Consider the following 125,000-nt stretch of genomic DNA (forward strand, 5'->3'; position numbering starts at 1 on the left):
TTTTTTAGACATTCTGGACAAATTGTAACCTGTTTTGGACCAATTTTGGGGAATTTTGGTCAATTCTGAAGTCATTTTGGACAAATTTTGAGACATTTTGGATGATTTTTTTCAAGACATTTTGGACAAATTTTGAGACATTTTGGATGATTTTTTTCAAGACATTTTGGACAAATTATAACCTGTTTTGGACCAATTTTGGGCAATTCTGAAGTCATTTTGGCTGGTTCTTGAGAAATTTTGTACAAATTATGACCTATTTTGGACAAAGTTTGAGCAAAACATCTATTTTTACAGTGATTTTCAGTTTTGGGGGCAATTTTGCCTATTTTGGGGTTGATTTTGTCTCTTTCTGTGGACATTTTGCATCCTTTTGTGGTGATTTTTCTCTTTTTTTTTTGTCTCTCCAGGTGTTTATGTATGGAAGCGTGCAGGCCGCCTTCCAGTACGGCATCATGGCTCCTCTGCGCCGCCCTCGAAGGGGTCCGCCTCCTCCAGAGGTAGAGCCACAGCAACCACGGCAACCACAGTACCTGATGAACGAGGACCATGACGAGTTAGCAGGAGGGGACGCACCTGGACCTGAACCAGCACCTAGACCTGCACCTAGACCTGCACCTAGACAAGCACCGTCACCTCAACATGCACCACGATGCCGACCGGACACGCCGGGAACGATGTGCCAGAGGCGACCCGCCAGGACCCGAAAGGAGCCGCCCAGACTGGTGGTGCAGACGCTGAGATCGGCCGACCCTCAGTACAGCGAGGACGAAGCCGACGCTGCGAGGCGAGAGGAGAGAGATTCAGATTCAAAAAAGCAGCCGGAGGAGCCGGAAGGAGCGACTGCAGCTCAAACTAAACCCACAGAATCACCGAAGCCGAAGAATAAACTGAGAAAACTGAAGCTTTCTCCAGACGAACCCGACGGAGACGGAGCAGAACCGAAACCAGCAGAGAGGAGACCCCACGTTCAGGTGAGCTGCTTCTACACGGCCTGCAGATAAATCTAGTCAGACATTTACACGGCCTGCAGATAAATCTAGTCAGACATTTACACGGCCTGCAGGTAAATCTAGTCAGACATTTACACGGCCTGCAGATAAATCTAGTCAGCCATTTACACGGCCTGCAGGTAAATCTGATCAGACATACGTAAACTGCTTTTTAATGTGACTGATTTTCTGTTTAAATGCTCCAGCGTTGTGCATGCTCTAATGGAATGGTGAAAATTCACACTACGCAAATTGGTAAATAATTATTTTATAATATTTTATCCTGATGAGGAATGATTGGAGGATTTGTTGTGTTGTTTTGTGTTTTGATCATAGCCGTCTTGTGTTTGTGTTTAGCCAGTAACCAACTGATATTTATTTAGTTTTATGTGCATTATTTGTTTTCGTTGCTGCTGTATCATACATCTGTCTCTCAAATGACACAAATCATAAACTCAGTGGATTCCAACCTGCATGTCATGGAATAAATGAAAGAAGAATGAGCTCAGTCCTCCTCCAAGGCTGCTCAGTCATTGCATCATTTCCGACAGATGAAATCTCTCATAAAAAATGGCTTTGCGCTGAGCACACGCGTGTTATGCATGTGTACGTTATGTACAGATACCGAATCACGTGTCCTAAATATGTAGCGGGTGGTGGGAATTGATGGGACTCAGAAACACCCACACAATTTAATAAGTTGTTCCTTGGATCATTTCTGATGGATAAGTCCTGACAAGTCCTCAGTGGTGGATTTGTAGTAGGATCACAATCATGTGATCGTCAGCAGGCAGCTGATGTAGCGTTCACTTGTTGTCATGGTTACAGTGATGCCGTGCTGCTATCTGGCAATGATACAGAAATCTTTAACAAAACCGTGGATCCACACTATAAGCCGCATCACTGCCAAAATATAATCACTTGGTCCTTGTGTCATTTCTAACCTTCCCAGAAAATTTCATCGAAATCCGTTAGTCCGTTTTTGAGTAATGTTGCTAAAAGACAGACAGACAGACAGACAGACAGACGCCATCGTCACATAAATCCACCATTCCTTGGCGGATTAATTATGCAATGACTTGTAAAACAGGACGGCGAAAAACCGTGCTGTCGTCCTGAAGTGTTTCTCTAACGGACTTTTTGCTTTTACTAGAAAACATTTTTGTTGTTGTTTTAAGGAATCCTTGATTCTTATTTATACATTCATTTCTCTAATTGATCTAATTTGCATGATAATTAAATGTTATCAGCATTTGAAGTACTGTTTTGCAGTGAATCAGTAAAAATCCGACTTGTAGCGACTAAATGAGCAGGTTTAACGTCATGAATCAGTGTTTTCTCATCTCGTATTCTGTCGATAACGTCTGAACTTTAGTGATTGATGAAGGTTTTATTTGTTGTTTTAATTGAAATGTGATTGTTTTGTGTTATGTTTTTCACACTGCAGGACCTGGAGGCCTCAGCTGGAGACGCTTCGTCTGTCTCGCTGACAAACGTCGAAACCGTGGGAACTCCGGTCCAGGAGTCCGGTGGCCGAGTAGGAAGATTAACGGAGCGGACACACCTGACCGACCAGTTTACTGATCTACAGACCTGCTGACCTGGACCATTGACCAATCAGCAGCCGGTATCATGGAGGAAGTAAATGTCGAAAACAGCTCCGCTTACGGTTGAATTACGGTCTTCCTGGATGGTGGAAGACGGAGTAAAAGCCGGGATTTGAACGAGGAAATAGCTTGAAATTTGAATCAAAATGGTTATTTTGTCATTTACAAAGCAGAATGCGATTTTATAGATGCTGTTAGGATGTTTTTCTGGCCGGTTTTCCTGAATATCAGTGATCCTTCCTTCCATTTTCCATTCTGAAGGTTGATCTAGATGTAAAAAACAGAACAGGACCGACTCGTCTGGAGCTGAATGTGTGAATTTCAAACATTTTTAAACCAAACTGGACAACAAAATCATCATAAATCAGTAGAAATGGACATTTTGAAAGCGTAATGATGAAAGCACAAACATTTGACTTAATTAGAAGAAATAAAGCTTTGATAAACAGCTTTTCAGCTCACTGGTTTGTGTTTTCACAGATTTGCTTTATTCTACCTGTTGGTGTCAGTGCGTTTAGCTGCTAACCAGACAGATGTTTAACTCTGTTGGTGAAAAGTAAAAAAAAAAAAAAAAGATGCGTAAATATTGCACTTACATTTTCAGGTGGCCAAAACCCAATAATCAACTTGTAATCTCTCAATTCTCCGTGTCCACGTGTGTTTTACAGTTTACCATTTAAGATTTGTAAATCATGTCTGATTTCTCTGATAATAATGTAAATTATGTTATTTTCATTTCATACATGTACTCCATCTGCTGTCATTTGTTAAATTTGAAGCTATTGTTTAAATAAAACTCTTATTTTGCCATGTTTGTTTAGATAAATTAGTTCTTTTGTGTACAAGGATAAAACTAAGGAACCTGTTTTTAAAAGACAGAAATAATCCTGCAGATAAATGTCTGTGATGTGAAGTTCTAGAGTCATAATTTATAAATAAAAACCCACAGATGAGTCTAAAATGCACATTTTACTGACTCAAACTGAAGTATTTCCACCTGACAGGAGTTAATTTTTTACATTTTTAGTTTTATTTCCGGAAATACTGGATCCTGAAATTAGGTCAAAGGTTTTCTCACTGAAAATTCTCAAAAATTCATCGAAATGTTTTATAGAAATACTTTGAATAAAAATCTGAAACGGTGCCTCCGACTGGCCTTAAAAGAATAATAATAATATGAAGAAAATAACAAATAATATGCATAACAATTAAAAAAATATTTAAAACTGACAAGAAAATAAATATGTGTGTGTGTGCGTGTGCGTGTGCGTGTGCGTGTGTGTGTGTATATATGAAATGATTAAAAGCGAAAATTTTAAAGCTAATACTAATAATAGTAGTAATAATATGAATAAAATAACAATGAATAAAACAAATAAAATTGAAGAAATATTTAAAAGCTGATAATAAATAAAACCGGCAATGATAATAATGAAGTTCTAAATACATTATTTTTTCTTAATTGTAAAATATATATTTTTTAAAAACAGCATGAATGAATAAAATTGAGTTAAAACTGAACAACAAACATTTGAAGGCAACAATAATATCAGTAAAAGTAACAGTAATAATATCAGTAATAATAACAATTATATAATCTATAATGAAAATTTATCATGTATTTTTAATAGCATGTGTTCTGTTTTAGTGTGTTGCAGTGCAGCTCGATGTCTTGCCTTGTCTAAGACAAATTTCTCCCACGGGAGACAATAAAGTGAACTTGAACTTGAAAATAATAATAGTAGAATCAGAAGAAATACTTTTTGGTAATATTTAAAAAATAATATATAATAAAATGATAAACAAGGTGAATAAAATCAATAATGATTTAGGCAATAATTAAAAAATTAACAAATAATAAATACTGAAATAAAAATCTAACAACAAACATTTAAAGACTGAAAACAAAAACGAAGGCAAAACTTTCTGGTAAAACTTTAAAAAACAGACAACAATGCAGCAACGACTTCTGAAATGTGAATAATAATAGTAATAATGCAATAAAATAATAATTATTATAAAATTATATACATATTCAAACATTTAAAAGCTGATAATAAAAATAGCAATATTAATAAAGGTAGAAATACATGATTTTTTTCTTAATTAAAAATTTAGAATATATTTTAAAATAAAATCAAATAATCAGCAATTAAAATTCAACAAAAGCATACAAGTACATATATATATATATATATATATATATATATATATATATATATATATATATATATATATATATATATATATATAGCTACAAATGAATGCCCCCATGTATGATGACAATAAATCATTTCTACTCTATTAAAAATTTACATTTTAAAGCTAATATTAATATTAGTAAAAACAGCAAAAATAATTAAAAGAAATACGTTTTGTAATAATACATTTAAAAATAATTTAAAACAGACAAACATTTGAAAGCTGGAAATAAGAACAAAGACATAATTTTTTTCTGGTAATACTTAAAAACCAAACATGTAAAAGCTGCTAGTACTACTACTAATACTAATAATAACAATAAATTATTTTGGCTTTCTGTCAGACTTTTCCTCTCTGAGCTGCAGTAATATAACATTCATATTTATGTAATATTTAATATTTTTCCTCGGACCGTTTCCATGCCTCTCTCCGTCCTCCGTTGGTCCTCCTTCCGTGGGTTCAATACCTGCGCGCCCCCTGCAGCTCGCTTCCTGATTGGCTGACTGGAATCTGCGCGTTCACGCGGCAGAACCTGAACTTCTCTGTCGGTCCTGGAACGAGCTGCCGATCAGCTGGAGGTGATCGATCATGGAGTTATTGGTTCGATATCTGGAGAGGAGCAACTCTATCAGGTGATTATTGATTTAATGATTTTCACAAGTCCGGTTTGATCGATGCTTCTGGGAAATAAATAAATGAATAGAACATCTGGAGCGGAGCAGCTAAATATTTAAACTCTACAAACTCAAACAGCTGATTTCTGCATTAAAACTGATGTTTGTGATCAGATTATTGATCATTTTCTGATCAGATTATTGATTATTTTCTAATCATTGGTGTGTTTGAGGAGCTGAAAGTGAAACTTCGGACATATTAAAGCTGTTGGACTAAAACTGAACTAACCTTGGACTTGAACCAGCAGAGAGTTCAGAACATCCAGTTCCTGACAAACAACACGAAATAATTCTTTCACTTCTGCTTTCCTCCCAAAGCTGCAGGAAATAGTAAAATATTAAGATAAAATATTAAAATATTAGAATAAAAGAGTAGAATATTAGGATAAAATATTAGAATATTAGAATAAAATAGTAAAATATTAGAATAAAATAACAAAATACCAGAATAAAATATCTGAATATTAGGATCAAATATTAGAATATTAAAATAAAATATTAGAACATTAGAATAAAATAGTAGAATATTAGAATAAATAGTAGAAAATTTGAATAAAATATTAGAATAAAATATTCAAGTATTAGAATAAAGTATTAAAATGAAATTTTTAGAATATCAGAATAAAGTATTAGAATATTAGAACTATTAGAACATTAGAATAAAATATTAGAATATTAGAATGAAGTAGTAAAATATTAGAATATTAGAATAAAATGTAAGAATAAAATATTAAAATAATTCATTAAGGTTTTGTTAAACTTCACCGTTCTGTCCTTGATGTTCTTTAAAAGAGGTTAACGAACCTCAGGAATCAACCTGACGCCTGAAATCATTCAAATAATAGAAATTAGAAGAATAAAAAGTAGAAATTCATCTGTGAACTCAGATCAAATAAAGAATTTAAGGAAAAGATCCTTAAAACCCTCCTTAACATGAAGAACCTCTACATCCAGGAGAGAACAGTGAAGAGTAACTGAACCTTAATGAGTTATTTTAACACACTGTGTTGGGAATTTTGCAGAAAATTCAATATATTCTTCATGTGGGGGCGCCCATATAGCTCAACACGTTGAGTGGGTGACCCATGTACAGGGGCTGGTCCCCGACGCAGCTGGCCCGGGTTCGATTCCCGCTCGCGGCCCTTTGCTGCATGTCTTCCCCCAACTCTTCTCCCCTGTTTCCTGTCTCTCTCTCACTACGCCTATCTAATAAAAAGGCCAAAAAAATAACTTTAAAAAAAAATATATATATATTCTTCATGTTTCGGGGTCATTCTCAGGCGTTAGTTCACGGAATTAACCCTTTAAGCAGCCAAACAGGATAGAAAATGAGTTTAAAGTCAGAATAAAAACATGGAAGCAGCAGAGAGTTTCTAATGTTGAACCAAATTTACAGAAAAACATGAAAATATGATTTCGGGTGTCAGTTTGGCTCCTGATGAGTTTTCCTGATCAGGATCTCAGGACTTGGACTCAGAACATCAGGAGTCAGTGGAAACTGATGTTTTCATGGTTTTCTGTAGATTTGGCTCCAAATTAGAAACTCTCTGCTGCTTCCGTGTTCTTATTCTGACTTCAAGCTCATTTTTTAAATCCCGTTTGGCTGCTTTAAGGATGAATTCAGTGAATTAACAGCTGAAACATGAAGAACATTTTTTATTTTCTGAAACTTTGAGGCTTCTTGTCCATTTTTCAGTCGTGTTCTGTTTGTTTCCTGCAGCTCTGTTATGACTCAGGATGTTATCAAGGAACAGAACCTCAGAGATGACCTCCGGTATTACTTCATGAGTCCGTGTGAGAAGTACCGGGCCCGGCGGACCATCCCCTGGAAGATGGGAGTCCAGATCCTGAAGATCGTCATGATCACCACTCAGGTATGAGCTCTTGGTTTAACTGGAGATTACAAGAACCACCCAGAGGAGCTTCCTGGAACCAGGATCGAGCTCTGGATGGATCTAAGATGTGCAAATAAGTTCTGACTAATTGAAGTTCTAGGGTTCTGCATCATCGTTCTGTTAGATGGTTAAATAAGCAGATCCTCTGAAGGGAAACCTCAAGTGCACTGCAGTAGCACTTTACATAAAAGATAACATCAGGTAATATAAAACTTTATCAATCCTGAAGGAAATTCTTGACCCAGATGTTGCTCAGTACAGTTATGTAACTAATTACATAATATAAGAAATGCAGAAGTAGAAAAAAGTAAGACATAAGTAAAATACAACACTGAAATACCATAACTGAGCTAAACTGAGCTAAAATAAGTCTATAGAATTCATCAGGGCAGGACTCTGATCACACATGTAAAGTTTGAGGCAGATTGGAGCATTTATAGGCTAGTTAGACAGCACTTCCTGTTTCATGGCAAAACGTCCAAATTCCGCCAGCCGCCATTTCCACACCCTCAGACTGTTGCGGAGCATTTTGATAACTTTTGATGACCCTTGCCTGGTGTACATCCTGGCCAAAGTTCAGCTCTGTCGGGGTCACCCTGTTTGAGTTTACAGCTTTTGAAAAAGTCCAAAATTGTCCCAAAATCATTCAAAATATGTCATATAATTCAAAATGGCCAACTTCCTGTTGTGTTTTAGGCATGGCTGTCAATTACATTTTTGTGTGTCATGGTGAGTTACCAAATTTCATGGCTGTAGGTGACACGTCCTTGTCATAGTTCCTGTTTGAAACTTTCCAGGTGGCGCTATTGAGCCATTTTGTCTCACACCCATGCAAGTTCCATAAAATATGAAATTTTCACGTGTTTTCAAGTATTTGTAGGCCTTCAAAACTTGGTGTTCGGACCCTGATTAAAGTGTTTTTGTGGCTTTATATTTTCCGTGTATTTTACGTCCATTCTGGATTATCAAACATGTCAGTTCGGTTCTCGTTTTCTGGCAGCTCGTCTTGTTTGGCCTCAACAACCAGCTGGTGGTTTCCTACAAGGAGGAGAACACGATGGCACTCAAACACCTCTTCCTGAAGGACTACAGCGGCGTGGACGAGGATGAATACAGCGTCGCCGTCTACACCCAGAGTGACGTCTATGACAGCCTCTACTACGTCCTGGACCAGGCGAGTCCACAGCTGATCATTAATCCACATTACTTATATAAATCTACTGTCTCTGTCTGAAGTCAAATATGTGATTTTCTGCAGCAGCATCTTGGACCGTCTGTCTTCTAAAAGCTTTTTTTTCCTTTTGAGTGCAACAAAAACAAAAGAAACCACTTTGTCTTTCAATTTCCTGAAGATGTTCTCACTTAGGCAGCTTATAAGTGTATTTGTGTGCATTAAAGGATCGTTTATGACCCTCAGGTGGTAGTTATGGGGAGGGGTGTAGGAGGTTGGAGAGGTATTGAGGTGTCTTCCCTGATAGGGTCTGGTAGATGAGTAGAAGCCAGTGCTGGATTCGCCTGGTATAAAGGGAGGGACCAACCCACCAGTTTGTAAAGTCACAATGGTGGGTGGAGACAGGTACACCAGTAGGAGACAGCTTGGATGATTGATGGAGAGCATCAAGCCTGTTGAGGGAACACTTTGGGGCTATTGTATAGATGACATCACCGTAGTCCAACATGGGGAGGATGGTCCGTCTTCACAAGAGTGTTTTTGGGTAGGGTATGTAAAGGAGATAGACAGACGGCGGAGAGACGGATGGACAGATGGATGGATGGTGGTTGGATGGATGGATGGATGCATGATAGATAGATAGATAGATAGATAGATAGATAGATAGATAGATAGATAGATAGATAGATAGATAGATAGATAGATAGATAGATAGATAGATAGATAGATACTTTATAAATCCAAAGGGAAATTCAAGGAGGCCTTATTATAATAAACGAACCCCAGTCTAGATTTGATTTCAGCCTGTAGAATATTGATGTGACGAAGTGAAAGAAAGTGAAGAGTCCAGCCAGAGACCCAAGGTACCTTGTAGGAGTTGACGAACTCCAGATCTCAGGCATCTGCACAGGTGATCTTTGGGGGGCTGAAGACACTGTTTGTCCAGTTGAACAGCATACATTTTGTTTTCTTGGAATTGAGGCACAAGCAAAGATCATTAAAAGACTCCTGGATTGAACTGAGGCCTGAGTTAAAGGGAGAAGATGCAGCAGCAGTGACGTGATAGGCCAGTGGAGTAGTATAATGGTGTCCGTCAGCGTAGCGGTGCATCCAGATGGCACCGATAGCTTTGGCCACATCATTTATGTAGATGGAAAACAAAGCTGGGCTCAAGAGGGAGCCTTGAGGTACACCTTTAGCAGTGATCAGAGGTTCTAACATAAAATTCTCTGACTCTCGCTGTATATGATTATTAAGGTAGCTGGCAAACAGTTAATACAGCTTGAGGACAGGCCGATCATAGAGAAACTTTGCAAAGGGATCGTGTGGTCTACTGAATCAAAGGCCTTGGCCAGGTCTATGAAGGTGGCCAGGTTTTGAAACCTGACTGCAAATTTGACAGGAAGTGGCTCGAGTTAATGAAATGGCTTCGCTATTAGTGAATTAGCCTCTTGACCAGGCAATGCAAGAAGGAGATTGGCCTGTAAATTTTGTAGCCTTGTGGTTGCTTTTTAGTGAATTTTGTAGCTTTGTGTGTGTTTTAAGGTAAAAATTGTAGTGTTGTCTGTTTTGTAGGGAATTTTGTAGCTTTGTGGCTGCTTTTTAGTGAATTTTGTACTGTTGTGTCTATTTTTTAGTGAATTTTGTAGCATTTTGTCTATTTTGTAGGGATTTTTTTAGCATTGTGTCTGTGTTTTGTAGTGAATTTTGCAGTGTTTTGCCTGTTTTGTCATGTGTTTTGTAGCTTTGCATCAATTTTGAAGTGCATTTTGCAGTGTTGTGTCTTAGTTTTCTATTCATGCTAATGTTATCCAACAGGTCAGTTTCATTGAGTGTTGGTTCCTTTTTCCTGCTCACAGCTGCTCAGGCTAAATGTCACCTCGAGCCCTTTAACGTGTCTCATATCTTTGATATCAGATCATCTTCTGAAGGGGAACTGAATGTTTTCACCACGTATTTAACATAATGAATGTATAACGTGCTGTACTGTCAGTGTGTTTAAAGCGTCTTCAGACAATTTGATATAAATATAATTAAACTGAATTGAAATTTACTGGATCTCTCTGGGTTAACAGTACAGCCAGCTCGGCCAGCTCTCTGTGGGTCCCATCAGTTACGCTGAAGATGAAGATGGGAATCTGCTGCCGCTGGTTGTCTGTAAGGAATATTACCGGAGGGGCAGCGTGGATCCTTCAGACGAGACGTACGACATCGACGCCCAGCTGGAGACCGGTGAGACGCAACGAACTTGATGACCTGTAATAAGAATGTGCGATTGCAATTTTGTGCAAAACATCCAGAAAAATTCACGATGGACCCCCAGTATGTTTGGAAATAGAGATTTATTTTACATTTTGGAGGTTTTACATCCATTGCCATTATCACCAGACAGTCTTACTGAAATTATCAGTATTTTAAGAAGCAAAAACTAATTAGGAGCAACCTTACCTAACATAGAGCAACTTTAATGTAGAGCAATTTTAATGTAGAGCAATTTTAACTAATATGGAGCAACTTGAACTAATATAGAGCAACTTTTACTCATTTTTGAGCAACTTTAATTCATATAGAGCAACTTTAACTAATATAAAGCAACTTAATACTAATATAGAGCAACTTTAGCTAACAAAGGGCAACTTTAACTCATTTAGAGCAACTTCATCTAATATAAAGCAACTTTAACTAATTTTACAGCAACTTTAACTAACATAGAGCAACTTTATCTAATATAAAGCATGTGTAGAGCTAAAATCTAATTTCCTATTTCTGTTTACCTCTCTCCTCTCAGTTTGCATGTCACACGATCCAGTGACTGCAAACCACTGGAGAACCCAGAATTCTTCCTTTTTTCAGTTGGACTTTTACAGGTGAGCAGCAACATCCATAAAATGCAGCTTTACAATTTAAAATCTTGCTTGTAAGACCCACTTTCCTTCTGCTATTTAGACTTGTTGACATCAAATTAACCTTCCAGCTGAAGGGAATCAACCTGCAGACGGTCCGATCGCGGGAGCTACCAGACTGCTACTCCTTCTATGTGACGGTACGCCTTTACTGAGTTCAAAAGCTGCATGTTAAAACTTAAAACAAACTGATGGGGTGAAATTCAGGGGATTTATTTCTATTTTGTCCCCAGATAACATTTGATAACCAGTGTCACAGCGGAAAGGTGAAAATATTCCTGGATATAGATGCTATGAGCAGCGCCTGCCGAGACTGGAAGATATCTGGGACAGGTAAGATCAGAAGGAGAAAAAAAAAGTGTAAATAAATGTAATAAAAAGGAGAAACGGGACATTTAGAGCTGTTAGGACAGGTCTGAAATCCATGTTTGGAGTCATTCATCCAAATGCAGGGATGAGAATTTTCCGCGGATCCGCAGAATTCCGAGTTTTTTTCCGCCGAAAGTATAGTTTTTGTGAATCGTGTAAATCCGTTGAGAAAATTGTAGGGGGGTAGGCAAGCGGCCGGCCGGCCGACGCGTCGCGAGCCGAGGCTTGTGATGGCCGCCCGCCGTGATGGCCATCCCGCCGCCGACATCTTTCGGACTCTGCATTCGCTGCGGTACTACTGGTCTGAAGAGACACTAAACAACCACAAATTGACAAAAAATGACTACAAATAGGCACAAAACTTCAACAAAAAAAACATAAAATGACAACATAAACAGACAAACTCACCAGGTTTTGACCAGGACTACCACAGTGAATGCATAGTCCTGACAGTGAAGCACAGAAATAGGAGTGTGCTAATATGTGACTGGAGAAAATTTAAAAGTGCATTTTGGGTATATTTTCAAGAGTGGCTTTGCGTTTGTAACCATTTCTTGTTTCTTTGGGGCTGTTTTGTGTCTTTACTGATCATGACTACCACAGTGAATGCACGGTCCTGACAGTTAAGCATGGAGGTAGTACTATAATGATATGTGGTTGGAGAAAACCTTGTTTAAAACAAGTTAAGGCTGGGGTTTTTTCAGGTTTGTTTTTTTTTTTATATTGTAAAACAGCAATTTTTTTTGTGTCTGAAAAGATGAAAACAGTTCAGACTGACTGTCTGTCTGAGCAGAACAAAGCTGATAGTTGGGAGTTTCGTTCCAGTTGACTGTTGGTGTTGTGTTATCAGTCAGACTTGTGGTATCAGTGATGAGTATGAGGGAGTTGTGTAACAGATAAACACTCTAACACACACACACACACACACACACACACACACACACACACACACACACACACACACACACACACACACACACACACACACACACACACTTTCTTTTTCAGCTCATAAGAACACTCACTATCTGCTGGTGTTCGACGGCTTCGTCATTCTGGTTTGCATAACGTCGGCCGTGTTGTGCACACGCTCCATCGTACTGGCCGTCAGGTTACTCCAGGTCAGTCGCCTCACGCTAAACACCATCATACAGGGGCTTTAGAATCTTCTCTTTCCTGATTCCACTCTACAAACATCCCCCTTTTCTTCTTGTTCACATTCTTAATACTACAACATCTAAATTACTAGTTTCACACTCGGATATGGAAGCGTTTTGTTTGGGTTTGCAGACAATCTTGTAGTCAGTCTTTGTAGTTTAGTCCCAGTTCTGTTTTCAACCTTTTTCATGTTATATTTTCCAGAGATTTGCACAATTCTTCCAGGAGAACTTCAACCGTAAAGTGTGTGAAGAGGACCAGGATGAGTTCCTGAACGGCTGGTACGTGATGGTTATCATCAGCGACCTCATGGCCATAGTAGGATCCATACTGAAGATGGAGATACAGGCAAAGGTAAAACTGATCCTCTGCTTCTGTCTTACAATAATGTTTTTCAGAGATATCTAGCAATATGCAAAATCTGTTTATAGGCTCAATCCAACTAAATGCAACCAAATCTGAAAAAGTTCCAAACTGACCCCCTCACATCAGCTGCATTTTTAAATATACTCAAATTTGAGATTCTTTAAACCATGATAAGTCCTGCACTGTCGATTTTCTGCCCGTAGAAAAGGCAAGTGTTGGATACCAAGATTACACAATAACACAATTGTTCATTGTCTAGAACATGCTGATATGAGCCTTGAAAGTTTACCCAGAATGCACTTTTTTAAAGTTTTCTCCAGTCACATGTCATTATAATACCAATTCCATGCTTCACTGTCAGGACTATGCATTCACTGTGGTAGTCCTGGTCAGAACGGACACAACTGGGCCAGACAAAAAACAGATTTAGTCTTTAGATTGTGACACCTGGAGTGGATGTAAAATTTATTTGGTTGCAGAGAAAACTGTAAAATGTGCATTTCTGGTCAACTTTGAATGGTGGCTTTGTGTTTCTTTGCAGGGTTTTTTTTGTCTATTTGTGGTCATGTTGTGTGTTTTTGTTATCATTTTGTGTCCGCTCTGACCAGGACTACCACAGTGAATGCATAGTCCTGACAGTAAAGCACAGAGATTGGGGTGTAATGCTATGTGGCTGGAGAAAACTTTAAAAAGTGCCATTTGGGTAAACTTTTGCCCAAAATGTCCAATTCGTTAGGCGAATTATCAGAATCATAACAAAATCCTGATTTATTCTTTATATTGTGACACTTGGATGGATGTAGAAATGATCTGGTTGCAGTTTTTAACAGAACTTGAAGGTGTTTTTCATGTACCTGATGAAGTTCTGAGGCTCAGAAATGATGGACAAATGAATTAAAAAGCATGAAATTTGGACCCACCTCTATGGACTTCAAGGGTCTGAAAGTATCCATAGTGTGAAGGTAAAGCTTTGCTAAAGTTGCTGTAGATAAAGAATCTGCTGATTCTGCGGATGTCAGATGGAAACTCTGATGATATTTCATGTAATAAAACTTTATGCACGAGTGAATTAAAGCCACAGCATCATAGTAATACAGGACGACAGCCTTTACAGCCTGCTCTTTACCTCTGTACTGTTATATTATCCTGTGCATCCTCTGTGGACTTTAGACTGAAACTGTTCGATGCAGATGCTGTAAATTCCTTTTTATTTTAACACGCCTGTTCCCTTTACAGCCAGTGTTTACTGTCAGTTTGACAGAAGTAGAAATACTCAATTGATTTTTAAAATGCTCCTCTTGGATAAATGGTCAAATCTGATCTTGGAGAAATTGTGGTATTTTATTCACTACATGCACTTTTCACGGAAAATATGTGATTCAGGCGAGAAAATTTAATTTAATAAAAGTTCTCCACTAATTGGTATTTGGCTGTTTTTATTGTCAGACTCATCAAGGACAGTTTTAAAAAATGGTATGAAAATCACTGTGGTTAAGCCAAAGATTATGTCCTTTTTTGGTGTTTCCTGTTGATTCCTGGTGCCTACATTACCCACAGTGCAACTTGACAGCTGACAGTTTGAAGAGAGATGCTATCAGATGTAGCTTTGAGCTGCTAGCTTCAAACAGGAATGTGTGAAATCGGTTTTCCTTTGAAATCAATTACACAGAGGTCCTTAAAGACAAAAATAACAGACATAAAAGTATTATCCATGAATATTATTTTCCACTTTAAGTTGCTCATTTTTAACCAATATCAGTCCTAATCATAACCACCCATTATTCATTTAGTTTTACGATTTTAGCCCTTTTAAATGACTGTTTACATAGAACCATTGTTTATATATATATATATATATATATATATATATATATATATATATATATATATATATTTCAAATAATAAGTGTTTTACAATAATTTTTATAAAACATTTATTATTTGGATTTTTTCCAAAAAATAACAATAATAACAACAAAAACGATTATTATTATTATTATTATTATTATTATTATTATTGAAAATATATTACTTTCCAAATAATGTGTTTATTAATAATAATAATAATAATAATAATAATAATAATAATAACAATAATAACAATAATAATAATAATAATAATAATAATAATAATAATAATAATAATAATAATAATAATAATAATAATAATAATTATTATTATTATTATTATTATTATTATTTTCACAATCTGGGTGTGTCAAAGATTTTGATGCATTAATTTTTTTGTTTTGCCAAAAATAACAACAACAACAACAAAAAGCACTCAGGACCTCAAAGACAAAAATCTCCACCTCTAAAACTCTGACTGAAAATCAATTAAAAAACACTTTCTTAAACCAACATTAGTTCTGATCATAATTACCAAATATTTATTTCATTTACAGTCAGATTTAGTCAGTCAGTTTAAACCAATATTTTAACCAATATATTTAGATTACTTTCCACTTTAACCAACAATCTTTTAAACCGGATTGATTTTCAGGATTTTAACCCTTTAAATGGCAGCTTTTTTACATAGCACCACGGTTGTTTCTGTAAATGAAAAAGCATTATAAAAAATGAATTATATTCCATACAAGAAGTGGATTTTTCATTTTCAATTTACAATCTGGGATGTGTCATATTTAGCACCAGCATTAATCCTGATGTGTTATTATTTTTGATGCAGTCAGTGTGAAAAAAATAGCATCACACTCAGGATCTTAATAACAAAAATATCAGTCAAAACAATGCCATGAAAATATTCAAAATATTTTTTTAACAAATCATTTTAACTAACAGGATTTAAGCCTTAAGCTAAGCCAAACTTAGCAGCATCACAAACACTGCCATAAAATATGATAAAATCTAATTAAATACCCTGATTAGGTCGTTGTCATCCTGGAAGCAAAATGTCAAAACATCAGTTACAATTAGTTGGTTAATTATTAATAAGATTCTTCTTTGTTATAGTAATAATATAATTTAAGCCCCAGTAAAATAGTTCATGGAGATAAAGTCAGTTCACCACAGGTCTGTAGTTTATTATTAACCTTAATAATGATGTAACTTTATTTGTCATCCAGATTTAGTTCCAAATATAAAAAGGAGTTCAGTGGATGCTGATTTATGATTTTTCTGTTTCCTGTAGAGTTTAACCAGTTATGACGTGTGCAGCATCTTCCTGGGAACGTCGACTTTACTGGTGTGGGTCGGAGTCATCAGATATCTGGGATACTTCCAGAAATATAACGTAAGTCTGAGTATGTTTCACTTCTCTGTATCTGAAACTAGATTAGATTTTTAATTAGTTTCCACACTTATCTCCTCTCTGTTCTCTGTAAACACTGCCTGCAGTTCATCTGAAAAGTCTCGACATTTTTCTCCTGTGACTGTCGGTCGTGGCTGAGTCGTTATTATCTTCATGGTAGAACAGAATAAAGAGATCTGGATGAAATATCTACATTTTAAACCCAGATTTGTTTATTTTTTAAGACACAACTACAAGTTGATATTTTTAGTTTACAGAGTATCAGAAATTCTCATTGTTTCTACAGTTTCTCATAGTATGTCTTTTAGTGTTCAGATGGTTAAACTCTGATTATTAGACTATTATGAAAGATGTTTTTTTGAGAGATGCAGCTGCAGACTTCTCAGAGAATCTCAAAAGTATTGATGTATTGAACTGAAGTTAACAATATTCTACAGTTGGGATCCTGTTAGGAAATCCCATTAACTATAATGTTTTTGCCTCTACGGATTAAATAAGAAGAAAGAGTTGAACTGGTACTTCTCAGTGGATGTGAAGGATGGACCTCTTAAAAGATAGGGTTAGTGTTAGGAGGTTAAGGTTAGTTGAGGTGTTTGGGGGTTAGGTTAGGGTTAGTAGGGTTAGGGTTAGGGTTAGTAGGGTTGTGTTTAGAGTTTGTAGGGTTTAGAGGGTTAGGTGAGGGAAAAGCATCATGCCTCTTTGAAGCAACCATTTTTTCCCGAGAGCAAACAAACATTTTTTGCATTCGAAGTTATCAAAAATCAACCTCTTCAAAGGAAGGAACCTTTAAAAGGTAACTGCTCTAAGTCATCCTATTTTAAAAGAGAGGGTGGCTGATCTGGGATCAAACCAGGGAACTTTCAATTTGAAGTCCTGTGTTGAACCCAGTAAGCTACATCAGCTTTATAATAGCCTGTTTCTCAAGAAGTGATCAAAAGAAGTACCTAGAGCAGATAACCGTTTTTTAAAAATTAAAAGTTATCCAAAATCAACCTCTTCAAAGGAAGAATACCCATTGGGAAGACCAAATAAGTATGGATCAATGTACTGCCTTTACCGTGACATAGGGTTAGGGTGTTAGGGTATTTTGGGGCTAGCATGAATTTTAGCCATGACCAGTCCTTTGGTTTCGGCTGATACGTTTGATCATCCAGAACGGGGTTTGTCCATGACACTGCCCATTTCTTTAAACTTTTTAACCACCTTCACCACCGTGGAAAAGCCAAGTGGAATCCTCCTTAGATGATGTCTAATAAATCCATCTGCTATCTTTGTCCATCCTTTACGTCCACTGAGAAGTACCAGTTCAACTCTTTCTTCTTTTGATAAAGCCAGATCTAATCTGTGAAGGCAAAAACATTACAGTTAATCAGATTTCCTGTGTCCAGACTTTAGGGACACCATGTATAGCAAGAACTTTTAACGAGGTGCAGGAAGTGGCATTTTAAATACTAATACCACGGTGCTGGAAAAAGTCGTTTTAATTAACCTCTTTATCCAAGAACCTCCTCTCCACCTTCAAATATCACCTTTTATTCTTTCCTGATTTCCTCCTGTTTAAAAAATGACTAAGACCTGCATGTTTCTAAATGTTCAGGTCCTGATTTTGACCATGAAGGCAGCGTTCCCCAAAGTCCTGCGGTTCTGCTGCTGTGCCGGTATGATCTACCTGGGATACACCTTCTGTGGATGGATCGTCCTCGGACCATACCATGAGAAGGTAACTCTGACTTGTTTCATCTGAATCTCTGGACCGACTTTTCCTGTAACGGCTGCGATGACATTTAGGGAACTCAGTTCAGTGACTCATCTGCTTATTCATGCAGAACTGCTGCTGAGGCTGCAGATATCACAACGAATAAGGGAACTCCCAAATCTGCACGTGTTTAAATCGACAGAAACAGTGTTTTGTTCATGAACTCAAGTTAAATTCCCATAAAAACTCAGAGGCAGCTGGTAGACACTCAATTCAATTCAATTTGCAATTCAATTTTATTTATATAGCGCCTATTACAGTCAAATTGTCTCGAGACGCTTTACAGAACCCATATGCCTGACCCCCAGAGCAAGCCAAAAGGCGACAGTGGCAAGGAAAACACCCTTTTAACAGGGAAAAAAACCTCGAGCAGAACCCAGCTCTAATGTGGGGGGACCCATCTGCCTGCTGGCCGGGCGGGTTGAGAAGGACAGAAGAGGTAGAGAGGTAGAGATAGAGGGATAGAGGTAGAGGGTTACAGGTAGAGGGTTAGAGGTGGAGGTAGACGGATAGAGGTAAAGGGATAGAGGTAAAGGGATAAAGGTAGAGGGGTGGAGGTAGAGAGGTGGGGGGGACACAAGGACCATAAAACACACAGTTTAATACATGCATGATAAGACAGATGATACATGCAAAGTACGACTAACATGGAGACTGATTATAGTTTACTGCTATGGTGTACAGCTCTGGCATTAAATATACTACATATATAGCTGGTGGTAAACTCAAAAATATGTAGATGAGCATATCAAGTATAGTAAGGTAATGCAGAGTAGATTGGTGGAAATGGGCAGCTGGAAGCAGTGGGCTGGAGGAAGGTCAGCAGCAGCATCCCACAGATGGAGATTAGGCCAGTTGGTGGGAGAACAACCACAGATCTGAAGCATCTAGTTCTGAGACCAGGGACACTCGGAGAAAGGACAAACTCTGAGAAGAAGAAGAGTCTCAAGAAACCTCTAGGAGGAACCTCTACAGCAGAGGTTGCTCCAGGAACCCCACAGAAAGTTTGAAGAATAGTTTCTTCTTGTTACTTAAGGATTACTTATCTAGTTTTGTTCTTGTTCTTGTTGGATCTGGTTGTTGTTGTTCTTCTTCTTTTTCCTTCCTCGTCGTCTTCTTCTTCGCCCTTCTTTGTCGCCTTCTTCTTAATTTTTTTGCTTTCTTTGTCTTCTTCATCTTCTTCTTCATCTTGTTCTTTGTCTTCTTTGTCTTTTTCCTCTTCTTCTTTGTCTTCTTCCTGGTCTTCTTTGTCTTCTTCTTCTTTGTGCCTTCTTCGTCTTTGTCTTCTTCGTCCTCTTCATTTTTTCTTTCTTCTTCCTCTTCATCTTGTCTTCTTCTTGTCTTCGTCTTTTTAATCTTTGTTGTCTTCTTCCTCCTCTTCTTTGTCTTTGTCTTCAACTTCTTCCTATTCTTCTTCTTCTTCTACATCTTCTTCTTTGCGTCTTCTTCGTCATCTTTTTCTTTGTCTTCTTCTTTGTGTCTCATTCTGTATTGTTGTCTTCTTCCTCTTCTTGTCTTCTTCCTCCTCTTTTTCGTCTTCATCTTTTTCTTCCTCTTCCTCTTCTTCCTCTTCTTAATCTTTTTGTTATTATTATTGCAGTACAGTTTTTTTTTAAATTCCAAACACAGGAACAATAATTAAATTAAGACAAGATGAAACTTTATTAATTCCAAAGAAGCTTCTTGATTTAGAAGTTTCTAGATAAAATAGACTTTTATTTTTATGTTTAACCCAATAGGGAGCTTCTGATTAGTATCTAAAGTCATTTCCAGGTTGGACAAGATCCCAGTTTGTCCAAATATGGAAAAAAGAAAAAAAAGTCATTGAAACTTGAATTGATATCTGATTGATATTGATGCTAAAAATAAGTTTTAAAGACAAAATTAATAGAACAAAGTGTAAATACACATTTCATCTCACAAAAACAAAAATAAATCTTCCAGAAACCCATTTAAGTTGTTAGAGGTTCCTCCAGGAACTCTCCAAGAACATCCACAGGGCTCCTTCAAGGTCTCCTACTTTAAAGTGAACAGATTATAAATATTAACTCTGGATAATGTGGGATTCTTGTCTAGAAAGTACTCTGAATGACAGCTGTGTAAGTTAATGCTCATCAAACAGATCTTCTGTACAATATTTGATCATTTCCAGGGGATTAAATATGGTCATTTAAGACCCAGTAAGAACTATTCATACTTTTGATCTTGTGTCTCAGATTGGAAGCATGTTGGGTGAACTTGTGTTGCTTTAAATGTGATCAATGAATCAGAGTTTCTGAACAAGTTCAGTCACATTTTACTTTACCTTCCTCTTCGTCTTCCTGGTCATATTCGTCTTCTTTTTGTTGTCTTTGTCTTCTTCACTTTCTTCCTCTTCTTCTTCGTCTTCTTCATTTTCTTTATTTTCTTCGTCTTATGTGTCGCCTTCATTTTTTCTTTGTCTTCTTCTTCTTCTTCTTCTTCGTCTTCTTTGTCTTGTTCTTCTTACAAAACTGTTCTTCAAAGAAGCTTTCTCCATCTTTTTCTTTGATTTCCTCAATTTGAAGCCTACAATGCTGAAACAGCATCAGCATTAGAAAAAAAATCTGACAACTTGCAGTTTTCTGCAGTGAAATGTGACAAAAGTAGTTAAGTAACTCTGATTCATTTATTATATTTGCAGCAACAGGTCTGACTTTGGGTTTTCAGTTTTTTTGACACTTGTAGATGAACCGTGTGACCACCAGGTGTCAGTGTTTATTTAACAGTGAATCCTCTGGTTCCTGTGACCAGAATCTATGTAAGTTGCTTCGTATATCTGGACTCATAGCTCCGTCTCTCTATGAAGCAATCAGATTTTAGTTTATCTGACAGTGGAGAGGAGAAAAGAATGGTTCAGCGTCTTCGACAACCAAAAAACATTAGATTTTTGCAACCAAGCAAACTGTAAACCTTCTAACCAGCGAAATCAAGCAGTATGAAAGTCAAAAACAAAGCGGGATGCTAAATGTTTCCATGCACCCTGAAAAAACAGAAGTTTTAGCTGCATCCCTTCGATGTTTTCACCTTAACTGGAGGGTGTCCGGACTCCAGGTGCCTTCAGGGGAGAACATGAGTGTGTTTAGCTGCTGTTAAGATAAATTATTTACGGAAGTCGGAACAGAAGTAGGCGTTTAAACAACCAGAGACAGATGTGAGATAGACTGAGGACAGCTGCCTAGCAACCCACAGAAAAATCAGGACAATCTTTATTAAGCAAATTAAAACCAGCACAGCGTTAGAAGAGGAAAGTTTAAAGGAAATTAAGATACAAATTAAATCAGGAAGTGGTGAATATGATGCTTAAAGGAGAAATAATCAGTGAAACCTTAAAAAGCAACATGCTGTGAATGTTTTTAAAGAGGCTGTTGTGCTTGAAAGTGTTGGTTCTGGTTAAAATAGTTCACTGACTAAACAGAAGGTTAAGTAAGAAAGAGAAACTGCTGTAAACTCATCTTAGTTCAGGTTCCGCATTCAGCCCAATGTAATCTCCAGTGACCAGTAAAATCACAGTATAAGAACCTATAAATAACCACAACTTCTAATGGTTCCTTTGTTTTAGTGCAAAAAAGTACATTCTGAAAATTTTCACATTTAAGGAATTATCTTTTTATAAAACATCATGAACAACCTGAAATTTCTGAAGAAAAATAAATTCAATTTCAACAACATTCAGCCTCAGTTTATCATTTCCACATTACAACTTCCAGATCACACAGTGTCGACAAAAAAACACAACATTTAGTGATCAGGAACTGAATCGTAGAGGATTTTACTTTCTGATCAAAATGACAAAAGTCAGACAAAAAAAAAGACAAAAAACAACAAAAATGGGAAAAAATATTACAAAACAAGACACAAAACGACAAAAGCGAGAAACAAAATGACAAAAAATGAGATAAACGACACAAAACAAAACAAAAACAAGACAAAAAATTAGACAAAAAAGTTACAAAAAGAAATAAACGACAAAAAATAGATCAAACAAAAGAACAACAAAAATGAAACAAAAAATGACAAAAACTGAGAAACAAAATGAGAACAAAATAGACAAACAACACAAGCAACACAAAAAGGAAACACAAAACAACAAAAATGAGACAAAATGACAAAAATGAGACAAATGACACAAAACTAAAGAAAAATTAGACAAAAAGTTATAAAGCAACAAAAAATGGATAAAATGAGACAAAAAATTACATAAATGACAAACAAAACAAAAAAGAGAAACATAATGACAGAAACGAGACAAAACGACAAAAAAACAACAAAAACAAGACAAACTATTCCAAAAATGAAACACAAAACGACAAAAAAACAATGAACAATTGAGTATTTTACTTTCTGATCAAAACAACTTGTCATGGTCTACAAATTACTTTAAATTTATGGATTTACTAATTTACAATCTGCAGTTAATGTCTTCTCTGGAATTTTTTGCACTCTGATGGCCGGATTGGACCCTCTGGAGGACCGCTTCTGGCCCGTGGGCCACATGTTGGACATCATCATTTGTTGAAAATTATATTTTTATGTTTTGTTTTCATGTGAAATCAGTGGAAGTGAGATTTCCCTGGAAGCTGAATCACTTTCGGTTCCTGCTGGCTGGTTTTTCCTCTGCGGCTGTAGGTTTAGGTAGAGGGTTAGAGGCTGCAGGACTGTCGGGATCCCGGCTGTATTTACTGAAGGAGTAAACAGAGGATGTCCTCTCCAGGCCTGGATCCTGATCCTATCTCTCTCCAGGGATTTAACTGCTCTCTCCCTTTCAGCCATCTGTCCCTCTGTTTGTCTTTCTGTCCACCTTGAAGAAGCAGCATCAGAGTTCAGTCCACAACTTTTAAAAGTTGTTGAATCGTCCTCTACAGCGGTTTACATGCTCTGTTGTTCTAAACACCACCTGTTCACGGCTCACACTCATGAAATTCATCTAAAGTGACCCATTTTCCTGTTTAATTGCAGATTCACTTCAGAGACTTTTCAGCTCCACATGGGATCAGAAACAAGTCTGTTTTTAACTATATTATTATTATTATTGTACATTATAAGTATATTATTGCACAATATTCATATTCTTATATATTCTTTTTATTTTTCTGATCAATAAATTATTATTATTATTATTGTTATCATACATTATAAACATATTATTGTACAATATTCATATTCTTATATATTATTTTTATTTAATCAAATTAATTAATTGATTATCATTATTATTATTACTATACAGATTTATTATACACATTTGATAACATCACCTCAGGATGGAGAGATTAATAAAAAATATTTAACAAGCAAGATATCTTTGATCAGAAACCAAGTTTTGAACAATAACAAGATTTTGTGTAGCAGAAATAATAACAACAACAATAATAATAACTTTATTGATTTAGAACCATTCAAAAACAAAGTTTACAAGTGCAAATTATTATTATTAATTATAATTATTATTATACATTAGATATATTATTGTACATTATATATATTTGTATACACTACATTAATATTATTATTATTATCATTATTATTATTATTATTATTATTAGTGTTATTGTTATTATTATTACAAAAAGAAAAATATTATTTTTAACAAGCAAAAAATTGTGTTGCAGAAATAATAATAATAATAATAATAATAATAATAATAATAATAATAATAATAATAATAATAATAATAATAATTATTATTATTATTATTATTATTATTATTATTATTATTATTATTATTATTATTATTATTATTAATATAATAATAATAATAATAATAATAATAATAATAATAATAATAATAATAATAATAATAGTAATTGCTATTATTATTTTAAAACACAAAAGTGCAAGAAAAAGAAAGAAAACTAAAATAAAATAATAAAAAAATTATAGTAATAGTAAATAAGTAAAATAAATAAGTGAATAAATAAAGGTTAAAAGAGAACAAAATTAAAAATGAAATAAATAAAGTAAAAAAACAATTAGACAATAAAAATAAAAAATAACAGAAAAAATAAACTATTTGAAATGGTCGCAGATTTGTTCAGAGTTTATTTATTTGTTATTTGACGGCCACCAAATAACAAATTACCTTCCTCATTGCATTGATCAAGTGATTTTCTTCTGGAGCCTTTGGATCGTTTAAATCGGCCAGAAACAGTTCAACATGAGTCCTTGTCAGATTCATTTCTGGAGATACTGAACTCTGAAAACATATAAAATTCTCAACATTCTGACAAAATGTTTCACAGAGTTTAGTTTTGGATCCTAAATAATAGATTCCCTGAACCAAACGTGAGTCGCTGCAGCAGTTTATTGTTTTATTGCGTTTATTCTTGTGGATTTTTATCTTGGTTTGTCTCCAGTTTGAAGGTCTGAGTTGCTGCAGCAGTTTATTGTATTTATTTTTCTAGATTTGCTTCAGTTTATCTTTGTTTGTCTCCAGTTTGAAGGTCTGAGTCGAGTAGCCGAGTGTCTCTTCTCCCTTCTGAACGGAGACGACATGTTCACCACCTTCGCCCAGCTGAAGGACACCAACACTCTGGTGTGGCTCTTCAGCAGAGCTTATCTCTACTCCTTCATCTCCCTCTTCATCTACATGGTGCTGTCGCTCTTCATCGCCCTCATCACCGATGCCTACGAGACCATCAAGGTACCCAGAAACCAATCCATCCATCATCCATCCATCCATCCATCCATCCATCATCTGTCCGTCGATCCTTCCATGTATATGTGGAGGATATATATATATATATATATATATATATATATATATATATATATATATATATATATATATATATATATATATATATATAAAAATGCACACACACATATATATATGTATATAATGTATTTTAGACACACTGAAATTGATTGGAGTTCTATTGGATTCAATTCAATTCAATTCAAGTCAAAAGACTTTATTTGTTCTCTGGGTTAAACATAGAATTTAAAGATGCCATGTTGGTGTCTGTCAAGCTTTAATGGACTTTTTAAATTTTTTTTTTTTCATAGACAGAATTAATTCATTGCTAACGAAGGTAAATGTTTGTTTTTTTACAAATTCTGAGAGACTATCGGAGTCGGACAACAACTGTTTTAAATCTGGGACCTTTCCAGTGGTTCTTCTTGTAGAATAAGTCTAGATTTATTTATTCTAGATTTATGATCCGGTGTGGAATCATCTCTCAGGTCTGATGTGAATAAAGGAGCTGTTTCTAACTTTCTAACTTGTTTTCTGTGTTTCCTCCACCAGAACTACCAGAAGGACGGCTTCCCGCTGACGGACCTGCAGAAGTTCCTCAGAGAACAGGCAGATTTCCCAGTGGTGGAGGAGGACAGCCGGACAGACGCTGGACAGTCGGTTCTCTGCTGCTGCCGGCGGTATGAACACCATATTTAACATAATTATTAAAATGTTCACACCGGAAGAGCTGCAATATTTAGTATAAATATTAAAACGTTCTTACCTGGGAGCTGCTGTCAGAGAAATAATATTCTTTCATAATTCCAGGCCAGACAAAGAAAGGTTTCTTTCCTCTAGATTTGCTTTCTCACATTATTTGATGGTTTGTTTGTCGACTTTTTAGTTTCCTAACATCAGCAGAGAATGTAGTCGTAACATCCTGGCTTCAGCTCAGAGGTTTATCTTTTAGAATTTTGCTTATTCGCTTTGATGTTTCAGTGTTTTTGCACCAGAACTCTGTGAGCTGCCGATCACGAATCATCAGAATCTTGTTTTCTGGTTCTGTTGTGGCTTTGGGTCTTCCAGAACTCCTGTCAGAGTTAAAAAGTTGCATAATTTTTCAGTTTTTACAGTTTGTAGCCTTAAAAAATGGTGTAATTTTGGTGATTTTAAAGGAAAAGTCACTTTTTAAACTCACTGGAGGTCTTCTAGAGACTTATAAACCAGGATAAACGGATCATCTCTAAACTTTAATACTTAAGTCTAGATTTGGATAATTTTCCCAATGGAGTCACATGTTACAGATCATTAGTTCAGAGGCTGTTTAAAAGTTAAAAATCTGCAAAGTTTTTCTGTTTTTACAGTTTGTAGCTCTAAAAAATGGTGTAATTTTAGTGATTTTAAAGGAAAATGTGCCTTTTAGACATGCTGGAGGTTGTTGGAGTTATACATCAGGCTAAATTTTAATGCTTCAGTCTGGATTTGAATAATTTTCCTGATGTAGTCACATGTCACAAATTATTAGTTTAATGGCTATTTAAAACATAAAAATCTGCAAAATTTTTCAGTTTTTACAGTTTGTAGCTCTAAAAAAATGGTATGATTTTGGTGATTTTAAAGGGAAACGTGCTTTTTAAACCTGCTGCAGGTTTTTACAGATTGCCTTTTCTTCTCCATTTCTAGGGCAACACACCACAAAATATCTGTCAAATCTGACCAAAGTTCCTCGTAAACCTCCTCAGAACCATCTGGTTCTTTATCTACAGTAACTTAACTCAAAGTTCTACATTCATACTATGAATATTTTCCACAAAAACAAGCAAAGTTACCAGAAAAGCAGCAAAATCATGACAAAAACATGCAAAAGTCACCACGAACAGCTGCAAAATTGCTGCAAAAAGACAAAACCTCACCACAAAAATGCTGATAAACCCCCACAGAGTCAGGTTTTTAAAGGTACCTCTGGAGGGTTTGCTTCCATGGTGTGTTCCAACACTACTTTATGCAGACTGAGGGGGTTGGAAGGAATCTAGAAAAGTGGGGACACCTGTAGGATTTCAAAGCCTGATCAGCCTCCATTGCTGCAGAACAGCTTTAAGTTCATTTCTTGTTTCCTGATTTGCATTTCAAGCTATTCATTGGACTTGAACTACTTGAATTTCCATAAATAACTGGTAGAACTGGGTCGTTCTGAAGCTTGCTGGTGTTCAGGGTTTCCTTCAGTTTATCTGTTTACGTCAGTAATCAGGTGTAGCGTCGCTGCAGCTCTGTTTGTGCTGCTTCCTCCTCGTTGCTACAGCAGTGTTTTCTCACTGGAGAGGAGTTCCTCTTCCTCCACGCTGTGGTTTGGCTCCGTCTCTGGCGGTCGTGGAGCGATGAAATTAGCGGTGGCAGCTCAGCAGACACACCCAGAGATGGACTGATTACAGAGAAACGGGGAAGAACCTCCTCCCAGCCCACCTTCTGCCCACCGACGATCCTTCTGCTGCAGATCAACAGTCAGCGGCTCAAAAGCAGCAGAAGAGCAGAGTTCAGGAGCAGGAAGTGGAGCTGCAGAGATTCAGTCTAACAGCAAGTGAACATAGAACTACACTTCACTCAGCACAAATTTAGGATAGAAAAATAAGTGTTGAGTATAAAAGTCTATATTAAAAATACACTCACTGGCCACTTTATTAGGGACGCCTTGCTGGTGAAAGGTTGGACCGCCATTCTCTTTGTCGTTTTATTTTTAAAAAAAATCTTTTTCAGTCTCTGTCATTTTTTGTCTCTTATTTTATCATTTTCAATCTTTTTATCTCATTCTATTCATTTTCAATCTTGTCTCAGTTTTGTCATTTTCAATCTCTTTTTGTCTCAGTTTTTGTCATTTTCAATCTCTTATTGTCGTTTTTTGACATTTTTTTGTTGTTTTCAATGTCTTTTTGTTGATTTTTTTGTCATTTTCAATCTCTGTTGCCTTTTGTCTAATTTTTTTGTCATTTTCAATCTTTTTGTCAAATTTTTCTCATTTTCAATCTCTTTGCTGTTTTTTTGGTCTCATTTTTTGTCATTTCCAATCTATTTTTGTTGCTTTTATGTCTCATTTTTTTTGGTAATTTTCAGTCTCCTGTTGTTTTTTGTTTAATTTTTTTCATTTTCAGTTTTTTTTTATCTGAATTAATTTTTATTGTTTTGATTTTTTTGTCATTTTTTGTCTCATTTTTTTGGGTCATTTTCAATCTCTTTGTTGTGTTTTCTCTCAATTTTTAAAAATCTCTATCTGTTTTTATTGTTTTGTTGACTATTTTTTGGCACTTTAAATCTTTGTTGTTTTTCTGTCTAATTTTTTTTGTCATTTTCAATCTCTTTTTGTTGTTTTGTCTCATTTGATGTCATTTTCAGTCCTTTTGTTGATATTGTCTCACTTTTTTCATTTTCAATCTTTTTTTCTTGTTTTTGGTCTAAATGTTTTGTCATTTCAGTGTCTTTTTGTCATTTTTGTCTCCTTTTTGTCATTTTCAATCTCTTTCTGTTATTTTTTGTCTCATTTTTGTAATTTTTGATCTCTTTTTGATTTTTTTGGTCTAATTTTTCTCATTTCAATCTCTTTGTTGCTTTTTCTATTTTTTGTCATTTTTAATCGTTTTGTCTCTTTTTTGTCATTTTCAGTCTCTTTTTGTTCTTTTTTTTGTCTCATTTTGTTCCTCATTTTCAATCTCTTTTTGTTGGTTTTTGTGTCTATTTTGTCTTTTTAATCCCTTTTTGTTCTTTTTTGTCTATTTTTGTCATTTTCAATCTCCTTGATGTTTTTGTTTCATTTTTGGTCATTTTTAATCTCTTTTTGTCTCATTCTTTTCATTTTCAATCTCTTTTTGATGTTTTTAGTCTCATTTTTTGTCATTTTCAATCTCTTGAAGCTTTCTTCAACTTCAGCAGGTCGTCCTGACCACGTCTACATGAATAAATGTAGTTGCTGCTGTGTGATTGGCTGATTAGCTCTTTGTGTTAATGAGCAGTTGGACAGGTGTACCTAATAAAGTGGCCAGTGAGTCTATAGAAGTATGTTAAAATACAAAAAAAATGGAGTAAGGTGCAAATAGTGCAAAATAATAAAAGTGAGGAGGTAAAGAGCAGAGTTGAGTTGAGTTCAGTAGAATGGTCTAACACCACCTCCATCCCTCTTTATTCAATCACATGGTAATTATTTCCTAATAAGCCATGATGAGTCACATTTTATTGTGTTTCTGCTCACCACATCCCATTTAGCACCACTTGGAGTCGATTCCTCTTTAGCTTCAACAACAACTTTTGTTGTGGCTTTTGGTTCTGCTTTCTGAGAGATTTCTGAGTTATTTCACAGATGTTTTATTCTGTTTAACAACTGCACTGTTATGGGTGCCCATATAGCTCAACGCGTTGAGCGGGTGACCCATGTACAGGGGCTGGTCCCTGATGCAGCGGCCCGGGTTCGATTCCCGCTCGCGGCCCTTTGCTGCATGTCTTCTCCGACTCTTCTCCCCTGTTTCCTGTCTCTCTCTCACTACGCCTATCTAATAAAGGCCAGAAAAATAACTTTAAAAAAAAAAAAAAAAACAACTGCACTGTTACTTTTCAGGAAGCCATGAGGTTTTATTTTGTGAGTGAATGAGAGTAAAAATATGTTGTTTATGCCAGAAAAAGCAGCTCCCGTAGGTATTTATACAGATAGAGTTTAGCTTCAGATGTTTGTACACACTTTAGGAATCATTTTGTTGTCTATTTTTTGTTATTTCAATCTCTTTTTGTTGTTTTTTTGTCTCATTTTTTTGCCATTTTCAATCTCTTGTATTTTTTGGTCTCATTTTTTTTTGTCATTTTTCAACATTTTTGTTGTTTTTTGTCTCAATTTTTGTCATTTTCAAAAATAGTTTTAATCTAATTTTTGGTCATTTTCAATCTATTTTTGTTTTTTTTGTCATTTTCAGTCTCTTTTTGTTGTTTTTTTTGCCATTTTCAATCTCTTTGTCATTTCTTTGTCTCATTTTTTAATATTTCCAATCTTTTTGTTGTTTTTTTGTCAATTTTTTTTGTCATTTTCAATCAGTTTTTCTTATTTTTTGTCAGTTTTTTTGTCATTTTCAATCTCTTTTTGTTGTTTTTTTTTAAATTGCAGTCTTTTTTTGTCTGTATCTTCAGATGTTTGTACATACTGTAAGAATAGTTTTAATTGGAAAACAGCTGAATTTATTGCCAGTGGGAGAGTTCTTCTCTGCCATCATTTCTGCTTCAGTAAATATTAACACTCTGGATCGCTCCCTGTATGTTTGACATCCGTTTTCTATCTGGGTTTTCCTGCTCTGAGCGTTTAAGGAAGTCTAGTGTCACTTACAGAGCCATTATGTAGTAATGTGTAATGAAACTGAATCTGCATCTCGTCCGTGAACACCGAGAGAAAACCACTAGCGGCCTTTAAGGATTCTCTAAACTTCGTCATTAGTAATCGTTCCGAGTCACCCAGACTCTGTAATGGCCGTCATTTGCAGCCTCTGACCTGAGGAAATGTAATTTTTATGACTTTCTTTGTCTCGTTGTGCTCGTAGAAATTAGATCATATCCTCAGTAAACATGTTTAATGTCTTACTGGATGAAATTTCATCTGCATACGATCAGCCTCCTTCTGCTGCAGCGAGTTATCGTGGTTAGAAAGCAGGATGAGAAGGAAAAGTCGTCCTCTGGTCAGATTTAAACTTAAAACCTGGAGCCAGAATGTCTCGTTGTCAGTCAGAGTACATTAATTTAATGTAATGTCATGTAAAGTAATTTAATGTTTCCTTATTTTAAAAATTCCAGAGAAGACACTAGCTGCAGATTGTAAATTAGTAAAACTATCAATTTAAAATCATTTCTAGACCTCAACAGGTTGTTTTGATCATAAAATAAAACACTAGATTGTTCTTTGTTCTGTTGTCATTTTGTGTCTCATTTTTGTATTTTTTGTTGTTTTTTGTCTTTTTTGTCTGACTTTTGTCGTTTGTCTCTTGTCTTTGTCATTTTGTGTTTCTTTTTTGTCTCTTTTGTGGTTTTGTTTCTTGTTTTTGTCATTTTGTGTCTCATTTTTGTAATATTTTGTCTTGTTTTTTGTCTTTTTTTGGTCTTTTTTGTCAGACTTTTGTCATTTTGTTTCTCGTTTTTGTCATTTTGTGTTTCCTTTTTGTCCCACTTGTGTTGTCTCATTTTTGTCATTTTGTGTTTTGCTTTGTTCATTGTTTTGTGTGTTATTTTTCATTTTTTCGTTTTTGTCATTCGTTCTTTTTTGTCACGTAACTTTTTTGTCAATTTTTTGCATCTTTTTTGTTTTGTTTCATCTACTTTGTCTCGTGTTTTTGTTTTTTCTCGTTTTTATTGTTTTATATTTCCTTTTTGTCTCGCTTGTGTTGTTTGTTTTTGTCCATTTTTTTGTTGCTGTGTAACTTTTCTGTCTTTTGTTTGTTTTGTTTTGTGTCATTTGTCTCGATTTTGTTTTTTGTGTTTTCCTTTATTCATTGTTTTGTGCTTCATTTTTGTCGTTTTGTTGCATGCTTTTGTCATTTTTTTTTTGTTTTTGCCATTTGCTCATTTTTTGGTGCTTTGTACCTTTTTTGTCAAACTTTTTGTCTTTTTTTGTTTTGTTCCATGTCGTTTGTCTCATATTTTTGGTGTTTTGAGTTTAGTTTTTGTCTCGCTTGTGTTTTTTGGCTTAATTTTGTCCATTTTTTTGCGTTTTGTAACTTCTTTGCCTAATTTTTTGTCTCTTATTTGTTGTGTTTTATTTCTCTCATTTTTGTCATTTTGTGTTTCGCTTTATTCATTGTTTTGTGGGTTTGTTCAGAAAGTAGGTCATCCTCAAAGTTAAACCTGAATCCCAGAGAATGAAGATGTGTCCTGATACGACTTCAGTCGTCTTTCAGTGTTTGTGAAGTAACAGTTTATAGAGGAAACCCACCAGTTGGAACAAGCAGCTTCAGGTGTAAATTCCTGTGTAAAGAGTCGAGTAATAACAACACAAAGGATCAGTGTGTGATTCACTGGATTATCTGATGAAATGTGACGGTTGCTGCTATCCAGGATCTGACAGCTGCTCTTAGTGAACCCAGATGAAGCGGATCAGTGATTTTAAACCGACAACATGAAGGATTTTTACTTTATTTCATCTTTGTTGAGTCACGGATGTCTAACGTTACAGAGAAATACTTGACTGTTGTCGGCGTATAGAGTGTGACAATGACGCAACGTTTTTAGATGATGCATTTTTAAAAAACTTTAAAAGCTTTAAAAGTTTATTATTATTTAAAAAGAATTTTTTTTCTTTAGTCTGAAGCATCATGACTTCTTGTTTTTTGCTACAGTCATTTATAAAAGCTACAGATTTAATGAGAGTCTGACTCAGTTGAAAGTAAAAGTTTCCAAAGGCTTTGAAAGTCTGTCAAAACTTCAAATTATCACAGAAGAAAGAGGTGGTTTGAAGAAAATGCAGAGTTTAGATATAAAATAACAGCATCTGAAGAAAAAACACAGGAGGAACTTTACGTATGTTAGCTTCTCTCCTGCTCTCTGGGCTCAGGATTTTATCTTATTTTTAAATGTAATTTCATTTGATTTAACATAATTTAATTTTAATTTAGTTCAATTAAATTTTACATTGTTTCTAGATTACAGGAACAATGCACTTTAACCAAAATATTTACGAATTTATCTGTTTTGTATCTTTTGTCCTGATTTTTTTTTATCCTGCTTTATTTCTATCTAGCTGCTGTAATGTGTGAATTTTCCTGGTTTAATTTAATTTTATTATTTTATTTCAATTTAATTAATTAATTAATTAATTAATTAATTAATTTTTTAGTTTTCATTAAATTTATTTCTTTCATCCTTCACTTTATTTTATTTTTTACCTGTTTAAGATTACAGGAGCAATGAACAACAACCAACATTTCTACGAATGTGTTTATTTTTATATATTTTTTTCCTGGTTTTTATCATGCTTTATTTCTATCCAGCTGCTGTAATGTGTGAATTTTCCTGGTTTAGAGTTTATTCATTCATAAAATAACTGGTTTTCAGAGATCTGTTAATGAACCTTTTCTACTAATGACTAAAAGTTTCTGTTTCCATGGTGATGAGACTTCTGGTGTTTCTGCTTCTTTTCAGAGTTCCAGTAAACGATGAGGCGATCCTGATCAGCTGACGGCGTCCAGATGAGACGGTTTAAGGAGGAGAGGATGGAAACCAGAAGAAGATTCAGCTGCAAAATCCTGGAAAGTTTATTGACTAAGAATCAGTTCCTTTCTCTGGACGTGGAACTGAGACTGAAGCTGGAACTAAAACCAGAAGGTTTCTGGTGTTCATCTTCATCTGTTGGAACTCTGGAGGATTTTAAGATTTGCACAAACCAAAGAACTGGATTCAGTGTTTTCTGAACCCTCGACTTGTAATTTATTTGTTGTAGTAAAAATAATCTTTTCAATTATTCTTTGTCTCTTTTCTTTGCCGCCATGCATGAAGTTTTAAAGAAATGAATCTGCAGACAGAAAGAGTCACCTGGTTGGATTTATAGTTTATTATTCAGTCTTGTTTTCAGTTAAAATCATAATGACTCCACATTTAATTTAATATTTTTAAATATAAATTTATGTTTTAATAATTTCAATGATTCATTTATTTTTGCTTTATTCTTTATTTAATTTATTATGATTTAATTCAGTTTTTAAAGTTCTATTTTACTTCATCAGATTTTTAAAACGCATTACTTTGCTAATTTGATTTTTTAATAACATATTTTTAAATTAAATGTAATTTAATTTCTTTTTTAAAACATGAATTCTATATTTTTATTTCATTTTTAATAATTTTAGAGCTTATTTTATTTTATTTATGATTCAGAAAGATTTTTTTTATTGAATTTTACTGTTTTTAAACTTAATTTTACTTGATTGAATTTTTTTTAAATGATTAGTTAATGTTTTTATTCTTTTAATATATTTCATTTTTATTTTACTTAATTTTACAAATTTTATGTAATTAAATTTAGTTTTTGATTTAATGCAATTTAGATAGCATTTTAAAAATATAATTTACCTTAATTTTTAAAAAATTTTACTTTTGCTTTATTTTACTTTGCCTTCCGGTTAGCAAAATCATGAATTTTTTATTCTTAAATAATGAACTAATTTTTAAATATTATTAAGTTGATACAATTTAGTTACATTTTAAAAATGCAACTTAATTGAACTTTTACATTTTTTAAACTTTATTTTATTAGATTTTTTTAAACAGTTTGCTTTAATTAATTTACTTGTTTTATTTTTCCTCATTTTTACTCACACAGCAACATTATTAATTTTATTATTTTTTGCAAAGTATTAATTCATTGTTAATTTTATTAATTTAAAGTAATTTTATTATTATTATTATTATTATTATTTATTAATGTAATTTAATTAATTAAGCTTTTTAGATTTTTTTTATTTATTTTAATTTTATTAGATTTTTTCAATTTCATTTAGTTTACTTTGACTCACACAGTGATGTCATGATTTCTGAATTTCTAAATCATTACTAATTGCTTATTATTATTATTAGTAGTATTTGATGTAATTTAGTGAATTCCATTTTTTAGAATTTAGAATTTTATTAATTTTTTTTCAATTTCATTTAGTTTACTTTGACTCAAACAGCAACATAAAGATTTTTTATTTCAAAACAAATTATTAACCACTGCTTATTATATGTATGAAACCGTACAAAAACCAAACTAGCAGAACCCAAACGCTAAAGTCTCCTACAGCCTACCAGAGAAGCTCTGAGAACAGAGAATCAGGACAGGAACTCTTACCTTCTGGACAACCAACACTGGTTCACAAACAAGAATACAGAATGTGTCTGACCAAAAACCTCTGAAGACTCACTACAGCCAAGATAAAGACACAACTCAGCTGCACTAATATATAATAACTTATATTTAATTTAATATAATTTAGTTAATTTAACTTTTGCAATTTTTCAAATTTTCCTAAATTTTTTTTCGATTTTTAAAATTTTATTTAATTTGCTTTGACTCCCACAGCAACATCAGTATTTAATTTGGTACATTTTTAGTTAGTTATGAATTCGTTTTAATGTACTAATTTAATGTAACTGTATTATTTCTTATTAATGTAATTAGTTAATTAAGCTTTCTAGATTTTTTAAAATTTCATTTAGTTTACTTTGATTCCCACAGCAACATCATGATTTTTTTTTATTTCTAAATAATTATTACTTTAAATTTTTGGCTCATTTAATGTAATTTTATTATTATTTTCATTTAATGTAACTTAGTTGTTTTAACTTTTTAGAATGTTTTAAATTTTATTTTAATTTATTTAATTGTTTTCAGTTCCATTTTGTTGACTCTGACTCTCACAGCAGCCTCATGTGAGCAGCTGAATCCTGATGAGATAATTTCTCATGATGATCGGCAACGGATAAATAAATGAGTGAGTCCAAAGTTCTGTCTTATTGCGTAAACATCTCCACAGCTGGATGGAGGTTGAGTAAGAGCAGAGTTTTCCACGATGACGCCAGAACTTATCATTAAATGTGCAGCAGGTTCTAGAGTTCAGACAAGCCTGAGCAGGAGGTTTTACCTGGACAGGTGAAAAAATCAGAGTGTTGTTGGATTTCATCTCTGCTCGGCCACTTCAATGGAAACATCTCCTGACAGTGAACGAGGTGAAGGAGACTCCTGTTAATGAAACTGCTGTTAGATTAGTTAGATTTTAAATAGAAACGGTAAAATGACTCCGTCCGAGGATTTCAAACAATGCCGTCACTTTTCAACACAACATGCTAATAACAGATGCTAATAACATATGCTAATAACAGATGCTAATAACAGATGCTAATAACATATGCTAATAACAGATGCTAATAACAGATGCTAATAACAGATGCTAATAACAGATGCTAATAACAGATGCTAATAACAGATGCTAATAACAGATGCTAATAACATATGCTAATAACAGATGCTAATAACATATGCTAATAACAGATGCTAATAACAGATGCTGCTGTGCAGATTTTAGGAAAATAGGAGTTAAAGTTGCATTAAAGTCCCATTCTGAACAAACATGCAGCTCCAAACACTTTAAAGAGAAAATGATGAATGAAAGTGACGCAGAAGGATGCCAAAATAACACAAAATAACACAAAAAACACAAAATGATGCTAAAATGACATAAAAACAACACAAAAAGGCACAAAAGGATGCCGAAATAAGACAAAAATGACACAAAGTGATGCTTAAATAACACAAAATAACACAAAAAGACACCAATGACACAAAAGGATGGTAAAATAAGACAAAAATGACACAAAAGTGATGCAGAAGGATATCAAAATAACACATAAATGACACAAAACAATGCTTAAATAACACAAAATAACACAAAAAGACACCAATGACACAAAAGGATGGTAAAATAAGACAAAAATGACACAAAAGTGTCGCAGAAGGATGTCAAAATAACACAAAAATTACAAAAAACGATGCTTAAATAACACAAAATAACACAAAAAGACACAAAATGACACAAAAGGATGATAAAATAAGACAAAAATGACACAAAAAGATGCCAAAATAACAAAAATGACACAAAAAGACAGAAATGACACAAAATGATGTTTAAATAACACAAAAACATAAAATGAAACAAAAGTGAGACAGAAGAATGCCAAAATAACACAAATACATAAAATGATACAAAAAGACACAAAACAATGCTTAAAAAACACAAAAAGACACAAAAAGATGCCTAAATAACACAAAAAGACACAAAATGACACAAAAGTGACACAGAAAATAACATAAAAAAGCACAAAATGCTACAAACGATGTCAATAACACAAAAGGACACTAAAGGATGCTAAAGTAAGATAAAAGACACAAAATGACACAAAATGATGCCAAAATAAGATAGAAATGACACAAAAGACACAAAAGGATGCTAAAATAACAAAATAACACAAAAAGACACATAAGGATGCCAAAATAACACAAAAATGACACAAAAAGACAGAAATGACACAAAAAGATGCTTAAATAACACAACAAACACCAAATGAAACAAAAATGATGCAGAAGGATGTCAAAATAGCACAAAAAGACATAAAATGATACAAAGAGATCCTAAAATAAGACAAAAAGACACAAATTGATGCTTAAATAACAAAAAAAATGATGCAGAAAGCTGTCAAAATAACACAAAAATACACCAATGACACAAAAGGATGCTAAAATAACATACAAATAAAACAAAAAGACACAAAATGACAAAAAGATGATAAAATAACATAAAAATAACACATAAAGACACAAAATGACAAAAAATCTGATAAAATGGCATAAAAATGAGAAAAAGACACAAAAAGATGCGAAAATAACACAAGATGACACAAAAGACACTTCAATATTTAAACTTAGTTTCATTTGTGTCAGACATTAAAAATTAAAACACACTATAGTGCTGTTGTTTTAAACTTTCTGCTAACAGTGATTTAATTGATTGGATTTAAAGTTTTCTCAGATTGATTTCATTTCAATACAAACAAACTGTCTAATATCTAAAAATAAATGATGTTTTCCTCCACTGTCCGGACCATAGACTGTTTAATATATTTTAATTTTCTATCATGAAGTCTCTGATCCGGACCGGAGTGTCGGAGCTCCGGAGGAGGGCGGGTCGTGGTTGGAGGAGGAGCCGCCTCCGCCCTGCGCGTCACCGGCCGCAGCCTCCCGTCAGTCGCTTCCCTCCGTCCTGCGGGAAACATGTCGCTTCTCTCCGGCCACTGGATCTGCAGACTCCCGGTCCACTGACGCTCCTTCCGCACAGGTAAACTCACCTGGAGCCGCTGCTGGTTTTCTGTCAGACTGAGTTTAATTTTCTGCTTTTATTTGGGTTTCTGTCCTGGTTTTTATCTGTCCGTGGATCAGGAACGTCTCTCCGGTAGACCGAGTCTTACCGGCTGCTGGAAAGTTGCATAATAAAGAAGAGTTTAGAGAGAAGGAGGAACTGAACTTTGAGTTTCAGTCCACGCTGTGTTTACCTGCAGATGTTTGTTCAGGTGGGAGATCCACAAATTCCTGAGACTGGAGGTTTCATTCTTATCTTAAAGCTACTGTGGTCAATATCTTTAATGTCTTCAAGTTTAATAATGGTAAAAATCTTAAATATCTTTAATAATGTTATATTTAAATCAACTAAATGGGTTTATTATGGAGGCATTTCTTCACTCATCTATTTGCTCAAATTTAAAGAGCTGGATTCAGTAAAAGTGGATTGAAAGACATTCCTTTAGTCATTAATGAAGACAAAGATTACAGCTATTGTGGAGTGATAATTCCCATTAAAATCGACTTAATTAGGCACATATATGATGGATGTTAAGGTTAAAAAAAATCGTCTTTTCTACTTTACTTCATGAGTTTTGCTAATTTCTCGTTAATTCAGGTTTCAGAAAGTCCTGACTCCCGAGTCTGTTGTTTTCACTCTTATCTTAAAGCTACTATGGTAAATATCTTCAATAATGTCATTTTAGTTTCATTCAAAACAACTAATTGGTTTCCTGTTGAGATTTTTCTTCACTTTTATCATCTGTTTGCTCAAATTTAAACAGCTGGATTCCCCCAAAGTGGATTTAAAGTCTTTGAAAGACATTCCTTTAGTCATTAATGAAGACAAAGATTACAGCCATTGTGGAGTGATAATTCCCAGTAAAACAGGGTTCATTAGAGCCATATATGCATGACTTTAAGGACAAGAACTCATCTTTTCTAGTTTATTTAATGTAAATACATGAGTTTTGCTAACTTAAGAGCTGCTGCCATGGCAACTGAAAGAAAATGTAAAACCCAAACAAGTCTGTTACTGCTGTCTGTGCAGTTTTTGAGTGAAATGGCCTGTTGTTACGACAGTGTGATAAATGGTTCCACTTCCTGTGTTTCCTCAGACTCGCCTCTAAAATGGCACAGCAGAACTCCAGCTGCCACTACAACGAGTCCATGAGCTTCTTCTACAACAAGAATGGCGGCGACGACAAATGGGACTCGGCTCAGCTCATCCTGGTGCAGGTGGTTGGGTCACTCTTCTGCTGCTTCATCTTGGTCTCCAATGCCATGGTCATCGCCGCCGTGGTCACCAACAAGAGGTTCCACTACCCCTTCTACTACCTGCTGGCCAACCTGGCCGCCTCGGACTTCCTGGCCGGCATCGCCTACGTGTACCTCATGTTCAACACCGGCCCGGTGTCGAGGAAGCTCACGGTCCGAGGATACTTCATCCGCCAGGGCCTCCTGGACATCAGTCTCTCGGCCTCGCTGGCCAACCTGCTGGTCATCGCCCTGGAGCGCTACATCTCTGTCATGAACTGGAAGGTCCACAGCAACCTGACGAAGCGGCGGGTGACGCTGCTCATTGTGCTGGTGTGGGCCATCTCCATCTTCATGGGCGCCGTTCCCAGCCTGGGCTGGAACTGCATCTGCGACCTGGACAGGTGCTCGCAGCTGGCGCCCATCTTCAGCCGGAGCTACCTGATCTTCTGGTCCGTCTCCAACCTGGTGGTGTTCCTCGTCATGGTGGCCATCTACATGCGCATCTACACCTATGTCAAGAAGAAGACGTCGGTGCTGATGCCGCACACCAGTGGCTCCATCAACCGCAAGAGAACGCCCATCAAGCTGATCAAGACGGTGATGGTGGTGCTCGGTAGGTGTAGGAACGGTGTTGTCTGGTGATGCTCAGTAGGTGTAGGAATGTTGTTGTCTGGTGATGGTGATGTTCACTAGGTGCAGGAATGTTGTTGTCTGTTGATGCTTGGTAGGTGCAGGAACGTTGTTGTCTGTTGATGCTTGGTAGGTGCAGGAACGTTGTTGTCTGGTGATAGTGATGCTCACTAGGAGCAGGAACGTTGTTGTCTGGTAATGTTCACTAGGTGCAGGAATGTTGTTGTCTAGTGGTGCTCGGTAGGTGCAGGAACATTGTTGTCTGGTGATGCAGGAGCGTTTTTGTCTGGTGATGCTCGGTAGGTGTAGGAACGTTGTTGTCTGGTGATGCAGGAACATTGTTGTCTGGTGATGCAGGAACGTTGTTATCTGGTGATGCAGGAACGTTGTTGTCTGGTGATGCAGGAACGTTGTTGTCTGGTGATGCAGGAACGTTGTTGTCTGGTGATGCTCGGTAGGTGTAGGAACGTTGTTGTCTGGTGATGGTGGTGCTCACTAGGTGCAGGAACGTTGTTGTCTGGTGATGGTGGTGCTCACTAGGTGCAGGAACGTTGTTGTCTGGTGATGCAGGAACATTGTTGTCTGGTGATGCAGGAACATTGTTGTCTGGTGATGCAGGAACATTGTTGTCTGGTGAAGCATCGGTGAGTCAGAGCAGCTGTTGGATTTTCTGCTGAACACGCCTGATTCGAACTTGCTTCCAGTAAATGCGTCAGCAGAGCGTCACTGATTTTAGGGAGTCTTCAGTGAGTCAAATGACTGAAAGGTCTCTCCTCCTTTGTTCTCCTCTGTATCCTGTAGCATATAAAGTCATGAATTGGGCAAATACGTTATCACTCATTGTGTTGTTTGATTTATTTGCTTGATAGTTTAATCATTTGACCTATAAAATGTGAAAATAGAGTAAAAATTGAGTCAGTTTACGGCCAAGTGGCTTAAATCATCGCTATTTTGAGTGATACTCTATACTGCTGTTTAATTAATGTGCTTAATAATTGTAATAATTTGACCCATAAAATATGAAATTTGAGTGAAAAATCTGAGTTAGTTCCTTAAACTGTCATTGTTAGAGCTAATATTTTATCACTTATGCTGTTGTTCAGTAAATGAAGGGATTAGTTTAATGATTTGACCTATAAAATGTGAAATTAGAGTAAAAATCACAACTATCAGAACTTTCAAGAGCCCGAAGTGACTCTTTGAATTGTTTATTTTGCCTTGAAAACAGTCAAAACTCCAAAGAAAATTGTAATTTTTACGAAGCTGTGACTGAAAAATGTTTGGTTCATGTTCAAAACGATTAACACAAGGGTTCTCAGCCTTATTATGTATTATAGTCGGGTCTTAACCTCTAAATACCCCTAGTCGGAAATTTATACTTGTATTTTATTTTTACATGTTCATTTGTAACGTAAACGTGTTGTTTTAAATGTACTTTCTACATAATGGAGACCTGAGTGACAAACAAATGGCTGAATTATTGAGTTCAGAGCTGCTCCTGTTTCCCACAAACCGTCCCAAATTTCTTTTCTTCTTCATCCCAGATATGATTTCCAGGTTCCTTTTGTTTGGGTGCTGCAACCGGATAGCTCACAATAGAGCGTTTAAAGCTGCTGTTGGAGCTGCAGGAGAACATCCAGGATGTTCTCCTACAATGCAGAATAAAGGCGCTCAGTGCTGCAGGAGCTGTTTATTCCAGGCTGCTGTGTAATTATCCAGGACGCTGCAGCTCAAACCGTCCACCACACCGGCCTTCAGCCAGCCTCCCCTCCTCCCCACCCAGGAAAGAAAAAACAACAACCTATACTTGAGGACTTTGCTGATTGCTTTCAGATGCAGTTCTGGGAGTACACAAGTGTCATCCCTAAAGCCCCTCTGTGCTCCGAACCTTTGACAAAAAAAGACATGAATGAGGCACAAAGGAAACAGAAAATTATGAAAAACGAGAAACAAAATAATAATAATAAAAATGACAAAAGTGAGAAACAAAATGACAAAAAATGAGACAAATGATTCAAAACAAAACAAGAGACAAAAGATTAGACAAAAAGTTACAAAACGACAAAAACTGGACAAACAACACATGCGAGACAAAAAAACACAAAACGACAAAAACGATACACAAAACAACGAATGAAGCAAAACACAAAATGACAAAAATAGGACAAAATCATAAGCCAGACAAAAAGGAAACACAAAATGACAAAAACGAGAGACAACACGACAGAAACGTGAGACAAATCACAAAAGTCAGACAAAAAAGACAAAACAATAAAAACAAGACAAAATCTTACAAAAATGAGACACAAAACGACAAAAGAACAATGAACAATCTAGTATTTTACTTTATGATCAAAATTGACAAAATGACTAAAAATGAGACAAACGACATGAAACAAAACAAACAAGAGACAAAAAATCAGACAAAAAGTTACAAAGTGACAAAAAATGGACAAAATGAGACAAAAAATTATACAAATGACACAAAAAATGACAAGAGTGAGAAACAAAACACAAAAAAAAAAGACAAAAAAACCCAAGCAGGGCAAAAACGAAACACAAAAACATGTGACAAATGACAAAAATCTGACAAAAAAAGACAAAAAACAACAAGAGCAAGACAAAATGTTACAAAAATGAAACAAAAAGAAATGTCATCAACATGTGATCCTAGCATGTTGTGGGACACGTTCCATGTATAATAATATTTAAAATATTATGTTGATTAAAAATTTTTTTCCCACAATTACAAGAGACATCAATGAAAAAATGAAACCAAAAAAGGAGATTTAAATTTAATTTGAACTGTTTTATTAGAGATACAGTTTGGCCATCAGGGGGTGGAACAAGAGAAAAATGGCATTTTAGAGGAAACTCCAGACTTATTTGGTATTTTTAACAAGAAAAGCACTCAGAGAGCACAGTTCTTCACCGAGGCTGCTCAGTCGTTGTAACGTCGTTTTGGATTAAAGCTAAATTAAATTGTAGAATCGTAGAATTCTGAGCTAAAGTCGAGCTAAAGCCAACAGAGTTTTGTGACATCTCAGATCCAAGATTTGGAAAACCCTTAAACCTCGACAAAAGTGAAGATTTCTGCGACTTTGTGGTTAAAAAAGGGCCTGAAACATTTGTATCATACATGATGTAAGTGACTGAGAGAAAAAGGAAATGTCAGGAGGAATGCAGCAGGTTAAAGTCTAGTGGACGCATTGATCGAAAAAAAAAAAGAGAGGCGTGAAGCAGAAACTGGATGAACCAGTTCAGAGACGTTTACACATGCTTTGTTAACACTCCAGGGAAATAAATGGGAGCCTGAGATCTGGAAATGGCAGATTTGTGTAGAAGTTTGGTCTTAAATGTCTAATAACTGAGTCTTCAAAAAATACAAAACAAAAAAAGAGACAAAGATTAGACAACAAAGTTAGAAAGTGACAAAAACAAGACAAAAAATGGCACAAACGACACAAATGAGACATAAAGGAAACACAAAACGACAAAAACGACACATAAAACAATGAATAAAGCAAAAAAAAGACAAAAATCAGACAACAAATAGAAGCAAGACAAAAAGGAAACACAAAATGACAAAAAAGGAAACACAAAATGACAAAAACACGAGACAAATGACAAAAGTCAGACAAAAAACAACAAAAACAAGACAAAATATTACAAAAACGAGACCAAAAAACTGACAAAAAATGAGACAAAAAAGTTAGAAAGTGACAGAAAAATGGACAGACGACAAAAACGAGACAAAAAATTGACAAAAAAGGAACAAAACGACAAGACAAAATCAGCAAGAAAAAAGGAAACACAACAAAATATGAGACAAACGACACAAAACAGAACACAACAGACAAAAAATTAGACAATAGTTGGAAAGCGACAAAAAATGGAAAAACACAAAACAAAAAATTACACAAATGGCACAAACGAGAAATAAAGGAAACACAAAACGACAAAAACGACACATAAAACAATGAATAAAGCAAAAAAAAGACAAAAATCAGACAACAAATAGAAGCGAGACAAAAAGGAAACACAAAATGACAAAAAAGGAAACACAAAATGACAAAAACACGAGACAAATGACAAAAGTCAGACAAAAAACAACAAAAACAAGACAAAATATTACAAAAACGAGACCAAAAAACTGACAAAAAATGAGACAAAAAAGTTAGAAAGTGACAGAAAAATGGACAGACGACAAAAACGAGACAAAAAATTGACAAAAAAGGAACAAAACGACAAGAAAAAAACAGCAAGAAAAAAGGAAACACAACAAAATATGAGACAAACGACACAAAACAGAACACAACAGACAAAAAATTAGACAATAGTTGGAAAGCGACAAAAAAATGGAAAAACGCAAAACAAAAAATTACACAAATGGCACAAACGAGAAATAAAGGAAACACAAAACGACAAAAACATGAGACAAACGACAAAAGTCACAAAAAGCAACTAAAACGACAAAATATTACAAAAATGAGACACAAAACAACAAAAGAACAATGAACAATCTAGTAATTTACTTCATGATTAAAACGACAAAAAATACAAAACAATAAAAACAAGACAAAATGTTTTTTGTGTCACTTGTTTTGTTTCGTGTTGCTTGTTTCATTTTATGTCATTTTGTTTCTCGCTTTGTGTCTCATTTTTGGAATATTTTGTTTTGTTTTTGTTGTTTTTTGTCTTTTTTATCTGACTTTTGTCTCGCTCGTGTTGTTTGTCTTATTTTTGTCATTTTGTTTCTCGCTTTTGTTGTGTTTTGCCATTTTTTTCTAATAACCGAACCACTGCTGTCGTAGTTTGACAACCTGAAGATTCACATTTCGTTTTCATTCTGATATGAACACCGAGAGGAACGTATCTGAAATGTGGGTTTTCTCTGTTTTCCCTCTTTTATCAGAGATTAAAGAGGACGAAAATCCACTTTTAAACTGACCGAGTGCATCAGAAACTGGCTCTGGATCAGCCGCTTACTTTAAACATCAAACACAGAGAAAGAGTGGAAGCAGAAATTCACTGTGAAAATGAGGGAAACTGTTGAGGGAAATGCACCAGACGCTGTTTGTTTGTGTCGCGTCGTTGCTCTGCAGACAAGTCGCAGCTTGTGGCTTCCTTTAAGTTCCCCAGATCTCTTTGTGATTCTGTTTTGTGCCTAAACATGTTGGAAGCGGATCGACGGTATTATGCAGCAAACACACAGCCGAGTGTTTAACACAATAATCACTCTGTGGTGTTGACCTGTGGCTGCATGTCGCACAACGTGACTCAGTATATCATTTACACATTACAACTTCCAGATCACAGAGTGTCTACTTCATGATCAAAAGGGCAAAAGTCAGACAAAAAACAACAAAACAAGACAGAATATGACAAAAGCGAGACACAAAATGGCAAAAAATGAGACAAACGACATGAAACAACATGAACAAAAAATTAGATAAAAAATTTACTAAGCGATGAAAAAATGGCTAAACGACAAAAACAAGAGACAAAACGACACAAAATAGACAAAAAACACAAAAGAGACCAAAAAGACAAAACGGCAGAAATGATGCCCAAAACAACGAATAAAGCAAAACACAAAATGACAAAAATAAGACAAAAAACGTAAGCGAGACAAAAAGGAAACACATTTTTTGTGTCATTTGTATAATTTTTTTGTCTCGTTTTTGTCCAATATTTGTTGCTTTGTCACTTTTTTGTCAAATTTTTTGTTTTGTTTTGTGTCGTTTGTCTCATGTTTTGTTGTTTTGTTTCTCACTTTTGTCGTTTTGTGTCCCGTTTTTGTAATATTTTGTCTGGTTTTTGTTGTTTTTTGTCTGATTTTTGTCATTTTGTCTCTCATTTTTGTCGTTTTGTTTCCTTTTTGTCTCGTTTTTTTGTCTGACTTTTGTCGTTTGTCTCATGTTTTTGTGGTTTTGTTTCTTGTTTTGTGTTTCCCTTTTGCTTGTGCTGTCTTTTTTTGTCATTTTGTTTCTCACTTCTGTCATTTTTTGTCTCATTTTTGTCCATTTTTTTGTCACTTTATAACTTTATTGTCTATTTTTTTGTCTCTTTTCTTTGGTTGCATGTTGTCTCAATTTTTGTCATTTTGTGTCTCGTTTTTGTAATATTTTGTCTTGTTTTTGTTGTTTTTTTCCTCTTGTTTTTGTAGTTTTTTTGTCTTTTTTTGACTTTTGTCTTTTTTGTGGTTTGTCTCATGTTTTTGTCCTTTTGTTTCTCATTTTTGTCGCTTTGTGTTTCCCTTTTGTCTCGCTTGTGTTTTTTGTCTTAATTTTGTCGTTTTGTTTCTGGCTTTTGGCATTTTTTGTCCTTTTTGTCATCCATACGTAACGTGCATATGCAAGGTCATTTTTTATTAAAGATTTCATCTGTCAGAAATGACACGACTGAGCAGCCTTGGAGGAGGACTGAACTCTCTGAGGACTTTTCTTGTTTGAAATTTGATGGGTTGGACGTGAAATGTCCTCCATGTCTGAAACGACCCATAATGTGTTGATTAAAATTGAGGTTTTGATGGAAAACATCTCCAGGTTTCCGTCTTCGTGCTTCACGTCCACCGATAGCTGAAGATAACTGTGTTTTATGTTCCTGCAGGAGCCTTCGTGTTCTGCTGGACTCCCGGCCTGGTGGTTCTGCTGCTGGACGGCCTCAACTGTCAGCGCTGCAACGTGATGAAGCTGAAGCGCTGGCTGCTGCTGCTGGCTGTGCTCAACTCTGTCATGAACCCCTGCATCTACTCCTACAAGGACGAGGAGATGTGGACCACGTTCAAGAACCTCATGCGCTGCATCGGCAACGGCACGCGGCGGCAGCGGTCCACCAAGGCCAACTCCAGACCGCTGAGCTCCGGCCAGGACACAGTCAACAGCCAGCCGCCATCCGAGGAGTTGAAGAGCGACAACCAGGGGATCCTCAAGACCTGAACGAGACCAGGGGATCCTCAAGACCTGAACCAAGCTTCTGTTTGGAACTTTCCGCTAAGGATCAGAGCCGACTTGGAATTGTCTGTAGTCCGTCTTTGGGGCGTTTTCTTGAGGAGTTGTGGTCAGACGGAGATAAGAGATCTTCATGCACTACTAATCCCCCTAATGGACGCCCAGATGTGCCGTCCTGAGAGGATTTTCTTTGTCTGATTACACAACAACAGGACCGGTTGTGTAATGGAGACTCCTGCTGCCGTTTCCTCGTCTTGTCCCTGTGGGTTATTTAAATACCAAAGGAGTCATCTTGCGTTTACACTTTTACCCCCTGGAAGGTCAGAAATGTTGCAAAACTTTATCCCGGACTGTAGACTTGTGTATATCTGCTTGAATTATCCTGTAGGTTTACTTCATGTGTAGCTTTTTGAAGGAGAAATACTGTAACAGAGGAAGTAGAACTTGTTTCCATCCAGGAACTATAAAAGTGTAGTTTAAACGGCTCAACTGTAAGGATCCGACTGGATGGTTTTCTGCTTATTTAACTTCGGTTAGAGAATCCCAACCCTTTGTGGGGAACAGATAGCAGTCGTTTCCTCTTTACTTCCATCCGACTGCTTTATCGTCTAGATCAGGGGGTGTCAAACTCATCTTAGTTCAGCCAGTCTGATCTCCAGTGACCAGTAAAATCACAGCATAATGACCTAGAAATAACCACAACTCCTAATGGTTCCTTTGTTTTAGTGCAAAAAAGTACATTTGAAAATTTTCCAGAACTTTAAGGAATTATCTTACATCATGAACATCCTAAAATTTCTGAATAAAATTAAGTTCAATTTCATCAACATTCAGCCTCAGTTTATCATTTCCACATTACAAACTTCCAGATCACAGAGTGTCTACAAAAGAAACACAACATTTAGTCATCTGGAACTGAATGATGTAGTATTTTCCTTTAAAGATCAAAGCGACAAAAGTCAGATAAAAAAACAGCAAAATAAGACAGACTATTACAAAAATGAGACACAAAACAACAAGCTTGAAAGAAAATGACAAATAACGAGACAAATGACACAAAACAAAACAAAGAGCCAAAAAAGTTTCAAAGTGACAAAAATGGACAAAAATGATACAAAGATTACACAAATGACACAAACTAAACACCAAAATGACATAAAATGAGACAAACAACACGAAACAAAACAAAAACGACAAAAAAAATACAAAGCAACAAAAAATGGACAAAAATGAGACACAAAATGACAAAAAATAGACAAAACAAGTGGGACAAAAAAACCAAAACGACACAAATAACGCACAAAACAGCGAATAACAAAAAACACAAAGTGGGCAAAAAAGAAGACAAAAAACACAAACGAGACAAAAAGGAAATGCAAAATGACAAAAACATGAGACAAATGGCAAAAGTCAGACAAGAAAAGAGAAAAAAACAACAAAGACAGGACAAAATATTACAAAAAAAGAGACACAAAACAACAAAGCAAGAAACAAAACAACAAGAAATGAGACGAACGACATGAAACAAGACAAATAAAAAGACAAAAAAAATTGACAAAGAAGTTACAAAGCGACAAAAAGATGGACAAAAACAAGAAAAAAATTACACAAATGAGACAAAAAGGAAACACAAAATGACAAAACGCGAGAAACAAAATGATAAAAACACAAGGACAAATGATAAGTCAGACAAAAAAGACACAAAAACAACAAAAACAAGACACATTGCAAAAAGGAGACACAAAATGACAACAATGAACAATCTAGTATTTTACTTATGATCCAAACAACTTGTCATGGTCTAAGAAATTATTTTAAATTTATAGTTTTACTAATTTACAATCTGCAGTTAATGTCTTCTCTGGAATTTTTACACTTTGAGGGCCGGATTGGGACCCTCTGGAGGGCCGCTTTTGGCCCGTGAGCCGCATGTTTGACACCCCTGCTCTAGACAAACAGATAAAAGTCACGGATGAAAACCTATTCACCCTGTAGCATTTTTACGGAGAGCTGCTGTCGCTCACCTGACCAGCTGTAAGAAGACGTTGCGACACACTGGATTCCTGCAGGTACGAGGGACGTCGAACAGGAAATGACTAAAATGACTGCAATGCCCACACAGAGGCTTTAAAAGACTCTCCTTGTACAGTATTTATGTCACTTCTGCTGCAGAGGACGTCGTTCAAACTAGTTTATGGCTTCTGCAGCATGACTTTTATGACTGGTGGACTTTTTAAAATCATGAAACTCGCCGACTTGTTACGTAACTTTGGATTTTTTAAAAAAAAACATACACTACCGTTCAAAAGTTTGGGTTCACCCAGACAATTTCACGTTTTCCATGAAAACTCCCACTTTTATTCATGTGCTAACATAACTGCAACAAGGGTTTTCTAATCATAAATTAAAAATAAAATCAGCTGTTTCCAGCTAGAATACTCATTTACCACATTAACAATGTCTAGGCTGGATTTATCATTCATTTAATGTTAACTTCATTGAAAAAAAAAGATTTTCTTTCAAAAATAAGGACGTTTCTAAGTGGCCCCAAACTTTTGAACAGTAGTTAATAAGGCAGGGTGTCCTAAAGTCTGGACACACAGGAAACCTCATTAACTAGAAAGTTTTTGCCTCCACAGATTAAATATGGCTTTGTTGAAACAAGAAAGGGTTGAACTGGTACTTCTCCAGTGGACGTAAAGGATGGACATTATCGAATGATACGGTTACGGTTAGTAGGGTTAGGGTTAGTAGGGTTTGTAGGGTTAGTAGGGTTAGAGATTAGTAGGGTTAGAGTTAGTAGGGTTAGTACAGTTAGGGTTAGTGGGGGTTAGGGTTAGTAGCGTTAGGGTTGGGGGTTTTTTCTCAAACAATAGAGTGTCCTGAGGAAGGCCTGAGTAGGCCTCAGAATTCCATCACTCACCCCATCCAATTGTTTGTGGGCATGTGTCTGTCCATTCAATGTGAGCTCCTTAAGGGATCCAGGTAAAAGTACCCAGAAGCATTTTGTCGGTCCTTCCTTGTGTTTGTGTTGCAGAAACCTCCTGGAGTCCTGTTAGAAGGCTTCATCAGAAGAGGTGAGGATGTGGAAGGGGATGATGGACTATTTTAAGGATGATGGACTATTTTCTAGTAATGGAGGCTGGCAATGTGGCGCTATCTGATTGGCCTGTCTGCTTTCACGTGTTTCTTGACATTGGTCTCCCTGGAAACACCAACGGGTTAGGGTTAGGAGGGTTAGGGTTAGGTTTAGAAAAGTGAATTTTGTGGGGCTAGCATGAATTTTAGCAATGACCCAATCCTTTAGTTTCAGCTGATACATTTTGGTCGTCCAGAATGGGGTTTGTCCATGACACTGCCTGTTTCTTTAAACTTTTTAACCACCTTCACCACCGTGGAAAAGCCAAGTGGAATCCTCCTTGGACGCATTAAATTCATCTGCTATCTTTGTCCATCCTTCACATCCACTGAGAAGTAACAGTTCAACTCCTCCTTATTTCAACAAAGCCATATTTAATCTGTGGAGGCAAAAACATTATAGTTCATGAGATTTCCAATGTGTCTAGACTTTAGGGACACCCTGCATTATGTGTTTTTTCCCTCTTTCTTTCTTTGCAACAGAACTCAAATCTATATTTTTTATACTATTTTATGATTTGGTTATTATTTTGCCACTGTTTTATCCACATTCGCAGCTCCACTCATGGCAGCATTATTTGTTTTTTTTCAGTTGATCCACCTCTTTAGCTACAACTACAATGTCTCTACAACTACTGAACCTTGTTTTTGGCTTTTATTCCATCTAGAGCAGTGGTTCCCAACCTGTTTGGCTTGGAGACCCCCCTATAAGCTGCACCCCAGCCCCAGCACCCCCCCCACCAAAACCACCCCATAAGTACACTACAAACATAAGAGGGAAGTTATTGAATTGTATTACTAATAGAAAATTCCCTAAAATTATAAAAAAAAAATAAGTATTTTATATCAATATCAAGAGTTTGTACTGTGATGAGGAGAGAGAGTTTATGGCTGCAGTAAATTTGTTGACACTACAGTGCATAAGAGTTATTGATTTTTTTTTTTTTTTTTTTTAACTAAAAAATCCTTAAAATTATGGAAAATAATTAATATCCAACCAGGAGTTGTAGTATGACCAGCAGGAGTCAGTTGGTGGCTGCAGTAAATTTGTTGAATATTTGTGTCTCTTCGCTGTTGCAGCGGTTTTGCATTTTGCAGATGGTCCCTGTTCACTCGTCTCATGCTCATAGACACCAATGTTATTTCTGCAGCTTGAAAGACAGCTACTTTTGATAAAACTGGGCTTTTAGTACATTGTCTACCTTACAACGATGGAAAAGAAGCATCGTTTATGTTTAGACAACGTATATTTAATGAGTTATTGATGCCGGAAGTCTGAATTTGTGAATATCTTTCTGACTTTACCAAACTGTGTTTTATTTCCTGACGTCGCCATAATTCGCTGGTTTCATGCTGTCATTTGCAAGCATTTCACCACAAATAACATAATTCTGTCTTATCCTTTAATAAAACCAAATTTAAGGTAACTCTCGAGGTATAGCCGGAGTTTTTAGGTACTAATGAATCTTCACCCGTTTTGCGTTTTACAGACACCGTTTCCATCAGTAATTTTCTAACTGTAACACAAACTAATGAATCTGGATGAACTAGAGCCAACCTGAAGAAAGCGTGGAGAGAAGTTGAAAGGTCAAGGAGGTGTGGCCATCGAAGTAGCAAAGGATTTTTGAAGAAAGACCAAATGTGTTTTAAAAATGTTTTATAGGTAGACTTGTGATGACACAGTGAGTCTGTTACTCTGATTTTATCCAGAATGTAAAAATCTATTTTTTATAACCTCACAGCCTCAGAGCAGACAAAGCTTTGCGCCCCTCCTCAGATCTCTGGCGCCCCCCCTGGGGGGGCGTGGACCCCAGGTTGGGAACCACTGCTCTAGAGGATGAACACTGGGCTGCAGATACGAACCCACCACTGGATGTTCCTTTCAGGTGGACTTGTTCTTCCTTTATGGTATTTGTGTTGCTATTTTCAAGGCTATTTTCAGTTTATTACAGGAAATAGCGGCAACTTCTGAGCAGCAGACGATTTTGAATGTGCAGTAAGGCCGCCCTACTAGTTCTGTTGACGGTTTTTTCTGCAAATTCAAAGCCATTTAAAATGACAGTTATTGACTCTTTACCAGTTGTAAAATGTTCACCAAACAATCTGCCATGACTATTTTCAAAAGAGCCATTTTACTACAGAAACAACAACAACTTTTGAGGCAGCAAACTAACCTAAATTAAAGTTTCAAAGTTTGCAGGGGATCTTGACTGTCCAGTAAAGCAGCACTGCTGTTGGCTGTTTTCTTTTCGGCCAGATTGACCATGTTAATGGACAGTTTTGTGTATTCAGATGTTCCATGAAACAATTCCACTGTGACTATTTGCAATAGAAGTTTGTCTACTAATTTCAAATCCAGTTCACTACAATAACAACAAACTTCCACACTGAAAGTTTCTAGTTTTGCAGAGAATGCTGAATGTGCAGTAAGACAGCACTGCTAGTTTTTTATTTTTTCAGCAAATTGGCTATTTTGATGAGTTATTGACTCTCTGCTTACAAAATGTTCCCTCAAACAACTCCACCATGACTATTTTGAGGGAAAACAGAATCCTTCACTGAGCTCCTCCTAATTCTGATTGGTTTAAAGAAATGTAAACAAGCCAGAACTTTATTTTGTAACAGCAGAACAATACTGAGGTGCAGTCAGACCATTCTACATGACAGAATTAGAGTTAGAATTAGAGTCTACCAGGACAGTGTTGCTATTGCTAAATGACTGATGTAACTGAGCTACTGTTGCTGCAAAACTCATGAGTTTTATAGGGATGCAAGATTACACCAAGATTTAGTCAAATCAGCTCATCTTTTCTAGTTTACTAATAGCAAATAAAGGGGTGATTTTCTCCGCCCACGACAACTGTGATTGGTTTAAAGAAACACAAAAAGCCTAAACTTTTCTTTTTGAAAAGCAGAATAATACTGAGGTTCAGCCAGACCATTCTACACGACAAAATTAAGCCATAATCCACCAGGACAGCGTTTGCTATTGCTAAATGACCTGACGTAACTGAGCTACTGTTGCTGCAAGACTCATGAGTTTTCTAGGGATGCAAGATTTAGTAATCTTTTCTAGTTTACGTGTGGCAAAAAAAGAGTGATTTTGCTCCACCCAGAACGATTGTGATTGGTTTAAAGAAACACAAACAAGCCAGGACTTTTCTACAGCAGTCAGGACCATTCTACACGACAAAATTAAACCATAATCCACCAGGACAGCATTGCTATTGCTAAATGACTGATTTAACTGAGCTACTATTGCTGCAAAACTCATGAGTTTTCAAGGAATGCAAGATTACACCAAGATTTAGTCCTATCTCCTCATCTTTTCTAGTTTACTTGTGGCAAATGAACGGTGTGATTGGTTTAAAGAAACACAAACAAGACTGAACTTTTTTTGTTTGAACAACAGAATAATACTGAGATGCAGTCAGACCATTCTGCACGACAGAATTAAGCCATAATCCACCTGAAGGACTGATCTAACCAAACTGCTGTTGCTGCAAAACTCATCAGTTTTCAAGGGATGCAAGATTACGCCAAGATTTAGTCAAATCAGCTCATCTTTTCTAGTTTGCCTGTGGCAAATAAAGGGTGATTTTCTCCACCCAAGATGATTGTGATTGGTTTTAAAGAGACACAAACAAGCCACAACATTTTTTAACAGCAGAATAATTGAGGTGCAGTCAGACCATTCTACACGACAGAATTAAACCAGAGTCTGCTAGGGACAGTGTTGCGATCGCTAAATTACTGGTGTAACTGAGCTGCTGTTGCTGCAAAATTCATGAGTTTTTTGTAGGATAGTTGTGGCTCAGCGGTTCAGACTTTGGGCTACTGATCCAACAGTTGGACCCTTAAACAATCCCCTTGGACACCAACTTCCAAAAACAAATAAATTAAAAGTATGTTCTGGCAAAGTAAGGCCAACTGATGTGCAAACTCTCTTAACAACTGCAGGATGTGTTGTCTGGAAGTTTTCTGAATTCTCTACATCAGAGTTTTCCATGTATTTTAATTCTCAGATCATAGCAAAGCCAATTATCTGCATTTAAATTAGCATTAGCTGTACTTTGTGTGCAAAAACTGGCACGCTAGCATGCTAACCTGACACGGTGAACTTTACCTCCTAGCACGAGCTGCAGACTTTCTAAATGTTTGAACTCATCACCCACTTGGCAGCTGCAGCAGCCAAAACAAATGCTAGGATTACCGGCAGATCCTGTTTGACCGACTGTCTCAGGACTTTAAACGAAGACGATCAACACAAGCTGATTGTCACCGTTGGTCCGGAAACTTCTGATGAACTCTGCAGATTTTATTTCTCAGAGAGCGAGGATTAACTGACCCTCCAATTATATGCTTTTCTGAGCGGTGGGCGGCTGATGAAGCATCACTGTTTGGCTCTTCAGGGCTGCTAAAGCCGACCTCTAGTTTCTGTCAGGTCAGTTACACAAACATGACTGAGTCCTTGATTGAAATAGCGCTTTAATCTGTAAAAATAACCACAGAAAGTGCTTATAATAATTATAATTTATCTGATTAATCACAAATTTACATCTAGAAACTGGATAAGAGTCATTCCAGGACATTTTGCATCCAATAATCCATGTTTAAAATTCTAAAACATGCATTTGTTGTGTAAATGTTCTTGTCTTGAGACCAAATCTAAAAAAAAAACTAGGAGAAAAGCCAAATAAGTCTGGAGTTCCCCTAAAATGCCATTTTTCTCTTGTCCCACCCCCCTGATGACTAAACTGAATCTCTAATAAAAGAGTTCAAATGAAATTTAAATCTCCTTTTTTTGGTTTTATTTTTTTCATTGATGTCTCTTGTCATTGTGGGAACATTTTTTTAATCAACATAATATTTTAAATAATAATTATTCATATAATGTGTCTTTTGTTTGTCTTTTGTGTCTTGTTTTTGCAATTTTGTGTCTTGTTTTGTCATTGTGTCTTGTTTTGTCGTTTTGTGTCTTGTTTTTGTTGTTTTGTGTCTTGTTTCTGTAGTTTTGTGTTTTTTGTTTCTTCCATTTTGTGTCTTGTTTTTGACATTTTATGTCTTGCTTTTGTCATTTTTTTCTTGTTTTTGTCGTTTCCATCATCCAACAGTGTTCCTAAAGAATGTGTAGAGCAAAGCTATGTCCTCTCTTCTATTTTCATCACATTGTCAGCCTTGATTGAATGTCTCACTCTACCTCATATTATCAGGTTCAGACTCATTCTTTTGACTGTTTTCCATCAGTCAGTTTATCCTCTTGGTCAGCAGTAACAGCAGCTAAATATCTAGCTTCTACTGCTGAGAAAAAGCTAACATTAGCATGGATTAGCAACCCTGTTACTGTGATTAGAGTAGGGTTAGCAAACAACACAGAAAACATGGAATAAAAATGCTACCATTGATGTGTAAGCTGAGCCAATCAATACCTATTATTGATGAATATGGAGCAGAATCCTGGAGAAGAGAAGGTTTATTTTTCAAAAATCTTGTTGCCCAAATGTCCTTTAATTGTGGAATGACTCTTAAATGTTGTCATGTGAAGCGTTTAGACTCTGAAGCATGCTCTCTATATTATAAAACATGTATTCTGTGCATGTAGATGTGAATCCCAGTGCAGTATGTCCTGTATACGTTCCCAGAAGCCTGTAAAAGTTCCATCTCTTCCCTCTAATTTACACAACTAGACACGCTTGAAATGCAGCCCTATTGTTCACCCGCTGCGACCACAAACCCACAGCCATTTTTATTTTCTCTCAGACTCTAGGTAACTTTTACAGCCTTCCTAATCACAGTAAAACCTCACTGTTCCAGAATCCTTCGACAGCAGAAAACTCTCAGGATGTAAACGCTGCTCCGTTTGGTTTAGATCCGAGAGGTTTAACTCGTTCTGAAGTCATGTGGTTTGCGTTAAGAACTGTCCGTCCTCCACAGACCTGCCGTGACTGCAGTTCTGGGTCGGCATTCCCAAAAGCACAAACTGTAAACCGTGTGGTGGGGCGGCCCGTTTCTACGGCTGTGCTGTAATTATGCATTCTTGAAAAGCCAATTAAATTTCACAGATGTTCAGAAATGCTGTCTTTTGGTTTGTTCTTAATTTTGGGGCAAACACATGGAAAACGTTCATCAGCGTCTGATGCGACATAAATATCCCTCGCTGGGCTGTAAAAATAAGACTCAAAGTTAAATCACATATAATTTACAGATTTATTTGTTCAGCAAAAAAAAAAAAATATCACTCAGCTCTGTTAAATTAGGTTTCTCTACAAGCTCTGGGATACAAGATTTAGTCAAATCAACTCCTCTTGTCTCATTTTCTTGATGTAAATACATGGATTTTGCTCATTTCTGGTTGTTGTTCACCTAACAACTCCACCGTGACTATTTTGAATCAATTAATGACAGTTTTTGACTCTCTGCATGTAAAATGTTCCACCAAACAATTCCAACGTGACTATTTTCCAAAAAGTCTATTTACTATTTTCAAAATCCAGTTTACTACGGGAAACAACGGCAACTTCTGAGCAGCCAATTACCGTACTTTCTGGACTATAATCCGCTACTTTTTTTTAACATGCTTTGAACCCTGTGGCTTATACAATGATGCAGCTAATGCATAGATTTTTATGGGCTAATGAGCTTCATGGCATCAATACGTTTAGCCTCGTCACATCAGACCAATGAAATTACTGAACAGGTCACACTGGACCAATGAAACTGTTCGAATTAAATCAAACGCACTCACACTAAACTCTTCAAATCAGTCATTTTGCGCTTCATGCACACACCCTCATCATGGAAAACACACAAAGAAATGCATATGATGCAACTTTTAAGTTAAAGGCAAACGATCTGCCTGTCGATGAAGGAAATAGAGCTGCTGTACATAAGCTTTGTATCAATAAATTGATGGTGAGACGTTAGAGTCGGCAGCATGAACTGACTCAATGCGTTTTACTGCCGTGTTACAGGCTCTGTTCGGAAGAAAGCATTTATTTAATTAAAAGTTTAAAAAAATCTTTTTCTGTAAATATCTCATGTTACAACGTGGACACCTTCGGCTTATAGACAGGTGCGGCTAATATATGTACAAAACTTTTTTCTTTTTAAATTTAGTGGGTGTGGCTTATATTCAGGTGCGCTCAATAGTCCGGAAATTACGGTACCAAAATTACAGTATCAAGTTTTACAGAGAATGCTGAATGCGCAGTAAGGCAGCACTGCTAGTTTTTATTTTTTCATCAAATTGGCCATTTTGATGACAGTTTTTGCGTCTCTGCATGCAATTATTCCACTAAACAACTTCACTGTGACTAATTTGAGGGAAAACAGAAGCAGGGTCCTTCGCTGAGCTTCTCCCCAGACGATGGTTTAAAGAAACGCAAACAAGCCAGAGATTTCTTCCATCAGAATAATACTGAGGTGCAGTCAGACCATTCTACACTATTCAGCGTTGCTATCGCTGAATGACTGATCTGACCATATGGAAAACGTTCATCAGCGTCTGATGCTACATACAACAAACTTGCTGTGTGACTTTGTTAAATTAAGTTCTTTTCATAACATTCAAAATGATTCTAATTCTGTCTGTAGCTGTTGATTCAACTTAATATCTTGAGTTTATTGACGTTATGTTTTCAAGTTAAGTTAACTTAACTCAACTAGTTTTAAATTTTCACATTTCACAAGAGGATAAATAATTGACCAAAGTGCAAATTATAATAATTGATCACGTGTGACTAAAATACACAGCTCAACTCTGTAAAACCTTGTTGATTTCAGGCCTCTATAGTCCAAGTTTGGAGTACTTTTAAGCTACTTTATTTGATTATTTTATTTTGACGCTGCTTCACTCAGAGGGAAATATTGTCCATTTCACTCCACTGCATTAATGTGAAAATTTTAGTTTCTCATTACTTAAGAAAACTCACAAATTGCTTTTAAAATTTGCTGTTTTATACCTAACAAAGGTACCTGATGCAATAATAACTCAAACTGGCAGAAAACTTTCTGATTCAAGTTATTTTTCATTCAAAGTGACCCAAGTTAAATGACTAAAATTCATCAAATACCAGAATTTACTACATTCCTACTACATTTTATTATTCTACTAATTTAATTTTATTTTGAAAACAGTCATTTGTAACAATTTAATACAACAGATTAGAAATTAGCACCATATTGACCAACTACAGCAGTAATATGAAGCTCAAACATGAATGCATCTTCAGTATAAATACAATAATATATTATAAAATAGTCGGTCTCACAGGAGTGCTTTTAAAATTTAAAGTTATTTTTCCTCTGTTTCTACTGCAGAAATACTTTATTGATCCCAAAGGAAAAGCATAAGTAGAAAAATGTGTACTAAAATATACATATAAATAAAAATACAAATTGAAATAAAATAAATAAAAATAAATGAAAAATAGAACAAATATACAATTGAAATGTAAATATAAACAAATAGATAAAAATAAAAATAATATTAAAATCAAAGTACAAATGAAAATAAGATAGATATAAATAAATAAAAATAGAATAAAATGCAAAAGATAAATGAAAAAAATCTAATTAAAATCAAAATACAAATAAAAAGTAAATAAAATAGAAAATAATTTAAATGTAAATATAAATATGATAAAAACATAAATATTAAAATGAAAACATACATAAACATGAAATAAAATGTAAATATTAATCTACATATAAATTTAAAAATTAAATAAATATAAATGAATTAGTAACAATATAAACAGAAGAAAAATACATACATATAAATACATATGAATGAATGAATAAAAATATAAATAGAATAAAAATGAAGATAAAAATACCAATTTTTCAAAAATAAATTATTTCTCATCATGTCCTTGATTCAACAACATCTTAAACCAGTAAATCAAACAACCTTTGATTACATGTGAGTTAAAATATGACAAACAGACAAAAAAAGGAGATAAATCAGTCTAACATGTCACAGATGACGTCTTTATCATGTTCAGTTTCTGATGAAAACAGAAAAAAAGATCAGCAGAAGGCCTCTGTTGGCGTACAATATGAAGATTTACACTGCGATAGGAAATAAAAATGTAAAGAATAATAAATAATAATGGACTGAGAAGCTGCCAGAGGTTCATAGTGCAGCAGACGTTAAACATGATTAAACAAGTGTTCTGACGGTGAGTTCAGGTGCAGCTGGGACGTTCTGACCTGCAGGACGCTGAAGGTTAAACTGGAGCACCTGGAGAACAAACCATGATTGGAGAGCCTCTTCTGCTGATTGGACACTTAGAGACGAGAGAAGGAGGGTCTGGGAATTAAAAACAACAACAAACACACACACAAACACACACACTAATATGTTGGTTCAGTCTCTCGGTCCGTCCAGATCAGGTCCGTCATCATGGCTCTCCGGATCGCAGCATTTCTCTGTTTCCTCTGTTTCCTGCTGGTAAGAACAAACTGCAGCACATTTCATTTAATCCACACAGGAAACACATTAGTCTGGATTCTTAAACTTTTCATGCTCTACGCAATGATCTAAAATGCAGAAAACAATCTGTTTATTTCCCGTTAGAAGGAGGAGTATGAGTAACCGGGTTTGTAATATTCAGTTTCTCTGGAGCCGCTTGCTTTTGTTGTGTTGTCAGAAACATTTGTCGCTGTGTGCATGCGGTCGTTGGAGGAGAAGTGTTCAGATTGTTAAATAAAGCCACTGAAAATACTGCAAGCCTGTGACGAGAAGCAGGAAAATGAACTTCAAATAGTCAGAGTGCTGCATTTATTTCGTTATTCCATTGATATCTATGATGCTTTAATGGTGAAGCAGCGTTGTAGTGATTTATGTGGCTCATGTGGTGCTAATTTAACTGTTTTCTATGAGATTGGATCAGTCTGTTGATTATTTATTTAATAATTGATTGATTGGAAACTATGATGGAACATTTGACGACAGAGCAGCTGCCCAAAGCTCAAAAATATAAAACAATAAGGTAATAATATTACACTTACAATATTGAATATGGTAACTTTCCACATTTTAACCTTTAAATGCTCCAGTGATTGGACCCTACACTCTTCCGTAAGTGGGTCAAAAATGAGAATCAGTGTGTTTTTATGCCATTTTTGTAGTTTTGGTTCAGAATAATCATTTGTATTCTTGTTTGTATTAGATTTTTGTCCACATAAGAATGATTTCATGTTTGAAATATATTTATTTTTCACTGTCTAACAGATTTTAATAATTCAAAAAGAAGAATATTACACAGAACAGCAATAGAAGAATGAAAAACAATCATTTTGTTGACATTTTTCACTCTTTTCCTCCAAGTTTGCATCCACTCTTGTACGATAACATCAGTGATAAAGAACTTGGGGTAGTAATACAAATATTACGATTTCTTTAAAAGTATAAAAGGGAACTTAAAAATCTAAATGGAAAGACATGAAAAACATGTTTTTTGAGGAAGAGCTGCAATATGAAATGATAAAAACTTTTCATTACAAAGATACTGCAAGAAAAAAACTCATCACTGAAGCATCTAAGTATTAAATGTGTAACTTGAGGCCTTTTTTCATTAATAATTAATAATAATAACATGAATCATGAATGTTGAAAGAGATTTTTTAAAATTCTGTCATCATCTGTTATCATCGTATCAACTCAGAATTAATCACAATGAAATTAAAGTATTCGAATGATAAAATGAAGTAGAAATGAAGTAAATTTTCACATTCGAGAAGCTTTAATTGGGATCAAAGATATTTATTGTCAGAGCATTTCTGCACCGAAACTTTGATGGCACTTTTAAAAAAACAACACATTATAAGAAACAACAACAAATATCTTTTTAAAAACAAGTATTTAAAAAATAAAGACAAGTATTAAAGAGTGTAACAGTACAATTATTATTATGATAAAGTATAATAATTATTTAATTTGGATCATTTTGCATGAAAAATAACTTGAATCGTGGAAAACTTTCTGTCAGTTTGGGTTAGCGTTGCATGAAGTAAGTTTGTTAACTACAAAGCATCAAATTTTACAAGCATTTTATGTTTTATTTGCAAAAATCTCAAGTTAGTTAAAAAAAAACAAGTGACTAAATTTGTCAAATATATATAATACAGTAAAAAAGTACAATATTTTTTGAAGCGTTGTCGATGTCGCTGACAGTTTATTCTATTTTAGTTAATATATAAACTCACACACTTTAAATTATTTAAGGTTCATTCATCTCACAAATTTAGTAGTGGAATTTTATAGTGGAAAAATCTGTCCTAAAAATATAAACATAAAAATATGCCCTAAAAATATAAACATAAGTAGAAAAATATGTCACAAAAATTAAAAAATGTCCTAAAAATATGAACATAAGTAGAAAAATATGTCCTAAAAATATAAAAAATATGTCCTAATAATAAAAAAATCCTAAAAATATAAACATAAGTAGAAAAATGTGTTATAAAAATGTTCTAAAAATATAAACATAAAAATATGCCCTAAAAGTATAATTATAAATAGAAAAATGTGTCATAAAAATATGTCCTAGAAATATAAACATATATAGAAAAATATGACCTAAAAATATAAAAAAATACGTCCTAAAAATATAAACATAAGTAGAAAATATGAACTAAATGTAAAATGTGCATTTCTTAATAAATAGTGTGATAAATATCATGTTATTGCTCGTTATGAGTGTTATGTCAGGCATATTTACATTAAATAAATTAGAACAGACTTAAATTCCTTCCATGATGTTCTACAGTTCAGCCCTGATAAGCTGCTCTACATACAGAACATCTGGCTTTATAAAATATGTTTGTGTTCAACAAAAATGCCTTAAAAACCCTCTAATGTCCCGTCTGCAGGGAGCAAACTGTTGGCACGACCTGGACAACACGGAGTACGACTGCTGGCCGATCAATAACCCCAATGATTACAACATGATCAGCTGTGGAGGTGAGTTTTATTGATCAGAACTAGAAGAATTCACTGTAAAATCTGACGAGGAAGCAGCAGAGTTGGACTGAATCCCAGTGGAATCATAGTAGAACAGCAGATAGCTCCCCTCCGTGCATGTTCCACGTGCACGCTCTGAAGCTGTGTGTCCTCAGGGCTGGAGATGGCCTGGGTGCAGCGTCCTCCAGACAAAGTCACCAATGGGGAAGAGTTCAACGTCTCGTACACGGTGACGGCGTCCGACTCCTTCTACGAGTACGCAGTCAGAAACAGGATCTTCCAGTTCAGGTGAGTGTCGTCATCTAACACCTGGAAAGAAAAGGCACAATGAAAACACACACACACACACACACACACACACACACACACACACACACACACACACACACACACACACACACACACACACACACACACACACACACACACACAGAGAGAGAGAGAGAAACAGAAACACATTCATTGAGCTTTTATTCCACTTGTTTGCGTCTTTTCCAGGTTATTTTTTCAGGGATATTTTGAAATATTCTAAATGTATAATCTACTAGCTGAACTTTTTATTTTCTAGAAACCATTAATGAACATCAAATAACTTTTAATATGTTTTTTTATTGATGTCATGTTAAATTGAGTTGACTCTGGAAGTTATTAACTACTACAGAAGTCTCTGTCATGGTGGCCCGTTGCTAGCTAAACTCTCATATCGTTATCAATTCTTTCTGTTATTATTTTTTATTTTTGTTTGTCATTATTATCATTTATTTTTATCATCTAATTGTTGCTTTTAACTTAGATTTAACTGTAGATTGAAACCTTCGTTCTGGCGGTTTTTCTTTCTTTAATTCTTCTGTCGTCTGAACGTTTCAGCGACGCCTCAGAAGCGAAGAGATTCTGTCACGAACACGAATGTCCTTCACTCTGGAACAATGCCAACGAGATGAACTGCTGCGTTTATCACGCCAACATCCACTCCTGTCCTCTGGGACTAATGGTACACAACTACACAACATAACACAACACAACAACATAGCAACACTACAACACAGCAATACAACTACACAACAACACTACATCATGCCAACATCCACTCCTGTCCTCTGGGCCTCATGGTAGGTATACAACTACACAACAACACAACAAAACACAACAACACAATGGACAATGCCAACAAGATGAACTGCTAAAACTACACAACATAACACAACACCCAACAACACAACACAATAACACAACTACATAATAACACAACACAACACAACCCACTGTTGTGTGTCTGTCTGTAGAAAAAAGGTGGGATCTGTGGTCCGTGGATTCCTGATGATGGTAAAATCGTGACTCACACAGTGTCCAAAGCCGGAAAGATGAGTCAGAAGTACTGGACCTCAAAGGTGAGTCCACCCGAAAAAAAAAAAAAAACTTCTAAAGAGTCATTTTAACAACTCAGTTTTGTTTTCCAGGATAAACCAGGGAATGTAAATAATGTTGAGATTTAAACTAAAATATGACCTCATTCTTCCACTTTTTATTGTCTATCGCTGTGTTTTCTTGTTCCAGGTTGTGTTGATCCATGTTGGTGTCACCTCAGTCATTGCTCACATTAAAATCGGACAGATGCACGCAGCGCTGGAGTCCAAAGTGCTGGTTGTCAGCGCTCAGGGTGAGTTTGAATCTTTATGATGAATGAAAGGTACAATAAATGTATTCTTATAGATTCTTCTGACACATCATTAATCCCACAGCTTTCAGAAAACCCATATAAACGTATATCATAACATGCAGCTGGATCAGGAATGAACTGCTGTGACTTTTGGTAGTGATTCTTCGTACCGTTTTTACAAAATTTGTTAAAAAAACAAAACAAAAAAACAACTGCCTTTAAAATCCCCATGGAAATGAATGGAAGGTCAACTGCCAGAACCCAGCTATCTTTCAAATCCTGCAACTTTGGCAAATTTTACAGCAGAAACTTCATTTATAGTTTAAACGTCTCACAAGACTTCGAATGTTATGCAGCTGAATCCATCTTTTACGGTTTTTACGCAGTCGCAGTTTAAGTTTCATGAATTTTAGTAAGATTCAGAATTTTCATTCAGATTCGTCAATTCTAGATCTGAAAAATGTTCTGGAAAAGGTTCAGTTAAACTCATCTCTTAATGCTAGTTTCTCCTCTATATGGACAATTTATACATACAAATGTTGGTATTTTTGTCCTCTTTCATCCAGTGTGAGTTTCATTGCTGTAGGATTTATAGGTTTTTCATAAATCAGTTCAGAGCTCAGAGTGTGTCGACCAAAACTCTCATTGACCCCCACTATATCTGAGCTCTGAAACCAGGAATGGTGAGCCTCTTTAATCTGCCACCAAATCTGTATAAAACACAGAATGGACATGAAAATACATCAGAATGTTCACAACAAGATTCTGCTTCACACGCTGAAAGAATTTTTTCGATATGACTTAGAGTTTTGAGCTGTGACCGTTTATTCGAGGGTCTGATCCTAAGTGTCTGCTCTGCTCACTGCAACCAACCAGTGACTCACAGCTGATTGGCTGATTGATTCACTTTCAAAGTAAAAGCTCAAAGATGGTAAAAGGGTTGGTGCAACATGCTGGCTTTTCAAAATAAATTGTACTTATATAAATGATACCTTATGTATAATATTTAAAATGGTCTTTTAGGTCAGTAAAACGTTTAATGAAGTGATTTTTGCTTTATTTTTACGTTTCACTTTGACTGTTTCTGTTTAAATGAATAAAACGTGGTTGTGTTTCAGTTTGTGGAGACGAAGTGTGCGAGCTGGAGGAAAACTGCCTGAACTGTCCTGCAGACTGCGGCATCTGTCCGATGTCCATCACCATCAAGGTGGCCATCGGTCTTCCAGTCACACTGTTCAGCAGCGGCTTCATCCTCACCATGGTGGTCAGTGGAGTAAATGGAGTGGAGAAAATGTGGAGTTTTCCTTTACATACAATAAAATATCAACTGTGAATTTATAAGTCTAATGTAAAATGAATAATGTAAAAAATATACCTTCTGACCTACCTCTGGTGAGCCGAACTCCCTATAGATCTACCTACGAAACTACCTATAGATCTACCTACCCAACTACCTATATATCTATCTACCAAACTACCTATAGATCTACCTACCCAACTACCTATATATCTATCTACCAAACTACCTATAGATCTACCTACCTATAGATTTACCTACCAAACTACCTATAGATCTACCTACCCAACTACCTATATATCTATCTACCAAACTACCTATAGATCTACCTACCTATAGATTTACCTACCAAACTACCTATAGATCTTCCTACCTACCTACCTACCTATAGATCTACCTACCAAACTACCTATAGATCTTCCTACCTACCTACCTACCTACCTATAGATTTTCCTACTTATAGGCCTATCTACCTACCTATAGATCTACCTATCTATAGATCTGCCTACGTATAGATCTACTTACCAACCTATAGATCTACCTACCTACCTATCTATAGATCCGCCTACGTATAGATCTACCTACCTATCTATAGATCTGCCTATGTATAGATCTACCTACCTATCTATAGATCTGCCTACGTACAGATCTACCTACCTACTTATAGATCTACCTACCTATGTATCTACCTGATGCTACATAAGCAAGACTTTAATGCAAAATTATGTGTAAAAACCCATATTAAAATTGATATAATCTAAAATTAACTGTTTATTATTGCAATTATATAGATCAGTGTTTAATACCCATGGTTTCACATATTTTCTACGGTAAACCCATTATTTTATATCTTTTCAACAATAAAAACCTGTCAAATATACAATTTACAGTAGCTTTTAGTATTTAAATGTGACAGAAACACACAAACTCAGATGATTCATGTGTCGTTGTCTATGGTTAACTTTTTTCATTTATTTCCTTCCTGTAGTGGCTACAGTACCAGAAACAGAAGATGTTCTGGGATGAAAGCTGGATCATCAACTACAAGAACATAATATTTGGTAAAATGTCAAAAAGACACAGTTTAGTAATTTTACAGAAAATAGAATGAACTAGGTAAGGAAGGTAAAGCTTGAACAGTAGTATGTTGCAGGACTGTTTTAATTTACATTACAAAGACGAGAAAGTAGTTTTTAAAAAAAGCCTGGAAGTGTTGTGTTTTTGATTATTTTTTTAAAGGAAATTTACCGAATTTTTTGTTTTATTTTATAGATTTTTTTCTATTTTCGAAATACACTTAAATATATACAAGAAAAAAATAGGCTGTGAATTTACATGACAAAATTGAAATAACATGAAAAATATGTAACTAAATAACCATTATATTTCAATTTTTCGAATATTGCTGGAAGATTTGGAATTTTGGAAAATTACTGTATTTTTTTTAGGATTTCTACAGCCTTTTTGGCACCTTTGCTGCCTGACTATTATAGTTTTTATTTTATTTTACTATGTAGGTTATTTTACTTTCCCGTGTTTTTTTATACAGATACAATACACAGTCTGGTCCTGGAGTTTTTATGTATATTCCTGCAGTCAGCCTCTGATTAATTCCTTTAACTAACTACCTGTCGGTTTTATTGTGCAGGCAGAGTTTGCTACATGGGCCTCGGCAGCGCCTCCAGTCTGCAGCGAGTCAAGAGCAGCTCCACCGTCAGTCGAACCACCGACGTGACGGTTTTCACCGGAGTCAACAGCACCTTCAAACAAGGCTGCATTCAGCCGGGGATATAGTGAGATGTTTTATTATCAGCTTACAAATACTCGTCTGTGTTTTCACTCCAATATTCATTATAACAAGGGAATAAAGTGTCAAGTTTTATGTATATGTGCAACGTGTTATATAAACCTACAGTAATAAATGATTTCAAACATAAAGAAAAGAAAGAGCTAATCAAAATAGTAAATACAGTTCAGTTAAAATAAAACTTTGTTTGTCCCCTGGAGCTGCAGTTTTGCACAGAAAGGTAGCAAAAACTCTATAATAGCACTTTTTTAAAATATAGTTTTTAAAATTTATTCAAATTTAAATTAGATTTTTTTAAAAAATTGCTGTCATGGAGAAAAGAAACCAATAAATATTCACATTTAAGGAGCTGCGAACACAAAATTTAGAGGGTTTTTAATTAAAAGTATTCTCAAACTAATTAATTCAAGGAGTTAATCACTAATTGATTAATCGTTACAGCTCTGCTCCAGATGCATAATTTTGACTATTTATTAATGCAAAAACTGATTTAATTGTTAATTTTTTTCAGATTTCAGCTTTTTAACTTCTTGGACCTGCAATCTGCTGTTAGTTTTTCAAATTATTTTTAGGTTTAATTTTTAAAAACTATCTCGTTTGGTCCAAAGATCTTCAGTTTAGCATCACAGAGAAGGAAAGAAACCACAAAATATTCACATTTAAATAGCTAAGATCACAGAATTTAGACTGTTTTTATCTTTACTAAAAGTTTTCACAAACTACAAGAAACATAAATTACTCAGGATTATCAAAAATATTAAGAGTTTCCAGAGAAACAAGGATTTTTAAGTAGGAAACGAACATAATTGCAGTATTTGTATGAGGTGTAATTTAACACAGAATAGATCGAACATAAATAAGTTCAGTGCAATGGGATTTGTCTTGTTGTGAACTGGTTCCTCCGCTTTTCGCACATTTACTGAGACAACTTTTGCAAAGTCCTTCCTCCATATTCTGTACTGAATTAATTACATTTAGTTGCTCTTCACTCTGCAGCGACGGCAGGACGGTGGCAGTGAAACACATCCAGAAGAAAAACTTTGTCCTGTCGAAAACCATCAGGAAGGAAGTGAAAGAAGTTCGGTGAGGACATTTCTAACATAACAGAGTCCTTCCACCACATGAAACCGCAGCTAATTAGTGTGTATTTCTGCACTGGACAGGCAGCTGGACCATCCGAATCTATGCAAGTTCATTGGTGGTTCCATCGAGGTTCCCTATGTGAGCATCATCACGGAGCACTGCCCCAAAGGAAGCCTGTCGGACGTCCTGCTGAATGATGACATCCCAATCAACTGGGGCTTCAGGTCAGTTTCATGTTGTTGCATTTAGCTAATATTCTAATACCGTTCTCAGACTACTTTTAGATGCAAAAAACCTGCTGTTGAAGGTGGTGCTACCCTTAGTCAGCCTGGTTTAACTGATTCTTCTGTTTCTCAGGTTGTCCTTCGCCACCGACATCGCCCGCGGGATGCACTACCTCCACCAGCACAAGATGTTTCATGGGAGACTTCACTCCAGAAACTGTGTGGTTGACGACCGCTGGGTTTGCAAAATCTCAGGTAACAAAACACCATCAGCAGACACCAGGGGAGTCTGCAGCAAACCGGAGAGACACAAGATAAAACTTCTTTTATTGTTATGTTCCTTCTTAGAAGTTATTCAACAGCATTGTTTAGCATCATCAAAAAAATCTTTTTGAGTTGAGACAACTTTTAATGAAACTATGTTTAACCAACAAATTATACTGAGTTAGTGGAATTACCTACCTACCTACCTACCTGCACCAAACACAGTGAAAAACACCACCCTGCCTCACTGCACTCTGTGTTTTTGTGTATTTGGCCTCAGATTATGGGCTCATGGCCTACAGAAAGGAAGACTTTGAAGCCAACAGTAATGGCTTCAACTGTGGGGAAGTGAACCTCATTTATTGTGCTCCAGAGGTGCTGCTGGGGAGCAGCTCCAACATGATGCCAGCGGCAGACATCTACAGGTGAGGAACAGATTTCAATTTGTAATCTTTGGTCCACGTTGTAATTTGAGGTCATTAAGATGATTGGTAGTCCTTCAGTAAAAAACTTCTCTGTTGGTTCAACTCAAATCAAAGCTTTACTTATTGTTGTATTCTTCCTAGAAATTTTTGGCTTTTTGGTTTACCAACCTACCTCCCTCCCTATCTCCCTCCCTATCTACCTCCCTACCTCCCTACCTACCAACCTACTTACCTACCTACCTACCTATAGATCTACCTCCAGTAATCCTTCAGTAAAAAGCTACTGGACTTCTCTGTTGGTTCTTGAAGATGTTACATGTCTCTAAATCCTCTGATGCCACGATGAAGACACAAACATCATAAATATCTGTTTTGTTTCTGTGCAATCTTCCACCGGAAAGAGAGTAAATGAGTGTTTTCCCTCCTCTCCTCTCAGCTACTCCATGATTCTGGTTGAGATCGCGACTCGCTCTGAGCTCGTCTCGGTGAGTATGATGGCCTTCAGCGTAGATTACAGCCTTCAGCCTCCGTTTGATCTCTGCTGTGTAAACAGGACCAGGCCGACGGGGTGAGGATGGACATCATGTGGCGTCCTCCGCTGCCTGAACTCAAAGCTGGGAAGGCCGACACCGACTGCCCCAACCAGGGAGACTACTGTGAGGTCTGTGGTTCCAGTAATAACTCAGATCTTGAGTAACTTTTAGTCACACACCCACAGATGTGTCCTGTATATCCTGAGCATCACTCTGTATAAACAAACGGTCTCTTCCCTGGAAAACCAGCTCATTAAGAAGTGCTGGTCTCACAACGTCACCATGAGGCCCACGTTCGAGCAGGTGAAGAAGATGCTCGAAAAGATGAACCCACACAAAGTCAGCCCTGTGGACATGATGATGAACCTGGTAATGAACCCTGCCTACCTAGCTACCTACCTACCTAATTACCTACCTATCTATAGACCTACGTACCTACATACCTATCAAACTACCTTCCTACCTACCCAGCCTACCTAGCTACCTATCTAATTACCTACTTATCTATAGACCTACTGCCCTACCTATCTACCTACCTTCTTTCCTACCTATAGAGCTATTTACCTATGGATCTACCTACCTTTCTACCTTCCTTCCTGCCCACCTAACTACCTTCCTATCTACCTACCTACCTACCTACCTACCTACCTACCTACCTACCTACCTACCTACTTACCTACCTACCTACCTACCTACCTACCTACCTACCCATAGATCTATCTACCTTCCTACCTACTTACCCACAGAAATATGATTAAACTAAATACTACAAGGCTGTTGTAAGCTTCACACAGTCTTCTTTAACTGCAGATGGAGAAATACAGCAAACATCTGGAGGCCATAGTGGCAGAAAGAACTCAGGACCTTCTTCAGGAGAAGCAGAAGACTGATCGATTGTTGTACAGTAAGTCAGAAAGACGCTGAGGAGAGATGAGGAAGTTTCAGTTTTCTGGATTGAAACTGATCTTGGTAATATTCCAGAGATTGGACTGATATATCTGGTACAAACATGACTGGACAAATAACAAAAAGCCTAGTTGTTGGTGTGTACTGTCAGTTAATGATGCTGAGGAGTTACTGACACTGATGATGAAATTCAAATGTTCTCGCTGCCATCTAGTGGATTAGAAGTGACACATAAAGCCTCAGAGATAAAATATTCGAAGCTGGTGAATTGTTGTGCAGGTATGCTACCAAAGCCGGTGGCTGATGATCTTCGTCAAGGACGAACAGCAGAAGCTCAGAGTTTCTCCAACGCCACCGTCTACTTCAGGTTGGTGTCTCAAGTTTCATTTTTAGTAATAAACCTTTCATTTAGAGCATAAACACTGAAAAAAGACAGGAAGGAATCAACTTACTTAGCTGGAAACCATCCACAGACAATGTTAAAATACAATAAAGCTCATGCAATACATCACTTTTCTTAGTAGTTCTTTCTTTGTGGGTTGGTTTGGTCCTCCAGTGTTTTAGTAGAATCTGATGTTAGAGCCAAAATCCTGTGGTTGAGCTCAAACCAGACAGTTTTACAGTTTTCATTATGACGTCCAACATAACATCTTTACCATTATTCCAGCAGTCCTTAAGAGCACGACATGATAATATAGAGCAACTTTAGCTAATATAGAACAACTGTAAATAATATAGAGCAACTTTAGCTAATATAAAGCAGCTTTAACTAATATAGAGCAACTTTAACCAAAAATATCAACTTTAGCTAATTTTCTCTTATCTTTCCTTGTTGTAGCTACAGTTTTCTGCTGCAGTTTTCCTAACCATGAGTAACGCTGTATTTCTGCCTGGCGACAGTGATATTGTGGGTTTCACGGAGCTGTCCGGTGCCAGCACCCCCCACCAGGTCGTGGACTTCCTCAACCAGCTCTACACCTCCTTCGACGACATCATCGACAACTATGATGTCTATAAAGTGGAGACAATTGGCGATGCTTGTACGTACGGAATAAACATGTTTCATGAAGCAGAATAAAATCACATCCTTCAGTGTTCCTGTGCTGTTCCTTGTCCAGACATGGTGGTTTCTGGCGTCCCTCAAGAAAACGGCATCAACCACGCAGGAGAAATCGCCAGCATGGCCCTGGACCTCGTCAGCGTCTGCCACACCTTTAAAATCCCCCACAAGCCCAACACCCAGCTGAAGATCCGGGCTGGAATCCACTCAGGTGCTTTTGTCGCTCTCATGACATGCTGGATGCCAAAGTCCATCCATCCATCAATCTAACATCCAATTTACTGACAGGCCGCTTGAAATTCTAATAGAATTCAATTAGGACGTAAGAAATTAGATTTTTACAGCAGCAGGAAAGTCAGTTGTTGTGCAAAACTGCCTCAGAGTTTTTAGTTTTTGTTGTTTGTGTGGCTGAAAGCAACAAAAACAACAAAAAAATAAGAACAAGAATGACAAAAATGATAACACTGACAATAAAAATAATAACAATAGCAACCAAATAATAACAATAACAACAATGACTACAATAACAATATTAATAATAACAATAGTAATAAGAACAATAATAATAAGAACAACAATAAGAAGAAAAACAAAAATGGCAACAACATCAATAAGAGTAGAAATGATAATTTTAATAATACCAACAATAACGATAATAAGAACAATAACAGTAACAAACCAATAATAACGACAATGACAACTAAATAATAACATTAACAATGACAGCAACAATAATGACAATAATAATAATAACAATAACAATGACAACAAAATAAAAAAACCAAAACAGCAACAATAATATAAATAATAATAATAATAATAATAACAAGAATAACAACCAAATAATAATGACAATACACAATGACAACAACGATAACAATAATAACAGTAACAACTAAATAACAACACCAACAATAATAATAACAATAATAATTCTAACAACAACAATAAAGATATCAATAACAATAATAATAATAACAACAACAACAACAACCAAATAATAAAAATGACTACAATGCACACTAATAATAGCAACAACAGTAACAGCAGCAATGATAATCATAAGAAGAAGAGGAACTTTAATTCTATAACATATAAAACTATAAAAACAGAGTTTACAAAGCCCTTTACAGACAGTACAACAAAACAAACAGACAAAAAATCCCCAAAATAATTATACTCAGGAAGAACATTGAACAACAGAAGGATGGTCAGTTCAGACATGGTAAAATACCGTCAGGATAAATTAGTACAACAACACCAGATAAAATAATAAAATGCCCCATCAAAATAAGGGAAAGAACACGTGGAATAAAAGAAAAAAAAATAGAGGGTAAAACCATAAACACAAGGCTAAAAATGCATATAACAATAATAATAATAGTAAATTAAATAAATAAATAAATAAATAAATAAATAAAGGGTTTAAAAAAGAGTAAAAATGATAATGAAATAAATAAAATAAAAAACTATTTGATAATAAAAAATATATATAAATAGGATCTAAACGTAACAGATTAAAAACCAGCCTTTAGAGACATAACTTGTTTTTAGAAGATGTTATATTTGTGGAATAAATCTTTAAAATCATGACCTTTTAGCCAGGAAATTACTATTTAGGTAGAAATTACCTCACTAATTAATTAGAAAGTAATATATCATATAATATATATTACAAAAATGCTAATAATAGAAAATAAATAAAATAAATACATTAATAAGTAAATAAAGTGTAAAAGAGAATAAAATGTACAATGAAAAAAGAAAGTTAGAAAAGAGAATTGGCTGAAAAAAAAATTAAAAATTGAAAAATTAAATGTGGGCGTTTAGCTAGCAAAGGGCCACAATGACAGAGACTTCTGTAGCAGTGAATGACCTCCAACCAGAGAACTCAGCTTAACCTAACACAAAATTAAAAGCATGTAAATTGTCCTTTGTTGTTTATTCGTGATTTCTATGTGGGACTAATAGGATATAGAATGTTCAGCTGGCAGATTCTACATTTCAAATTTTTTAATGAACTTAATATTTCAAAAATATCCCTGAAAAAAAATAACCTGGAAAGGTAAACAACAAGTAGAATGATATGAAAAAATAGAGGGTAAAACCATAAACACAAGCCTAAAAATGATAATAATAGTAGTAATAGTAAATAAATAAAATAAATACATACATAAGTAAATAAAGGGTAAAACAGAATAAAATGAACAATGATATAAACAGCTAAAAAAACAATTAGACAATAAAAAAATAATAAAAAAAATTGAAATAGGGTATATAGAAAATAGATAATAATGGAACCTTTAGAAGCATAACTTGTTTGTTAATGTTAATAAAAATGGAACTAAAACTAAAAATAGAAATCTGGAATGTGGGACTGTAGCTAGCAAAGGGCCACCATGACAGAGATTTCTGTAGCAGTTAATGACCTCCAACCAGACCTTAGACGTAGAGAGTGAACTCAACTTATAGAAAAATAATAATTTAAATAAAAGAAAATAAAAATAAAAATATGAAATGTGGTAGTTTGGCTAGCAAAGGGCCACCATGACAGAGACTTCTGTAGCAGTTAATGCCCTCCAACCAGTGCTAACATGTAGAGAATGAACTCAACTTATGTAAAAATAATAATTTAAATAAAAGGAAATAAAAAATAGGAATATGATATGGGAGTTTAGCTAGTAAACCCTAACCCTAACCCTAGCCCTAACCCTAACCATGACAGAGACTTCTGTAGTGGTTAATGACCTCCAACCAGAAAATATAATTAAATTATACATTTCAAATGTTTGAACGAAGCTAATATTTCAAAATATTCCTGATAAAGCTCCCTTGCTGCATTGATATGTCAATTTACTGGATGTGTAGTTGAACAAACTATTATTATTATGTTTTTACAACTAAATATAACAAGTTCATTCAACCAGATGCTTTAATTCATTTCCCCGTTTTTACAAATCAAGATACTGATTAAAGTTTGTTAGGTTTTTTTGGTCAATTTAAAAGTTTATTTGCTGTTTAAGTTTAAAGACCTGACATAAATGTGCAAACAACAAAAAAATCCTGGCCTGCCTGAGTCAAGATTTTATTAATGATTTCTCAGTGGGACTAATAGGAAATCGAAAGTTCAGCTGGCAGATTCCACATTTCAGTGAATAGTTGGTGTCATTTGTGAAATATTCTTTCTTCCCTCCAGGACCTGTTGTAGCCGGTGTGGTTGGAACCAAAATGCCGCGATACTGTTTGTTTGGAGACACCGTCAACACAGCGTCACGGATGGAATCAACAAGCGAAGGTAAATATAACAAAATATTAGATTCGCATTACCTCTAACTGTAAGAAACGAAAAACAATATCCTCCAGTTTTAAAACAAGACTTGGCCTGCAGCTCTGTAGTAAAGGCCTTCAGGGGGAAATTCTGAATTAATCTTTGTGTTTTTAAATAAACAGAGAAGCAAATTATCTGTAGGCTGACTGAAAGAAATAAACAAATTCATCTAATCTGTCATGTATAATTCAGGAAGAACCAAAATGAGTGAATGAAGGCATGTTAATCTACCCAGATAGTACTTTCTGACTAATTAATTGTGATTTTACAGCTTTAATCCACCCAGAATACTACTGTCTGTCGAAGTGCTTATAGTGTTAAAGGTTTATTTCACAGAAATAGTACTTTCTGACTAAGAGTACTGAGGTAATTTAAACTAAAAACTCTCAAAAAATCAAGGTTTTAAAGGTTTATTCATCAAATATAATACCTTCTAACAAACAAGTTACGGGTCTAAAGGTTTTTTCCACCTAAAACATACAGAAGTCTCGGTCACGATGGCCCTTTGCTAACTACATTCTCATATCATATTTCTATTTTTATTTCTATTTTTATTTCACTTGATTTAAATTACATAAGTTGAGTTCACTCTCTGCATGTAGGCACTGACTAGAGGTCATTAACTGCTTCAGAAGTCTCTGTCATGGTGACCCTTTACTAGCTAAACTGCCACATTTCATATTTTTTATTTTTATTTCTAATTTTTTAATCATCTAATTGTTTTTTTACTTTCTTTTTTCATTGTACTTTTTATTCTCTTTTACCCTTTATTAACTTACTAATGTATTTATTTTACTTATTTGCTATTATTAGCATTATTAGTACTTTCTAATTAATTAGTGAGGTAATTTCCACCTAAATAGTGTTTTCCTAAATAAAAAGTCATGATTTTAAATGTTTATCCCACCCAAAACTGTACACGGTTCCCTATTTTTATCTGCTATCTGCTATCTGTATATCCTATATATTTTATTAATGAACAACAAAGAATATTTAATATGCTTTTTTAATTTGATGTCAAGTTAATCTGAATTCATTCTCTGCATATCAGCGCTGGTTGAAGGTCATTAACTGCTACAGAAGTCTGTCATGGTGGCCCTTTGCTAGCTAAACTACCACATTATGATCTATTCTTTTAATTTTATTTTTTTAATTTTCAATTTAATTTTAAATTGTGTATTTTCTATCATTTAATTGTTTTTTATCTTTATTTCAGTGTTTATTTAATTCTGTTTTACCCTTTATTTACTTACTTATTTATTTATTATTATCATTATTGTTATTATTATTATTATTATTAACATTTTTAGTCTTGTGTTTATGGTTTTAACCTTTGTTTTTCTTTTATTCTATTTGTTCTTTCCTTTACATTGATGTGGCATTTTATTTTAGTGCCTATTTATTATTATTATTATTATTATTATTATTATTATTATTATTATTATTATTATTATTATTATTATATTATTATTATTATTATTATTATTATTATTATTATTATTATTATTATTATTATTATTATTATTAATAATATAGAATAGAATATCCTTTATTAGTCCCACACAGGGAAATTTGCATGTCACAGCAGCAAGTGACAATAAGAAAAATCAAGAGAACACATCTATAAATTAAAGACAAAAGACATATACATTATATATACAATATAAATAAGAAAAAATATGAAAAAATACACACAGGATACTAAAAACATATAATTAAAGAATGTATACACAGATGAATTGCACTTGGGTTTAGTGCACATGACAGTTTGCTAACTATTGCTAGATAATAATAATAATAATGATAATGATAATAAGATAAGATAAGATAGTCCTTTATTACTCCCCAAGTCAGGGGAAATTTCCATTGTTACAGCAGCAAAAATCTTTCAGAGCAGCACTAACCATGTGTACAGTAAAGATAAAAATTATAATAGCAATAATATATACAATATATACAAGAATGAGGAATGAAAAATGAATAAATACCGTATTACTACTCTATAAGTGACATCAGCATAAAGTGGCTCGTGGAATAAAAGTAACTGTAAAAGTGTGGAAAATACCAGCAGTGCAAGGAATTGTGCAGATTTTACCATGGTTTAAGGTGATATAGTCCAGTTTATGTTAACCTCAGCCAGTGAAGCTGATGTTATAAAGTCTTATAGCAGATGGAATGAAGGACCTGTGATAGCGCTCCTTCTTGCAGGGTGGATGTCTCAGTCTGCTGCTGAAGGAGCTGCTTAAAGACCCCACAGTGTCATGCAGTGGGTGAGAGGGATTGTCCATGATGGATGTGAGCTTTGCCAACATCCTCCTCTCACCCACCTCCTCTATGGAGTCCAGGGAACAGTCCAGGACAGAACCGGCCCTGGACAATTATTATTATTATTATTATTATTATTATTATTATTATTATTATTATTATTATTATTATTATTATTATTATTATTATTATAAAAACACAAGCTACCCTTTGGAGTAAACAAGTCATCACCATATTGTCTGAAAAAAAACTAATAAAGAAAAACTTCTAAAATTACATCCTTCAAGTTGAAAATGCAGCCGTACTTTACCCTGAACACCCCAGAATTAATTATTATCCAACATAACCAACCCAGCACGTTTATAAATGTTTGAATTTTCACTCTACATATGGAAAAAACAAATAACATTTGCAAGATATGGCACCATGTTTTGTACAGAATATGAATAATAAACCAAATAAAACACACAAAGCATCCAGTATCTTGTGAACATGTTTTATAAAAGATGCATGATGTGACAGAAAATGTGATATAAATGTTAAATTAAGTTAAAACCTCAGGACTCTGGGTGTAAAGATGTTTGTTTGTGTTGACCTCAGCTCTGAAGATCCAGGTGAGCGGCGCCACAGCCGACCTGCTTCACTGCCTCAGAGGATATATTCTGACCTGCAGAGGAACGCTCAATGTCAAGGTGTGTTTGCTGAACACTCAGCTGGTATACAGGACAACGGCTTTATCATTTGTTATTTAACCATCTTTGGGGGTTCCTCCTCTTTATCACTGAGGAGGAGGAGCCAGATATTGCTGATGAAAAAATGCAGCGTCTAGTAGAAAAACAATACGATACAAGTACGCTGCATCACTGAAAACAACATTTAGTGATCTAAAATAGGACTAGAATAGAATAAAAGTAATACTACAGTGATTCTGGGATTTTAAAGTAATATGACACATGGTTAAGAAACTGAATATTAGACCTACTCCCTCCCCAAACCGGAGGGAGCCAGCCACCGGTTTCCAGCAGATAATCATGGCCTCGGACTTGGAGGTGCTGATCTGCATCCCAGCCGCTTCACACTCTGCCGCAGACCGCTCCAGTGCTGCTGAAGGTCCCAGTCTGAGGAAACCAACAGAAACACATCATCTGCAAAAAGCAGAGATGCGATCCTGAGGCCCCAAACCGGACACCCTCCTCACCCCAGCTGCGCCTTGAGATTCTGTCCATGAACACTACAAACAGGATCGAAGACAAGGGGCAGCCCTGGAGGAGTCCACCACCCACTGGAAATGTGTCTGCCGAGTATGCGGAGACAGCTCTCATTTTTGTTGTACAGGGACCGAGTGGCTCGTATCAATGAGCCCGGTACCCCATACTCCTGCAGTACCCTCCACAGAGCCCCTCAAGGGACACAGTCATAGGCCTTCTCCAGATCCACAAAGCACATGTAGACCGGCAGGTCAAACTCCCATGCCCCCCTCAGCAGCTCCAAAAAAATAAAGAGCCGATCCACTGTTCTACGACAAGGACAGAATCCACACTGCTCCTCCTGAATCTGAAGTTCGACAACTGGTCAGAGCCTCCCTTCCAACACCCTAGAGTAAACTTTCCCGGGCAGGCTGAGAAGTGTGATACCCCAGTAGTTGGAACACACGGTCCCCCTTTTTAAAAATAGGAACCACCACCCTGGTCTGCCACTCCACAGGCACCGTACCTGATGCCCACACCAGATTGTAGAGACGTGTCAGCCAAGACAGTCCAACGCCCAAATGTCCAAAACATACAGCTGCAGGTCTGATGATACAACTATGAAGTCGATCATTGACCTTTGGCCTAAGGTGCTCTGGTACCAGGTACACTTATGAGCAACCTTATACTCGAACATGGTGTTCGTTATGGACAATCTATGTCTAGCACAGAAGTCCAATAGCGAAGCACCACTCGGGTTTAGATCGGGCAGGCTGTTCCTTCCAATCACCCCCCTCCAGGTTTCTCCATCGTTGCACACATGAACGTTGAAGTCCCCCAGGAGAACTATGGAGTCCCCAGGCGGGACCCCTTCCAGGACACCACCAGAGACTCCAAGAAGGTCGAATACTCTGAACTGCTGTTCGGTGCATAAGCACAGACAACAGTCAGAGTTTTCCCCTCTGCAACACGAAGTCGCAGAGAGGTGACCCTCTCGTTCTTCGGAGAGAACTCCAACAAAGCGCCGCTCAGCCGGGGGCTTGTGAGTATCCCCACCCCCGCCCGGCACCTCTCACCCTGGGCAACTCCTGAAGAGGAGAGAGTCCAACCCCTCTCCAGGACTTTGGTTTCAGAACCCTTGCTGTGCGTGGAGGTGAGCCCAACTATATCTAGCTGGTTTCGCTCCACCTCCCGCACCAGCTCAGGTTCCTTCCCTGCCAGTGAGTTGACGTTCCACATCCCCAAGGCTAGTCTACGCTACCAGGGGACGGTGCGCCAGGTGCTCACTCCTGCCTACTGCCTTGGGAATAGCACCCGACCCTGATTTCCTGCCCTGCAGGTGGTGGGCCTACTGGGCAGTTGCCCCATGTTTCTTTTTCGATCGAGCCCCACGGGACCCCAAGGTTTGGCCACCAGACGGGCTCTGACGAGCTCCCCACCCAGGCCTGGCTCCAGGGAGAGGCCCCTGTCGCCTTAACCCGGGCGAGGTAGTGGCTTCACCTCGTTGTGTTTTCGAGAAAAGAAAAGATCTAAAGAAATTTAAACCCTCCCTCTGAGGGCAAAGAGATTAATCTCTGCTGTCTTTATTATTGTGTTTTCCATGCCTTGTGGTTCTCAGTGAAAGGTAAAGCCTTCCTCTGGGTGGAGTCGAAGTGATTAGAGGGAAGGGTCGGTGGATCAGCTGCTGCTCTCTGAATCCATCACACTCTAATGGCTTTATTTAAAATCCAGAAGGACACTAGTGGCTTTACTTAAAATCCAGAGGGACACTAATGGCTTTATTTAAAATCCAGAGGGACACTAATGGCTTTATTTCTATTTTATCACTGACCTAGGTTTTTTTAAATCAAAACTCAAAACCATCCTGTTTAAAATGGCTTTTAGTACCTCGCAGCATGGTGACATTTTATTACTTTTATTTCTTTTTGATGTTATATTTTAGTGCTGTTTTATTGCTGTTTTTTTTATTGTCTTATTGTATATTTTACGGGCTGCACAGTGGCTTGGTTAGCACTGTCGGCTTACAGCTAGAAGACCCCCAATTTCCTCCAACAGTCCAAAAACATGCTGAGGTTAATTGATTATTCTAAATTTACCCCTAGGTGTGAGTGTGAGTGTGATTGTTTGCCCTATTTTAAGTTACTGCATTGTTTTTAAGTTATTTTCTTGGTTTTTACTGTGAAGCACTTTCGTCAGCCTTTGGGCTGTTGCAAAGGGCTATACAAATAAACTTTGACTGACTGATTGATTGATTGATTGATTTAAAATCCAGAAGGACACTAAAGGCTCTGCAACACGACTCTTCTCTCCCTCAACCCCTCTCTTTTCTGAAACCAACAGGGCAAAGGCGACATGACGACGTGGTGGCTGGAAGCGAAGAAAGACGACCAGACTGACCCGCTGCGAAGAACGTCTGAATCCAGAACGATTCCAGTTCCAGTCAGTGACTAGAACCAGAATAAAAACAAGTCAGGATTCACGTTGTTTCTGGGGATAAACGTTCACAACGAACAGATAATTAAATGTTCTTTCACTAGTTCCCTCGCTGTGACCAGAAGTGATGTTTAAATCTGATTATTTGTAGAAAAAACAACAGAAATGCAATCTTTGAGGATTTTTTTTAGCTTTCTTTTGTGTTTTTGCTTTTTTTTTTTAAATTCTAAGTCAGGGGTGTCCAACTTATTTTAGTCCAGGTTCCACATTCAGTCCAGTTTGATCTACAGTAACCAGTAAAATCACAGCATAATAACCTATAAATAACCACAACTCGTAATGTTTCCTTTGTTTTAGTGCAAAAATGTTCACATTTAAGGAATTATGTTTCTACAAAATATTTCCACATTACAACTTCCACATCACAGAGTGTTGACAAAGGAACACAACATTTAGTCATTGGAACTGACTAATATACTATTTGACTTTATGATCAAAACGACAAAAAAAGACAAAAACTAGACAAAAAAATTGAAAAGTGAGAAACAAAATGACAAAAAATGGATAAAAAACACAACAGAGACAAAAAGGAAACACAAAACGACAAAAACATGAGACAAGCAACAAAAGTCAGAAAAAAAGACAAAAAAACAACAAAATGAGACAAAAAATGACAAAAAAAATAGACAAATGACACAAAACAAAGAGGCAAAAAATTTACCAAAAAAGTTACAAAGCAACAAAAAAATGAACAAAAGCAAGACAAAAAGTTACACAAATGACACAAACGAGACAAAAAATGACAAAAGCGAGAAACAAAACCACAGAAACGTTACACAAAACAATGAATGACAAAAATAAGACAAAAAACACAAGTGAGACAAAAAGGAAACAAAAAACGACAAAAGTGAGACAAACGACAGGAAACAAAAAAGAGACAAAAAATTTCACTAAAAAGTTACAAAGCGACAAAAAAATGGACAAAAACTAGACAAAAAATGACGAAAAAGCAAAAGAAACAACAAAAAATAGACAACGAACACGTGAGACTAAAAAACATAAAACAACGAATAACGCAAAACACAACATGACAAAAATGAGACAAAAGACACAAGTGAGACAAAAAGGAAACAATGACAAAAGTCAGACAAAAAAAGACAACATCAAAAACAAGACAAAATATTACAAAAATGAGACACAAAACAAAAGCGAGAAACAAAATGACAAAAAATGAGACAAATGACATGAAACAAAACAACAAAACAGACAAAAAATTAGACAAAAAAGTTACAAAACAACAAAAAATGGAGAAGCAATGCAAGTGAGACAAAAAAAACCCACAAATCAACAAAAACGTTACACAAAACAACGAATAAAGCAAAAACACACAACGACAAAAATAAGACAAGAAAGGACCAAAACGTGAGACAAACGATCAAAAATAGACAAAAACAAGACAAAATATTACAAAAATGAGACACAAAACAACAAAAGAACAATGAACAATCTAGTATTTTACTTTCTGATCAAAACAACTTGTCATGGTCTAGAAATTATTTTAAATTTATAGTTTTACTAATTTACAATCTGCAGTTAATGTCTTCTCTGGAATTTTTACATGTTGAGAGCCAGATTGGACCCTCTGGAGGACCGGTTTTGGCCTGTGGGCCACATGTTGGACACCCCTGATTTAAATATTCACTGCCTGAAAATGATAATTACTCGTACAGAAGAAAGATGAATTGCATTTTTGTTTTAATAATTTGATTGTTTCAATTTATTCAGCTCCAGTGTGATGAATAAACTGATTATTTCCATTTCATTATAATCCTCCAGGCTTGGTCACAGACTGGTGAAAGACTTGATAAAAAACTTTCATATTGTTGGGCATTTTCTGCTCTGACAAATCAAAATATCACAATAAAATCAAAAATATATCAAAATAAGTCACCTAAAAATGAAATAATGTGGAACCAGATTTTAAAAATGTTGAACACAACTTTTATAATAATTTAAAAACCAGTAGTCTGTTGCAATTGTGTTTAAGATGTTTTACTTTCTTATTTATTTAATAATAGTAATTATTATTATGATTATTATTATTTATTTCTTTATTTGAAATTTTTTATCTGTTTATTTCTTGATTTGACTGGCCATAATACTAGTAATTTATTTCTTTATTTCTTATTTTATTGTTATTATTATTGCTGTTTATTTATGTATTTTGAGGTATTTATTTCTTTATTTAGATTTTTAAAAATCTATTTATTTCTTAATTTGACTGGCCACAACAACAACAACAATAATAATAATAATAATAATAATAATAATAATAATAATAATAATAATAATAATAATAATAATAATAATAATAATAATAATAATAATAATAATAATCATTATTATTATTATTATTATAATAATTATTATTATTATTATTATTATTATTATTATTATTATTATTATTATTATTATGAATGACAATAATTATTTATTTATTTTATTATTTTTTTGATGGATTTATTTCTTTATTGAAAATTGTTTTATCTAGTTATTTATTTATTTGACTGGCAATAATAATACTACTAATACTACTAATACTACTACTACTACTACTGATAATAATAATAATAATAATAATAATAATAATAATAATAATAATAATAATAATAATAATAATAATAATAATAATAATAATAAATATTAGTATTATTAGTATTATTATTAGTATTATTATCATTATGATTATTATTATTGGGATAGTTGATTTATTTATTTTTATCTATTTCTTTTTTATTTTATGTTCTTATTATCATTTATTTTTATTATTGCATTAGAAATAATGTGAAATCAAACTCTCCAAATGTCAAACACAACTTTTATAATAATTTTTAAAAAACAGTTGTGTATAATATGTTTTACTGTCCAGTGCAATTTTAATTGTATTGCTCTTATATGCATTAAAGTTCATTTACAGCTGTAATTTGTCCATTCTTTTGTCACTGTATATATTATTTTTTATTATTTTGTTGTGTTTTTATTCAGATATGTCTATGTTGTGTTTTACTGACGTTTTTAACTGTGCAGCACTTTAGATCAGGTTTTTACTATTTTTAAATGTGCTTTATGAATAAATCTGACCTGGCATCACGTTATTAGGGTGCTTTTATGCAAATAATATATTATTTAATGAATATTAAAGAGAATGGCATTACTCCTTGCCCTAAGTTAAATATACATATTATTGTCTCTCAGTCTCTGAATGTCCATAATAACTGAGATGAAGATAAAACTCATTCATTTAAATGATGCAGAGGCTTTATTTTCATTTTTTAGCTCACTGTGTATCTGCCAAGAACTGTGATTAATCTATTTAGAGAATTTACTCCTTTAAACACTCACATCTCTACTGAGACAGATCAATATTAAATATATTAACAGTACTAAAAGGATATGTGCAGAAAAAAATAAATATTTAAAAAATATAGATTTGCCTTTTCTTGTTTTTTTTATATATAGTTAACAAAAACTACATTTTTTGTGTAATTTTAAAAAATGGAAAAAACCTGCACCCCCCCAAAAAAAAAACCATACTACATACACATTTTTCTTTCCAATAAAGCAAATTTGTGTAAAATGACTATTTTTGCTGATTTAAGTACAGCAAAAAAGTTGTCATTTCAGTCAGATATTGTAAAATAAAATGTAAACATACAAATAACTACCATAAATAAAAATAGATGTTTGATGTGATTTTTAAAATTGTATTGAATTTAATTCATTTATTTAGTTTACTGTTTTAAGTCTTTTGTTTTATTTCTTTGTTTTTTTTTAAAAAAGAGTTAGCTTGCAAATGTATACTTTTTTGTATTAAACAATTCATTGAAAACAGCAAGTTAAAACAATACAAAAAATACAATACAATACAAAAAAGTTATTTTTTTTTCAACAGATTAGTACCGTGGATGTTTTTTAATCTGAATTTTCATCTAAGATGCTTTCATCAGAAATCTAAGAAGCATATACCAACAGATTCCTGAGCTCTTAACTATAATATTTTAAAATATTTGAGTTGTAATTTGGAAATGAAAAGTAAAATAGTGAAAGATTTTTTAATGATTTTTATATAAAGTCTTGTTTAAACTGCTTCTACCTTAATTCTGCAATTTTATTTAATTATTTTTTTTCATGCATTTCATGGTATTATTTATCTGTAAATGGTTTTATTTGTGCCTTTTTAAAAATTATTATGCTGTTTTATTAAGTCAGTTTTAATTATTTTATCAGATTCGGGTGCCCTTTATTCAACTCAGCTCGACTATTTTTCTATTAAATTATTTAAATTTACTGCTGTCTTTTGTATTTTATCATTTACATGTTTTATTTTATTTTATTTTATTTTGTAGCTGTTTAAAACAGAATAGAATAGAAATATCTGATTGATTCCAGGCGGAAAAGAAAGAAAACGAAACATTTAAAATCACTGTAAAGTTTCAAGTGCTCAATATAAAAATATACAAATGAGTGAGAAAATTAAAGTGAAACTCAGTGCAAGAGCAAATGCAGCAGAAAATTAAACAAGTGACCACCACCATGATAGAAAAATATGAGATCTTACATAAATGTAAATATTATAGAAAAAGATAATTAGATAGAACATGCACAAAATGAAAAAAAAATCAGAAAAAAATAAAATAAATAATAATGAGGTGTGATGAGGTGCTATAGAAATAAATCAGACAAGAAAAATATAAAAGTACAAAATGCACAATAAAATGTAAAATATACTGTCAAAAGGTGAAGGGAAATGCGCAATAAAGAGTCCAATGTTAACAATAAAATAAAATTCAAAAATTTAAACTGTGTAGAGAAAAATAATACCTGCCTGCTGCTCTTTTGGGGCTTTGAAGCCATAAAGATGACATAATTAAAACGCATTTTAATAATTAAGGCGCATTAACAACACTTGAGGTGCTTTACGGGCAGAAGCCAATCACGTCGCTCCGTGCTCGGTTGCTAGACAACGCTTGGGCCAATGAGCGCCGTGTTTGGTTTGCGTGCGGAGGAGTGGGCTATCAGCGGGACCGACATGGCAGAAGGAGCGGAGCAGGTCCGCAGAAACGTCCCGGAAAAACGTTAAAAAAAAAAAAAAAACGGCAGCGTGAGGTGAGTAAAAACCCAAAACGTTTTCAAGTTCGTTTTTTCACATTTTAAACGTCCGTCGTCGCCGCTGCTCGCAGGGTTTGTTCGGTAACGGAAGCTATTTTTTAGCCGCAGATCGTCTGGAGGTTTCAGCAGCGGAGACGTTAAGACTTTAGTCGGTGTTTGACGTTAGTTTACCGGCGATAAAACTCCCACACGGCGTTTGTTTTACTTCTATAGGAGCAGAACTCGTGTTCTAATGTCACCAGAGCTGTTTATATTAAAGCTAGCTAAAATAATAAACCGACCAAGTCAACATTTGTGTGAAAAAGTGAAGCTAAACTCGACCTTTTACATCATTTTCTGCATCTCAGTTTGCTGAAAAACAGGATTAAGAAAGTTAAAGGAAATAATAAGTTCTGCAAATCATTTTGGCTGATTTTTGAGAATTTGACGTGTTTCCTCACCTGGGACATTCTCTGTTTTGAATAACAAAATCAAAGTTATACCTGGGAAGCCGTATTTAGGGTTCAATATCTACATAAATGTGACGCATACAGCCAATGAATGTGGTGAAAAAACAGACTAAATCATTTTCCAGCTCATCCAGGCTTCAAATGGCTCCAGTAGAGGTCATATTCTTAATTATTAGCCCTTGAAAATGGAAAAAGGTGTCAGAATCATGTCTAAACCAGTCCAAAATCAGTCCAAAATCATGTCTACAACCAGTCAAAAATCAAGTCTAAGACCAGACTTAAAACGAGTCCAAAACCAGTATAAGACCAGTCCAAAATCAAATCTAAAACCAGTCCACAATCTAGTCTGAGACCAATCCAAAACCAGTATAAAACCAGTCAAAAATCAAGTCTGAGACCAGGCTTAAAATTTGTCCCAAACCAATATAAAACCAGTCCAAAACCAGTCTAAGACCAATCCAAAATCATGTCTAAAATAAGTCCAAAATCAAGTCTAAAGTCCATCCAAAACCAGTGTAAAAGCAGCCAAAAATCAAGTCTAAAACCAGTATACAACCAGTCCAAAGTCTAGTCTAAAACCAGTCCAAAACCTGCATTGTGCTGCACGTACAGGTGCTTGTATTTTATTTCCCACATTTTCTATTTGAATCAGAGAAACTTGAACCATTCAACCTTCATGAAGGACTTTCTGCAAAGCTAATGATTAGAGATTAGAGATTTAACTCCCGGCTCGATAAACATCAACCGTCTGTAGGTGATTCAGTCTAAGTTTGATCCCTTCAGGATGTCGTCTAAAATCTCAGTGCAAATAAACAGCAAATATTCCTCCACGTGTGCCTGAAACTAGTCACCTGTACTGTCAGCTCATCTTTACATTTCAGATTGTAAACGACGAGCCGATGAGTTAAAAGTTAGCACTCGTTGAGCCGTCGCTGTAAGCCGGGTTCAGGCTGTCGGTCTGCCATCTGTCCTCCAGACTGATTAAATAACACTGAAAACAAATGGTGGCTTCTTCGCATTAGCACCCTTCACACAACTAAAACATACGACAATAGTAACAGTTTATTAAACAGTACACATAAAATAAATGTTCTGTTAAAATCCTCATTCTGCTCCGGTTGTCCTCAATTAAAGTGTCATAAATTTCTTCTTCTTTTTTTTCTGTATTTATTTGGACAGGAGAGTGTATATTAATGGGTTAAATCTACCCAAAAGTGCTGTTATCTTAGTAAAAATGCTTACAGTTAAAGTGCCTGTTTTTAAAGTGTCTGATTTTCTCAATGTTCACAAGTTTGATAGTTAATCAGCCACACCTTACACTGTCTGAGAAAACTGACAAAGGTGGAGCTTTCTCTGATAGCTGCAGGTACAAGAGTGATATAAAGGATAAATGCAAAAAAAAAAAAATAAGTAAAAAAAATATATTAATTAATTAATTAATTAATTAATTAATTTTAAAAGTAAAATAAAATAAATAATAATAAAAAATTGCAAATTTTAAAATTATTTGTAATGATAATAAATTAATTATTAATATTAAATAAATACTAATTAAATAAAAATAAAGTAAACAATAAATAAATTTAAAAATAAAAGAGGAAATAAATAAATAAAACATAATAAAATAAATTACTAAAGAAATTAAATTAAATAATAAAATAAATAAATAAAATAAAAGTAGAATAAAAAGAAAAGAAATAAAAAATAAAATTAAATAAGTAAAACTAAAAAATTTAATAGATTAATTAATTAAATTAAATAATTAAATTTAAAAAATAAATAAAATAAATAAAATAATAAATAAATGATGCTATAAGTAGTAATTACTGTATTTGTTAAGAGCGCAGACACTTTCCAGACTGGAGGAACACTGTTTCTGTTCGTCTTTTTGTCTTTCTCTGCAGACACATCACCCTGTTGTCTGTCTGGGATTAGTCTGATCAGCTGATTAGCACACGGAGATAAGATGTGCATTCCGTAGCCAACCTGTAACCTGTTAAATGTTCACAATGAACAGCAACATAAAAATCATAAGAAGTCTGTTAAGGACTCTCTAAAAATAGGAACTTTTAATATCGGACAATAATGGGAACAACTGTTGGCATGTTGGCAACTGTTATCGTCCGCGTACCTCATGTGTTTTTATGTAGCACTTTTCATACAAACAATAATTAAAAACAAAGTGCTTGACAGAAACAAAAAAATGCAATTAAACAGTGCAAACAACCCCTAACCCTACTCTATTTCTGCCCCATTCCAGTCTAAGACCAGTCCAAAATCATGTCTAAAACCAGTCCAAAACCAGTCCAAAATCCTGTCTAAAACCAGTCTAACACCAGTATAAGACCAGTCCAACATCATGTCTAAAACCTGTTCAAAACCAGTCTAAGACCAGACTTAAAACCAGTCCAAAACCAGTCTAAGACCAGTTCAAAGTCATGTCTAAAACAAGTCCAAATCCAGTCTAAGACCAGCCCAAAATCAAGTCTAAAACCAGTCCACAATCATGTTTAAGACCAGACTTAAAACCAGTCCAAAACCAATCTAAGACCAGTCTTCAAACTATTCCAAAACCAGTCTAAGACCAGTATAAGACCAATCCAAAATCAAGTCTAAAAGCAGTCCAAAACCAGTCTAAGACCAGTCCATAATTCCAAAATCAAATCTAAAACCAGTCCAAAATCAAGTCTAAAACCAGTCCAAAACCAGTATAAAACCAGTCCAAATCAAATCTGAAACTAGCCCCAAACCAGTATAAGACCAGCCCAAAATCCAGCCTAAAACCAGTAGAAGACCAGCCCAAAATCAAGTCTAAAACCAGTATAAGACCAGCCCAAAATCAAGTCTAAAAACAGTGTAAAACCAGCCCAAAATCAAGTCTAAAATCAGCTGAAAATCAAGTCTAAAACCAGTAGAAGACTAGCTCAAAATCAAGTCTAAAACCAGTATAAGACGAGCCCAAAATCAAGTCTAAACCCAGTCCAAAACCAGTCTAATATCAAGTATAAAACCAGACCTAAACCAGTCCAAAATCAAGTCTAAAACCAGTATAAGACCAGCCCAAAATCAAGTCTAAAAACAGTGTAAAACCAGCCCAAAATCAAGTCTAAAATCAGCTGAAAATCAAGTCTAAAACCAGTAGAAGACTAGCTCAAAATCAAGTCTAAAACCAGTGTAAGACGAGCCCAAAATCAAGTCTAAACCCAGTCCAAAACCAGTCTAATATCAAGTATAAAACCAGACCTAAACCAGTCCAAAATCAAGTCTAAAACCAGTCTAATATCAAGTATAAAACCAGACTTAAACCAGTCCACAATAAAGTCTAAAATGAGTCCAAAATCAAGTCTATGACCAGACTTAAAACCAGTCCAAATCCAGTATAAAACCAGTCTAAAATCACTATAAAACCAGTCCCAGCATTTATTCTTATACGGCTCGTTTTTGACCCACTGATGGAAGAGTGTCGGGTCCAATCACTGAAGCATCTGAGGGTTAAGAGCAAAGAAAAAGATGTATTTAAATAGTGAATTCTGATTGTAATAATGTAAAGGATGACTGTGGTGCTCTGCATGTTCTCCATTTAGCTTCTCACTCCCTCGGTGAGCGTGTCGTGCTCAGATTGTGTTATCTAGGCTGCTGCATGTTTGCGTCCGTCAGCGCTGCATGTGTGCTCTCCATAATCCAAACGCTGCTAATCTGAGTGTCTATTTCAGGAGGTGACTGCGTAGGAGAACTAGGAGACCAAGACCGGTGGCCTTCAGGCTGCAACCATGCCAGAGTCCTCCACGGGTGAGTTTACATTATCCGCACCGCGGTGAATTTACTCTGAGCTCTGTTGGTAATAAACAGGTTAAACTGACACAGATAAAAGGCTGCTATTCTTAGTTAACCTGAATTCCTCTAACCTTTAGCTCAAAAAGAGAAGTTTTCCTTCCCTTGTTCTAATGTTAAATTGGCACAGAGCGCTCTACGGTATATATCTGGTGTATGTAAGGGCTGAAGGCTGACATCCCGCAGGCCGCTTTGGACCCTATTATTGTGGGGATTTTCCATCGTTTTCTGGTAATTCTGTGTCTTTTTTACTGGTAATTTTGAATCATTTTGTGGTCATTTTGAGTTTTTATGGTAATTTTGTGTCTTTTTCTGGTAATTTTGCATCTTTTTGAGCTCTTTTGGTAATTAACGGGTTAAACTGACACAGACGACAGGCTCATGCTATTCTTAGTTAACCTGAATTCCTCTAACATTTAACTCAAAAAGAGAAGAATGAAAAGTTTTCCTTCCCTAGTTCTAATGTTAAATGTAGCACAGAGCGGTGTTCTGTATATATCTGACAGATATTTTATTGTTTTCTCCACCAGTGAAGGACGTTCTCAGCAGCTCTGTTGAATGTCGAACATCCCCCTTGAGGCGGTTCAGCCTGTCGGCGCTGCACAGAAACTCTCTCGGTGTTTTCTGCTCAGAGGACAATGTCCAAGAATGTCTGTCACACATCAGTCAGGTCGGTCCCTCACAGATGTTTCTGATAGTTAGTATTAGATGTATGTACAGGATGCAAAACTGTTGTCCTCCTCAAGTGGCTGAAATTTATTTATTTTTTGCTGAAAGAAGCCAAATCGTTACCAGAAACCTCATGAGACAGCTTATTTCAGGCTTTTAACTGTACTATAGAATATGTGTCGTATAAAGAATGGTTTCACCCACATTGCTCTTTTCTTACAGGAGGTGTCGTCTTTCGGTCTTCGACCGGCTTGGACGGAGCCTGGCAGCGGCTCCGAGCTGAACATCGTGGCTGCGCTGAACTGCATGTATGACCTGATTCAGCTGCACCGCCGGGGCCTCCGAACGCTGGAGAACATGGAAGTGGAGCAGCTGAAGTCGAACAGCAACGTGGACTTCCTGCAGCTCAGCACCACACGGCTGAAGGTACTGAACTCTCCTGTTATCTGATATCAATCTCTGAATGATGAATGGACATATGCGTGAACTTAAACAACAAAAATGTTTGTTTCATTTCCATTTATCTGCATTTTTCATCTGTCTACTATGTTCACAGATTACTGCAAACTCAAAGTCCAATTGTAGCGATTATATTCAACATTTTAAGACTTTTTGTAAACTCAAGCACTTTCAATGTCTTGAAAGTGGTCTACAGGGGGTCCTCGGTTTATGACGTCCTCAACCTACAGTGTTTCGTGGTTACATCAGAACTGGTTACATGGAACTAGTTGACGAGCGGAGTGGATGAATACATCGTCACATGGTGCTATAAGACAGCTTTGTTTCCATTCTCTGGTTGTACGCCACCTTGGATTGTGCTACATTTACTAACTTTTTGCCCTTCATTATGGCTCCAAGCGTAAGTCAGACTCTTGTGATGCTTCTAAGAAAAGGAAAAGCATCTCCATGGAATTGAAACTAGATAGAATAAAGCGCTGGGAACAGGGCCAAACACCGACCAACATCGGTCAAGTTGTAAAAACAGTGCAACATATCGTAGCGGCCCTCTGTGATGAATGAATGAGACTTTATCTGCTTCTCTGGTGGTTTATTGAACCTTCACACAGGCTACTGTTGGCCGTAGCCAACGCCAGGACAACTGCAAAAACCCCATAACTTAGCTCCAGAAGTAGCCGCTGTTCCCAGCTCTCTCTACTGCTGACTCTCAAGCCAATCAGAGATGAGCTAACTAAACCTGGCACGTTCACTGACATTAAGTAAATCTGGAACTGAACAATAACCAATAACCATTATCAGTCCGTAACAATATTCTGTTGTCTTCTTGTAAAATGATTTATACAGGCACGAAAGTCGTTGGTATTCACTTTTCCAAGAACTGATCGATGTTGTGATGCACGGAACGGCTTTGTTTACATTTTTGCCAGAGTTATGACTTACAACGATCAATAGGAATGGAACTCCCAAGTTCAGTAAGTTGAGGACCCTTTGTTTTATCGGATAGCTACATCGTTCGGTACAGGACTGTCGTAGCTAACGTATGGTGCATCACCCTCAAGCTCATTTGCATAAAAATAGTTTCATTCATGCAAATGAGGCACGTGGAGCGGAGGTCCAGCGCATCGTGAAACTTTCGTCTGAACTAGCTGTCATTGAACTAAAACCAGGACGGATTCAGCAGCTTATTTCTCACCTCAAATCCATCCATTTTCTGTACACCACTTAATCCTCATTAGGGTCATGAGGGGCTGGAGTCTATCCCAACTGACTTAGGGTGAAGTTTCACCTGGACAGGTAACAGTCTATCACAGGGCTACACATAGAGACAAACAATCACACCTGCAGACAATTTAGAATCACCAATTAACCTCAGCATGTTTTTGGACTGTGGGAGGAAACTGGAGAACCTGGAGAAAACCCAGCAGGGAGAACATGGAAACTCCATGCAGAAAGATCCTGGGAAGGCTGGGACGCAAACCGGGCATGTTCTAGCTGCACGGCCAAAGTGCTAACCACCAAGCCACTGTGCAGTCCATCGCCTCAAATGCTTTCAGAAATACATTGTGCTGAACCGTTTTCATAATAAAAGAGAAAGTTTACAACCGAGCCGCCATGTTGGTCCAACATTTCTACCGGACTGAAGGTCTGAAAGGCTGTCATGTGACCACTTAGTGACGCACTAGTGACCTGCCCACCATGCCAGAGATATTCAGATGCATCGCGTTTAAATGTGAGAAAACGCAACATGTATTGCATTGAGGTGATACCGTCGGCTTGAAGTGCTGCAGTGATCAGAAAACTCTTCGTTGCACAGTTTGCTCACAACCACGCTTTTATCCAAGCTGCCATCAGGAAGATTTTTAAAAGAAAGTTTTCCACTCAACAAGCTCAATTCAGTCTGGTCTTTCTTCCCTGTTCACCAAACTTTCTTGACGTCACTCAGTGCATCCTGTGCATCTGCTTCACGGCTGGAGAACAGACTTTAGGTTTATTACCGCCACCTACTGGGCTGGAGTGTGAATCAGTGCTAGAAATTAGGGAACTGAGAAAGGTGCGATTAAATGCATTATTTTTTAAAAAACGTTATTTTTTCTGTAATTAATTAATCAAAATAAATGCGTTGTAAATTCCCTGCTTTAGTGATAAATAAATTTGACTCGACATTGTCTTGAACAATACAACCTGACATTGCCTAATTGCTGCTGAATATTAAAAAAAAAGAGAATTAATGTGCAACTTTTATGCACATTTGCCTGATTACATTAACAAAATGTGCTTCCTCCTGTCATTTTGGAAGAATCATTCTGCATTATAACATTACATTTGATTATGTATAGTTTTGCTGCTAAAACTTTTGATATTTGTCTGTCTGTCCATGTTTTTCTGTAGGAGCAGCTTGAAATCTCTAAAAGAGAAAACACGGGACTCCTTGAGAGAGAACGACAGCTACAGCTGAAAGTGAAGAGTTTGCAGAACTGCCTGAAAAATGAAAAAGAAGAGGTACTCTATTTTGAAGAACACATCCATGGCCAGGTGTGTTTGGGGTTTGCTTCCAGTATATGAGTTTTTGTTTTATTTCACCCTCGACAGGTGCAGAAACTTCAGAATGTAATTGCGAGTCGAGCCAGTCAGTACAATCATGAGATGAAAAGGAAAGAACGAGAGTTTAACAAACTAAAGGAGCGATTAAATCAACTTCTGGTTGATAAAAAGGAGAAGAAACAAGGTGAGAAAAAACTTTTCTGTCTACATTCTCTAATTAAATCTGTGGTTTATAAGGAATTTACAAACCTTTTGAGACTGATTTCTTAATTTCTGTTTATTATTTCTGCTTTTCAGCCATTGACGTATTGAACAACATTGGGAGAGCTGATGGGAAGAGAAGCCTTTGGAAAACTGAAAAGATGGAAGCAAAGTAAGTTCACTTTCTTACCTGGTTAGAATAACTCTACAGGGTGTCCCTAAAGTCTGGACACATAGGAAATCTCATTAACTGTAATGTTTGTTACCTCCACAGATTAAATATGTCTTTGTCTAAAGAAGAAAGAGTTGAACTGGTATGTCTCAGTGGACGTGAAGGATGGACATATGGAAAGATAGGGTTAGGGATAGTAGGGGTAGTAGAGTTAGTAGGGTTAGTAGGGTTAGGGTTCAGGTGGGTTAGTTAGTAACCCATCCTAATAGTAACCCTAGTAGGTAGTTAGTAGGGTTTGGATTTGTAGGGTTAGTAGGGTTAGAGTTAGGGTTAGTAGAGTTTGTAGGGTTAGTAGGGTTAGGGTTAGGAAATTGATTTTTTGGGGGGCTGGCATGAATTTTTGCCATGACCAATCCTTTAGTTTCGGCTGATACATTTGGTCGTCCAGAACAGGGTTTGTCCATGACACTGCCTGTTTCTTTAAACTTTTTAACCACCTTCACCATCGTAGAAGAGCCAAGTGGAATCCTCCTTGGATGCATTAAATCCATCTGCTATCTTTGTCCATCCTTCACATCCACTGAGAAGTACCAGTTCAACTCTTTCTTCTTATGAAAGGAGTCAAAATCAACAGGACAAGGGCTATAATTACCTCAAAAAGCTGCAAAATTACCACAGAAAGACACAATATTTCAACCTAAAAAGTACAAAATTGCCACAAAAAAAGCAAAATTACCAGAAAAAGATACAAAATCAACACAAAAATAGGCAAAGTTACCCTAATGACAAAAAACGCTGCAAAAAGATGCATTATCACCAGAAACAAGGCAAAAAGATCACAAAGTGGCTGAAATCACCACAAAGAAACACAAAATCACTGTGAAAAATGGCCGAAATTGACAAAAACTGCAATCAAATCAATTCTACATCCATCCAGCTGTCACAATCTAAACACTAAAACTTTTTTTTTTTTTTTTGGTAAAATCTCTATGACCAACTTTGAGCATCAGTATTATGGGATGTATCAGTTTGAACAGTAAAACTGCAGTTTAATGTCTATGACAGAGAGTCATAGAAACAATTATTGGTACCCTGGATGTGTTTCTGTTTTCTGATAATTCACCAGAGAAAACTTTAAAAAGTGACTTCTGGGTAAACTTTAAAGGTGGTTTTGTATATTTTTTTTGTGGTCATTTTGTGTCTGTTTGTGGTAATTTTGTGTGTATTCTGACCAGTAGTACCACAGTGAATGCATAGTCCTGACAGTGAAGCACAGAGGTGGGAGTGTGATGATATTTGGTTGGAGAAAACTTTAAAAAGTGCATTCAGGGTAAACTTTAAGGGTGGTTTTGTGTTTCTTTGTGGTCGTTTTGTATCCGTTCAGACCAGTAGTATGACAGTGAATGCATATTCCTGACAGTAAAGCACACCAAGCTTAAAAATGTATTAAAAAGTGTAATTTGGGTAAACTTTCGCGAGCGATTTTGTGTTTTTTTTTTTTGTGGTCGTTTTATGTCTGTTTGTGGTTGTTTTGAGTCTATTGTCACCAGTAGTACCAATAGTGAATGCATAGTCCTGACAGTGAAGCACGGAGATTGGGGAGCCATGATATGAGGCTGGATAAAACCTGAAAAAGTGCATTCTGGGTAAACTTTCAAGGCTCATATCAGCATGTGTGATAGGTGACTGATCAGGACAAGTTCTAGACGATGAAAGGATCATTTTTACACACATTTGATACCAGGATCGACTAATAGACAGGATTGATTCTGTATTAAACTATATTTTGTAATAACTGCTTCTGGCACTGACTAAGTAACCGTGACTTGTTGTTTTAAGGCATGAGGGGGAAATGTACAAGACTCTGCTGAGCGACTACGACACCCGACAGAGGGAGCTCCAGCTGGAAAACGCAGAGTTGAGGAAAGTGCTGCAGCAGATGAAGAAAGACATGGTATCCATTCTGAGCTCCAGGAAACCGGCAGCGAAAGGCGACAAACACGAACACGGCGGCACGCAGGTTGGACAGATTCTCTTCCTTATTCCTGTTTTTTTTTTTTAAACCTTTAACACCTGCTGCCTGTTATTTAGTCTTTTAAGATTGTTTTCCAGATGTGCTACCAACACATTTTAATTTCATCCAGGCTGCTTCAGAGGAGGAAGATGATGAGGCATTTGATTCTAGTAAGGAGAGCGTGGAGCTGTACTGCGTTCATGCTCGGGAGAAGCTGACCAACAGTATTCGTCTGCAGTGGAGGAGGCTGAAGAGTCACGTTGAAAGACTGGACAGCCAAGGTAGTCCACATATATAGTATAGTACAGGTGTGTTGTGCATATATAGTATAGTACAGGGGTATTGTACATATATAGTATTTAAAAAATCAACAAAAAACAGATTTAGTCTTTAAATTGACACTGGGGGTGGATGTAAAATGAAGCCTAACTCTTCGTGTCAACTTTTTGTGGTCGTTTTGGCCATTTTGTGGTGATATTGCATCTTTTTTTGCAGCATTTTTTAGTCTTTGGGGTAATTTGCAGATTTTCATGTTGATTTTGTATCTTTTTCTGGTAATTTTGTGTCAATTTTGTATTTTTTTTGTGGAAATATTGTGTCTTTTTGTGGTAATTTTGCAGCTTTTTGTGGTAATTTCAGTCCTTGTAGTGGTGATTTTTAGTTTTTTTTATGGTTAAAATGACTAAAAAAATATTTATTAATTAAAGGATTTTTGTGTCTTGTGTTGATATTTTAAAGGCAAACTCCAGATTTTTACTTTTTTAGTCAGGCTTTTGACTAATTTAATAGATTTTATTTATTTATTGCTATTCTTAGCGCTAATTTTATGTATTTATTTCTGTATTTATTCACTTTTGTATATATTTAAGTCTGTTGAATGTGCAGTTTCAGATAATTTTTAGAATTTCTTCAGTTTTTCAAATTTTTGACTTCTGTTTTCTATCTCTGGATTCTATTTGATAGTGGACTACTTTTATATACTCTTGAAAATGAATTAAACATTCAACTTTGAGTCAAAAAAGTGCATATAAACAACAGATTTTCTGGTCTGTATGTTTAGTTTCTTCAGCTCAGACAGGTGAGAGTAAAAGCACTGATGCTGTTCCACGAGAGACTCACGAGGAGGAGATGGACCGACTGAAGCTGGAGATTCAGCAATGCAAAGACTTCATTCAAGCGCAACAGCAGCTGCTGCAGGTGAGACGGAAGTTACCTGAGGAGGTTTGAGACTTACAAGTTCAAGTTCACATTTCCAAAAGTCAAATTTACCCTGCTGAGAGAGAATACTCTGTGAGTCATTCCGTATAAAATCAACCAAATCTGAAAAAAGCTCCACCTGACCTCCTCAGAATCAGCTGATATTTTCTGTACAATAACTTCAGTATATTTAATGAAACCATAAAAAATTATACCTTTATACTATGAATATTTTCAGAGTTTCAGGCCCTTGAAATGAACTGAAGTGAGTTGAAATTTCACACTTTATGATTTGCAATACTTTTTCCATCATTTCTTAGCATCTTAACTTCATTTGAGTTTGGTTAATAATTGCAACCAAATCAGTTTTACATCCACTCCAGGTGTCACAATCTAAATACTAAACCTATCCTCAGATGTTTTGAGTACTTTTTATTATAAAAAGACTCAAAATTACTGCTACAAGGGCTGAAATTACCACAAAAAGCTGCATAATTACCACAAAAAGACATAATACTTCCACAAAAAACAAAAAAACACAACAAAAAGAAACAAAATTACTGCAAAAAGACACAAAATCTGCACAAAATTACCCTAAAAACTAAAAATCGCTGCAAAAAAGATGCAATATCACCACAAAAACAAGGATTACTAAAATGTTTAGTAATTTTTACCACTAAAAGACTCAAAATTACCAGTATGAGGGCTGAAATTATCACAAAAAGTTGCAATATTACCATAAAAAAAATACAAAATCATATCAAAAACAAGCAAAATTACTGCAAAAAGATACAATCAGTATAAAATTAGGCAAAATTACCCTAAAGACAAAAAATCACTGCAAAAAAAGATGCAATATCCCCACAAAATGGACAAAATTACCACAAAAAAAAATACAAAATCACCACAAAAAGGGATGAAATTGACTCAAGAAGGATTAGACTGAATTTTACATCCACTGCAGGTGTCATTAAAATTGCCACAAAAAGACATAAAATCAACATAAAAAATAGGCAAAATTACTCCAAAGACAAAATATCGCTGCAAAAAAAGATGCAATATCCCCACAATATGGATGAAATTACCACAAGAAGGGTACGGCTTAATTTTACATCCGTCCAGGTGTCATAATCTAAAGACGAAATCTGAAAATATTCCTAGTATGAAGGTAGTGTTTTTTTTTATGGTTTCATTAGATATACTGAAGTTATTGTACATGAAAAATCAGCTGATTCTGAGGAGGATCTGATTGATTTTTAATGGAACGTCTCGTATTCATTTGGTGTTTTTAAATAATCTAAACTTACAATGAGCTCCTGATTTAAACCTTGGTTTGACTGTAAAGGTTTCAGTTAAATGAATGATGTTTTATTAGAGAATATAGCCTGATCCAGCCTGTTTCCTCCTGCAGCAGCAGCTCAGCTCTCCATGTGACGAGGAAACTGCATCCCTGCTGAGTGACTGCTACATGCTGCAGGAGAAGGAGCGACTCGGAGACGAGTGGAAGACCCTGGAGGAGCAGAGGAAGATCTTCGAGAGGGAGAGGAGGAACTTCACAGAGGCAGCTATCAGACTGAGCCACGAGGTGCTCAACAGAGACTTGAGTTAAAGCATGTTTAAGGAAAAATGACAGACTTTATTTAGGATCCTGAGGCTGTTTTTGAATGTCTTGTTTGTTTTTTCCTGCAGAGGAAGGCCTTCGAGGAGGATCGCGCCACGTGGCTCAAACACCAGTTTTTGAACCTGAGTCCATTTTCAGACTCAAAGAAACCTTCGCTGTCAAAGTCTAAAAGTGCCTTTTTAATATGTGAGTGTCTTTTCCTTTTCCCTTCAGGTGGGGACACATAAAGATTGTTGAGCCAGTGTTGAATATGATTTTGGGCATAATGCGATTCTTATTCTACACAAAATGAGTGAATAGCGTGCTATTAGTCAGAGGAACTAATATCATCACATTCCCACCTCCGTGCATCACTGTCAGGACTATGCATTCACTGGTCAGTAAAAACACTAAATGACTACAAATAAACACAGAACTGCCACAAATAGACACTAAACTGCACTTACAATGCACTTTTTAAAATTTCCTCCAGCTTCATATCATCACACTTCCACCTCTGTGCTTCACTGTCAGGACTATGCATTCACTGTGGTACTACGGGTCAGAACAGACACAAAACAACCACCAAGAAACACCAAAGTACCCTTAAAGTTTACCCAAAAGTCACGTTTTTAAAAGTTCCTCCAGCATTATATCATCACACTTCCACCTCTGTGCTTCACTGTCAGGACTATGCATTCACTGTGGTACTACTGGTCAGATCAGACTCAAAACAACCACAAATAGACATAAAACAACCACAAAAAACACAAAACCACCACAAAGAAACACAAAACCACTTTTGAAAGTTACTCAAATTGCACTTTTTAAATTTTTTTTTTAAGTTTTGTGTTCTTCAATGTCAGGACTGTGCATTCACTGTGGTAGTCCTGGTCAGAACAGACACAAAACAACTACAAATAGACATGAAATGACCACACTGTAACAAAGAAGAAGTGGAAATAACTTCAGTTTTTGGCCAAATTAAAGTGAATTTAACATTATTGATTATATATTCTCTAATCTGTGTTGTATTAGCTGCAGTACCCGCAGTGTAAAATGGACCGAGGAGCTAATCGGGACCAAACATGAAAACATATTTATGCATTTTCTGTAGAATCCACATAGATTTGCAACATAGAGCTGCTGCACTAGAAAAATGCCCCTCTCAAAACAAGAAAAAAAACTAATTTCAAGGAATTTTTAACTTGAAATAAATGAAAAAATCTGCCAATAGAACAAATGAAAAATGGCTTGGTAAGATTTCTTGAAATAAGATTTGATATTTAGAATATTGAGAGCTTGAAATTAGGTAGGAAAACTTATTTTAAGCTATATTTTACCAGGATTGTCAAGCTTAGGTGTCTTAAAATAAGCCAGACATGCTAGAAAATAGCAGTTTTTCACTCAAAAATAGATTTTTGCTTTCATGTAACCTCCTAATTTGAGATGTATTAAACTTATTTTGAATTTTCTTGTAAAATACAACTCAAAACAAGATAATATCAAGATTGTTTGACTTAACAAGATATTTAAGGTGCATTGTCTTAAAACAAGTCCCTCCATCTTACTGAAATGTCACTTGTTAAGTGGATGTATCTTAAATCAAGTGGGATGAGACATTTTGACTGAAAATAAGACAAACAGACTTGGTAAGAATTGGAGTTTTTGCAGTGTGTGGCTGCAAGACTTCGTTCACTGGCGTAACTAATGTGCAGCTCAATAAGTTTGTTGCTGCTGAGCTGAGATTTTGATTAATTCACCAGAATTGTTGATGGTTAGACACTTCGAACAGCCGATTTTGATCCCGAGCTCCAAACAGAACGTTAAATTATCTGTGTAGCATCAGTGTTTGGTGTTAATCTAACAGGTTTAAAGAGAGACACTTTCATCACCTTAAAAAACTCCTTAGACTCAGCTTACCTCACTGACCTTTAAATCTGGTTTCGTAGTAAAGCCCTCAGGTCTGTGGGTTAGCTGCTGTTGACATTTAATCAATTCAGTAACTTTATTGTCGTTGCAACCTGTGCAATGGAATAAAGTGCAATCTTGCACTTGCAAAACCAGTGCAAGTTAAAATAGAATTAAAAAATCATAAAAATGGTAATTAATATCACATAATATAAAATACATGCTATAAAAACACACCCAACCAGACGTCTACATTCAGCAGATACTGCACAGTCCATAATAGTGCAGTCAGTTGTATTTGCATATTCAGGATGAATGAGAATTTATACAGACTTCATGGCAGTGTTTTTTAAAGCATTGGTTGCCACTGGGAAGAAACTGTTCTTTAGTCTGTTTGTCTTTGCCCTCAAACACCTGTATCTTCTGCCTGATGGCAGCACTTCAAACAGATAGCAGATAAATTTATATAGTAAATGCGATAGGTAAAGACTGAGATTTGCAGAATCGTCTACCATCGGAGCTCCACTTGTTTCTGACTCGTTCAATATCTTCTGTTGTTTGTTTTCTCTGTTATAAGAGATTTATGATTCTTCTGAATGTCAAAAACTTTTTAAAAAATTGTGAAACTGTCAGTAAACTAATTCAGGAAAAGATTATTGATGCACCAAACAATATGCTGATTCTCATTATCCTGTTATACTTGTGTAAAAGCAGAATACACGGGGTCCTTGACTTATGTCAGAGTTCCGTTCCTATGGCCCGACATAAGTTGATTTTCGCCCTAAGTCGGAACTCTATCAGAAGAATCAGACTTCTGCTTGGGAGCCAAAATGAAGGGCAAAAAGTTAGCAAATGTAGCATAATCCAAGGTAGCGTACAATCGGAGAATGGAAACAAAGTCGTCTTATAGTGCAGCGTGACGACGTATTCATCCGCTCAACTCACCAAGTAGTTCCACATAACCAGTTCCGACATAACAATGAAACGCCGTAGGTCGAGGACGTCGTAAACCGAGGACCCCTTGTAAACCATTTTAGGGCATCTTTTGAGCAAATATTTGCACGAGTCGAAAGCAGGTTTCAAAGTTGTGAAACTGCTTCAGGATAGATTTAATACCTAAAGGTTTTTGTCTGTTTTTATTCATAGAGCTCAGTAATTTCTGATTCTGATGCAAATTTCCAACAATCGGTAAGTCTTCGTCTTATCTTAGCAGCTGAAACAGATTCGAGTGCTGCTGTGGCTCCGGAGAAGTTCATCAAACACCGATCAGAATCGCCCAGATGTGTCCCACTGACGTCGCCTTCCACTGCTGACCTGTACCGCACACTTTGCCTTATCCCAGAGGACAGGTATGGGTTGGATTTGCACTTCTGAAATAGTGACATGATGTATCTGTGGTAAAATAAAGTTTCTGGATACCCAGTGCATTTGTGAAATACTGCATTAAGAATCACTCTTAGGTCTTCAAGTGTAATTTCTTTTAGTACAATCACAGCCAAAATACTAAACAAATCCTAAAAAGCCTTTAAAAACTTAAATTTGATTGGTTCCATAAAAATACTTAAGAAATTTTTACTATTGTGTCATATTGGTACCAGTGATCCACTAATGAAGGTCGTGCTTTTATTAAAAAACACAATTGTTGTTGCCGTGCTTCGTGCCTATATAAAGCCAGAACATTTGAAAGTTCTTCAGAGACAAAAATCGCTAAAACAAGGAACCTAACGCAGGAAGCACACCTGAAGATCCAGATTCTCAGCCAGGAGTACAGATGCAGTCCTTCAGCAGTTGGATTCACTCAGCAGAAATACAGACGAACCAACAGCTTGGAAGACAAACCAAGATCAGGGCGTTCAAGGGTTTCTTCAAGAAATACCCACATCCTGATCCAGATGTGCAGGAAAACCACCGAATGACAATACAGGAGCTTCAGCAGCAGTTTTCACCCGCACTGTACGTGGCTGACTTTTATCTCATGACTTAAGGTCCTACAAGGCTGTCAAGAAGCCCCTGGTCAATGAGAGACAGGTTAGCCTGGCGTTGTTGGACCCAAGCACTCAAGAACTGGACATCCAGGAAGTGGAAGAAGATTCTGTGGTCAGATGAGTCCAGTTTCCAGCTTTGTCTTCCTCCTGCTAATGTGAGGTTACGCAGAAGGCCAGGTGAAGCATTATCTCCAGCGTGGACAGTACCTACTGTCAAGCATGGTGGAGGCAGTATCATGGTTTGGGGACGCATGAGTGCTGCTGGTGGTGGTCATCTCACTGTGATGGCACATTGAACTCTGCCAAATATTATTCCATTCTCCAAACCCACATACTCCCTTCTGCACGTGCTCTGTTCCTTCAAACCAAATTAATTAAATATTAATTTGATGATGTGATGGTTCATTTATTCTTTGTTCAGTTTTGAACACATTCTCTGTTATTTGTTGACTTTGATATCGACAATGTTGAGAAATGACCGATTGAAACTGTCAAGAATTTGGTTTTGCTAGTTTTACTTGTAAACAATAAACAAAAAATATATGATTTGTATTTGTGTTTGTGTCTGTCTAATGCAGCCACACCTTTAGAAACACAAAAAAGTTTTTTACACAAATATTTCATGATAATATTTAAGATTGCGTAAAATTTTAAGGGTGTCCAAAAACATTTTTCCACTACTGTATCTGTGCATGTGTAGGTGTAAGTTTATCCCTAATCGCCTCTACACCGTGTTTTCCAGCTCAACAAAACCAAAGAGAAAGACGGAACACGTTGAAGAGTCGAGCGTCTTTTGTGGAAATGCTCCAGTCCGGCACAAACGGTGGGACGGCATCCAAGACCGGACGCTCTCTCAGGAAAAGAACAGCTCCATATGAAGCCATAAACACTCCGAATCATCGTTAGTATTCATTAAATATGGATGGTTCATGGTGTTTCTGTCTGAATTGTGACTGCTGAACACTCAAGGATTGAATAGCTGTCAGTGGGAGCCAAGCGAGAGCTGTTGTGACTGGAAGATATAGTTTTGTACTAACGTATGTTGTAAAGGTATTTATTTATTTATGTGGTTTTGTAAATGGTGTTTTGGCAGTTTTTTATGTCTTGGATCGTGCAAGTAATGACTCATTTAGCTTATCGGGTGACGCTGCAGCTAAAGTTGCCTAAATGTTAGCAGCTTTTTTTTTTTTTTTTAATCATGTTAAAAATATCATGGAGCTGTCCAGGAGTTTTAGAATGTAGATTTAATGCTGCTGGTTCTCTCAATGCAATAAGAAAATTAACAAATGAGGTATGTTTGTGTAGTTTTAACATCGCAGTGTGGTGCTACTTTCTAGTAAATGTTAGATTAGAAACCGACACTGCTGTTAAATAGCATGAGAGGCTGTAAAATCTAACACAAGCTACACAATGCGTCATAGATATCGAGGTTAGATCACATTAGTATAAATGTAGATTGTTTTATGTTTTTATTTTGAGTTTATATTGACGGATCGGTGTGAAATCATGTGTTCTAGGAGTATTATTGAATTTAAGTTCATAAACGGGTGCAGTTTCTTTTCATTTGACATGTGTTTAGAGTCTGTTGGGAACTAATTTTCAACAGCGCTTCCTGTTTATTTCGCTAACTGGGAGACAAAAAACGTCAAATATAAAAAGGATGCTGTGATAAAATACCAGTTCAGCATTCAGATTCGGTTTATGGAGATGATTCTTGAACCCCCATTTGTTATGACGTGGCTCAAGAAGCATGATATTAAATCAAATTAAACCAGATTAAGTATACAGAACATGGAGTTGTGGAACAAACTAAAGCTGCAGAAAGAAGCAAAGACACCTTAAGTAGTCCAGAAATAAACTAAATGTGGCAGTTGTTCACTTTAAACAACCTGCAGATAGAACAAAAATCCAGTTTAATACAGTAAAAGCCCCCAAGAGAACCACAAGGGTAATTACAAATGAAAGGTAAGCAGTTTTATAATAAAATACTTTAGTGATTGTCTCACAATATGGCAAAAAATAAAGATTCTGATCGATATCTCTGTTGCTGTACAATAATGATGATGTATTCTGGTCACTTTGTATTATGATATACTGGCCACAGATGGAATTTAATTCTCTTTTTGTCAACAGAAAATTTAGATGACATGAAATTTTATTTAGTCTCTGCACAGACTGTAATTTTTGCAATAAATGCTAATGCTTCCATCACTCTCACATACAACGGTAGTGATTTTGTAAGAAGATTGTAAACTTCAACTCGTATCTCCCTTAAGAATGTGTTTTTTGTCCATCTAAAGTTTCTGCTGTGTCTCTGATTGGTCCGTTTTGGGTTTTGTTACTGCCAAATGTTGGCCTCGCTTCACTTTCATTGATGTTTTTGGGCCATGTATGCAACTTTAATACTTGGAATCGACCTGATCTTTAAACAGGTTTACCCAGACATGAAGCTTTCTTTTAGTGATTTGTCCAACAGCTTTTGAGCTTGGCACCAAATAAAATGCTGTAATTCCTAAAAGCACCTCTTGAATTAAAGCTGAAAGTCTGCAGTTCAACCACATCTTGACATCTTAGTGGTGTACAAGGCTGTGTCAGTTCCAAATGCCAATGGAGCCAGTTGTCGGTGAGTTTAGCTTCTACACTCCCGTTCAAAAGTTTGGGGTCACTTAGAAATGTCCTTGTTTTTGAAGGAAAACTTTTTTTTCAATGAAGAAAACATTAAATGAATGATAAATTCTGTGTAGACATTGTTAATGTGGTAAATGACTATTCTAGCTAGAAACGGCAGATTTTTAATGGAATATCTACGTAGGGGTACAGAGGAACATTTCCAGCAACCATCACTCCTGTGTTCTAATGCTACATTGTGTTAGCTAATGGTGTTGAAAGGCTAATTTTTGATTAGAAACCCCTCGTGCAGTTATGTTAGCACATGAATAAAAGTGGGAGTTTTCATGGAAAACATGGAATTGTCTGGGTGACCCCCGTAAACTCATAATCTGTCTGATTCACCATAAACCTTGAAGGCCTTTTCAAATGCTTGCAAGCTTCCACATCTGACAGTCAACTCAAAAAAATAATCAAGTCGATGAGTTTCTTTTGGGATGCAGTTTATTTGAAGTTAGATACAGAGGATGTAAATGACTGACAAAAGGCAGCATATTTAGACACACTGAGCAGTGCATCTACAGGCGATGTGAGCATCAGCGCTCTCCCTCAGGTCCTCGCTTCTCTCGTACATGTTCACGCCGTTCAGGTTAGCATCTGCACAAGTGGAAAAAGAAGCAGCGGGATTAGTAACCGTGATTTTCTTGTGCTATTGGAACCAGCTGTCTTTTTGTTTGAAGACTCACCAGCGGGCAGGCAGTGGAACCCAACGTTGACTTTGCTGGTCTTCACGGGGAAGCAGCCGGGCAGACAGCGAAGAACCGGCTCAACGGAGTAGCATCTGGTGTTCTGACCACGGATGTCCACCTGCTTCTCCAGCCGCACAGATTCGTGCTTCAAACGGCACTCTGCGAGAGAGCGAATGAGGTTAGAACCTCCTCACTGCACCAAACTGTTCTCGTCTATCTACCACCGTCTTTGTGTCTCACCGTTGGCGTCCCTGCAGCTCTTGCCTGGTACAACCCAGGACAGGGCGTGGCTTTCTTCATTTTTGGCCAGACGTCCGGAGGGAGTGCGATACTCCTGCCTGATCTCCCCGTCAGCCTTTCCACAGAGTCCACAGGTCTGTCCCTTCATCCAGTCGGCAACCTTAATCTACATCCCAGCATCAGAGGAGATGTTAAGAAACATCCAATATGTCTGTCAAATTTCTTACTTTCAAGCACATATGAAAAGTGCTCCATGGTGTCTTTTTTACCTTCCATGAGCTCTTCTCAAAGTAGACCTCAGTGAGACCATATTTAGGTGCCACCACAGAGATGCCTTCACCTATCTGTCTGACCTTTATAGCTTCTGTAAAACAAAACAAAAAAAAGTCAGTACTTAAAAGCAGTTTCATAAAACTCTCAAATTAGGGATAGACCGATTATCGCCCTGGCCGGTTGTTCTGGCATTTTTTTGTGCATTTTTGACCGATTATTGATCAATTAAATATTCTACTTCAGGTCTGACGGTCTCAGAAATGTCTCTCAAGCAGCAAAAACTCAACAAGAAAGACAATCGGGAAGTTAGCTTCTTTCACAGTGACTAAGGCTATGCTAACGGCTAGTGGCTAAGTTAGAAGGAATATTATCTTGAAACAGTCTGGAAAACAATAATTAATCGTTTAAGATCTTAGTGAGCAATAAATTGATAGAATAGTGAAAGATTGAGGAAATAAAGGAACAAAGTGATTAATCCTAGTCGATCCCATATAAACAGAGTAGATATTTTAATCACTTCTGTTTCTATTTTACATATCCAGTTATAGTCACCCTTATTAATGAAGCAGTTGTCATGAATGCTGGGTCCTCTGCTATCGTATGCTGTTAAAACATTACATTTTATTGTATATCCGTTCCATTTATCGGCTTTTCTTGAGTACCAATAATCAGCATCTGCCCTGAAAAACCAAATCAGTTGATCCCTATTTCAAATCTTCCTCCAGGAACAAAGGATGAAGTAAAATGTTGCTGAACTCAATGCTTTTGCGAGGATAAAGACAGTGAACAGAAACCTGTGGGATGCTGGTAGGACTGGCTTCTAATGGGTATTTCCCTCGAGTTGATCTCGACAACCATCTCGCTGTTCCTTGAGTAGAGGTCAACATCGCTGCAAAGGCACAAACGTGAATGCTGTGTAGTTTAGTCAGAGTTTGGATGAAAACCAGAGATTCTTCTTTCTTGTAAATGAACACTCACATGTCAGCAATCTTAATGTTGATGTGGTTGTGCTCAGGATCATCCTTCTTCAGCAGAACAATGAATTTCAGGTCGTCTGTGCAATCCGCTGCCAGAATCTGATAGCATGATTGGGGCGTCTTGTTGGAGTATGTCCTGTTGTTGAATGTCTTCATGGCTTCTTGGGTGGCGAGGCATTCAGCTGGGAGGAAAAACATCACTTTAACCCTTGACTCATTGGAAAACATCTGTGCCAGTTTGTTTCTTTTCAAATTCCGTCAGCCGTTACCTGCACCAGCATTGGAAATAATGTCGTCGACTGAATCGTTGAAGAGACGTCTGATGTCAAATGGCAGATTGACAGGAAGATGCAGCCTGTAGACATTACGCTGTAGACATAAGAGTCCTCAGTTATAAGGAGACATTGAATAAATATAAATATGACTTCATATTTTGGGAGAGCAACACGACTCTTCGCACCCTTAGTGTTTTCCAGATGAACTCAAGGGACCTGTCAGACGCTTTAAACACGGTCAATGAGATCTGCTTGGTGTTGTTTCTGTCCTTTCCTCTAAACAAGTCGGACAGCATGCGAGAAGGAATGCCCTTGAATGCCCTGTGAAAGGTTTTTCCAAATGTCAGACATTTTGCATGGCCTGTATTGCGTGTGAGTAGGCTAAAGTGTGAAGTTTAAAAGTATGAAATCTCATACATCTTAGCGTAGTGCTTCAGAGTAGAAGAGATTCTCTTCCAGTGCACTCTAAGGCGAGCTGCAGGCTTTTTACCAATGAGACCAGTTTCAGCAGTCACCGTAGTGTCGTATTTGCTGCACTCTGGTCCCCAACGGAATCTAGCCTGTTAAGAAATAGTAGAAATGACACTAAGGCAGCTGGTTTTAAGGCCAGTCTTTCCTGTGGTGCTGTACGTACAGGTGTCTTACCATGGCTTTGTGCTCGCTAGACAGAACTCCATCAGCACAGACCTTCCAGTTGTAATCAACAGCCAAGGGAGCCAGAATAACCTGAAGTCTGGCGGTAGGTTTGTCCAGGTAGGTGGCGACTTGGTATCCCTGCATCTTGTTATTGGCCTTAACAGCGCGGAAGACAACGGCCAAGATAGCAGCTTCACTGCCCAGGAATTTGTTCTGCAGGGACAGTTGTGGTTAATTCATGTGAGTTCACCTATGAAACCCAGAAGAAGACTTGAGGATTAGTTTTACCTGTTTGTAGACATTCTCATAGCTTGAGGCGTTGCTAGTGCTCCTGTAACGTGCTGACGAGGTGGCCTTGGAGTTGAGACCCTACGACAACAACAGATGCAAGTCAAGAGCTGCCATGTGGAAGTCCAAACTGTACAATATGTTCTCATAGTTTGAAGCTCAACAGCAACATACCTGTTTCTTGTGATTCTTCCTGAACCTCTTTGACTGAGTCACATGCTGTTGAGAAGAAATGTTTCATTCAACTTGCACACTGACTGTACATGTCATGTTGGTAGTCCTTTCTGCAGAGTTACAGAATGATTTTTGAGATGCTTACCCTTGAATGGCGAGAGCTGGAGCTAGACGAGCTTGAACTTCCACTGAAGAGTGATGCAAGGCTTGATGCAGAGCTGGAAGACCTGATGCTGGACCTAACAGAGCTGCTGCTTCTGCTACTGCTGCTGCTGCTGCTGCTGCTGCTGCTGCTACTACTGCTGCTGCTGCTGCTGCTGCTGCTGCTGCTGCTGCTGCTGCTGCTGCTGCTGCGACGGCGGCTGCGGCTGTGGCTGCGGCTGCTGCCGCCGCTGCTGCTGCTGCTTCTGCTGCTGCTTCTGCTGCTGCTTCTGCTGCTGCTGCGGCGGGGTTTGACGAGTTGAACAGCTGCATCATTGACCTTGCTGCTGGGGCGAGATGAGGAGCTGGAAGAGGAGGACTTGGAGCTGCTGGACCTGCTGGAGCTGGAGGAGGAGGGGGAGGTGGAAGAGGAGGAGGAGGAGGAAGACGAGCTATTGCCAACATTAGGAACCAGGATTCTCTTGAGCTTCATCAGGATTGGTCTTCCCTCACGGATTGCTTCTTGGCTCAGGGTGATCTGTTTGATGAGCTTCTCTGCAGCCTTCTGTCCGACTCCAACTTCCATCTCCAGTTTCTCAACGGTTTCACCTTCAACTGAAAACAAAACAAATTAATTCCGTTAAAACTGATTTGTGCACAGAGCTTCTACAAAATGCACGAAAGTTTTGCTTCCTCAGTGCTTACTTGGTTTGAAAGAAAGAGCAACAGCGTGTCTTCCAGCCACTTTGTACAGAGCAGCGTCCTGGAGGTAACCAACGTTTTGGGTGGCAACCTTTAAGCAGGCCTTCAGTCCAACACCAACCAACTTAGAGCAGTACTTCTTCTTGAGCACTCTGGATTGGTTCTGCCTGGCAGCTTGCTCTTCCTGGGAAAGGATCTCCGAGGATTTTGACTTTGAGAAGAAATTTACATGAATTATATTACAGTTCTAGACCTAGGTCGTTCAAAAGTTTAGAGTCACCCAGGCAATGTCCTGTTTTCCATGAAAACTCCCACTTTTATTCATGCGTTAACATAATTGCACAAGGGTTTTCTAATCATCAATGAGCCTTTCAATACCATTAGCTAACATAAAGTAGCATTAGAACACAGGAGTGATGGTTCATGGAAATGTTCCTCTGTACCCCTATGGAGATATTCCATTAAAAATCAGCCGTTTCCAGCTAGAATAGTCATTTACCACATTAACAATGTCTAGACTGGATGTATCATTCATTTAATGTTATCTTCATTGAAAAAAATGCTTTTCTTTCAAAAATAAGAACATTTCTAAGTGACCCCAAACTTTTGAACGGTAGTGTAGATTATAGTTCTCGATACAGTTCCTCTCTATCTGTGTGTAAAGCTCACCACACTGAAAGCAGCAGAAGAAGCAATCTTAGATGTGCGAATCTCCGCTGAGCGGGATTGTGAGCGTTTAACAGGGATGATAGGATTGAGTTTAGGAGCAGTTTCGTCAGACATTCTTGTTGTAGCAAAACTCTCAACTCTGTTGGAGAGAAACGAGGATAATCTCAGCGCCAAAGACATGACGTTTCATATTTTCAAACGTACTTGGTGTGTTAAAATGCTGGTCTTACTCCGCAGCTGCAAAGGTTTCAGGCACTGCAACGGGCAGAGCTTCGATCTTAAAGCGCTCCTCCTGCATGTTTAAACTTGCGGCGATTTTGACCGGCGAGGTGAAGTTGAGTTTAGCTCTTGTAACCAGGGCGGCCTGGACGTAAGCAGTGTTCACCCCCATCACAGCAAAAGAGTTCGCAACAGCACTAGAAGAAAAGGACATTTGTTATTTACATTTTATTTAACGAAATATTTTGTGCTTTTTGTATTTCAGTGACAGACTTTGTGCCTACCTCGGTCTGATCTCAGTGTTCAGCCGAATGTCTTTTTGCCAAAGGTCAGCAAGAGCAAAGTTGTCTAGCAGAGCTGGTGTTATACTGGCAGCAACTAAGAGGACAAAGCCATCCAGCGGTTAGTGTATCACTTCCACTGTTTGATGACAGATATTATGAACCGTATTAAAAGCAAGCACACTTTTTTTCCCAGGATTTTCTCGTTGAAGTTTGCAAAGAATGTACAAATGCTTGTTTTATGGTGTGTAGAACCATATTAAAACCCACTGGTATTTTCTTATTATTTTTCATTCTTTGTCCACTTTTTCAATCTGACTTTTGAAGGTTTAAAAATACTCAAAAACATGTGAAAATTGGCACACACATCAGGACTGTTGAAAAATTTGATATTTTAGGGGAATAGCCCATGTGTGCCAAAATGGCTCAATAACACCCCCTGGAAAGTTTCAAACATTTACTATTGCCAGGACATGTCACCTACAGCAATGAAATTTGGTAGACATATGTAACTCATCAAGATGCACAAAAAAGTAATTGACACCCATGCCCAAAACCCAACAGGAAGTCAGCCATTTTGAATTATGTGTCATATTTTGGACAATTTTGGGACATTTTAGGACATATTCAAAAGCTGTAAACTCAATCGGGTAAACCCAGACAGAGCTCAAATTTCGCTAGGAGTTACACCAGGCAAGGGTGATCAAAAGTTATCAAAATGCTGCTCAACATTCTGAGGGTGTGGAAATGGTGGCTGGCGGAATTTTGACGTTTTGCCATGAAACAGGAAGCACTGTCTAACTAGCCTATAAATGCTCCAATCTCCTTCAAACTTCACGTGTGATCAGACCCCGGCCCTGATGAATTCTATAGACCAAAATACAGTCACAGTCATAGCACCACGTGGTGGACAGTTTTAATAGTTCGCCATCAAACAGGCCATAAGCTGAAATACACTCTCAGTTGCAGTGCCACCTGGTGGACATGCTTGAATTCGCTGATCAGCCAGGATGCTTGCAGCTTTAATTTCTTTTTTTCTTTTTTGAGGTTTGCAAAAAATTATTTGGTACTGCTGAAAATATTCAACTTCATAATATATTATTAAACTTTGGAAGTTAAGACTACAATATAAAAAAATCTAGTAATAAAAATGTGAAAATCTGGCAGAAAAATATGTTAAACCCAGTGGAATAAATGAATAAAAAAGTTGTGAAAATAACAGCAAATATGCGTAAAATCTTGACATTTTTATTATATTTTATTCTGACGTTTTGTACAGTTTTAGCCAGTATTTCTTTCACAGTGAATTTAAAAGTTTATTAAATTAATTTAACCAAACAAAGTGTAAAATAACCTTTTAAAAATTGTTCAGAATTTTTAAGAATTAAATCTACTTTTTTTTAAAATAATGGCAAACTTCTGTAAAACAGTGATATTTGTTTGCTCATTTAAATACAGTAAAAACTTTGTAATTATATGGTCACACATCATGAAAGAACCAATTAAAATTTGTACAAAAATTGTTTCATGGTTATCATTCAAATTAATCTTTTTATTTTTGTGTAATTTTACTGGTTAATGTGTGTATTTTACCAAGACAGGAAAAATGAATAAAATAATTGTTCACAGTTGTACATTAGACAAGATAACTGGGATAAATGGGAGCTGTGACCATCTGAAATGTGTTTGTTTTCTGGTTTCTGCTCACCTTTAATCTTTGCAGCGGTCACGGCAGCAGTGTACAGACCAAGCTCCATTGGAATACCAGCGATGGTTGGCAGGATGCGACGCACCTCAGTGATCAGCAGAGGTTTGGCAAAGTGGTAGGAAGCACCTTCTTGCAGGGTCTGGACAGCCTCTCTACCAAGCTTCCGAACTTCTTGTTCTTTAGTTCGAACTTCACGTGCGAGCTGTAGAAGAACAATGTTGTACCTTAAATATTGTGTCATGCAAAATCTCAACGAAGCTGGTCTTGAAGTTGACAGGTGGTTGTTTGACTCGTACCCCGATGGCATGATCGATCAAGGTTTTGTCGATGTTGGCGTACGCAACTTCTTGTCCAAAGATCTTGACGTAGAAGGAGGCCAGGGGCTTGCTGTTGGGCTGAGACCTCCACTGGGACAACTGTGGAAGGAATAAACACACAAACCAAACTTATCGTCAGGCTTCCTCATGTGACACCGCACTGTTTCCTGCTTGACGGTGTTCTCTGCTGTGCTTACAGCACTGATGACACGCTTCATTTTGTTGATCCTGTCGGCGTTGTCGAGAAGCGAAGGGTTTTTCAGCAAGGCCTCCTGCAGTCCCTCGGTTCTCACTCCAAACTAGGAGGAAGAGATCACTGTTAAAGGAGTTTTTCAAATAGTGGTTGGATGTCAGGGCAGATTATCTTTCCTATTTACCTCCAGAATGTCAGCAGCAGCTCCTGCGATGTAGGCTCTGGTCTTAGCCATGATGGATTTGGGAAGAATGGTGGCGGCGTCATTGATGTAGAAAGCGCTGGCAGCAGCACCAAGCATGTAGGGACCTAAGAAACAGTTGGATGAGATGCAGTTAGCTGAGGCCAAACAGAAACTTGAGGTGACTTAAACCAGACGTGATGCAGTGTTTTACTGTTGTAGGTCTCCATGTGGATGGCTCTGCTGTAGCGCAAGCTCAGTCTGTCCAGCTGTGGGCCCAAGATCCTGAGGGCGACGTTGCAAGCGGCAGCACTGCAATGAAAGCGTCCGAGAGCTCAGCAAACATGGATCGGTTGACGCATTTGGACGTGATGGTGGAAAGGCTCTTACAGTGAGGCATGGATGGGGCTGGTGCTCCGGGTCAGAGACTTCATGTGAGAGTAAGTGAAGCTTGCAACCTGCAGATTCTTCTCCCTCTTCACAATGTTGGCGAGAGTGATCACCAGAGCCATCGGAGGCCTCGTCTCAAACATCACAATGCAAGAGAGCATGCGGAGTTCTGGGGGAAGAGCCTTGTCCATGAAGAGCTGAAGAGCATATTCTTGGACCTAATTCGCAGGGGAAAGCAAACTCAGTATGGAGTTAAAACGAGAACAGTTTGAAATATTCTTTGATGCTCGGATTTTACCATTCTGGGCTCCTTCTTTGCAATGTTCCTCATCGCCATGATGGCTTCAGCATGGACTTTCGTCGGCTGATTTGTAGCTGCGGTGCCATGAATGGGCAGGTACTTTGAGATTTTCTTGAGGCTAGCAGGATGCCCGGCATTTCCGAGAGCCTTCAGGTACAGGATCACGTTCTCTTCCTTTTCCAATTCGGTCTTTGTGAAATGGTCATAGATGGGCTGTTGGAGGAAACGAGACATTCAGATGCCTTTTTTCTTATTCAGAAATGTGCACAAAACTTTGTGGAAGCATGAAAAAACCAGGTTTTCTCACTTTTGGGAGTTCAGCAGAACAAGCAGCCATCTCGGCACAGTGCCTGTAGATCATGGTACCATAACCAAGGAGGAGGATTTCACGCTGAAGTGGCTTCTCCTTGAATTGTTCGTTGTTTATCACCATCTAGAACAGTGCAAATTTAAGAAATGTTTCACACGTCTATTCTTACAACAAAAAAATGTCGCTTGCCCTGGGGTTTAACCCACCCGGAACAGCTCCAAGGACTCATCGTTTGCTGCCACCATGTGGATAGAGCCAATCAGAGCCTGAGCTACTTCAAAAATCGTCGGCTGCTCAACCTGGTGCTGGTTAGCCAGGGGCTGCTTAGCCAGGAGTTGGTCCTTGAAGAACTGCAGAGAAGCAGGAGTTGCAGTGACAGTGATGGAATCCAAGAGCCATCGTCTAAAAAGGCACAAAGAAAATAAGTCAAAAATGTGTGTATTTTGACATGTTATGCAAATTTCCCTGCACGAAAAGTCACCTATAGGCAGGCATGTTGATGTATTTCTTCCAGAGGTTGGCCAGGTCTTCATGCTTCATTTTGCGGAGGAGCTGAAATAATTCCACAAACTTCATGGGGGCGTCCTCATGCACAGTTTCCTCGTTGTGGGTCACCAGGTGTTTCAGAATCTCATCAATCTGAAGGACCTGGATTATAGATTGAAAGGTAAATATGGTAAAGATGCAAACATTTGACTTCATAGATCTTTTAAAACAGCCTGAAACATTACCAGGGGGTTTTTACTGCCAGTCTTAATCATCTGAATGGGCGTGTGGATGAGCTCTGTGGGGATCTCATACTTGAGAGATCCATGGTGAACGTACTGAGCACTGATGGGTGTCATACCGGATTGGCGGTACTCTTGAAAGATCAAGGATTGCCTTAAAAGCGATGTGGAAAAACAAAAGGTGAATTTTCAGCTCCATTAAATACCCAAACTGACCTTTTTACATCCTCAGTATGCATTGAGATACCTGGTCTCCATCTGAGCAGCTCCTTTCTTCTCACTGAAAGGTGAGAACTGGATCAGCTCGATTGCTCTCACATCCTGGACCTCGACGCCACCCTCAACTTCCTTCAGGATGTAGCTGTATGTGGTGGTTCCTCTCAGGTTTTTGATGTCCTGCGATGACAAAAGCACACAGTTGCTCGTTCATGCAGCTTTACACTTCCACAGGCGCAGTAAAATGAGTTTCAAACTTACGTCCTGACACTTCACGCATTTCTCCGTGTATGCCAACCCCATGTCCCTGATGATCTTCTCCTGACAGTGGTTCATGTCCCTGGTCTTGGTCAGAAGGATGCGCTCGGCCTTTTCGTCTTCAGAAATGGCATAGAGGGTCTTGCATATTCCCTGGGTTCCGGCCTAATGAACAGACCACACGTTTAGCACCGAGCTTTCGCTCCTGGATTTACAATCAGCACTAATAGATCCTTGACAAACCTCCTGCAGTTCATAGACGTTGTGCGTCTTCTTGATGTTGAGCTGAAGGACGCCCAGGATACCTCTGTAGATGTTCAGCACCATCGGCGAGACTCCCTGAGGGGCGTACATCTTGTCGACCATGCCACCGGCATATTCAAACTTGACGGCCTTGTCGAACTGACCTGCCAGCTCTGAAGTCAGTGTGCTCGCCTTGATGAACTTCTCCTGAGGCCAAATGCCGTTGTACTCGTAGAACTCATAATTCTCAAGCTGCAAGAGGAAAACAGGATTAAATCTTTAACTAATATAGAGACACTTTAACTCATTTAGAGCAACTTTAACTCATATAGAGCAACTTTAACTCATATAGAGCAACTTTAATTCATGTACACTACTGTTCAAAAGTTTGGGGTCACTTAGAAATGTCCTTATTTTAGAAAGAAAAGCATTTTTTTCAATGAAAATAACATTAAATGAATCATAAATAAAGTGCAGACATTGTTAATAATGAAATAATATAGAGCAACTTTCACTAATATAGAGCAACTTTAACTAGTAATATCAATTTTAACTAATATAGAGCAACTCTATGTTAATATAGAGCAACTTTAACTAATATAGAGCAACTTTAACGACTATAGAGCAACTTTAGGCTAACATAGAGCAACTTTAACTAATATCAAGCAATTTTAATTCATTTAGAACAAATTAAACTCATTTAGAGCAACTTAAACAAATAAAAATCAACTTTAACTAATATAGGACAACTTTAACTAATATAGAGCAACTTTAACTCATTTAGAGCAACTTAAACTAATATAGAGCAACTTTAACTATTATAGAGCAACTTTATCTAATATAGAGCAACATTAACTATTATAGAGCAACTTTAACTAATATACATGCTAATCTTGAGCAGTTGGCATTTCATAGGTTATGATTATAGTAGCTGACACGTGATTTTTGCTCTTTACCTTCAGCATGTAGTTGTTTTGGCCTTGAGCACTGATGAGGACTTTGCTGGTGAAGTTGAGTCCGGCTCGTGCCAGACCTTCCTCCGGCAGGCCGCCCAGGATAAGCGTCTCATACTTGTAGACGTAAGTTTTGCCAGCAGCAAATTCCAGAGCTGTAAGCACAGGTTCACTCAGTGATGACGACGTTGTACAAACAGAAGATGATTACATTTCACATTAGCTGCAGTAGCAGAGTATCGAACTTACCAAGGTGGTGAGGTTCACTGGCTGAAATTAAATCAAAAAGAAATTAATAAATGGTCAGACTCTTGTACCAGTATTTAGATATCGCAGCAGAAACGCTAAAAATATTGAAACATAAATTTTAAGGGTTACATGATGCAAAAATTAAAATACAGAAAAATGATGCTTGAGAGCATTTATACTACCTTAGAAATGTCCTTATTTATAAAGAAACTAACTCATTTAGAGCAACTTTAACTAATACAGAGCAACTGTACTAAATATAGAGCAGCTTTAAGTAATATAGAGCAACTTTACTCAATATAGAACAACTTTAACTAATATAGAGGAACTTTAATGTAGAACAACTTGAACTATTATTGAGCACCTTTAACTAATATAGAGCAACTTTAATGTAGAACAACTTTAAGTAATATAGAGCGACTTTCACTAATGTTGAGCAACTTTAATGTAGAGCACCTTTAATGAATATAGAGCAACTTTAACTAATACAGAGCAACTTTAATGTAGAGCAACTTTAACTAATATAGAGGAACTTTACTTAATATAGAGCAATTTTATTTAATATAGAGCAACTTTAATTCATGTACACTACTGTTCAAAAGTTTGGAGTCACTTGGAAATGTCTTATTTTTGAAAGAAAAAATTTTTTTTTCAATGAAGATAACATTAAATGAATAATAAATCCAGTGTAGACATTGTTAATATGGTAAATGACTATTGTAGCTGGAAACAGCTGATTTTTAATGGAATATCTCCACAGGGGTACAGAGGAACATTTCCAGCAACCATCACTCCTGTGTTCTAATGCTACATTGTGTGCTAACATTATTAATTTGTAAGAACTTAATTCAGTGTTGAAGCAGTTCACTTAAGTCGGTCCAACTATTCTTTTTCTTAATTGTACAGTAAAAAAATTACAACCTAAAAGGCATAACGTGAAAACATCCAGATCCAAAACTAGATTAAAGGAAACAGGATGCGACTCACCCACGAAGGCCACAGTCAGGGCAAGCACAACCGCTCTCATGGCTGATGAGGTTGTGAAGCTCTGCAGAGCCGGTCGTCCTTTTAAAGGGAGGTTTGGTGCTGAAAAAATCCCCGTCGGGATGTCAGGAAGGTTTGACATGAACCCTGGCATGTTTGATCGCCGCCTTCGATCAGACAGATAATAGATTAATAATTAATCGCTCATATATTAAGAACAGGGCGCAAAGGAAGGTTAGGGTCACCTCACCTTGTTCTTATCAGAGGTCAAACTGCAGCATAATGTTTCAAAATGTTTTCTGTGTTTCACAACTGATGATGATATTCTTCCCCAATTTTTCCATTTTTTTATTGTAAATTCTGCATATTAACGTCTCATTGTTCTCTGAAATGAAAGCGTGGAACAAGTAAACATATGAAGTTAAAAAAAAATCTATTTAGAAACTAAAATGTATTCTGAACTTTTGACCACCTTTGGCAGATATAACAGCTGAACCACTCATTCTTTCCACAATGGAAACCAAATATTCTTCAGAAGGTTCTTCCCAACTCTGCTGCAGAAGTTCCCATAAATGTGTGGCACTTATAGGTTGCTTTGCTTTCACTCTTCTGTTCATTTCATCCCAAACCAGCTCCATGTGGGTTTAAGTCTGGAGATTGTGCTGCCACTCCATGTTTTCTTGTTCTTTTTTCCTACGGTTGTTCTGGCATAGCTTGGACTTATGTTTTAGGTCGTTATCTGCTGTAGGATGAACCCCTGACCAGCTAGAAACTTACCAGAGGGTACTGCATGTTGCTGCAGAATGCTGTGGTAGCCGCTGAGGTTCAGTTCTAGAACCAGACCTCCTCAGAACCAGATGATTCTTCATCTACAGTAACTTCAATACATGTAATGAATCCATAAGAGGGTTGCGGCAAAGTTTTGAGGCATTTTAGACAATTTTTGAGTAATTTTGACAAATTAGGGTTCATTTTAGACATTTATGGCTTTTTTAAATTTGGAAAGGTTTAAGTCATTTTGGACATGATTTGACGGATATTGGATAAACTCTTCAGTCATTTTGGGAAATTTTTGGTCATTTTCTAAAGGTTTCAGGGAAAATTTGAAAAAGTTGGAGCTATTGTGGACAATCTCTGCCTCATTTGGGACATGAAACTAGTCGGTTCTTGAAAAAAGAAAAAGAAAAACAGGTTTATTTTTGAGATTGTATACATGGAGTGGATGTAAAACTGATTCGTGTAACATATTTGTAATTTTTTGTCTCGTTTTTGTCCTTGTGTCTTGCTTTTATCCTTACTTGGTGTCTCATTTTTTGTTTTGTGTTTTTCTTTCCTGTTGTGTCTCATTTGTGTTGTTTCACGTCTCTTTCGGAACGTTTTCTCTCCTGCCGTTCTGAGTCTCGCTTGTGTCATTTTGACTTGTACTGATGAAGTTGCAGAAGTTCCCATAAATGTGTAGCACTTGTAGGTTGCTTTGCTTTCACCCTTCTGTCCGGTTCATCCCAAACCAGCTCCATGGGGTTTAAGTCTGGAGACTTTCCCAGCTACGGACTTTAAAGCAGGCCTCACGAAAATTGGAAAGGAAGTGGCATTCCACTAGTTTAGAGCAAGTTTTTGTAGCTTGGAAAAATAGTCTAGTGATTTATGACAAAGCTCTTTGTAATGCCAGGACAGGATATTATTCATCACTGATTGAGGAAGGGTCTGGTTGGGGAAATCTGAAGGTTGGTACCGGGGAACAGGATGACAGAACCGGGTAGCCGGGTCAGCGGAACTGTGGGAGTAGAGAACAGGTTAGCGCCATAATCTTTTCACAACAGCAGAAATGTGCAAGGCTGGATAGAACTGACTGCTGGAGCAGAGTTTATTATCTGGCAGGGTGTGGAGCGTGAGTCCAGCTTTTATGGGGATGATGAGTTGCAGGTGTGCTGTGCCACAGCTGCCCGGAGTTCTGAGGATGAGACTGATTTGTAATTAGAGACTTCTGTGGAGAGCAGCTCTGCAAGGCTTCAGTGGGAGAGCAGAGAGAGAGAACTGAAAGGGAGAAAAACAGGGGAAATTAACAGAAAGGAGGCAGAGGGAGAGAATAAGGGAGGTCAGGTGGGGGCTGAAGCTGGAAAAGAGGTGAGGGCCCTGACAAGAATAGCTTGTTTGAAGAGTTTCAGTCAGGCTTCAGAGTGCATCATAGCACAGAAACAGCTCTGGTGAAAGTTACTAATGACCTTCTCATAGCGTCAGATAATGGACTGGTCTCTAGACTTATTTTATTGAACCTTAGTGCAGCATTCGATACAATCAACCACAAACTTTTATTACAGTGACTAGAACATTCTACTGGCATTAAAGGGACAACACTGGACTGGTTTAAATCCTACTTATCAGACAGGTTCCAGTTTGTGCATGTCAACAATGAGTCATCTGAGCATACTAAGGTTAATCATGGAGTTCCTCAGGGCTCTGTCTTAGCACCGATACTGTTCACATTATGCTGCAGGTTTTTAGACTCTAACTACTTGAATTTCATTTTTTTTTAAATGGAAAAATTGTTGCATTCTAAAACTTTTGACCTGTAGTGTCATTGCTGTTAGTATTAGTTCATTTGTAGATTTATTTTACATGTAAAATAAGGTGAAATAATAAGCATGCAGTTTGAGAAAAAGAGAAAATGTACAGCTTTCTACATGAGTTACAGTCTTTGATTAAATAAGAAAAAAACTTCAAAAAATAAAAGAAAACACGTTGGGTTGTAACTTTCATTCTAAATTAATCTAATTAATCTCCATAATTCATGCTACTGTATGGTCTAAGCCCTAATATTATATTATTCTGAATGTTTTAGGAGGTAGAAATATGTGAGAATTAATTAACAACAAAATGAAATCAAATCAAATCTAAATTTGAGTGTGTTTTTGGGTTGAATAGAATAGTAGCACATTTTAATTCCTGATTTAGACAAATATCTGATAAGTATTACAATAAATTACCATATTATCATTATAGTCTGGTAAAGGTATATTTTATGTCATTTTTATGAAATTTTAATCCTTTACATACAAATTACTCCTCTATAACTAACACTGTAAGGTCTTAGCCTGAACAATAACCATCATGCTTCACATATTAATGCCATTTACTGTAAGTCTGAGGTTAATTCATGACTTTCCAGACTCCTCACAGTGAGATTTATTAATGTTGTGAATGCTGCGAGTGTTTGCGACGGTTTCAAAGTGTACATGAGAGGACACAATGACTGTTTGCTCACTTTGTTTGTTGGAGTCAGAGTGACCGGCAAGGTCGTGACATTTTAGCAGGTCTGTCTGCTTTGTTTGATCAGCTAAACAGAAGTGACAGGACGGGTTTGTTTTGTTTATTTTCTGGCTGCTACTTCGGCTCAGTCTGTTTCTTGAAACGCCTCCTCAGACTGTCCAAGCATTTAGTTTAGTGTAATGTGGTGACGTCAGTGTTTTCAAGTGTTTACTTAAAATTTCCACCTTTAAAAAAAATGCAAAATGAGCCACATTCAGCGTGTTAGACGAGCCCAAAGATGGTCTCTGGTCTACAGAATATCTGTGAATAGTTTCTTTCCATGATAGCTTAAAGACTGATTCTGAACACTTGTCGTCGACTACAGTGTCGACAAAAAGTAGAAAGTTTCCCCATTTTATTGCTACTCAACATTGGATCATGGTCAGTTTAATCTGGCTTCTTGACAACAATTTATTTTTTTGAAAAAACAGCAAAAAATATTAATTATCCATCCATCCATCCATGGATTAATCCATCCATTACCTATACACCTCTATTTAGTAGATGAACCTTTAGCTCCATCATTGATCCTGTTGGTCTCCATCAGTCTGAACATCTGGATGTTTTACCTCCTTCTTCTTTCTAAACTGTTAAACTCTGTCAGGTTCCTCAGGGATCCTGAGTCAACAGAACTTTTTTAATTCTCAGTTGGATTGAGGGCTGGACTCTAACTCGGCCTACAGAACTTTCACCTTGTTGTCTTCAAACCATCTCTGAGGATATTTGTCTGTTTGCTTCGACTCATCGTCTGGATGTAAAACTGATCTTCTCCAAGTCTCAGTTCTCTTCAGACTGCATCAGGTTGTCCTCCAGGATTTCATTTACCTTCTACCTTTACAAGCCTTCCAGTACCTGCTGAGGAACACCATGATGCTACCACCACCGTGCTTCACATCATGATGCTGCCACCACCATGCTTCACATCATGATGCTGCCACCACCATGCTTCACATCAAAATGCTGCCACCACCGTGCTTCACATCATGATGCTGCCACCACCGTGCTTCACATCATGATGCTGCCACCACCATGCTTCACATCAAAATGCTGCCACCACCATGCTTCACATCATGATGCTGCCACCACCGTGCTTCACATCATGATGCTGCCACCACCATGCTTCACATCAAAATGCTGCCACCACCATGTTTTACATCACGATGCTGCCGCCTCCATGCTTCACATCATGATGCTGCCACCACCATGCTTCACGGCATAATTCTGCCTTCACCATGGTTCACACTAGATGCTGCTGCCACGGTGCTTCACATCATGAGGCTGCCACCACTGTCTAGTCTGATTGCTTAAAAGCTCCATCCTGGTCTCCTCAGACCAAAGAACCTTCTTCCAGGTGACTTCAGTCTCCATGTCTGCTGGTGAACTCTACTCCAGATTTAATTGGAGCTTTTTTCATCAGAGTCTTTCTCTTTGTCTCCATAAAGCTTTGACTGGTGAAGAACAGACAACAGTTGTTGGATGAACAGTCTCTCCCATCTCAGCTGCTGAAGCTTGAAACTCCTTCAGAGGAGTTATAGGTGTCTTGGTGGCCTCCCTCACTTGTCTATTTCTTGTAACTTCTTCGGAGGCATCATATGTTTCTTGGTGGCCTCCCTCAATGTAATCTTTCTTGTAACTCCTTCAGATGAATCATAGGTGTCTTGATGGCCTCTCACTAGCCTGTTTCTAGAAACTCTTCACAGGAATCATAGATGTCTTGGTGGCCTCCCTCACTAGTCTCTTTCTTCTCGGTCTCTCAGTTTTTGAGGACGTTCTGCTCCAGTCAGATTTATTCATGTTCCATCTTCCTTCCATTTCTTCATGATGGATTTAACTGGACTCCACGAGATATTCAGGAACTTGGAAATGTTCTTGTATCATGGTGAATGATGCTTTTCTACAACCTTTTCTCAGAGTTTCTTGGAGTGTTCTTCAGTCTTCATGGTGTAATTCTATCCAGGAGTACTGATCCACTGGACCTTCCAGATACAGCTGTCTTTATGCTACAATCACTGAGACACATTCACTGACCCTAATTATCTACATTTTACTAACTGTGGGATATCTAGCACTAACTGGCTGCACCTGAGTTCAATTCGAGTCACTTTAAAGGCTAAATACAAATCAGCATGGCCAAATGATGTGCTGGCAGCGTTAGTCTCTATTGATTCAGACAAAATTCATGTTGCGCCACCATTTCAGATTAGTCCAGAGGGTAGTTATTTGTTCTGTAGGACCCAAAAATAAGGTAATTAAAATATGTAATATTTCAGCAGCATTTTGAGGAGATTTGTGTTTCTCCTTAAATAAGGTCTTACCTATGAAGCCATTTTAAACATTCAATACCTCCAGAAATAAAACTCCTACAGCCCTGGAATTTGGTGAGGACAGAGACAGAATAGTTTCCAGCAGATCATAATCATTGAATGGATCCAGCCAAGGCAAAATGTTTGATTATTAGCCCTTGAAAATGGAAAAAACAGGCAAAATTTTCAAATTGGATTGGTATTGTGTCCCCATAAAGTTACACTAAGTGTATATATATATGCATGAATCCATATTTCCTACTAAGAATACAGTCTTTGGTTGACATTTCACCAACTTTTAAGCCGTCTAACATCAGTAGAATTTGTCATGGGTCCAGTTTTTGCTATTTTGACTTGAAACCTGTCCAGAATTGTCTAAAAATTACAATAACAAACAATTATTAGTCCTTGAAAATGGACAAAAGTGCCAAGCGTTCACTCTAGGCTGGTATTGTGTCGTCAGAAAGTTCCTGTAAGTGTATATATACTGGTCGATATTTCACTGACATTTGAGTCTCTAACATCAGTAGAATCTGATGTGTAGAAAGTTTGACCAGACAAGGTTCCAGTTTTTAGATATTTAGACTTTAAATTTATCCAGAATGAGTCAAAATTGACCAAAATATCTTAAAATGTGTCCAAAATTACTCAAAAATTGTACAAAATAGCATAACAATTGTCCAAAATGACCCAAAACTTGTCCAGTAGAGAATAAGGATTGTCAAATACTTGAAATATTTTCAAAAATGTCTTGAAACTTGTCTAAGATGACTCCAAGTTGTCCATAATGACTTGAAATCTATTAAAAATTAGTCAAATTTGACTAAAATGTCTTGAAATGTGTCCAGAATTACTCAAAATCGGTCCAAAATGAGAAAAGGTTTGAAATAACTCAAAATTCTTAAAAATGACACTAATGAATAAGTACTGGTGTTTCAAAAATAGACAATATTTTACAGCTTTGGTAGTATTGTGTCTCCATAAAGTTCCTATAAGTGTATATATGGATGGATCCATATTTCTACTGTAATACAGCCTTTGGTCGACATTTCACCAACTTTAGAGGCTCTAACATCAGTAGAATCTGATGTGTTAAAGTTTGACCAGACAAAGTTCTATTTTTTTCTTTTTTGTTATTTTTACAAAATGTTGATGTGATTGATAGGAAACAGATCCTGGTGTTCATAGAGGTCTAGATGTTGGTGTGCATAGGGGTCTTTGTGTTGGTGTTACATGTGCAGAGCTACAAGCTGCTTCCATGATGTCTTCGTGGCAACATTTAACAGCATATGACATTTTTTTAAAAATTATTGAATATTCTTAAATTCAGCACACATCGCAATAAATTTCATTTTCATTGAAACACATTGTGACAACCGGACACATGAAACAGGAGATCAATGCTGCACTGAAAGCAACTAAAGAAATTAATGCACAAGAGTCATAGTTCATTGATTTGTTTTTTATTTTCTGGCAGAAAGGAAATTGTCAGAAGCCATTTCAGAGTCTCTGCTCATCTTCATGTCCGGTTTGTATTGTCTTTTCCAGCTGTGAGGCTGAAGGTCATTGTTTGGTGAGCAT

The 125,000-nt window shown here is 36.5% G+C and overlaps 5 protein-coding genes and 1 long non-coding RNA gene across 8 annotated transcripts; 5 read left to right on the forward strand and 1 right to left on the reverse strand.

The window, feature by feature from the left end:
* The first annotated feature begins 688 nt into the window (after positions 1-688).
* Positions 689-3,407, forward strand: LOC129349940 (uncharacterized). The gene is made up of 2 exons (XR_008603105.1): positions 689-974; positions 2,440-3,407. It is a non-coding gene; the product is annotated as an uncharacterized LOC129349940 (long non-coding RNA).
* A 1,899-nt stretch (positions 3,408-5,306) lies between these two features.
* LOC111564518 (mucolipin TRP cation channel 2) lies at positions 5,307-33,528 on the forward strand. Its single transcript, XM_055013900.1, has 14 exons — positions 5,307-5,433; positions 7,196-7,349; positions 8,371-8,544; positions 10,617-10,773; positions 11,330-11,408; positions 11,488-11,584; positions 11,678-11,777; positions 12,822-12,934; positions 13,176-13,325; positions 16,489-16,590; positions 18,206-18,328; positions 24,819-25,025; positions 25,632-25,759; positions 33,210-33,528. Exons 1-14 carry the CDS (start codon positions 5,390-5,392, stop codon positions 33,244-33,246), a joined length of 1,665 nt encoding a protein of 554 aa, XP_054869875.1. The 5' UTR covers positions 5,307-5,389; the 3' UTR covers positions 33,247-33,528.
* Positions 33,529-37,828: 4,300 nt separating this feature from the next.
* On the forward strand, positions 37,829-47,131 carry LOC111586262 (lysophosphatidic acid receptor 3). The gene is made up of 3 exons (XM_023295957.3): positions 37,829-37,933; positions 39,051-39,805; positions 46,435-47,131. The coding sequence occupies exons 2-3, from the start codon at positions 39,064-39,066 to the stop codon at positions 46,761-46,763; spliced, it is 1,071 nt and encodes a 356-aa protein (XP_023151725.2). The 5' UTR covers positions 37,829-37,933; positions 39,051-39,063; the 3' UTR covers positions 46,764-47,131.
* An 11,825-nt stretch (positions 47,132-58,956) lies between these two features.
* LOC111586261 (atrial natriuretic peptide receptor 2-like) lies at positions 58,957-82,200 on the forward strand. The gene is made up of 23 exons (XM_035941856.2): positions 58,957-59,367; positions 61,791-61,881; positions 62,037-62,169; positions 62,749-62,872; positions 63,165-63,269; positions 63,436-63,538; positions 64,657-64,802; positions 65,824-65,896; positions 66,484-66,628; positions 67,639-67,725; positions 67,806-67,949; positions 68,083-68,204; positions 68,494-68,638; positions 69,075-69,123; positions 69,192-69,299; positions 69,421-69,540; positions 69,982-70,075; positions 70,357-70,444; positions 70,978-71,117; positions 71,196-71,348; positions 74,334-74,432; positions 77,331-77,422; positions 80,258-82,200. Exons 1-23 carry the CDS (start codon positions 59,320-59,322, stop codon positions 80,366-80,368), a joined length of 2,520 nt encoding a protein of 839 aa, XP_035797749.2. The 5' UTR covers positions 58,957-59,319; the 3' UTR covers positions 80,369-82,200.
* A 3,191-nt stretch (positions 82,201-85,391) lies between these two features.
* LOC111585840 (afadin- and alpha-actinin-binding protein-like) lies at positions 85,392-104,861 on the forward strand. Of its 3 annotated transcripts, none has more exons than XM_023295454.3 (14): positions 85,392-85,516; positions 89,682-89,757; positions 90,330-90,469; positions 90,691-90,894; positions 93,316-93,426; positions 93,517-93,652; positions 93,766-93,841; positions 95,681-95,861; positions 95,986-96,136; positions 96,916-97,052; positions 98,464-98,637; positions 98,742-98,859; positions 101,774-101,912; positions 103,291-104,861. In XM_023295454.3, exons 2-14 carry the CDS (start codon positions 89,739-89,741, stop codon positions 103,424-103,426), a joined length of 1,722 nt encoding a protein of 573 aa, XP_023151222.2. In that variant the 5' UTR covers positions 85,392-85,516; positions 89,682-89,738; the 3' UTR covers positions 103,427-104,861. The 3 variants fall into 3 exon arrangements, with proteins under 3 accessions (XP_023151222.2, XP_023151223.2, XP_023151224.2); XM_023295455.3 differs by having other exon boundaries at positions 101,777-101,912; XM_023295456.3 differs by having other exon boundaries at positions 98,467-98,637.
* Positions 104,862-105,641: 780 nt separating this feature from the next.
* Positions 105,642-117,899, reverse strand: LOC111585837 (vitellogenin-1-like). Its single transcript, XM_023295451.2, has 34 exons — positions 117,814-117,899; positions 116,827-116,847; positions 116,581-116,732; positions 115,625-115,876; positions 115,385-115,546; positions 115,155-115,303; positions 114,911-115,061; positions 114,661-114,827; positions 114,386-114,581; positions 114,177-114,302; positions 113,867-114,082; positions 113,569-113,786; positions 113,393-113,490; positions 113,182-113,306; positions 113,002-113,103; positions 112,784-112,903; positions 112,488-112,689; positions 110,783-110,876; positions 110,510-110,695; positions 110,280-110,418; positions 109,614-109,821; positions 108,913-109,523; positions 108,768-108,812; positions 108,594-108,674; positions 108,315-108,518; positions 108,087-108,229; positions 107,855-107,990; positions 107,664-107,763; positions 107,396-107,576; positions 107,212-107,306; positions 106,414-106,508; positions 106,145-106,310; positions 105,902-106,063; positions 105,642-105,812 (listed from the first exon to the last, which is right to left on the reverse strand). The coding sequence occupies exons 1-34, from the start codon at positions 117,851-117,853 to the stop codon at positions 105,712-105,714; spliced, it is 5,244 nt and encodes a 1,747-aa protein (XP_023151219.2). The 5' UTR covers positions 117,854-117,899; the 3' UTR covers positions 105,642-105,711.
* Positions 117,900-125,000: the final 7,101 nt, after the last annotated feature.

This window comes from Amphiprion ocellaris, chromosome 2 (genome assembly GCF_022539595.1).
Source record: "Amphiprion ocellaris isolate individual 3 ecotype Okinawa chromosome 2, ASM2253959v1, whole genome shotgun sequence".
NCBI lineage: Eukaryota > Metazoa > Chordata > Actinopteri > Pomacentridae > Amphiprion > Amphiprion ocellaris.

Bases quoted from the DNA above. Each gene is read 5' to 3' on its own strand.
- LOC111564518 (XM_055013900.1), top strand. From the start codon at position 5,390: ATGGAGTTATTGGTTCGATATCTGGAGAGGAGCAACTCTATCAG. The intron at 5,434-7,195 runs GTGATTATTGAT...TGTTTCCTGCAG, and splicing joins GAGAGGAGCAACTCTATCAG to CTCTGTTATGACTCAGGATG. The intron at 13,326-16,488 runs GTAAAACTGATC...TGTTTCCTGTAG, and splicing joins AGATGGAGATACAGGCAAAG to AGTTTAACCAGTTATGACGT.
- LOC111586262 (XM_023295957.3), top strand. From the start codon at position 39,064: ATGGCACAGCAGAACTCCAGCTGCCACTACAACGAGTCCATGAGCTTC. The intron at 39,806-46,434 runs GTAGGTGTAGGA...ATGTTCCTGCAG, and splicing joins GACGGTGATGGTGGTGCTCG to GAGCCTTCGTGTTCTGCTGG.
- LOC111586261 (XM_035941856.2), top strand. From the start codon at position 59,320: ATGGCTCTCCGGATCGCAGCATTTCTCTGTTTCCTCTGTTTCCTGCTG. The intron at 63,270-63,435 runs GTGAGTCCACCC...TTCTTGTTCCAG, and splicing joins AGAAGTACTGGACCTCAAAG to GTTGTGTTGATCCATGTTGG. The intron at 67,726-67,805 runs GTGAGGACATTT...TGCACTGGACAG, and splicing joins AAGGAAGTGAAAGAAGTTCG to GCAGCTGGACCATCCGAATC.
- LOC111585840 (XM_023295454.3), top strand. The intron at 90,895-93,315 runs GTACTGAACTCT...GTTTTTCTGTAG, and splicing joins TCAGCACCACACGGCTGAAG to GAGCAGCTTGAAATCTCTAA. The intron at 93,427-93,516 runs GTACTCTATTTT...CACCCTCGACAG, and splicing joins TGAAAAATGAAAAAGAAGAG to GTGCAGAAACTTCAGAATGT.
- LOC111585837 (XM_023295451.2), bottom strand. From the start codon at position 117,853: ATGAGAGCGGTTGTGCTTGCCCTGACTGTGGCCTTCGTGG. The intron at 113,104-113,181 runs GTAAATAGGAAA...TCTTCCTCCTAG, and splicing joins CTGCTGCTGACATTCTGGAG to TTTGGAGTGAGAACCGAGGG. The intron at 107,307-107,395 runs GTGAGTGTTCAT...GTGCCTTTGCAG, and splicing joins AACATTAAGATTGCTGACAT to CGATGTTGACCTCTACTCAA.